Source organism: Equus asinus, chromosome 25 (genome assembly GCF_041296235.1).
Source record: "Equus asinus isolate D_3611 breed Donkey chromosome 25, EquAss-T2T_v2, whole genome shotgun sequence".
NCBI classification, from domain to species: Eukaryota; Metazoa; Chordata; class Mammalia; order Perissodactyla; family Equidae; genus Equus; species Equus asinus.
In genome coordinates this window covers 19,646,635-19,770,189 of record NC_091814.1, presented here as the reverse complement: position 1 = coordinate 19,770,189, position 123,555 = coordinate 19,646,635, and the positions used below count along the sequence as shown (strand labels likewise).

Genomic DNA, 123,555 nt, shown 5'->3' with positions numbered 1-123,555 from the left:
GCTTGCTTTGGCTTGCACTCATACACAGACAGGTCCCAGATGTCCCTCTTGGTAGCAGAATGGTGCTGGCTCCCCAAGCCTGCCTCTTTCTTGATGCTCAGGATCCAGAGATATCCTAAAGAAGTCTCAAGGAGGACTTTGGCTGAGCCAGCTTGAGGCATGAATGACACATGTCCCACCTTTGGCAGGGGTGTGAAAGGAGGAGTCAACTCCACTCAAACCTCATGAACTAAGCACGGTCATCATCTAATAGGTGAGGAGGCCTTCTCTGAAGAAACACTTTATTGGGCACACAAAGCCAGCTAGCAGCTTGTCAACAGGCAATCAGACATCACAACCTCGACTCCAAGAAGTCACTTGTCCCCAAATTTATACAGGCTAGGTCTTTTACTCACAATAAAATAATCACAATTCCTCTTCCAATTCAGCCCCCTCCCATCACCTTTTTCAATCCTTAGGCCATGAGAAAAGCTGCTAATCTTAAGAGGGGCTTTGACGTTTCTCTTTAAGAGGGGAAGTCTGTACAGTTACCTTCTTTTAGAAGGCTCTTGTAGCATTATGACATACTGCACTTGCTATAGATGGATTAGGGAGCCGCAGTATATTGGTGCCACGGACAGCACTTCTATCCTTAGGAGTCCTCCCAACATCCACCAAGCTTACATAAAGAGAAGTGCCAAAATTAGGTTAATCCTACATAATACACAAGGGAAAGGAAAAGGACCCCAGCCCTCTCTAAGTATCCCCTCATCACAAAAGGAGCCTGTGCCAAAAAAGACTGCAGGAGGGCTCCAGAGCGAAATGTTGTCCACCATGAAGAACTAACCAGAGGGAAGAAGGGAGCCTGGCTCACGTCAAACAAGTGAGGCAGGTGCCAGATCTCCACGGCCCTGAAGGGCTCTCAGACAGTTTTAGGTGCCTTACCTGGAGGACAGAGGAAGGAAGAATGTAGGCTCCAGCAGGGTGAAGGCTGCCTTCCCTGCTGAGTTCATACTTATTGCATTTGAATATTCACCTTTGAAACCTTCCAGGTGGGACTATACATTACCTGTGCAAAGCAAATAAGCGATGGCCAAATAATTAAAATCCTCAAGAATTCAAAATTGTACCTCCCTTAATTTCAAAACAGCAAGTATGTCCTGAATTTATACTGTGAGATTGCACTGAACTGTGCCTGTTTGGGATATAGGACAGGATCACAGACTCATAAAACTGGAAGAAACCAGGTCAGAATCACCACATTGTACAACTCCAGCAGATGCCATTCACATCGTGGTTTATATAAACACCACTCCATAGAGCTGAGCGACATGGTCCTGGGCTCAATAAATCCGACTACTCAACAGAACCATCTGTAGGTTAAAAAAAATTCCCATCCCACCCAAGACTTACTGAATCTGAATTTCAGGAAATGAGGCCCAAAAAAATGTATTTAAGTCCTCTCAGTAACTCAAATGCACAACTAGGTTTGGACTAATTATTAACTCACAGGGGCCGGCCCGGTGGCATAGTGGTTAAGTTCACACGCTCTGCTTCAGTAGCCTGGGCCTTGCCGGTTCGGATCATGGACGCAGACCTAGTACTGCTTGTCAAGACACGCTCAGGTGGCATCCCACATAGAAGAACCAGAGGGACCTACAACTAGGATATACAACCATGTACTGGGGCTTTGGGGAGAAAAAGAAAAAAACAAAAAAGAGGAAGGTTGGCAACAGATGTTAGCTCAGGGCCAATCTTCCTCAAAAAAAAAATGCAGTTTAAAACTAACAATAATAATAATAAAGTAATAATAGCAAATATTGAGTGCTTACTGTGTACCAAATACTGTTGCTATTACTTAGCAATTTAATCTTTGTTTGAAAGGTGTTATTATTATCACTATTTCCCCCATTTCACAGACACAGAAACAGAAGCTCAGGAAGGTTCAGTAACTTACCTAAAGTGACCCAGCTAGTAGCTGGCTGAGGAAGCGTGGCCCCAGAGCTCCTGCTCCAATGTGCCACACTCTAGTCATAAAGAATACACCAAGGTCTACAGAAGCTATGTGACTTGCTTAGGTTACACAGCCAACAGCCAAATTACTTAAATTTTCCAAGTGTAAAGCACTTGCTGTCTGCCCTTGGGAAGACAGGCATTTCACGTTTTTAACTCATTCCACTAATATACATTAAGCACTAGCTCTACACCAGGCACTCTGCCAGGAGGGAGAGACATGGTGGGACAGACTCATGAGCTTACTGTCAAGGAGTGCACACGCAGGCGGCCACGTGAACTGTGGGATGCTTATCCTGACTGTAAACTTCTCAGCAAGCATCCTTCCAGACCGTCATCTACTGATACCCCAAATGAGTGGAGTCCTTTCATGCCAAATCCATTCTAGACAGAGTTTCCCCTTGGCCAACACTAATTCTCCTCTGCTTTGTGGAAATGGGTGCTGGTGACAACCCCCGCTGGTGAGGCCTCTGTGTCTAGCCCACGTTTATGTGTTGGTTCATTTAGTCAACATTTGTTGTGCATGTACCATGTGCTGAGGATGCTGCAATTCTCCTTCTGATTTATTTAACACTCAAAATAGAGTGCTCGGGAAATGGCTTAAAAATAGAAATTCAAATGTCATGTTCTGCATCCCTTTCCTTTTCTGGGACTAAGCGCATTTCCTCCTGAAACATCCCATTCTGCCATCCCCACCCTCCAGCCCTGTCTACCTCCTATTTCTTCAAATTGAAGTTCAAACATCACTGTCTCTCGGAAGTCTTACGGACTGTCCTCCTAATTCCTCTTTCAGAAATAATAATGAAATACCATAATCCCTAATGGCAATAATAGCTAATCCTTAACATAGCACTTACTGTGTGCCAGGCACTGTTCTGAGTGCTTGCTCTATGTTAATCTGTTGGATAGAATATTGTTTACATATGAGGGAATTAGGCACAGAGAGAGTAAGTAAGTTTGTCAAGGTCACACAGCTAGGAAGTGATAAAGCCTAGTTCTGAACCCAGAAGTCTAGTGCCACAATCTATGCTAGGATACCATAGATTTAAGACAATATTTTATGACATATTTTGGGATACAAAAAAGTAACTTAATTAAATGCATGCTAAAACCTCACATTGAGGATACTTGGTATGCATTTACATAATTGCATCCCATTTTCTCCCTAGATATTACATTCAAATTTTGTGTCTCAGACTCTCTCTCACTCAAGAATTTGAATCTTCTTCTGAACCACTTTGGCCAACAGCACAGGCATCTTTATAATTGACAATATAATTTCGAGACATATCAGAGAGTTACAAAGCTTTGTTTAAAGACAAAGTTTCATTTTTTTTTCTTGATTAAGCCATGTTTTACTGAAAGTTAAGTGTCTTTCTGGGACATTAGCCCAATATGATAGAAAGAAACTTATACAATCTCTATCTTTGAAGGAAATGATAATGAGTAATGCTGTTGATAAAAATTTCCAACCAGGTGATGCTTTTTGTCTGAATTTGACTCAGACAGCCCAAGCTTAGATTTGTTTTGGTCATACCAGGCCTCAGGGGTTGCCCCCGCTAGGCCTCACCCACACTGTCTGTGCACAGGTGCGTAAAGCAGCAGGCTACCAACCTTGAAAGACCCTGTGCCTTCCGGGTACTGGATCCCCTGAAACTCTGTCCACCCTTCAGGCCTCTTGCCTGCCTTTCTCCCCCTCGTTCTGATTCACTGTCTCGGGGATTGATATGTATTTCTGGGCTTCCAGGAACCTTCCCAGCCCAGATCTCCAGGAACACATTTTACTCCAACTCACTTGCCCCAGCCTGGGACCGGGAGCCCATGTACAGCAATGGTGAGAACTGCTGTTAGGTAGGGGACCCAGGAGAAGAAAAATGTATAGAAAAGGCCAAAGAGGTGAGGCTTGTAGGGATGTCCTTGACACCTCAGGTCCAGCTGAGACTCATTTGGGAGTGTCAAGGGAAGTAAGAAGCAAGTGGTTGGAAAAAGAACCTGTGAGAGCCCTTGGCCACAACCTCCTATCTAATCTTGTACCTTCTTTCAGTGAATCCTGTGTCTCGACATGGTTTATTCCCAAGTCTGGAGCATCCATCAGGGACAAGAGGGTGCACGTGACCCTTGGGGCAGTGCTTCTGTCTTTGCTACAGCTGAGAGAGGACGTAGGCTGCTGGGCACAGCAGAGCACTTCAGAGCAGTGGCCGCTGCTCCCTTGGCACTGACAGCGATCATTGCTCTGCACAGGGGAAGAGAATGTGGGTTTCCGCAGATGGTTTTCTCTTTCAGAGCCTGCGGCTATTGTGTCTCTTTCTTTCGTGGTAGAGAGGCTGAAGGCCTGAGGGATGAAGTTTAAGAACTGGCCTCTAAAAGGCTCGTTGTTTTTCACTGCTCATGATTTTCCAATTTCCTTCCCAGCAGAGTACCTTGGAACATCTCTGGAGGGCAAGGTGGGTCTAAGTTCCTAACTTTTCACTTCCAGGGACTTACTCTCTCTAATTGAAGTATGTTGTCAATGTATTAGACACAGTGGGCCCTCAACAAAACATTAGCTTCCTTTTTCTTCAGGAGCTTTCTTCTCCTCGGGATTTCCCCATTGTCTATTCTGAGGTGAAGAAAGGGCACCCCCAGCAGCCTCAGCAGAGCCGACCATAGCATGAAAGGAGCCAAGTGGGAGCTACAATCAGTATGAAAACGTCCCACAGGCATGTCTTGACATTGACGCAGATGGTCAGGGTCTTCAGGTGCCAACCAGGACACCCCTGGGCTTCTCTCCCAGGAGTCCTCAGCCTTTGTTTCCAGGAAAAAGACAATTATTTTCTGGGGACTCGATGCGGAAGGCTAGTGGCTAAGAAGAGCCCCATGAGTACGCTAGAGAAGGTTATGAAAATATGCCATTCCCATGACCCGTTTCCCATGACCTGCTCATGACCTAGAATTTGCATTTCCTTCAGGGACCAGGGGCTACCTGTTGGAACGATCTTCTCAGTTCTCTTCATCCTCTCACTCCAGGTATATCCGTATTCCACCCTGAGATGAAGCCAGTACAGCCCCAGAGGTCCTTGGCATGGAGAGCCAGGCCACAGAGAGGACACAACGGCAGGGGACTCATGTGACTGAGAGCTGCCCACAAGTCCCCTGAGGGCCAGCTGTGCAGTCAGCACCTGCGCACAGCGAACAAGAGCCTTGTGCCTCCCTGGGGGAGACTCTGCCACCATCCTCGGGTTTAACTGTGACAGATGGCTCTCAATTTGGTTAGCAGGGTGAAGAGATGTAGACTCAGCTACTCACACTGTCAGAAATTATGAATCTGCTGCCCAGTGAATCTTTATGCCAGGAGAAGATTTGATTTCCCTCAACAACATCGTTGAATAATGTCAACTGATTATCTCACCCTCTTTACTTTGGTCACAAGGAGACCGAAACCTGAGCTTTCAACCACTTTAACAATGGGCAGAGCCTTCTGGAATGCATGTCATGTTCTCATGCCACTCCTGGTTTTGTTTTTCTAATGCACCCCATTTCTTCACATTTAATCATTCCACCTACATTTAAATCTTGATTGTCATATATGTTGTTATCATCCACCTCATGAGACCAATGTAAATCAACAAATTAAACATAATAATGTGGTGGAAGTAGTTCTAATTGGAATAAGAAAACTTGCTGTGGAAAATAAATTCTCCAGATCATGCCCTGTATTGATGCCATACTTCTGTATCACCTGCTGCTACTGTAGTAACGTAGTCAGACTACTTTATCTTATATTAACGCAGTCTAATTGTATGAAAAACTAACTCAGAGCTGGTAAGTTCCTAGCTAAAGGGTTTCCTTCCTCACTCTGCACCCTCTACTTCCCATTCTTAAAAAAAAAAAAATAATTCTTAACAAGGTTTCTAATTAACTTTCAATTTGACATCAATTTAAAAGAAAAAAAAAAAACCACTTGATTTTCCTAGGTAACTTCAGCATGAATATTCTTTCTAGAATGTTTTTAATATACTCTCAGCCTTAATCTTACATCCATTTGATTCCTAGTCCTAGAGATTTCAAATAGTTATGAAACAAGGTTTTCATACCAAGAAAGATGAAATAATTGAGACAAATATGAATCTGCCTTTACAGGACAGTTTACTGCTACTGTCCCTGAAAGCAGAGACCTGCCTTTTTTCCTACTTTTATGCCAAGTTTTTCAGAGTCTCTGGTGCCCAAAGACTTCAGACTGTCTCTCCATCCTCCTAATCCCCACCCCCACCTCCCACCATAGACCATCATCAGCCTCTTTGCTCTGAATTGCAGGAAAAATTTAAATCTTTGAAACGTTTCCAGAAACTCATTTAGGAAAAGTAGACAAGACATACATTTTTTAAATAAAAAGGGAAAAATAAATCCTAAAAAAGAAGAATGATGGGTCAAAACCACCCCTGGTTACTGCGGAAATAGTAAAAATGTCATAGACAAAAGTAAAGTGGAAAAAAAATAAAACAAGAAAGGAAGACTTGACAAAGTACCTTGGGGGAAGTTGAGGCGTGTGATGGTTAATTTTATGTCAACATGACTGGGCTAGGGGATGCCCAGATAGCTGGTAAAACATTAATTCTAGGTGTATCTGTGAGGGTGTTTCTGGAAGAGATTAGCATTTGAATCAATAGACTGAGTAAAGAAGAGCAACCTCACTGATTCAGGTGGGCATCATCCAATCTCTTGAGAAACCAAATAAAACAAGAAGGTGAAGAGAGGGCATGAGCTGGCATCATCTTCTCCTGCCCACGGACATTAGCCCTCCTCGTTCTTGGGCCTTCAGACTTGAACTGGTACTTACACCATTTGCTTCCCTGGCTCAAAGGCTTTCGGGTTTGTACCGGAACTACACCACCAGCTTTCCTGGGCCTCCAGTGTATAGATGGTAGATCATAGAACTTCTTGGCCCCCCTAATCATGTGAGCCAATCCCTATCTTTCTATATATCTACATATATCCTATTGGTTCTGTTCCTCTGGAGAACCCTGACTAATACAAGGCATAAAGGACTATCTAAGTTCATAGAGAAGAGGACGTATTTGGAATAAGAGCATCCAGACCCCACCTAGCAGTGCTTGCTTCTGTGCTTTGGAGCTAGAAATCCTGACATACCCCCATCGGTAAGTTACAAATCAGTAAGATCCAAAAACAAGACAAGGATCTGAGAATATCTGGTTGACACAATGATTGGGAAAGATAACTGCAGAGGCTTAAGAATAACAACATGAGGTTCACAAGGTATATTTGGGGATAGATTCTCCCCTCCCTGCTTTTGGAAGAGAGGTGACATGGTAGAACAAAAAGAGAACAAATTTGGACTGGATGGAAATGCTGACTGCTATTTACTGATTGTCTAAACCTGGGAGCTTATTATCCTCCCTGAGCCTCAGTTATCTTATCTGAAAAAATGTGAGTAATTGCTCCTATCTCATAGGGTTGTTGAAAGATTGAATGAGACTTGCTAAGAAATGCCTATTGCAAAGGAGGCAGATAATAAATGGTAACTTTAATATTTGGATCATTGTTATCATCATTATTATAGGAAGTATTGTCCCTTATATACACTCCAAATGCAACTTATTGGGAGGTCTGTAGTGAATTTTACCTATGTTGTTGCCACTGCCTTTTTCCGTACTGGGTGTCCAAACCGAGGCACAAACCAGAATCCTACATGCATTCATATATCCTAGTCATTGGAGAAGACTTTACAAAAAGCCCAAGTCTCTTCTCCAGTCTTCAGAGAATATTTTAATTATGGTCCTTTGTTCTAGCAACAGAAACCAATTCTGGCTCTCTTTTCCAAAAAGGGGATAGGATACCTTGCTGAAGTATATCAGGACTCAGAAAATGAGAGTACTCGGCTTAGAAAATGAGTGGGAACAAGAGAGAGTGGGTAGCCCAAGCATCAGGAACCAGAGGAAATGTCATGCTACACAAATGTTGTGAGCCACCCACTGATCCATCCACTGCAGTGACCGCACACCCTAATGCCACCAGCTCAAGTTACAAAGGTCTGGAGTAGAGATCTGAACGGCTGAGCCTGGGTCACATGTCCATCTCTTGACAGCACAAGAATGGGGGATGGAAGAATCTTGTTACTTGGACTTTTAAAAGGAGAGGCTACACTACTCTCCACCAACATCATACATCAGGTGAGTCCATCTGAAAGGAAATCAAAGTGCTGATAGGAAGGGTGTGTTGTACTCAAGACATCAAATAAGCAAGTAAGAAAGAATCTGCTAGAGACTAACTTGGGCATCTTAGAATCTGACTAAGTGAGCCTATGTCCCTATTTCCCTTCTTAAGTTTCAGAGAACATCCATAGATATCTGATTCCTTGACTTCTACTTACTATAAACTTTTTCGTGCTAACATCATGGGAACCTCAATTACCACAACTCTCACACCAGCTTTGGGGCATCAAGATTTTTCAAGTCAGAGGTACTATTTATATTCCAGTCTCTATCCCTGGACATCTTCATGAGAGTGCTAAGGTCTGGCTAGTCCCTGCTCCGCAGATAACTAAAATTATTTGTATATGGCCTGCTGTATCACCCATACCGCATCCCCTACAACCACACTCACCCACATGCACTCAATTCTTTCCCTGCCTGGAAAACTAGGATATTGAAAGATCTTGAATCACAGAAGTTCTTGATTTTATATGTTCCAATACAGATTTGTTTGATTATCCAGTTAAAATATTTTCTTGACTCTACTTTCTCCTCTGAAATGGGAGTTTTAATTAGATGTGTTTTGTGATCCTTATAAAAACAAAATACTTGCTGAAGTGACTTACCCCAATACAGAAGAATCAATTTCTTCTTGCTTCTCTATTAATTTATGGCATCATTAACTCCCACAAACCAACCATAACCCCACTCCAGCTGTGACAACCAACACATATGTTGAGATATGTTTTTTTGGTTTTTTTTGTTTGTTTGTTTGGTGAGGATGATTGGCCCTGAGATGACATCTGTGCCAATCTTCCTCTGTATTGTATGTAGGATGCTGCCACAGCATGGCTTGATAAGCAATATGTAGGTCCATGCCCAGGATTCAAACCTGCAAATCCTGGACCATTATAGCAGATGGCATGAACTTAACCACTATGCCACCAGGCCGGCCGTGGTTTTACTTTTATTTCAATTCTGGAGTTCTTCAAGATAGGAATTCCTCCCAACTGCCAAGAACTGAACCAGGCGACAAGCTTAGGAAATCCTCCAACTATCTGAACTCAAGAAATATCTTCTTGGGCTTGAGAGAGCACTATATTCAGAAGTAACAGGATGGCTGGTGAAGGGAGAGAAGAAAGAGTCCTTGGATCCTGTCTTACTATCTCAAGTAGAACTCTTTCTTGGAAAATTGATGGTTCACTGTTCTTCATCTCTTTGCCATACCCAATCTTTTCTTTTCAACCATAACCCATTCTGTAATCTGGAAAGGATACAAGAGGGGTTACTACAAAAGGAGTTCAAAAGCTTTAGGCTCTCATAAAGGAAGAGTTTCTCTGTCGAAGGAGAGTGTTTGACATGCTGAGCATAAGGGAGCTATGGGAAAAGGGGCTTCTTTTCTTCTTTCTTGAAATAAAATTTCCTTCAGACTATCTCTCTCATTGAGCACTTTTGTCTTCTCTTTTCCTCCATGACATACTCTACCAAATCCTGAAGGAAAATCCTGCATGGGGGGCCGGCCCCATGGTGTAGTGGTTAAGTTCCTGTGCTCCACTTTGGCAGCCCGGGGTTCATGGGTTTGGACCCTGGGCATGGACCTACGCATTGCTCATCAAGCTGTGCTGTGGCAATGTCTCACATACAAACCAGAGGGAGAGTGGTGTAGATGTCAGCTCAGGGCCAATCTCACTCATCAAAAAACCCTGAAAAGGCTTTGTCCTTCCCTGTTTTATGCCCCATTAAGAATACTATTCCATCATTCAGTCGTGGATTTAGACATCTAGTCTGGGTTTAAGTCACTTTGCATAATGTTATGTATTGACTTTAAGGGAAAAATAAAAATCTTACTACACACATATTTACCTGGTACACATTGCTGGCTCACACAGTGTTTAAAATTATTGTTTCAATTAGTTGTAATTTAGAAATCAGGAGATTTCACATAAAAATCTATATTTTGGGCTTCCCCTAAGAGGGTGGAAAATCAGATAATAACAGATTTTTCTGATAATGATACTCAGGAGTTGAATATGAGTTACTGCTTTCAAATGGAGCATGTGCTCTCCAATGGACCAGAGTCCCTGCCACTCCTTATTGTCTCCTTGAAGCTAAAGCCAAGTGACAGCTACCATTTATTATCTCCAAAGTCCAACTGTTTTACTGACAGTAGATTTAAAAAAAGAATGACTTTTTAACCATGTCTCTACCAAATGTGGAAAAACAAAAAACAGAATGAGAAGAGCTTGTGGTTTCAAGAAGAAGAAATCATTTCTTCCTGAAAGTAAGAAGTGTTCCCAAATATATATGCAAATAAAGTGTCTTTGGTCATTAAATACAAATGAAGTTGCCCTTATTAAACAAACTGTAGTAAGAATTATGACAAGCTAGAGAAAAAAGCATGTTGAAGAGCTTAATAAACTAAGAAATAAAGAACTGAGCTTTAAACAGGGCTTCTTTTTAATGTTTGTAAATTAAAGCTTGCCACTTTAGATTGTTCATCAGATGGCATGAACAAGTTACTTTCCTTCAATTCTCTTCTGTATCCTGTCATGAGCAAGCACCTAAAATTCATGTTTAGATGAACACCATACTCTGTGCCTTACTCATCAAGTAAAGTGCTAATCTCTCTGTGCTTCTAATATCAGGAATTTATCTAGTTCATGGTTTTAATTACTTAGTTTGATATGTCCATTTCTAATTCTTTTTTAACACAGAGTGACTTCTAGTGAATGATGTAAGGACAGATCTAAGTTCCCTCTCATTGCGAAACATTGCCATCTTGAATTTAAACTTCATAGCAAGTTCAGTGTTAGCACTGACCACTGAGGGTTATGTTCTCGGTAAAAAACAAAAAGTTTCCAAGTACAAGAACTTTCACTGAAGTTAAATCTATGAAAGAATGTCTATTGGAGCAAAAGAAATTATGTTTCCTGAAGAGAATCAGGCATTGGCTGATTGGTTCAGGAAGTTGAAAATATGGCTTAGAACCCAAAAGCTAAGTGTGTGAAAGTTTTATCTAATTCATGGCATTTTTCTATAGCAGTTTATAAAAGTATAAATGTAAATAATACCACCTGGGATAACTATATTCATTTCAGTCTCATTAAGAATTAAGATGAGACAAAAAACTTTGGTCATGATGCCAATAGTATATTAAGATAAGTCATATCAGATAGTAATTCTTTGTAACAAAACACCCTAAAACTTAATGGCTTAAATAAACAACTATTTATTTGTCTTATGATTCTGTAGTTTGGCAACTTGACCTGGGTTCAGCTGGACAGCACTTCTGGCCTGGGCAGTGCTTGACTGATATTAGCAGGGCTCTATTATGCATTTCTGCTGTCAGCTGATAGTTGAGTTTGGGCTGTCTGGTTTATGATGGCCTCATTTGGGGAGGCTGAGATGACTGGGTCCTCTCCCATCGTTTTTCATCCTTCAGCACGGTAGTCCAGGCTTGTTCACATGGCAGTTATTCTTCCAATCAGTGAAGACGGAAGCCTCTTGAGACATTGAGAACTTGCACAGCACTGCTTCTGCCACTTTTATTGGCAAAAACAATAGATAAAAGGCCAGACCATATTCAAGAAGTAAGGAAATAGATTTTACCTCTTTATGGGACAAACTACAAATCACATTATAAGATGGTGAATGTAGGTTGGAGAACAATTTGTGGCTATTTTTGCAATCTACCTTAAGTCTTGAAAAGTTGAATACAACTTGGACAAAATTAATAAACAGAATATAGATGCGCCCCCTCAGTGGTCAGTGCTAACACTGAACTTGCTATGAAATTTAAATTCAAGATGGCAATGTTTCGCAATGAGAGGGAACTTAGATCTGTCCTTACATCATTCACTAGAAGTCATTCTGTTAAAAAAAAATTAGAAATGGACATATCAAACTAAGTAATTAAAACCATGAACTAGATAAATTCCTGATATTAGAAGCACAGAGAGATTAGCACTTTACTTGATGAGTAAGGCACAGAGTATGGTGTTCATCTAAACATGAATTTTAGGTGCTTGCTCATGACAGGATACAGAAGAGAATTGAAGGAAAGTAACTTGTTCATGTCATCTGATGAACAATCTTGGCCTTGGCTCCCCACCAAAGATTACGTCAAATACTTGGCCTTTTTAGTGTATGATACAATCAATTTAAACAATAACTGTTTCTCAGAGAAACATTCACTAGTAATTACCCCAAATTTTAATCCTATTCACTGAAATCAGTTGCTAGAAATAACAGGGGTGGATTGAACTACATATCCCAAATTGCAGAAATGAAAAGAGAATTTGGAAAATAAAAATCAGAAAATAAACCAGCATGGTTAAATTGGCCTTTTTCAATTAATATGATAGTGGGGCTCAAGAGTTACAAACAGAAATAATTGAAGAATAAGGCACTATAACACTGAAAACAAGTATGGTAATTTAGGAATGCCAGAATTCTAAATATCTCAGAAATAGTTCTTCTAAATATAACCGTTGTGCAAAGTTTCTACCCATGATCAGAAGTGCCTACTTTTGCAAACAGCTGTTTTCCCTTATACAACAATAAAAATAAATATCGGGACAATTTAAGGTTTACAAAACTGAATCCTATGTTGTACACACAATGTGAAATGTAAATTCGGATGCTGATTTCTTGGTGTAGAAGAAAAGATGTCAGGTTTCCAGTTTCCCAGTTAGGAAACAATGAATGATGAAAGAAAAATTAATAATTACTCATGCCAGTAATCCAGTTTGTACTTTTAAAATTTGGATTTAAAATCTAATCTCCAATTTCACACTTTCTTGTGTGGTGTCACACACACATCCAATAGTTTGGTAAAGATGATTAAACCTGTATTGCATTCTGGCAGTGACTTTCCTCGCACTTTGCTTTCTTCACTCTATGTCACCTGCCTGGCTCCCATAGTCTTTGACTCTGCACCCCTCAGTAGGCTGAGTCAGTTTAAAATAGATGCCAGTGGCACCAATCTATGGAAAGCAATTGAACCACAGTAAATTGGTAAAATGTAAACTCGACCCGTTCCTATAAAGTGGAAAGCACTCTCCAGTGTAATTTTTTAAAATATGCTTCTCTAAAACAGCCTTCTCTCTGTCGAGGTTTTTGTGATGCAGTACCAGCTAAAAATGGGTAGTCACAGATGAAATTTAGAAGCCAGATGATGAGTAGTTTAACATTGTTTACTAGTGAGTGAGTGATTTTACTTTATATTTGAATTTTAAGTTATTTGATATCCAGCCTCCCAGTGAATTGCCTGGTTTGGAAAATCACAAAATCTAACTAAAAGTTATGGCTTTTAAAATTTTGTTTTGCTGATTCTTTTTCAAAATGTTTTGGCCAATGGAAGTGAAGTAATAAGAAAATCAGTTTATATATATAAACAAAATCAGTGGAAAAGCAGTATCTCCCTTCTCCTTCCAAATAAATTCTAGGTGTCCACCTAACATTTTCAGGGCCCGGGACTGGAGTACAAAGAAAGGCCTTCAGTGTATACATCTGGAGGGTTAAAAGTTATAAATCAATCTGGTAAACTAATAAAATATGTTTTATCTTCCTCCCTTGACAAATATACCTTTATAAAGACCTGGTAGTCCAGGTTCAAATATAAAATTCTTGGATCCTTGGAATTCCATGGTGGAGCATGGCACCAGAAAGAAAACAAGTGCTCGTCACTGGCTCCAGGTCTGCAGCTTCCTTCTTCTCTCCTCACTCCCAGCTCCATTCCACAGCACAATACATATGGACAAGCCAGTCAGCACATTCAAGCTTCTTACACATCTTGCAAACAGTGGCACCTAGGCCATCTCTCAGAAGACGATAAGTAAATGTGGCAAAATGTTAACAATTGTTGAATCTAGGTGAAAAGTGTACAGGTGTTCATTGGATTATTATTGCCATTTTTCTAAGGGTTTAAAATGTTTCAAAATAAAATTGTAGGGAAAAATGAAGGGTTTTACCTTCAAAAAAAATAAGTGGCTGAGTGGATTTGCCTTGAACTGTATAGCTTGTAAATGATGGAGCAAATCCATAGCCAGAACTTAGACTTCAAATATAGTGTCTGTTCCATTCCCTCTGTCACATCAATGTGAGTCTGTGAATCTGGGATAGAGGGCACTAAGTTTTTGAGCAAAAAGATCTGTGTTTTCAAGAAGACTAAGGAATCTCTACTTAGAATAAGCAACCATCTCAGAAATCTTTTAAAACCAAAGAAGATTGTCTGTTGCCACTGGAGGTTAGAAATATTCCTATCTTTTGGCAGGAAAAATGGAATAAGTCTTCTAGATAGCACCAGCCTCCAAAGAAGTCTAACAGCTGATTCATTGCCTTTTCTTTGAAGTTCAAAGTTGGCTATTTATTCCAAGGAATTATTCCCCGATCACTAGCAAATCAGACTCCAGACAACGGCTACAGAAACCATAGCTGCTAGTTTTGGAGTATAGGATATTAATAACAAGAATGACAAATTTATCTGTCCAGCATTTTTCCACTAATAAAGCACTCTCAAGACCGCAGACTCCCCATCACTTACTTAAAAATGTATCATTTTCCCCAAGTACTAAAAAACATACCCTGCTCCCAGATCTTGGCTTCTAAATACCACTCTCCATTGAAAGGAGCCAAGGCTCCTTGAAGAAGTGGCTGATTCCAGAGCAGGGGCAGGAACATACAAGATGAACATAGAGCATCTTGTACTGCCAGAAAGTCAGGAGGTGCTCAAGAAAGCAAAAGGACGAGGGCATGTCAAAGGGAAACAGGAGCTAAGCTGAAAGAGCTCCCAATGGCCAAACCTGAAACATTTTGAGCAGTGAAATTAATAAAGTGGCATTGGATCATTACCCAAAGTATAAAATAAATATACTCAAGTTCACCGTGATACAAACAAATGATTGAATGAATGAAAAAACTCACAAGTAAATAAATGAGGGAGAAGAGACAGATCTTTCTTAAAGAGATAGAATTTAACCCTTCCCAGCCACACCCACTGCATGTGAGCTGGACTTAGTGACTTAGTTCCAAACAACAGAGTTTGGGAAGGGACAAATAGTAACTTTACATTAAAGAAACTTGGCATCCACTTCCATAACCAAGTGATCAAGACACACCGCACTTGCCATAAGTCATGTTGATATCCTGTATCCCCTGATACAATGTGATGAGAAGTACACCTCTGTGGTATTCTTTCTGAAAACCCATAGCCCCAGTCCAGTCATGAGAAAAACATCAGACAAACCCATATTGAAGGACACTACAAAATATCTGACCACTGCTCCTCAAAACCATCAAGATCATGAAAAGCAAGGAAAGACTTGGAAACTGTCCCAGGCCAGAAGAGACTAAGGAGAGATGACTAAATGTAGTGTGGCATTTTGGATGGGACAGTGGAAGAGAAAAAGGATATTAGTGTAAAAATTGGTGAAACCTGAGTAAAGCGTGGAGTTAAGAGTAACATGACAACCTTTGTTTCTTAGTTTTGACGAATGTACCTCTACAATGCAAGATAATAACATTAAGGGAAACTGACAATGGGTGAGGGATGTATGGGAATTCTATGTACCATCTTTGCAACTTTTCTGTAAGTCTAAAATTATTCCAAAATTTAAATTTTATTTTTAAAATGTAGAGTTTTAAATGCTTCTTTTTTTATATACAAAAAAGTTCAGAATTTTCACATTCTTACATTGTCACTAAATATAAGTATTACTGTCCCTCACTAATATAATTAATATAACCCTGATTAGTCAGGCAATTGCCTAATAAATTGCCATCCATGGCTGATGTTTTGAAATAAAACCATGGTTTTGGCACCAACAACCGAGGTATTTATGTCAGTGACTTAAACACAACAAAATAGTACTTGACTGACTTAAACTGTTTAAACTTTTACATGGTGGTTGTAAACATGATTTTTGTGTTTGCACATCCTATATAATGTCATAAATGTAAAGTTTTATTTGCTAATTGAAATTCATTCTTTCAACAAAATTGATGCCTGAAACAAGAAAACAGAAGATGCAATTTCAACTCCTCCTCAATCCTTAGTCAGGCAATAATATTTGAGTTCTTTTTATCTTACATAAAATACTCTTTTGCTGGTAGAACACTATACCAATCATAAAGTGCTTTCCAGTTTGTGGTCTGGAAATAATAACAATGATTTCTTGAGTGTTTACCTTGTGCCTGGTACTGGGCCATGAGTTCTGCATCATTGTTGCATTCATACATACATCAATATTGACATCCCCAAAGTGGATATTATTTTTATCTCCTTTTTACTATGTTGAAATTGAAGTCTAAAGTGGCTAAGTACTTGACCAGTCACTCAACTAATAAGATGAGGAGCCAAGATTTGAATCCAGGTCTGTCATGTCTCCCCCATCCTGAGACAAATGAAGTCAGCCACAATTTGACAGAAAGGTCAGAGGGCTGTGACAAAGGACTAGGTGCCACCCTGACACTCTTTATGTTCCCACGGTACCCTGTATCTATGTCTACTGTGGCCTTACCACATTTTTCTTTAAGTCTTTAAGAGAGACATTTTATTCATCTCATTATACTTCTAAGGTCATGGACCTTACCTGGAATACAACTGATGTTCAATACAGAAACTAGTTAGAGAAAAAAATTATTATATGGAAAAATCCTGTTTAATAGAGAAATACAGACCACTCATAATTCATCCTATGTCTATTATCCTCCCCTCATAGGAAGGTCAAGGATCATTTATTTCTGGATATCATGAGGGTAATGATGATGGTGATGATGACTGCCTTCCATCTTTGTCCATGGTCAGCTCTCAGTGCTAGAATGATATCCTTTCAACTTGGATGTTACTTCCACTGTGAAGCATTTCTTGCTTCCCCAGAACTGGGTCAGATTTCCTTCTGTTGGACCAGCAAAGCACTTTTTACTCTGTATTTAACTCTCTGCTGCCTTTGTCTGCCCCACTAAAATGAAAGCTTATTGAGTTTTCTTACCACTATACTCCCAGCTACTGGCACAATGCCTAACATACAGTTGTACAATCAATATGTATTTGTCTAGACATTCTTGTAGCAGATTTTAGATTCTATTACCTTAAGTTAAAAATTGTACTGTCCATTCTCCAGGGAGAGCATCATGGGGCTATAATTTACTCATCAGTTTTCTTCCTACCCAGATCAAAGTTTGTAGCTTTCTCTGAGATAGATGAGTCAGGATATTTTCATATGTGTCAGACAAGGCGTGAGTAGTCCTATGATTCAAATGCTTCATCAAATATAGATGGTCAGCTGGAGTGGTCCAGCAGAGGCCATCAGGAGTCAGGTATTTCTTCATTGAATGAGAAGTTCTCCAACTCTGGAGTGATTCAGGTACATCCTTAGATTACGTGAATCTCAAGAGGGCTGTAGTCTTGCCTAGTATCTGGTAGCAGAGCAAATGAGTTGCAGTTTCCTTGGAAGACAGAGAATGGAGGGTTCTGAAAACATGATGACCAAAGCCTTGAGAAGCTATTCACACCAAGAGGTCAAAGCAATACTTAAGCAATTCTATTAAGTATTGATTTTCATTATTGGGATTCTCTTACACTGGGTAACATGCTATTTGGTATTTTAAGAAAGATTCCTCTACTTCCTCTTTTCACTTCATTACCGCAACCAGCTATACTCAGAGAAGCATCTTGCTGAGCTCACTACCCAGCACTGGGAACCGGCCTGTCTCCTAAGAACTGCTCCTCCTCGGGCTCCCAGAGCAGGCTTCCATGCTACTGTGGGCATCCTTGCTGTTCCTTGGTAAGTGATGGAGAGGAAGCCTCTGCTCGCTGAGAAATCTGAGCTTCTCCACGAGCAAAGGCTTCTCCTCTGGGCTGCTGATAAAAGGGATTTTACTCCTATTTAAGAACAGTGGAAAATGAACAAAGGGGGAAGATGTTGATTTAATGGTATGAGAAGAAAAAAATTGATTTCCAAAAGTGTATTCATCATTTGCTTTTAACTGCCTACAGAAATTTTTTTCTATTCCAAAAGTGGGCTTATTTTTCCATGTAAAAATAAAGCTACAGTTAGATTCAGTTACCCTGGTAATCACAGGTCATGAAGACCAGAGTGAAAGATGAACTGAGACCATTTTAAAAGGACCATGTCCTAATTGTGAGCAGGTGTAGAATGATCTGCTGAGAATAGTTATTGCCTTCTCTGTACCTAAGATCAAACCTGCTCTGATGTTTGCAAAGAGCCTGCGAAGAGAAGAAATAAGAAGGTTTCCCTTTGTTTTTTTTTTTCCTTAATTTTGTACTATTTATCAATATTTATATAAATGAGGCACAGATTTCCTAGTAGCTCAAGCTAGGGAAATAAAGACCGGTCAGTCAGTCATACACCAAATATTTATTAAGCATGTTTGTCTTGTTCTCAGTTGTATCTCCAAACCCTAACTGAGCGAAGAGTTGTTAGTGTGGCTGGCGCATCATGGGAACTCACTAAGTAGCAGATGAATGGGTATATGAACATGGCACAATGCTGGGCAGTGAGGAGAACACAGTGACATAGAGGACACAGTCTTTGCCCACCAAGGCTGACACTCTGATAAGGAAATAAAAGTACAAATGCAAGAGCATTTGACTTGGCAGTAGAAGAAAATATTACACAATGTGTCATAAGATAATGTGGGTGATAATAATTAATGCTTGCTGATAATAATTAATTCTTGCTGAGCCTTATGTCAGATACTTCTAAGAATATCTGATGTATTAGTTTATCTAATCCTCTAACAATCTGTAGGTTAGAATTGCTATAAATTCTATTTTACAGATAAGGAAACTAAGGCACAGAGGTAGTCTCTTGCCTTAAGTTTCCTTCAGTAGAACAGTTACGGGTCAGGACTCAAATCCATAATCTAACATTGGAACCATGGTTTTAAGCACTAACCCACACTGCATGTCCATTTACGAGTTCCAAATGAGCTGCGATGGTTGTGTTCTGAGTCGAGAGAAGAGGGAGACTGCTACAGCCTAGGGGCATCTGAGAAGGCTTCTTGGGGGAGGTGGGATTTCATCTGGGCCATGGGTGTGACTTGACTTTGGTACTGAAGGAGGAGAACAGCGTTCCAGGCAAGAAGATAGTGAAGCCAAGTCTCAGCAGCAGCCACAGTCAGTGTTCAAAACGCAATGACAGCAACCAGTAATTGAAGACTTGCTAATTGAACGCATTAAAACAAGACTATGAGGTCACTTTTATGGTCCCCATTTTACAGATGAGGAAAGTGAGCCTCGGAGGTTTTATATAGTTTGCCCAGAATCACACAGCTAAAATTCAAAGCTGTTTCTGCCTGAGTTCACAGCCTGAACTTTTGGCCATGGCATTACCTTGCTTCTCTTGAGTGAGTGGAACTGGACGTGTTTCTCCTCCTCTTAGTTGGAAGAAGAATGTGGGCAGGTGAGCTCTCAGGATGGAGTGGTTTGGGGCTCCATGCCTTATGCTGATGTCTGGCTCTTGACTTTTGCAGCTCCAGTCAGTGGACAACTTGGTAAGTACCCCTTCTCTTTTCTTTCTTATGTTTCAAGATATCCTAATAACCATCCTCTATCTCAAACACTTGTAAGAAGAGGCCTTGTTGTCTCTGCATCCTTTTCCTGAGGACTACAAGCATATGAAACCATCGCTCTGTCTTATCATTCTGACCTTAAGAGTTTGGGAGTTACACTCTTGGACCAAACCTGCTATTGTATTCGATGAACTTGGGGGGCCTAGGATACATGTCATGGAGATCAAAGAGAGGGGGGTGCCTCCACCTGACACGAGACTCTAGCCAACCTGACAGAATGCATAAACTCCTGAGAGGGGAAGCATAGAAATAAGCCAGTGCCTCAGTGGGGGAGGATGGGGTACAAACAACTTGCCTGCTTCTCCACGTTTCCTAGCTCCAGCTTGACAAAGCACTGCCCTAACCATATCAACCAATTTATCCTGAACTTCAGCATTTTTGTAGATATTTTCCTATTAATAACTCAAATCATGATGACTTTGAGCCCCCATCCTACTTGTCAGGAGAAAGTCCAGCTTTCTACTGGAAGCTGTCTCCAAGTGTTTTGCCAATCCCTGTGGATTCTTTCAAGCCCGTGGAGTCCATCCTGGGGGCTGCACAGCCCCTTGATATACACTGTCCCCTGCAGTTCCTGGGTCTACAGTTCTCCCCCTTAGTGCTGTGGATACACTCCCTTTCCCACAAATCCCTGACTAACTGGGAAGAGATTGCAACTTGGCAAGACTTTACTAATGGTTCTAGGATGGAGAAATAAGGTACAGAGAGTGTTGTACATCAGCTACTCGATGTGGTTAATCTCAGAACCCATTAACTCAGTTCTAATCTCATGAGGGCCCTGACAAGGTATGTTTCCTCCTGGCCATAGGGCCATCAGTGTGCGGCAGGGCCAGCTTATCTGGACCAGCAAGGAATCTGGCTGCATACACCAAAGAAAGTCTCTTTCTTCTAGTATAGGACCTACTGCCAAGTCCCTGTGTCCCTAAACCCAGGTGCTTCCTAGGATAGAGATAATGGGGATTTTTATTCCCTTCAGGAGAAACAACCCCATACCCACTGGAGACACAGGATAGTCTGTACCAACCTCTAAAGAGAGACAGAAAAAAGTCTGCAGAGACACGTGAATGTTTTACATTACCAAACAGAACATTTAGCTTCTTCATTTGAAACAAGCATCCAGGTTACTCTGCAGTTTTTGCCTCCAAACAGAGGGAGAATATTTCCGTCACATTTGAGTATAACTAAAACACCACTTTGGCTAGTTTTTCCACAGAAAATTATGAATATACAATGTCTCAAACTTTAAAAAAGCCATCGCTTATAAGCTCTTAAATGTAGACATTGATCTGAGTATAAAGGTACTAAGAAAAAAACACACAAAGTGATTCCACTTAAAATTTTATAGTAAATTACATAACCCAAAATTGAGATTTTATTTTTGAAAAAGAAAACAATACAATTGGAAATAATTTGTTTTATTTTCTACTTCACAGACTTTAGCTTATCATAGGCAATTTCTAGAGCAAAGCATGAATCTAATATTGATTTTTTTTTTGGTATGTGGTTGCTACCACGGCTTCAGGCATCCTGACCGTGTTCAAGGCAGGAAGTGGTGGAGGGGGGCAGGGGAACTAACACTGTAAAAGAGCTTCCCAGTATGCTCTCTCTTTCCACCATAAAGGAAAAACTTTCCCCAGAATCTCCATCCCCTAGTCCACTCCTAGTTTTATTCCTCTGACATCTCTTTATCCAGAACACACAGCTGGGAAGGTCAGTGCTTCACTTTTTCAAACCCAACGGTGGCAACAGGCTTAAGAGGAGGGCATTGGGACTGACTTTCAGAAGCCAAACAAGTATTTTCCCTATCATTGGTTTCTCCTCTTCAATTGTTAACAGAGCCTTGTTACTACACTTGTCAGTGACTTTGGGAGCCATCAGAGCAGTGGTCCCACATAACTTCTACCAACTTCATGAGTTACTGCATCTTCACAAAATCTTAAATATCACTTTGCCATCAATTTTCGCTGTATGTCCTGTGAAAGATTAGCCTATCAAGGCACTGATCTTTCAGCAGGCTAGGTAGTAGCAATAAAGGGGAAGGATGTTTGAGGAGATGTTTCCAATCATGTATAATTTGGGTTGTAATTATTTTTGTTATGGCAGGGAAGAAACATTTTTCCTCTATCTTCTTAGGTTTTATAATAGGGGCCTGCAAACTAAATGGACAAAGACAGATTAACAAGAGAAAAGAGAGATTTTTATTCACTACTTACAGGAGAACAAAGAAAAATGTGAGCCATGGAGGCAGGTGGAATTTGGGGCTTATATACCATCTGAATAGCGAAAGGGGAAAGGGAGAAGAGCGCTTAGGGGAAAACAAATGGCTTTTAGGAAAGATAAATAGGCCGTTAGAGAACAGATGAGAGCTATGATAGTTTTGTCACAATATTTATTTAGGTGTGATGCACTTCCAGTCTCTGGTGATAAGAATTAATCCTTCCTGGTTGCTCCTGGGGAGGCAATTTATGATAATTGAGTTCTTTTGGGAGGCCCTGCTTTCAGATAGATAAGGGTGTTCAGAGTAAAAACACATACATAAAATCTACTCTCAAATACCTTCAGCTCAAAATAATTTTTATGCCACAGCGGTATATTCGGGATGCCTTCAGTTACTAGCCCTCACAACCTCACAACTACAAAACTCAGAAAATAAACACTTAGATAAGAGCCTCAGTAACAGTTTCTTTCGGGGAAATATAATTATAAACAAAATCTTATCCCAATCCAGAAATCCTCTTCAGAAAGGATTAAAGAAAAAATGCTTGTTTCTTGAGTAAGCATTAAACCAGAATGTGATGTGCATCGCAATCCACTAAGAGACTGCGGAGACAGAGACGAATGTGGCGTTCCTGTACAGCCAGGCAGATACGACCCCATTACAGACATGTTTTCAAGATTAAACTATTTCTCAATTAAGAGGTCTTGACAGCACCCTTTGTCACACATAGCTCATGATAATCGGGGAGACCACCCCTGTGTGAGCTATTTGGCTTTCATACAAAGGAGGAATAAACTTCTCAGGTCTTTAGGCCTGGAGGTAGTTTTGCATACTGGAGCAAGGTGCCCTCCAAATGTAGTCTGTCATCCTCCCACAGGAAGTGGGAGAGAGGGGAGCTATCCCCCTAGATGTCTGCATTTTGAAAAGATGGATCCTCTTGAGAAAGACATTCCTGAGTTGTGAGACTGGCAAGGGGCTTATTCAGCCTTTATAAAGATTTACATCATTTGTAAGGAATTCTGAAAGAAAAGGGAGAGAGGGAGAAGAGTTTTCCCTTATTTTCAACAGGGAGAGTTAAACTTCTTATTTTCAATTTATATTTACCTTTACATTCTCCAGTTTCTATCCGTCAGTGTTTCAAAGATCTTAAAGCCTGATTTAACGCAAGGTCCATATTTTATTGTCATGAAAGAGTATCTTTGAGGATTGGGGAGATAGGAGCACCTAGCCCCCTCCCCCCAGCACTCATACTTTTTGTCGCTATTCAAATATAATTCTCACTTCGGACAACAGCCTGCTCCCTTCTCCTCTATCTACTTCTTCTTGGTAAAAAAATACAGCTCAAACCCTTTTCCATAAGTGCATAATCAATCCCCAAATTCCTACGCTCCCTCTATCACAACCGCCAGCCCACCACATGCCCATGGCACACAACTGCTCATCTTAGAGAGGAGTCTGTAATATCAGGAGCCTGGAAAGGAGGGAATCCAGGAGGAAGCTACTTGAGGACATGGCCCACTGGGAAAGGTAAGGGGGTTGTGAGCCTCCCATCACTGATCTTCCATGGTCAGTCGGTGCTGCTGGGGTTGGCTCTGAAAGGCCAACATGCTTCTATGGACCATGGAGCAGCCCCCATACCTCTGGGTAGGCAGGCACAGCTGGAGAACCTGCAACCTGGGGAAACAGCACCCTTCCCAGAAGGCCTTTTAGGGATTCTCCAAAGCCAGGTCCTCCAGTCTGTCCCACACAAACCTCTGTAGTGGGGACTGCAGGCACCTCCACCTCAGACTCATTTCTCTCCTCCTCAGCAACTGCACCCAAACCCACGATTTCTCTCCATCCTCCATGGACCACCGTCTTCAAAGGAGAGACTGTGAATCTGACTTGCGATGGATTTCACTTCTATGCACCAGAGAAAATAAAATGGTATCGTCACTTCCTTGGAAGAGAAACACAAATCGAAACCCTAGGAAACACCTTTCAGGTCCATTCTTCTGGAGACTACAGATGCCAGGCCGAGGGCTCACAGCTAAGTAACCCTGTGCGCTTGCATTTTTCTTCAGGTGAGAAAGAAGGAGAATTAGTTAAAACTTTAGGAATGGTTTTGGTACATCTTAGCTCCTTGGAGTCTCCAAGAACTGAGGCTTTCATTCCGCTCTAACCCTTGACCGCATTTACTTTCAGTTTCACCTTCTCCTTCCTGGTCTATAAGTATTTTCCAAACTGCTATTGATATTAGAGTTCAAATGTCTAATATGAAAACATTCTTGCACACTTACATAGGAAAGGAGTTGGTGTTCGGGGATTCAAAAATGAAGCTGTTTGAGATGCTGCTCTCAGACTTCCTCCAGGAGAAGTTATACATACATGAATGTACTGAGCACAAAATAGAAAGTGAAAAGTGCCATAAAACAAGAGTTCAGAGGGGAAAATCTCCAACCTCAGGCCTTGTGTCCCCACCTGTCCTAGTATCAGTTCCTTCTTTACTCCTACTTTTCTGACACCCTATCTCATCCTGTCCTGTTTTGCCTACTTTAGGGACAATGGTTTGGATCACTCCACAGGCATCGCTCTGTAGGAGCAGGCATTCACTGCTGTCATCTAAGAAAGAAAGGGTAGAACTAATCTCAAAGAGCAGAGAATTTCCTTAGCAGACCACTTTCACTATCCCTCCAGCCTCGATTTGTGTCTGTGATGATAAACCTGCCACATAGCAGACTCCAATGCATTGTAATACTTCCCGTGCTATTTCGCTAAAAGCTACCACTTGGATGACTCCTGCTCTGAGGTTTGATGAGCAAGCTGGTGTTGATCTTTGCCGTATTCAATGACATCAGGGATTTTGATCACACCTCCTCTCAGCTTTTCCTCTCTGTTTGAGAATCCTTATATTTTTAATCTATCATTGAATGATTAAGTAGATGCGCTTGGGATTTATTTAGGAATTGTATCTGAAGTGTGTCACTGATTTGAAAGGAAATGAGCACCCTTGGGTCAGGAGACTAAATCCTGTGGAAGAGAAAAGAAGAAAACAGCAAAACCTTTGTAATTCCAGATACACAGAGGACGGAGTGCCTGAATGACATGTCTTGTTTCTCTGTGGTTTCCAGACCCTCTCATCCTTCAAGCCCCGGATGCTGTGTTTGAAGGTGATATGTTTGTTCTGAGATGCAAGAAAAGGGGGAAAGAGAAACTGATTGCTGTGAAGTACACTTACAATGGAAAAGTTATTTCTAATTCTAATAAAACCTTGGATCTTCTGATACCACAAGCAAGTTCAAATAATGGTGGCTATTACCAGTGCATTGGATCTGTGGAAGGAAATTATATGTTTAGATCAAGTACAAAAGTTATTAAAATTCAAGGTAAACCCTTCCTTTCATTTAGATTTGCTTAGTAATGTCAGGGTCGGGAAACTGGGTGTGACAGGAGGGGATCTATGGGTTGATATCAAAACTCTGAATAAATGAGAAGCCTAAGTCCTCTAGGAGGCAGAGAAAGTGGAGTGATTAGACTTAAATAAAATGTGATAAAGGATTGGATAAGCTTGTTTGTCTTGCTGTGTGTCTGAAGTTTCCTAGGACTGAGAATCCAAGCCTACCTCTCCCGGGGCTCTAAACACCCTCATGCTGAGAACTGGATTTTCCTCTTCTCTCTAGAACTATTTCCACGTCCAAAGCTGACAGTCACAGCCTCCCAGCCTACAGAGGGGAATTCTGTAAACTTGAGCTGTGAAACACAGCTCCCTCTAGAGCGGTCAGACACTCAGCTTCACTTCGTCTTCTTCAGAGACAACGAGGTGATCCTTTCAGACTGGAGCAGGTCCCCGGAATTCCAGATCACAACCATCTGGAGGGAAGACTCAGGATCTTATTGGTGTGGTGCTGAAACAATGACCCACAGCGTCCACAAACGAAGCCTCCCACTGCAGATCCAGGTGCAGAGTGAGTGTTGGAGAGCCAGGTGGGCTGGGTGGGGCTGTGGTATTTTCCCTGACTACTCTTTGGCCCTTTGTGGGTAGGGACTGCCCAGTACACATGGATTTTGCCATCCTGGTGGAAGCATCAGGCTTAGACTGAGAAGTGAAGTACTGTAACAAAAGAAATGCAGAATTTCATTTCCAACTCCATTTCTTTAAAACTCAGTCTTCCTTTGACACTCTATAGCCTCAAAATGATAGAGGTGCTTCATGGAGTTAGATACAGGAGTTGGGGAAAACAAAACAAAAACAAGAAAACAAGGGGCCCTGCTACTGAGTTGGCAGATTCTAGAATGCCAGATCTTGGGGCAAACTATTTAGAAGATAATCTTCCATGTTTTCTTAATCAGTAGCAACAAATAGTAATATGAGTGCCTGTGATGTATAAAGCAGAAAAGAAGGAGGTGCATACATGCATACATACAAAGATAAACACAATAAATATCAGCTTGTCTTAGGTACCAAAGCAGGACTTCTGGAAATGGATGTGATCCAGCCCAGTGCCATTATGGCCACTATTGTTGTTACCTATCTCTCAAAACAATCCAGACCTCCAACTAGGACATCAGACAAAACTTAAATGCTTCTCCAGGGATAGCCCATCTTTTTTCTCCTGGAGCCTTGTGTATCAGGATGGAAAACTTACTACATTTAGTGATATTCTAGGTCCAAAATCCACAGTCTGTGAGCTACAATGCTGGCACCTGCTAAAGAATATATCTTAAAGTGACATAAAAGGTGACCCTGTCCAACATCCCAGCCCTGCCCTCCCACACCAGGCCCTCACTTGTCATCTTGTGTGCACACAGGAATCCCTGTGTCTGGAGTGCTTTTGGAGACCCAGCCCCAAGAGGGCCATGTGGTTGAAGGGGAGACACTGATCCTTGTCTGCTCCGTGGCTGAAGGCACAGGGGACACCACATTCTCCTGGCACAGAGAGGACACAAAGGAGAGTCTGGGGAGGAAAAGTCAGCGTTCTCAGAAGGCAGAGCTTAGGATACCTGTTACCAGGGAGAGCCATGCTGGGGAATACTATTGTACAGCTGACAATGGCTACGGCCACATCCGGAGTGAGGTAGTGAACATCACCGTGAGAAGTAAGTTGTAATTTCCATTGATCTTATTTATTCTCAGCTTTCTCAAATTAGGAGTGGGCATAACCAACACTATCTTTGTGACTCTCCTTTTTCTATTTCCATTTTGCCATTTTCCGTGGTGATAGACAATTTCTTCCATTCAAATATTAATAATTCAGGTTATGATGAAGTCGTACAGTGAGGCAAAGCTGGCCAGGAGCCATTTCACACGTTGGAGATGATTTTGTGTGCCTGTACTCTGATCCATTGTGTGTTGATCTCAAAGAACAGCTTTAACTCATTAACAGTGTTTTACGGTAGGGTACAGCTCTATCATCCTAAGTGTCACCTATACTCTGCTTTCAGTAAATCATCCACGGCACATCAAACCAGTCTCCTCAAGTCTGAAGGACTGAAGTAACAGACATTCCTACACTCCATTACTGTAGGCCTGAGAGGGTCTCAGTGCCCAACTGTATGCAGGTCAGGAAACTTACAAGAGAGCAGATACAGAGCCTAGTTCTGTCCACTGAGGAGACAAGCCTTCCTTTGGGATCCCACAGTTCTAGCTTATGTCTTTCTCTTTCTCTTCCTTTTTCCCCAAGAAGCCACACAGGCCAAGCCAAGTTCCCACTCAGCTCCCTTGGCACTCAGGAAATGGTTTCTACTAATTGAAATTCCTCTTCTATCTCAGATTAAGTTGCATCCTTTGATATCCAATAAAGCTAACTTTTATTGAGGAGCTACTGGAAAGCTAGAATTCCTTGCTTTTTTTTTTTTTAACAATAAAACTCCTCAAAAGAATTTTCTCTACCCACTCTTTTTACTTCTCCTATTTTCTCTCAAGTCCATCACCATCAGGCTTGCCTCATTCCACTGAAATTATTCTTGTGAAGATCACTTATGACCTCTCTAAATCATAAGTCAGTTCTTATTACTCCTCTGCTCAATATTTTCCCCTGGCTTCCCATCTCCTTGAGAGTGAGAGCCAACATCTTCTCAACGGTCTGATGATCTGGCCCTCCTACTTCTCTGACTTGTCCCCTGCCACTCTGCCCTCACCTTTGCCACTCTAGTCACCATGGTCTTCTGTCTCTTTCTCAAATGTTTTGGTCACACTTTCACCTCAGGGCCTTTGCATTGCCCTTCTCTGATATCCTCATGCTCACCCCCTCACTTCCTCCAGAACACTAATCACCTTTTCAATGAGACCCTCCCCAACCACCCTAGCAGCTCTTCACCAAGGTGCTCCCTCTCCAGGTCCTGCTGGATTCTTCTTCACAACACATGTCACTAATTGCCATGCCATGTAGTTTTTGCTGTCTCCTCTCACTCCTCCCATATTAGTGTCATGAAGGTAGGTCTTTATTTTGACCACTGTTGTATCCCAAGTGCCTGGACTAGTGTTTAGCTCATATGAGGCATTTGATAAGTATTTGTTGAATGAATAAATTTTACATAAATCATTTTTGTTGATCATAGTAACAATCGTAGAAGATAAAGATATTATTATCTCTATTCTGCAGAAAAGAAGTGTGAAGCTCAGAAAGGATTGGTAATTTGCATAACTTCACAAAGCTTATACCAGGCAGCCCAGATTTTATCCTCCATGCAATCATTTAGCTCAGAGAAAGAATTGTCAAAGTTCTCCTAGGGAGTACCCCATAGTCAAGTGCCTAGCGTCAACCAGGCTAAATAAGCATAGAACTGTGCTGTTTATATCAGCAGTCAGCCCTGACAGAACTGTGAACCTCAACAGTTTTGGTTAGTGGCTCTGGGAAGGGCTTGCTATGCTAATGGCCCAGCTGCTGTGCAGTTTTCCCTTCAACTCCCTGGAGGCAAGTCTTGTGATCAAGTGGGGTCTTCGTAGGTGGGGGGACTGACATGTTTTCCCGCAAAAGGGTGCCACAGAAGGGTCTGCTTGTCACCCTCAAAATTTCTTAGCGAACAGCAACATTGAGCATAATTCCCAGCAGAGAAGGGCAGAGACTAAGCTGGGTGTCATTTTAATGTCATTTCAAGAAGCAGCTGGGGAGGGGAAGAGAAGATAGCAGAGCTGAAAGCTCCCAAAGGGCACTCCCTGAAGGCTCTTGAGTGCCTTAAATCCAGAGTGACACTGGAGGTAGGAGTGCTGCTTCTCCAGGAAGGCTCTTATACTGAGAAGCTTACCTTGGAGAGCCCAAAGCTTGCAATCCCTGAATAGGGTAATAGTGAATCTGAGGGTCATTCACACCCAAGTGTAAAATTACTTATCTTCCTTTTGGAGGTTAAGGGGATAAAAATGAATTAGCCTCCTCTGATCCAGACAGTGAACTGGTTACTTCACACATGTAATTTCATTTTACACTCACAACTACCCTGCAAGGTAGATGTCATTGTCTGTTAAGGAAACAGATGATCTCAGGGATTAAGCAAATGTCAAGGATTGAGTTGATGTATGATAGAGCAGAAATTTCTTCCTAAATCTCTTTTGTTCATGGACCTTATGCAAAATCTCTGTACTTTAGAAGTGGGAGAATTTCTAGCAAGAGAGAAACTCTGAATTAGCCTGCAGTACTAGGCTAAGGTGGGCTGCCGAAGCTCATGTTGCTATAACAAAATACCATAGACAGAGTGGCATTTATTTCTCACAATTCTAGAGGCTGCAAGTATGAGATTGTGTCTGAGATCAGGGTGCTGGAATGGTCAGGTTGGCATGAGAGCTCTCTTCCTGGCTTGCAGACAGCTGCATTCTTGCTGTGTCCTCACATGGTAGAGAGGGGGAAGAGAGAAAGAGATCTCTGGTGTCTCTTCTAAGAAAACTAATTCCATCATGAGGGACCTCTTCTAAACCTGATTACCTCCCAAAGACCCCCATCTCCAAAAGTTAGGGCTGCTTCAATGTATGAATTTCAGGGGGAAACACTTCAGTCTACAGAATAGGCTGAAGTTGACTGGAGTATGCCGAGTAGGAGCAGACCTAATTTGTGGGCGTGTCCCCTAAGCTGATCAGAGGGCAGCATGAAGTTCTTGAGGGCCTAGGGCATAGTATGAGGGCAACAAATAAGAGCTAATACTAACATAGACATAGCACTTGTCATGTGTCAGGAGCTGCTCAAAGTACTTTATATATATTAACACATATTAGTCTACCTCCAATAGTACTAATATAGTTACCATCATCCCCATTTTACAGATAAGAAAGCTGAGGCACAGGGAGATGAAATAATTTTCCCTGGCCACACAGCTAGTAAGTGGAAGAGTCAGGATTCTAACCCAATAATATAATTCTAGAGTCTGTGCCTTTCTTTTTTCCCCCACATTTGTCAAGATATTATTGGCATATAACATTGTGTAAATTTAAGTGGTACAGTGTGATGATTTGCTATATGGATGTATTGTGAAATGTTTACCACAGTAAAGTTAGTTAACACATCCATCACCTCACCTGGTTACAATTTTTTTTGTGTCTGTTTGTGTGTGGTAAGAACTTTTAAATTCTGTATTAGCAGCTTTCAAATATATGATACAGTATTCTTAACTTTAGTCAGTGTGCCGTACATTACTATCCTTAGAATTTATTCATCGTGTAACTGGAAGTTTGTATCCTTCGACCACCTTTATTTATTTCCCCCATCCTCCATCTCTTGTGCCTAGTAACCACAGATTTGTTCTCTGTTTCTGTGAGTTTGTTTTTTTTAGATTCCACATATAAGTGAGATCATACAGTATTTGTCATTCTCTGTCTGAGTTATCTCCCTTAGCATAATGCCCTCAAGATTCATCCATGTTGTTGCAAAAGGTAGGATTTCCTTCCTTTTTATGGCTGAATAATATTCATCCTACATATATATATATATGTATACATTATATATATGTATACATTCTTTATCCATTCATCCATTGATGGACCCTTAGGTTGCCCATGTCTTGGCTATTGTAAATAATGCTGCAAAGAACTTGAGGATGCAGATATCTCTTTGATGTAGTAATTTAATTTCCTTAGGATATTTACCCAGATTGTTGGATAAAAATAGAACATAGCAGTTCTATTTTTAATTTTTTAAGCAACCTCTATACTGTTTTCAATAGTGGCTGCACCAATTTTCATTTTAACCACCAGGGTACAAGGGTTTCTTTTTCTCCACATCCTCACCAACACTTGTTATCTCTTGTTTGTTTACTAATAGCCATTGGGACAGGACTGAGGTAATATCTCACTGTGGTTTTGATTTGCATTTCCCTAATGATTAGTGATATTGAGCACCTTTTCATGTACCTGTTGTCCATTCATATATCTTCTTTGGAAAAAAAGTCTCTTCATGTCCTTTGCCCATTTTTAAATTGGATTATTTGGGGATTTTTTTGTTTTTTTGCCATTGAGTTGTATGCGTTCCTTATATTATTAGATATTAACCCCTTATCAGATATATGATTTGCAAGTCTTTTCCCCCATTCTGTAGATTATCTTTTCATTTCGATGATGGTTTCCTTTGCTGTGCAGAAGCTTTTTAATTTGATGCAGTCTCACTTCTTGATTTTCACTTTTGTTGCTTGTGCTTATGGTGTCATATCCAAAAAGTCATTATTGAGACCAATGCCAAAGAGATTTGCCCCTGTTTTCTTCTAGGAATTTTATGGTTTCAGGTCTTACATATAAGTCTTTAATACATTTTGAGTTAATTTTTGTGAGTGGTGTAGACAGAAGTCCAGTTTTATTCTTCTGCGTATCTAGTTTTGAATATCTAGGTTTCTCAGTGCCATTTGTTAAGAGACTATCTTTTCTCTGTTGAGCATTCTTGGCTCCCTTGTCAAGTATTAGTTGATCATATATGCATGGGTTTATTTCTAGACTCTAGATTCTGTCCAATTGGTCTCTGTATCTGTTTTTATGCCAGTACCAATTCGTTTTGATTACTCTAGCTTTGTAGTACTCATCAGTGGAAGGAGCTGGCTACCTTTTTCCCCTTTGCCACAATCCACCAGGACTCTTAACCTCTTGCCTTCTACCACTTCACAATGAGTTACTTCCTGTCCTGTACAGGCTCAGGTCTGAGCCTCCCACAAGTAGAAGGCTACTTCCTGTGCCACATCATCCCCGATCTAGCCCTCGTGAGTCCTAGCCCCTTGAGATTCCTCCCTCTCCCAGGGCTCAGACTCCAGTCAAGCCAAGGGAAGGTTTCAGGGCATCGTGGCAATTCTAGGCCCTAGATCTCTTCCCCTGGGGCTCATACAGACTCTTCTCCCTCAGGCCCTCCAGGGAATAGAAGTGGCCTTATTGCCGGGGGAGCCACTGGAGTGTCACTCAGCATTCTTCTGGCTGCTGCCCTGCTGTTTTGCTGCTGGCACCAGAGGAAATCAGGTTTGTGTTCTCTCCTACCACTTGCAAGAGCCCTTGCTTTGGACACCTCAGCTTGTTGCAGCCTCGGTAACCACCACATCACCGTTCTCTACCTCAGCACCCCAACACTCACAGGCACACTCAAACCCTTTAAAGGGCAGTTTTCTTAATAGATGCTGTGGTTGAGGGCTGCTTATATCTAGTTTGGTTTACTAAGCCTCAAGTGAAAGGTGGGGAGGAAGTAAGATTTTAAATGTAAGTTTCAAAAATTTTATCTAAACAGTTTACTTGGGCGGTTTCTTTGGTTCATACAGACTGGTCAACTAGATACGTCAGCCTGTCCTAAATCGCCCTTAAATGGACAATCAAAATAAACCGACAGGCTCTGTAAAGAAGTGACTAGGAATAGGATCTGGCTAATCTCTATTCTTTTTCCTCAGAGACTCCCCTGAGTCAAAGCCTGAACCTACCATCTCATGCTTCAGAGGCCCTGCTCTCCACAGGTCAGCCCTCCAGCTCCTCCCCTACCTGAGGGAGAGTTTCTCCGTCTGCCAGGCACCATCTACCATGTGCTTCCAAATGCTTCTTGCCTTAGCCCAGGTCAAGCTGGTTTCAGATGCCAGAAAACCTGGTGTGGAAGACAGGCACAGGACCTCTTTCAGTTCTAGAACAATCACCCACATCCTTCAACTCTGTCTCTTGATGTAATTCAGTTCAACTCACCAGGTCCTTCTGAGCGCCTTCTGTGGGCCCTGCTCTGGGCTAGGTATAGGGAGCTTTGGACCTCTGACCACAAGTCTCCTTAGCAAGCCTGAGTTGGAGCCCCAGGTTCCTGTGGGCATGACCACAGATGCTCCTTGCTGTCCACCTGCAGCCCCTCACTACTCTACAAGACAGAAGTCAGTTATTTTTAATACTTCCTGAGGTACATGGACACAGCCTTGAATCTTAATCAAGTCTCAAATAATTGCATATTTAACCCAGGAATATGTGGCCCTGTCCACAGTAAGTTATATGCTTTGTTCAATTTTTTTTTTCACATCAAGTTTCATGAGAATTCGGGACAGGGTCCGTGTTTGAATTTTCCCGTGACCTCTCTTAGGCAGCTTATGTGCGTGAAGTAGTATTTGAGAAAGAGCTCCCTCTGCTGACATAAACGTGCCTTTGCTTTATTTTGCAGGAGACGGTTTTCTGAAAAACAGAATCAGGTGAGGCCTCAGCCTTGCGGTTTTCCAAGAATAAAATATGCAGAACTACGGGGCTGCAAAATTAGGTCAAGTGATTTCTCTATGTCCCTATGGTTAGATGCTCCCATTTTCACGTTCCTTGAAACAGCCAAAATCACAGCTTCCAAGAAAGCTTCTAATAGTCTGTGTTATAGAGATTGCATGTATTTAGATAAGCTTCTTATTTGAAATTCATCCACTCATCTAAAAGGATGATACCAAAGGTTACAGATTTTCTAGGTTGACGCAGTGTATTTCTGGTGCAAATAGTGCTATAGTTAAACAATATATTACTATAACTATGTGTAAAATGACTATCTGTTCCAGATTTACCAGGAAAGTCGCATTTTCCAATAATCTTCTTTTTGCTCCACATGTGCACATATTTTCATCAGATTTTGTGCCTTTAACTTTGGTTTGGAAAATATGGTCTTCTTCTTCTGTCTATGTCAGTATCTCCATCTTAGGTTACGGCCAGGGACTTGGGGCATGGATTATGTCTAATTGCTTCTTGAATTGTCCTGACAGGATGAGGTGAAGACAATACCTCCTGATGATGTCAGGTTTTTTAACCAATTGAAAGTGATCATTCTACCTGTGAGATGATTGCTGCTGTGATGTCAGAGACTCTCTGGCCTTGTTCCCAGGGAACCTGCCCATACCACAGCCCCGGGATTTCTTTTAAAAAGACAATATGACTCTATATAGACATATTGATGCTCCAGTTAAACCATTCAGGGTCCCCAGTCCTCTGGTGTCTGCTGAAGTCCCCTTTCTCTCTGGTTATTCCAGTCTCCTGCATATTATAATGTTCCAGGGATGATCGTGTGTTTCTATGTCTCACAGGAGTCCTCCCACCCCAGGCTTAAGAGAGTCTGCCCATCCCACGTGCCCTGCCGCAGTGGAGCTGCAGCAATTGTACAGCAATGGTGAGGATTCCCCAGTAGGAAGCTGCTCGCAGCCTGAGCCAGGGAAAGATAATGTGCTTTGAGGTCTGGAAAAGGTCCCTGGTCTCCCTAAGGTATCCCACACCTAGACATTCCCAATAAATACTTGCTTCACAGTCTGTCCCAGAAGAGTGGAGAGGATGCTTAGGAAGGAGCATCTGCAGCACATACCACTGACTGGGACAGTCTAGAAAGTGTTGTTTTTTCTTTCCAGTGCACCGCAAAGAAGGAGACTTGGTATATTCTGAGATCCAGATTATTCAGCAGGGAGAAGAAAAGGAAAGTAAGTCACTGGGGATAGATTCTGGCTGCAAACTATACTCGTTCATTCAATACATATTTATTGAGCACGTCCTATGTGCCAGGTACTGTTGTAAGCATAGGAAGTCAATCAGTGAACAAAGCAGATAAAAATCCCTACAGTGTGGTGCTTAGACTCTGAAGAGAGAGGGTAGACACTAAAAAATGCATAATATATCTTTGCTGAAGGTCAGAACAAAATTAAACATCTTTCTGATAGATACTGTGATCATGAAGGTGTATATATGAAGGTTGTCCTTAAGTAATTAATGAATGATAACAAAGCACCTACTGTGTACTGAGAACATTTATATACATGTATAATGTATACGTATATATACATCCATATATGTGTGTATATATATGTTTACATATATACGTTTAATTAATCCGTATAATGCGTCCATGCAACCAATACACTGAACAAGCAAGATTTATGGTTTAATTATAAAAATTTTCTGTCTTCCACAGTCTCTTTATACTGTATTTTGTGGGAGATCTTCTCAGGCACTCAGGATGAAAATTCTGGCAGCCAAAGGCTTTTTGACAAATTCTCTATTCTCTTAGGTAATAGACAGTAAGTGGACACTATGTCACAGTCTCAAGTTAGTAACTAGAATATCGAGTTCAAAATATTAATCAAAACTTTCCCATCTCTAGTTCAGACACATTTCAGAGTGGAAGCTGGCAATGGTAGGGCTGAGAGGGAAGACAGGGTAGAGTTGGCTTCTTCTCTGTTTCTTTGGTTGGCCTCCCCTGACTAGTCTGGAGGTTGCTGGGGAAAGGACTTACTCCAGTTGGTGTTTTAGAAGCAGGTTTCCGCCTCTTTGGCCTGCCAGATGCTTAAGCAGGCACTCTCCCCTATGAGGTGCATGTGTAGTCTCTTCTGAGGTTTCCTGCTGAGTCTCTCCTTCCTGAAGTTCCTTTGGCACACCTGGTACATTTCTAATTCCAGAGTTGTTTGCGACTCCTTCACTGGCCTCACTTCCAGTTGATCACATCCAGCTTTATGCTGCTGGAGTCTGTTGGTACCTGTAAATGCTATTGGACAGGACCCAAGATGGCCACACTTCTGCTTGTTCTCTCTCCCACGTGGACCACATCTGTCCTTGGGAACACTTGGGCATTTCAGGTCCGTGCTAACCCAGCAACACTATTCTGATCCGATCACCAGTTGTGAGTCAGAATTCTCAACTCTCTAGATTGGTGGCTTTCAAATATTTTTTATTATAATCCACCATAAGAAATACAAATTGTATTGTCAGCCAGGGCGAACATGTACACACACACACACAATCACTGACACATAACTGAAACAAAAGCTATATGAGACAATACTTAGTGGGATACACTCTATTTTCTATTCTGCTCAAATTTATTGTTTTAATCAGCTTTTTGAGGTATAACCTATATACAATATAATTCAGTAATTTTAATTCAATTAATTTTAACAAATGTATACAGTCAGAGAACCACCACCACCATCATGATGTAGAACACTTCCAACACCCCAGAAAATCCCTCCGTGTCCCTTTGCAGTTAATCTCCCCCAGCCCCACTCCTGGCAACCACTCATCTGCTTTTTGTCCCTATAGTTTTGCTTTTCTATAATTTCATATAAATGGAATCATATATAATGTAGTCTTTTTATCTGGCTTGTTTCACTTAACATAATGTTTTGCAATTCATCCATATTCTAACATGTTATAAGGAGTTCACCACTTTTTTCTTTGACATGTAAAAAGTTGTACATGTTTAATGTATACAACTCACAAGTTTGGGGATAAATATATACCATTGATAAGTATATACCGTTGAAACCATAACCACCATCAAGTTCATAGATATATGCATCATCTCCCAAAATTTCTTCCCACTCCCTTTATTATTATTATTATTATTATTATTATTATGTGCGGTAAGAACACTTAACATAAGATCTACCTTCTTAGTAAGTTTTAACTATAGAATAGAATGTTGTCAGCTACAGGCACTATGCTGTATAATAGATCTCCAGAATTATTCATTCTGCATAACTCGAGCTTTGTACCCTTTGACAATTACCTCCACTCTCCCCTCCTCCGAGACCCTTGTAACCACCATTCTACTCTCCACTTCTATGTGTTTGAATATTTAGATTCCACATATGAGTGAGAACATACAGTATTTATCTTCTGTGTCTGACTTATTCTACTTAGCATGAAGTCCTCTAGGTCCATCCAGCTTGTCACAAGTGGTAGGATTCTCCTCTTTTTAAAGGCTGAATAATATTTCATTATGTATGTATACTACGTTTTCTTTATCCATTCATCCATTAATGGACATTTAAGTTGTTTCCATATCTTGGTTATTGTGAATAATGCTATGATGAATAAGGGAGTGCAGGTATCTCTTCAAGATCCTGATTTTAATTCCTTTGGATAAATACTCAGAAGTGGCATTGCTGGATTATATGATCGTTTTATTTTTTATTTTTAAAGGAACCTCCATACAGTTGTTCATAATGACTATACCAATTTACACTCTCATCAAGAGTGTACAAGTGTTCCTTTTTCTCTGCATCCTTGCCAAGACTTCTCTTTTGTCTTTTTGATAATAGTTATCCTAACAGATGTGAGGTGATAACTCATTGTGGTTTTGATTTGCATTTCCCTGATGGTTAGTGACGTGGAGTACCTTTTTAATACCTGTTGCCCATTTGTATGTCTCCTTTGGAGAAATGTCTCTTTACTTCCCTTGCCCATTTTTTAATTAGGTCATTATTATTATTATTTTGACTATTGAGTTGTATGAGTTCCTTATATATTTTGGATATAAATCCCTTATTTGAAATATGGTTTGTAAATATTTTCTCCCATTTCATAGGTTGCCTTCTCTACATATGGCACCTCACTTGGGAGTTTAAAATCTCCAGTATCTTTGTACCTACTAGAAATTTCAATTGTAATCTTACCTAAACTTGTTTTACAAATGAGGCTAAGGAATTTTCAAGGTCACACAACCAGTAAAAGATCAAGTCTTCAGTTTTGCTGTTATATTTGCTGTTTCTAGAACCTATTACTATATTTGACCAACACATATCATCTGATCACCTAGTTTGTTCTCACTTTGATTTCTCAGCCGTTTCCACCAATCAGGGCCTTTTGCATGGTGGTATTAGAACTTCCACCAATTTGCTTGGGTTAATTGGGTCCATCTTATAAAGTTACCCTGATCATTTCCTGTTCTTCACACTCTGTCCTTGACGCATTTGTCAAAATACTGTTATAGCTGAGCACTCTGTTGGCGGACTAGTTATATTTTAGACACGTTATGTATTAATGATCTGTAGCAAGATTTCTTCATCAGTGCCTCAAAGTTTGCCTGAAGCCCCTGAAATTGTATGCAAAGTTCCGTGCATATGACTATTGTTCTGAGAAGAGAATACATAGCTTCTATCATATCATTAAAAAGATCTATAACCCCAAAAGGTCTATAGTAAGAATATGGTGAAAAAGAGAAACCTCAAGTGTCCCAGGATGTATCTTTTTTTCAGGCTCTATCTCTCCATAAAATTACTATGTGTTTTTGATGATTCTATCTTCTTCTCTGAAACTCTTGATTTCCCATGTGGGATCTGACAAATCATACCTTCTAAACTTTTTTCTCACTGTGGTTCCATCTCTAAGAAATTGTGGCAATAAAATCAAGAACTAGAATATGCTAATGTAAGAGGGCATACATATGAAGAGCTGTAATTGGAACTTGGTGGGCAATCAGGGGTGAACTTTGAGGTTGGGGTGAGATGGAAGTGCTATACACTAAGAGAGGAAAGAATTAAAACTAAGAGACAAATCCTTTCTCAACATCTGGTGAAGGAAGGGAGCAAGGTTTCTTGGCATGGTATTGAGGGAAGACTTTACAGATCAGTGGAGCTTGAAACGAATTTGCAGAAGGCTGGGTTGAGAAATGATGAAACAGAAAATCACATGTGCTACAGGGCATGTTGGGGTTTAGGGTTAGAAAAACATGACAGTCAATGAAAGGGCCCAGTGGCTCCCAGCCTCTGGGAAATAAGCTAAAAGACTGAGTTCTTGGTGGATCCAGATGCCCACAGTTCAGTGGTTCCCTTTCCCTCCACAGCCAATACCTCCAGAACATCTCTAGAGGACAAGGTGAGTTTTATTTCCTGACTATTTTCTCTTCTGCTACTACCTATAGCCCCATACTCCCTCTCGCTTTCCATTTCTTCTTCTATCTTCTTTCCACTCCAGTGTGCCTCCGTTATCTACTCTGAGGTGAAGAGACAACTTTCAGGGGATTCAGCTGGAATGGTCCACTGTAAGGATGAAGAAGCCATGGAAAGTTACGAGAATGTCCCTCATAAGACTTGTCCCTGATCCAAAGCCCCCAGCTGAGTGCAGCCCTCAAGGTCTCTGGAGTGGACAACAAGTTCCAGCTTTCCAGTTCTTCTTGCCCATGTGCACTCACTCCCAGGACTCCTGATTCATCTCCTCTGAAGTGGTGATGGGATGGCTCCTGAAAGACTTCACTAAATAACCAGGATCCATAGTTAAGGGAAGACCCTGTGTACCTGCTCTGAGGCAAACTGACATGTTCCCCAGGGTCTGATTTAGGGGAAAAGAATAAGGAGGGAGAAGGATTAATGTTGAAAAACAGAAGTACAAATTTTGGTGAATTCGGATTTATACATAGACAGAAGAGAGTGAGTGACTCAGGTCTCTGTTTAACATGGTCACAACAATTCTCCCACTGGGGAATCATCTGCACTCATTGGTTTCACTGTGAGTAGCTGCACAGGTACTTCATAGACCATGGATATCTCCTCCCCTCCTGCTTACACTGTTCACACTGTCGGGGTTCAGTTCAAACAAAAGAATCCATTCCAAATGATTTACAGAGAAAGATATTTAAAACACGATATTAAATACTTTGTAAAATCATCAGAAGAGCTGGAGAAGCAGGCTGTCGGCTGAGTTTCCAAAAGCAAAAACTAATTATGTTAACATTATTAGGGACATTTTTTTCTCTTTCTTCTTTTTTTAAAGTTTTTTTGAGGAAGATTACCCTAATCTAACATCTGCCACCAATCTTCTTTTTTGCTGAAGAAGACTGGCCCTGTGCTAACATCCGTGCCCATCTTCCTCTACTTTGTATGTGGCATGCCTGCCACAGCTTGGCTTAACAAGCGGTGCGCAGGTCCGCACCTGGGATCCGAACTCACAAATCCTGGGCCGCCCAAGTGGAATGTGCAAACTTAACTGCTTTACCACTGGGACCGGCCCCCAAAGATTTTTAACATTAGAGAAGAGAAATACAAATATAAAATTAAAAAGTTAAGTAACAACCCTGCAAACCCAAATTTGAATTGGAAATAGTTTAAACTGATGACAAACTCTGCCTTTCTAAAAAAGATAGTTATTTCCTAGGTCTGTCTGCTGAAAAGACCCAGAAATAACTACCAATCCAATAACAGTGAGCACTCCTTGCACAGGTTGTAGTCTCTAAATACTACTTCCTACTCAAAGGATCTGGAGCCACCTTTCTTGTAGGAACTGTATCTTTGAGTTGCCAAATAGTTGATGTGAGAATAATTCTTCCAATAAATGAAGAAGGAATGAAATAAATAGAAAACCACTGTTTTGTGTGGATGTTTCATGCTACACCTACTGGTTAACATTAAAAGACAGACCCTCACTTGATGTGCCTCTTGAAGGTGGTATTCAATACCACCTACAAAGTATTCATGCGCAAATATCAAAACTGAATCAGATAGATTCTCTAGATCTAACTACAGGAAATCCTTGGGACAAAGGAATATGTTAAATACACATGGCACTGCAATCAGCAACATCCAAACTGGGGGAAAATTCTGTAGGACAAATGACCTGCTTTCTTCAGCAAATAAATGACAAAAGATAGGAAGGAAGGAAGGAAATTAAAAAAATCAAAGAAGGAGAGAAGACCTATATATTAAATGAGACTTGAGACATATCAGCCAAAAGGAATGAGTGGGCCTTGTTTGAATCCTGACTCAAACAAATCAAGTTAAGAAATACATCACTTTCGAAATATGAAGGGAAAATTGTACACTAATATTAAGAAATGATTGTATGTTTGGGATATAAATGATAGTATTGTGGTTTCTATTAAAAAAAAGGAATTTTTATCTTTTAAACTCATACTGAAGGATTTGTAGATTAAATGATATGATTTTGTTTGAAATAATCTGATAAGGGTAGGCTGGGTGGGAAGTGGATGGGGGTAAGATGAAACCAGGGTTGGTCCTGTGTGCACATTTCTGAAGCTGAGTGATGGATACGTTGCTGGAAGAAGGGGAACTTATGCTAGTTTCTGCTTTTGTATGTTTTTAATTTTTCACAATAAAAAGTTAAAATATCTATATCTAGAATACCACCTCATTTCATCGCTTCCAGTGCTTCCATCCTTGTCCGAGGCACCTCTTGCTTTTATTACAGCAGTGGATTCATGTCTCCCTTCTTTGTCTCTTGCCTCCCTACAGCCTGTTCTCAGCATTGGGGTCATTGTGCATTAGCAATAAAAGTCCAAGTATCTTTGAAAAGCATAATATAAACAGGCAAGAGAGAAAGGTGAAGTCATTGTTTCTGAAATAGGCTCCCTGATTATGATGGAGTTCGGGAACTATTAACACACTTGAATTTTTAAACAATCTCACGAGAGATACTACTATTGCCAATTTACAGATGAAGATTCCAAGATTCAGAGGTGTTAAGGTACCTGGCCAAGATGATTCAGTTATTGTGGACCCAGGGCAGGAACTAGATCTGCATTTCCTTTCCCTGGTGTTGATTCTAAATTACCACATGACCTCCGCCTATCCTGTCTGCATCCACCCTGGGGTCGACTATTGTCAGAAGCCCCACTTTGACTGTGGGCTTTCCTCCTATGGTTTTTAAATCAGAAACTTCACCCTCTCCTCTCACTTTGCATTTCTGCCCTTCATCCTTTGCATCTCATACCCACAACTACTCTTAAGATCTCAGCTAAGAAATATTCCAAATTCTTCCTGGTTATGCTCATATTTCTAAAGTAGAAATTAATCACCTTGTTAAGCCCTAATTTTGGCAACATTAAAACAAAAATGTTTGAGAGCCAGACCTGAGGGTCTAGTGGTTGAAATTTGGCACTCTCACTGCTTCCGTGGCCTGGGTTTGCTTCCTAGTCGTAGAATGAAACCACCTGTCTGTCAGTAGCCACATGGTGGTGGTGGCTCACATAGAAGAACTAGAAGGACTCACAACTAGGATATACAACTATGCACTGGGGCTTCAGGAAGGAAAAAAAATGTTTGCACAAATAAAGTATTTAAGAGATGTATCTTTTATAACCACATTCATAGCAGCATTATTCACAATAGTCAAAAGATGGAAGCAACCCACGGGTCTATTGGTGGATGAATGGGTAAATAAACATGGTATATACATATTGGACTATTACTCAGCCTTAAAAACAAAGGAAATTCTGACACACAATAGAATGTGGATGAACCTTGAGGACACATGCTAAGTGAAATATGCCAGTCACAAAAGGACAAATACTGTATGATTCCACTTGTAGAAGTTAACTACAATAGTCAAATTCATAGGAGTTCAGCAGAGACCATGGAAGGCATGGCTGCTCTAATAGGAAGCAAGGCCAGGATGCTAATCAGAATACTATGGTTGATGAGGACTTCGCACCATGGGACCAATATAGATAAACAGGCTATATCTGTATAACAGAAAACAAACCAGAAGCCTGGCTTGAATCATCAAAGAGAGTCATGGCCACCCCATTTTTTGTCCCAATTACTCTATCAGTTAGGGTTTTGTGTCAGACAACAGAACCCACTGTAGTTGATTTACAAAGAATGGGATTTAATATAAGGTATTGAGGGAAAGGCTGGAGAATGAGGCTCTAGGTTGAGCCTCCAGGAGCAACTCTCATAAGCAAAATGCCAAACCGTCCTGGCAAGAGAGCAGCCACCTCCCCCACAGGTGACTCAAGATCCACAGGGTCTCTGCTGCTACTGGGAAAGTTCCAAAATCAAGAAACTGCTGTAACTACCATTCAACACTACCTAATTGGAGACTGACCAAGCAATGTAGCTTACCTTCTGCAACTCAGAAGAGTCAAACAGCCACCTCTACCGTCTAGCTTTCAGAAGAGCCCACAGCTGCAGTTTCGTTACACCCAAGTCCATCTCTCAGTCTGGAAGGTGATCCGTTTAGTGGAGGAGAGGCTAAATGCAGAAACCCTGGCTTCACCCTTCCAGCCTCTATTGAACAAGAAGTCACGTGGAAAGGATTGGTATTAGGAGAATCATTTTTATCTGCCACAATAGTTCTTTTAGAACGTTGTATGTGTGTGTGTATGTTTGTATACTTTAGTGTTACTAGTAAAAGTCACAGGCAGAGCAGTGCATCAAAATAGAACATGGGCTTTTAAATCCAAGAGATTTCAGTTCAAGTCTTGAATGTGCCACTTATCAGCTGTAAGTCCTTACACCAGTTACTTAAATTTTCTCGGTTCAATTTTCTCCTATGCAAACTGAGGACAGTACGTACTTGTACAGCCATGTGAGCACATTCTCATCTCGAGGCTTTTGCCTTTGTTGTTTTCTCTGCCTATAATGCTTTTCTCGCTGATAGCTACTGTTTGTTCCCTCTCAACCTTCAGTGCGGACTCAAGTGTTACAATTTCCCTGAAGTCTTCCCTTACCACTTGTTTAGTATAGTCACGTCTCCCAACCCCCATCAACTCCTCTCTCCTTATACTACTTCCTAAATATCCAAAGCACTTTTCATCATTTGACATTTCAAAATTGTTCTTGTTTATCTTACTATCACAACTATGATTTATGTCTATGAGGACAGAAACTTTTGTCTTGTTGACTAATGTATCCCCAGTGACTCTTTCAAAGCCCAACACATGGTAAGCACTTAAGTAACATTTGTGAATTGTGAGGATTATATAAAGCAATGGATGTAAATGCCTGAACGTGTTCCATTGGCACTTAAGCATTCAATACATAACAGTATTATTATTTGTTAATCCACTGATATATTTTCTAGGTCAACAAATATTTATTGAGGACTTAGTATATCAAACATAAAGACTGATTAGAAAAAACGCCTCTCCTTAAGAAGTTTCCAAATTAATATACTGGAAGAGATAGATACATGAAGAAATAGTTTCCATTTAATGTGAAAGTAACATTTGAAACGCACTTAGCCAATGTGCTAAGAAAAGGAATATTAACAGTTTTAACAGATGACCCCAGAAGTCTTAGGAGCCCTCCAAAACAAAATATTACTTGCTCTCAGGGTGAAGGGCAAGGCTCTGCTCCACACAGTCATTTAGGAGCCCAAGCTCCTTACTGCCACCCTCAAGGCTTCCAATTTCTCTACAAAAGCAGAGAGCATGGAAGGTCACCCAAGAGACTTTAGGAGCCAGCCCTGAAAGTGGCATGCATTCATTCCTCCCACTGTCCATCAGCCAGAACTAAGTCACAGGTTTCCTGCTTAACTCTAGGGGTTGGAAATCAATCCAACTGTGGTCCAGGAAGCAGAGGGCACAGATCTGGTGAGCATATCAGGCAGTCACTACCCTTCTCAGCCAAGGGAAATGTTTCCAGAAGAGATAGTACAGGGAGATGGAGAGAGTGTTTGAATGTAGAAGCCAAGAAGATCGGAGTTCATATACAAATCATGATTAGTAGCTATGAGACCTTAGTTGAGTTACTCTAAGTTACTGAAATACCTCTTCAGAGATGAAAAATGAGAATAGCAGTAGAATCTAATTCATAAACTTACTGTGAGGATTAAATGTGTGAAACTTTAAGCATAGTGCCTAGAACACAGCAAGCAAGGAGGAGGAGGGAGCAAAAGGAAACAGAACAGAAAGAAGAAGAAAAAGAAACTGAGCTGGAAAACTAGACGCAGAAATGACAGGCTGGGGAATGAAGAGAAGGCCTGTCAACAGAAATAGAAAATGTGCAGAGGCAGCATGTGTTCAGGAAATTACAATCAATTTAGCATATTTGCTGAATAAAATTTTCTTTACTGGAAAATTGCATCAGTCTGGAAAAGGTGAGACCCCAGTAGGCCTGGGTGCATAAGGAGCTTTATCTTGTAACTACAGGAAACCACTGAAGGTTTTAGTCAGCATGATTCAGATTGGTCCTTCAGAGAGATCTTTCCGGTGGCTATGCAAAAGATCACTTCGTGGTGGCAGAAATGGGTGACAGGGAGAGTGGTTGGTGCTGTTACTGTCATCTAGGGTAGAGGAACAGGGCAAAGCCACAGAGGTGGTAAACAGAAGTGGTACAAAACTTGTTTGTAGGAAACTCAGTAAAAGCAGTTGATTAATTGGAGGTGAAGGAGAGAGTCTAAGAAGACTCCTAGGAATCTGGCTCGGGCACCCAGGGTAAAATGACGGTGCCACAAATGCAGACAGATTGAAGGATAATTTAAAACCTCTTCAGCACACCACAGTCTCACCCAGTGCCTCTCAATGTTGCATTTTACGGGCCAGGATTTAATTTTCAAAATTTGCTCCCAAAAAACTTCTTGAGACTTTGAGATTCACATTGGCTTTCTCTCCCCTGGCCAATCACTTTGTGACTCAATTTTTTAAAAATTGGTTTAGTGTATTTTTGACATTTCCTTGACTTTATTCTTAAGTCAAGTTCGAAAATTTATCTAGATAATCGCTATGATCTTTCCAGCTCATATATTTGATCATCTTGCTATATGCACTCTCTGCATTCAGTTCACATCAGCTGCATCTCCATTTCTTGCTTATTATATTTAATAAAATCTCTAAAGCTGAGCATGAACATCTTTAGATAAGATGTAAAAATGGTCCCCACCCAAATGTCAGTTCAAGAGTCTCAGAAAGAGGAACCCCAAGATAAATATATCATTTATGTTTATGCAAAAGTGTGTTGGGTCTTCGGACTTCCCAGAGGGATGGAAAAATAAAACCTCAAAAATTTACATAAGGTGGAGGGGCAGGAGGAAAGCTTCAAACCAGTCAGATTCTATTTTTTGGTTAAAAAAATGAAAATTTAGTTACAAAAGGAACTAAACTTATCTGCACAGGGCCCTCCTTCTCTGAGAGCACAGAAGCCAAAATTCTCCCTAGGAAGCCACTCAGGACCACGGAGAAGAGAGTAGTTAGATGCAGGTGTGGCTACACAGCTTTCAAGGCCCAGTGAAAAATGAAAATGCAAGACCCCTTGTTCAAAAATCAAAGGGAAAAAATGCTGTTAAATGTACTAAAACATAAAGCCTTTCCCTCTTTTCCATGGTCTCTGCTTCAATTTGTCATGATGTTATTGATTTGCTATTTAATGTCATTCTAAGAAAAGAAAAACAAAATTTTAAGTCATCAGCATGAATTTTATTGTTCATTTTTGTATTTTGCAAAACCAGCTTTAATTGCAAATAGAAGAGCATTTCACTCCTATGTGGAATCACTGGAAATTAGACGATTTGCATTTCATGGCTCATACATGCATATGCATTTTGTTCTAACGAAGAGAGTTAAAAAAAGCTCTCAACTTTTTAACTTTCGTTTCTTAATATATGCACATTCTACCAACACTTTGTGATGACTGATAAGTGAGGAAGGACTGAAAGGCAAAGGAACTACGGGCTGCCCTATGTTTCTCTTTCCTTCTCTTATTTTCAGCTTAAGTGATTAGCTAACGCAGGGAAGTAAAGTAAGAAAGGATACAACAGGGTTCCTTGGTCATTCAAGTTTCTTAGACATGATTGCCTTCTTACTACGCATGAAGCAAGTTCTGGTTCAAATGGAAAGTGTGGCTTCTCGGGGCGGTCAGTCATTGATGTGTACGAAGCACTTATTTTGCACTTGCTTTGAGTCGTTGAACTCCCACACATTGTGGATCCAGCTGGAATTCTGCGTTCGTGGGGTATTGTGAATGCTATTTGCAAATGGGCAGCAAGGAAGGTGGACACACATATTGCAGGTATCTCCGCTGCTCATGTGCAGACTACATTGTCCCATCAGACTTCAGTTATAAAACACAAGTTCAAAGATGGAATTATTAGGAATTTCAAGACGGCGACAGCAGAGCATTAAACCAAGCTCAGGGCCTTTCCGGGTTCAGGGCCCTGCATGACTTCACAGGTCAGATGCCCATGAAGCCAGCTATAGTTAGATGTTTTCCTTAAGTCATGAGAGGCTGGTCAGAGGCCTTCTCCAGTGAAGAACTGACTTTCTAGAATCAAACAGGCTCAAAACAAGTTCTAACTCTCTTTTGCTAAATTCTTCATAACTATTTGAACCCACCACTGGAGTTTATAATTATGCTAGTCCTGGGATTAGAAGACAATTGGACCTGAAAGCCCCGGGATGAGAGCGGCCTTGGTGAAAAAGTTACTGTGTAAATGGAAAGAAGAGCTGAGGTCAGAGTTCAAGGTGGCAGGCTAATAAACTTCATCCCTGCCATTTATGCAGCATCTACGATGTGCTTGTGAAATATACTTTGCAAACATCTTATCTAATCTAGACAGCAAATAGAAGGCAAATACAATTAATACTTGCTTTACAAAAGAGGAAATAGAACTCAAAATCTTGCATAATTTTCCCAAACTCACCCAGATGGTAACTGACAGAGCTAAGATTCAGTTTCACGTCTGTCCAATTCAAATACCCATGTTTTTCGCACACAAGCAGCTTCCTCCCTGCCCAACGATCAGAGTCTGAATGGGCGAGATAGAGAGTGTATGGAGATGTCCGAGTTGGAAAAGAGGCACAGAGAGGAGAAGGGTCTTTGTGCAGAGACTTTAGGTGAGATCCACCTTGTCAGGTTCAGCATCTATCCAAGATGGGGAGAAGTTTGCTTGACAAACCTAATGAAGGGTGCTTGTTTCAGGTATGTTTTCAAAATATAAACCAAGTATTAAACATAATCCAAGGGGCCAGCTCCTTGGTCGAGTGGTTAAGTTTGCGCGCTCCGCTGCGGCGGCCCAGGGTTCAGATCCTGGGCGCGGACATGGCACCACTCGTCAGGCCACGTTGAGGTGGCGTCCCACATCCCACAACTAGAAGGACGTGCAGCTAAGATATACAACTGTGTACGGGGGGTTGGGGAGATAAAGTCGAAAAAAAAAAAAGATTAGCAACAGTTGTTAGCCCAGGTGCCAATCTTTAAAAAAATATATACATATATAATCCAAAATTTTAATATAATATAAAAATATTTTATTGAAATAAAAATCAGTATGAACAGACTAATAGCGGGTATTCAGAGGTCGAATTAGGTGGTGGGGGGGAGGGCATAGGCTGGAGAACTAGCAAAAAGTTGGAAAGCTGGGAAGCTTTTGTTCCTGGAGCCCTGTGCAAGGTCCAAAAGCCATAGCACACAAAGAGAGTATGCCAGCACTCGTGGACAGAAGTCAAGGGCCAGGCTAATCTGACCCAGTATCTCTTCTGGAAAATAGTAGCAAGCATGAAAAGTGACCTAAAGGCAGGAGTGGCTTGCCTCAGAATCCCAGAAAGTCTGATGGTGAACATCAGACGTATTCTTTCTTCATCATCTCTGGCTTTTGCTCTTATTCTGGTGTAGGCAATGCCCTGAAGGAAATTGTGAAATATTCCAGTAGACTCTTAGAAATCTTGATATCCCAGCCAAGAGGATTCAAACCACAAACATCCATTCATCAAGTACTGATGCATGCTAAAACATGGATGAGCCTCAGAAAAATTACACTAAGTGACAGGATCCAGACGTGAAAGACCACATATTATATGAATCTGTTTCTATGGTCACAATAGGCAAGTTTGAGAGAAAAAATGTAAATTAGTGATCTGTTGCCTGGGGCTGTGGGTGGGAATGGAGAGTGATTGCAAATGGGCACCAAGGTTCTATTTGGGTTAGTGGAAATTTTTAAAAATTTGATTGTGATGATAAAAAAAGTGAATTTTATCATTGAAAATTAAACTTCAACAGTTATTAAATATATGTGCATTTACCCAATGACTTTTCATAAACATTCGTTACCACAAGTAAGGTAATTTGGTAGAAAGGCTGGAGTGTAGACAGTAAACAGAATATTGAAAGAGCAACCGATTTTGGTGTTAGACAGATATGGGTTTTGAATACGCTGAGCATACATTATCACCTTTGATTTTCACACCAACCTAAGGAGATGGGTGTGGTTGTCTGTTTTAAAGAGGAAGAAACTTGAGTCTAAGTTTAGCAATTTGCTCTAGGTCATCCAGTTGGAAAGTGGCAGAGCCCTGAGTCTCTGGTGACAGAACCTGTGCTCTTTCACCTCTCTGTCATGACAGACTATTGCCTGTGAGAATTCCCTCAGCAAATGACATGATAGTAACATTTAAGAAATTAAAACCTCCTTTTGTCCAGATTCTTTTACACTGCCAAGACTCCCTCTTTGCCTTTACCAAAACTCTTTCCCCATTATATTCTAGGAGACTTTCCCCCCTGTTGCTTATGGCCAGAGCATCCTCCTCTTCAGCATACAAAATTCTCCTCATCATTCAAAGAGGTCTTGAGTTTCCACCGCTTTTCCAGATTGATTGACAGAGCCCTGAGAGCTGTGCCAAGGCCCATCCAATGATCACGAGATTACTGTGGTTAATTCCCCACTTACTACTTTAAATATATCTCTCCCTTTGTCCTCCAAACCCTTTGGCTTTGACCTGTATGTGTTATAAATAGTACAGTGTACATTTATAAATTTCAAAACAATGAGTTTCCATTTCCTGCCGTCATGGACTCAGACTAGACCCTTACTGGCTTTGAGATATAATCATTTAACCATGGAAACTGCTGCTGTGACAGACGGCTTTAAGACAACATTGTTTCTAGATTCCTGTTTAAATGTGTATGACTGTTGGAGCTCTTGAATTTGTTAGGCTCATGCTCAGATAGATCTTGATTCTAGTCCTGGCTCTACCACTTCTTATATGTGAGTCTTTGGGCTCAGTTTTCCTTATCTATAAAAGGAGGATAATGATACCTGTCTGGTAGAATATTGCCTGTGTTATTTCACTGTTTAACTGTTTTAATGTTGATGCAAGATTAAATAAGGTAAAATATATAAAGTACCTCATGTGTGATGCTGTGTTACAGTAAGCATCCAATACACAGGAGCTTTTAAGGTAAGGATGTCTTTCAGTTCAAAATAAAAGCATATCTACCGTGTGTTCCTTTCTGGAACCAATAGTAAATGACAGAAAGAATGAAAAATGAAATTCCAACTTCAACGAAACTTTTGAGCCACATCCCCAATTCACAAACCATGAAGAACAGCTTCTAGTCACAGTGAAAATCAAAATTCAAATTCAAAACCAAACTAAGGAAAGAAAGAAGCTCAAATGAACATGGACCCCTACACACACCTCTAGGAAGATCCCCAAGTTCTCCAAAAGTAGGTAGCAAAGCCCTCAAAGTCCAAACCAGTGACCCCTTACTTGGAAGGCATGATTTAGGGAGTATGGAGGCTGCAGAAGCATCCCAGAATTCCACTGACCCCTCAAGGGGCGGAGACAGTACGGCTAAATGAAGCACTCTGCTGACATCGGAAGAGATGGTGGGTGGTACTGATTCTACAGGTGCAAATGCTATCTGCTGAAGAAAAGTACATGCTAAGTCACCATATAGAAATTCTATGAAATATAGGGTTTCACTTCAAGCTAGGAAGACCCCCTCTTTACCTTCAAGACAGAAAACATGGCAGAGATGATGAGGAAATGTCCTGAAGCAAGATCCCTAAGTTGAAACTGTCTGCTGCACCAGCGCACATCCCTTGATCATTTCACACACTGTTCCTCAGTTCATAGACAGCCAGGAAAGTATGACCCTCATTTGGAGATAAACTATAACTAGAAGGTTACTAACTTGAGATTCAGGCATATATTCAAGAATAATTCTAGCAAAGTGTATAGCCAGAAGAAGAGCCACACTGCTAAGTCAAAGGAGAAAAAATCAGATAATCTCTCCCCATGATATCAAAAGAATTTCTTTTAAGTTCTCTTTTTTATATAGTGGACACCTTGGGATTGAAAAATAGAAGAATATTGAAGGTGAATTAACAAATCTTAAAAAATGGAAGGGGAAAATAAGCCTATTAAAATCAGAAAGTGGAAAAAAAGAATAAAAACTGCTAAAACATACTCAGTAACAAAAGATGAATTTGAGAAAACTAAGCAAAATAAAATAGGAAAGAACAAAGGGTTAAAATTATTACAGGAAAAATAATTTTTATAAGTGAGAGAGAAAATATATCCAACGTGCCCATAAGCGGTATTTTGAAAGCAGCCAACTGAATAACTGCAAATTTAAAGTGTGAGAAATAATAAAAGACAGCGTCCAGAACACTGATGCAGAATTGACAAAAAGATATATCCTGATAAAGTCACTGCACTTCAAAGATAAAGAAAGAATGTAGTTGGAAAAACCGGAAAGAAACAAGTCATGTGGAAAGGGGGAAAAGGCAGTCTTCAAACTTATCCGCAGATGCATTCAAAACTAGACGACAATAGACCAACGTTTCAAGAGAAGAAAGTTTAACCTAAGAATTCTAAACACAGATATCTTTTAAGAATAAAGCCAAAGACAAATATTTTCTAACACTCAAGAACTCAGTGACTTTAGCACCCGTGAGCCTTTGAGACAAAATATGACCTAAAACTAGTACCGAGCATTGAATCCACTTAAATATAGCACTAACATTAAGCAGTTGTGAGAATTATGGTTACAGAATTTGGCCTAAATCTTATAAAACTTGAAAATAGAGAAATTATTACTAATAAAAGTCAAGAGGTGAAGGAGACGAAAACATATGAGAAAAGGTAAAAGTAGGCTGATTTCTTTCTTCTTTAGCAGTAAATAAATAGATAGCATCAAATCCAAGAATGACTACTAGAATTACAAGGTTAACCACTAAGAGAACTAAAAAGAAACTATAACCCTTTCAAAATCTGAGCAATATAATGAACCCTTAGAAGAAAATACAGACAGAGATCAAAAGAAAAGAAAGTATTTAAAAGAGAAAGTTTGATAACATGAAATTAGATGATGGAGTTAAGACCCATATACTTGTCATATGAATATATAAAAGGAATAAATAATTCTAAGAAAGAGAGATTTGGGATCTAAAAATAAAACCTGGTAGGTGTTTGCATATATTATATGCAGGGAATAATTATAAAACGAAGTGACATAAGAGAGAAGTTAAAGTGATGATAACAGCACACCAGGAAGACATACAAACAAGAACAGGAATCATGACACTAATATCAAACAAATCTAATTCAAACCAAAAAAAAATGTATTACATCAGACCAAAAAAGGGCACTATATAATGATAAAGAGTATAATCTGCAACAAAGATTGGTTATGAATTTCCATACATCAGATCATTTAATTTTACAATTTATAAATTGACAAAAAAGAGTATTACATGAGAGTATAGAAAATCTACTTAACATATTTAATAAGCTGACTAGAATAAATATATGTAAAACCTTTTATCCTGAAGATAAAGAATACACCTCCTTTTCAAAGGTCCATGGACTTCTTAACAGAAACAACAAAAGACCATATTAAGTCACAGAGAAAAATCTCAATAAATTCTTGAAAGTAGAATATATGCATATCATAGTCTTGGTCTAAAATGAAATGTGTAATAAAACGTCACTACTGATAGCAAAAATAGAAAAAGAAAAATCTACCACCTAGATATTTGAAAACTCTTTAAAAACTCCTGTTTCAAAAAGGAAACCAAAACTGAAATTATAAACTATGTAGGACAAGTTACAGCGAAAAGACTTTATCGGAACTTATAGAATGTGGCTAAAGCTCAGAAGAAAATTCGTAACCCTTAACATTCATATTACTAAATAGGAAAAAATGAAAATAAACATTCAATTTAAGAATTTAGAAAAACAAAAATGCATCTAAGAAAAGCAGAAATTTATAAATTAGAAATCAAGAAAAAGAAGTATAATTAAATTCAAGAGCTGATTATTTTGAAATAAAGAGACAAACACCAGGAAATAAAAACTAGAATTGTCCTGGGATAAGAAAGAATATCTGAGCAGGTAAATTATCATAGTAGAAATTTAGACAGTTGCCAAGGAACAACCTTATAAAACACATCAATACAAAATAGTTTCAGAGCTAAATTTTCTTAACTTTCAAAGAATGGATAATTCCAAAGCTATTTAAATGGCCCTGGAGCATGCAAAAAATAAAAAGAGCCTTCCTCAACATGATAACAATTATATATCTCACACCAAATGTCAGATTGATATTTAATGAAGAATATTAAAATAATTTCCTGTGAGGCTGGAAAAAAGCATGGTAATTTAAAATTGTTCTGGTAATATGTTTCAGTCAGGAGATGATAGTTTACGCCGTGGTAACAAAATTCCAAAAATTGAGTGACTCAACACATAAAAGTTTATTTTTAATTCAAGTTACATGTTCAACGTAAGTTGGGAGCAGACTCTGTTTCAGGTACTCAGAAACCCAAAATGGTGAAGCTGACAGAGGCTTCTGCACTATCTGGAACACATGGGCTATTTGGTCTCTGAGGCAAAGGAGGTGATGAATGGACACTGCACAACTACTCTTGCATATTTCAGCCTGGAAATAACATATACCACTTTCATTCATAGCCTATTGGGCACGTCTAGTTATGTGCTCCTCTACTATATGGGAGCTGGGAAATGTGGAGCATATGGCTATTCAGTGAGCAATAAATGTGTGCCACATAGTACTAGCTAATAAATAGTAGTCAAGAGAAATAAAACATTATAAAAATGGGAAAAAATAAGGTAACATTAAAATATACATGCATAAAAAGTAGAAGCTATGCCATAAAAGAAATCAAAGCTGAGGTAGAATTAAATTAGTAAGGATGCAGATTTTAATGACATAATTAATAAGCTTGATCAAACGAGAAAAAGAAACTTTAAGACAAAAGTATTATTAGGGATAAATGAATTATTATGATAGAAATAACATTCCTAAGGGTGGTATGATAAGCCCATCTCAGTTATTTATTGCTGTATAACAAATCATCCCCAAGCCTTGTGGCTGCAAACAACAACAATTTTATGGGTTGTACGTGCTCAACTGGGCATCTGTGTCAGCCAGGGGTCCCTTATGCAGCTGCATTCACTAAAGAATGCACCTGGGAAGGAAATATTCAAGATGGCTTAATTCACATGTCTGGTGCCTTATTTGGAGTGCTGGAATAGCTGGGGCTGGCTGGGACTCTCTCCAATAGGCTAGTTGCACTTCTTACATGGTAGTTCAGGACTCCAAGATAACAAAAACAAACATTGGCAGGCCTCTTGTGGTCATGCTCAAAATTTGCAGAGTTTTACTTCCGCCACATTCTATGGGTCAAAGCAAGCAAGTCACAAGGCCAGCTGGATTCAAGGGTAAAAGATATAGATGTAATTTCTTGGTGGGAAGAGCAGCATGCACATACAGGTATGAGAAGAATTGTTGGTGGCCATCTTAGGAGACAGTCAATCCAACCTCTGGCCATAAATATTCACATACCTCTTATATGAAAAATAAACCCACCACGCCGAGAGACCCCCAAAGACTCATCCAGTCACAGTATCAAATTCGGATTTAAAGACTAGCATCCAATCATCTAAATCAGGTACCAACGTAGATGAGACTCCAGAATTTGGCTCTTAAGTAAGAATCATACAGAGATAAAGAGAGATATGTAATAACACTAAGCTGTGTCAAACCACCAGGAATTATAAATGTATATGTACCTTATAAATTATCTTCAAAATTAAAAAGTAAAAAATGGACATGAGAGAAGAAATAGACAAATTCCCAATTATCATGGGAAATTTTAACATAATTATCTCAGTAATTGATAGAAAATCAGGAAAAAAGTAGTAGGTATATACCAACAATAAACATTGAGAAAAAAAAGTTTTAATGATGTCGCTTATAATAGCATCAAAAATATATCAAATACCTAGGAATAAACTTAACAAAGATGTAACTTCTACAAGAAAGCTACAAAGACTTATTACAAAGCAGCAATAATTAGGACAGTGTGGTCTTGGCATGAAGATAGACAAATATAGACTATTGGAACAGAAAAGAATTTCTAGAAGCAGATCCACATGACTTTTTGTTTTATGACAAAGGTGAAATTGCACTGTACTGTAAAAAGAATGAATTTTCAATAAATATTAGAACTGGGTGAGTTGGCTATTGATATGTACATTAAAAGTGAATATAACCCCCAACTCCATGGGGACAGATGGTCCTGCACTTGGGATTCTTTCAGACCTTGCCCTGTGTACCTCTTCATCTGGCTGCTCACTTGTATCCTTTATAATAAAACTGTAATTGTAAGTTTTTTAAAAAAAGTGAATATAAACCCTTATATTATACATAAAAATCAATTCCGATCATATTACAGATATAAAATAAAGGTAAAATAAATAAAATTTCTAGAAAATAACTTATGAGAATGTCTTTATGAGCTGGATGTAGACAAAATTCCTTAGAAAGGATGGAAAAAGCCCTGACCATAAAGGAAAAGATTGATAAATTGGACTACATCAAAGTTAGGATGGTTGTTCACCAAAAGGCATTATCAAAGAGCAAAAAGGTAAGCCACAGATGAGGGGAAGACATATCGGAGATACATACACATATACCAAAAAAAGGATCCGTAGCCACAGGTTTAAAATAACTGCAAAACAAACGAGAAAGATTGAAAACCAATAGAAAAATGGGGAAAGATTTGAGCAGACATTTCACATAAAGAATATCTAAATCACCAATTAAAATATGAAAAGATGCTCAATTGCATAATTCACCAAGGCCGTGAAACTTAAAACCATGTTGAGATAATTCTGGCAGAATGGCTAAAATTTATAAGACTATAGTACCACTGGCAGCAAGGATTTTAGAGCAATGAGGACTCTCACACACTGGTTGGTGGGATGTGAGTTCACACGACCACTTTGGAAAATAATTTAGTAGTACCTTCTAAACTGAATGTTTGCAAACCTCATAAGCCAGAAATTCTACTCCCAGGTATACGCCCAATAGAAATTTGTGCACATGTGCACCCAGAGACATATACAAGGATATTTGTAACAGCACTATTCATATTAGTTCCAAAAGCATGTAAAGGCTCCTTGCTCCCCTTGAGGTCCTCTTGCTGGATTGAGATGGATTAATCTCTATTTACCTTTATATGCTTTTTTTGTCTTGGACTGCAGTAGGTCAGATGTAACATAATATACATAATGTGATGTGGACTTGTAGATATGAAGTTAAATGTTCCCTTGAGAAGACCAAGGCATGGGACCAGAAAGAAAGGGTACCAAAAATTATTTGAAAGGAAGAAACTGCATTCTTCACGGCAGGTAATGTCTTAAGGATCTTGGTTGATCAGTATGCCAAAGTGGAAACATGACTTAAAAAGTTTGGGCTGGCCCCACGACGTAGTCGTTAAGTTCTGTGCACTCTGCTTTGGTAGTCCAGATTGGCAGGTTCAGATCCCAGGTGTGGACCTACACCACTCGTCAGCCAAGCTGTGATGGTAACCCACATATAAGGTGGAGGAATATTGGCACAGATATTAGCTAGGGGCTAATCTTCCTCAGGAAAAAAAAGAGTTATAAAAGCAATATATTTACATAGTAATTTTTTTAAAAGGCAAACAGTGTATAGAAAGACATAAAATATCTCCTTCCCATCCATAGTTCTCCAAATGTAACCACTATTTTAGGTATGCTTTCCAGGGAAACAAAAGGATACTTATATCAGTTTATATACACATATATTCTATTTCTTACATCTGTCACAATGGGATAATAGTACAAATACCTATCTGCTATCACTTTTTTCTCTTCACATTAATCAGGGTGGTCTCGCCTTCCTACATGTGCAGGTCTACCTCATTCTTAACGACTGCATTTCACATCATTGTAAAGATGTATCAGAATATTCTTAAACAGTCCCATATTTATGATCTTTTATGTTCCTCCCAGCATTCTGGAATTAATGAATGATGCTACAATAAACATTCTTTTAGAGCTGTCTTCATACACTTTCCTTAAGGTCACTTCCCAGCAATAGAAATGCAGGGTCAAGGGTATGCATTTTTTAAAAACTCTAACATATATTTTCTTACTTTGATCATAGGCCAGGAAACTTTGATTAGTAGTTAAAAATGGGTACTTCCACTTCCTTCTTTCTAGTTCACTAAAGGCATCCTGCTTTTTGAAAAAGCAATTTCTCAGATGTGCTCCTTGGGGCTGGTGTGACAGTGTACCACTGTAAGACCAAACCTGAGAAAATCTCTCTTTTGGTCCCAGCCCTGGGCAGGCCAGGTCTTCATGCTGCTTTGGGTGTCACTGCTGGTCCTGGGTGAGTAGAATGGCTCAACATGGGCTCTGGGTGGGGTAGGGAGAGCCTCTCTCTCCACCACAACCCTGGCCCTTTCTCGGGGCTCAGGGGTTCTTTCCTGCCTGGGGAGATTATATTCTTGGGCTTCACCGTATAGCTCAGGGATTCCTCCCTTGAGGTTGAAGGAGTGGTCAAAGCTAGAATAAAACATCAGCCTTACAAAGAAAGAAACCACAGTGACCACATTGTTAAGGGTTTATTCGATCTTTTTCTACAACAAGTATTACTTCATGAAGTCCAAAAAATGTATTATGTTTGCTTGTTCATATTGTCTTATTCAGAGAAGATCTTATTTTCTCTCTGCAAAGGAGATACATTTATACCTTTTATGACAAGCCCAGATCCTAGTGTCAGGAATGGGAGGGCAAGGTTTCTAACATGAAACATGTCTCCTTCTGCACACAAATGCAAACCACAGCAGTGACTGGCAGATAAAGAACGCAGGGAGGGGGAGGGGAGGATGGGGACAAAGAGGAGGAAGTGAGCAAAGCAAGGGAAAACCTAAGGCTGTGACGTTCTTTCTTTGCCACCTCAGGTTTATTGAGGTATAATTTACAAACAAAAATTGCACATATTTAAGATGTACAAGATGATGTTTTGATATACATATATTATTAAATAATTACCACAATCAATCTAATTAATATTTCTACCACTTCACATAGTTACCTTTTGTGTGCGTGTGTGGTGAGAACACTCAGGATCTACTCTGTCAGGAAATTTCAAGTACACGTTATTACTAACTATAGTCACTATGCTGTACATTGTATCTCCAGAATTTATTCATCTTATAACTGAAAGTGTGTTTCCTTTGAGCAACACATCCCTAGTTCCCCCATCCACCACCACCTGGCAAACACTATTTTATTCTCTGGTTCTGTGAGTTCAACATTTTAAAATTCCACATGTAAGTGATATCACACAGTATTTGTCTTTCTCTGTCTGACTTATTTCACTTAGCATAACGTCCTCAAGGTCCATCCAATGTGTTGCAAATGGTAGAATTTTCTTCTTTTTTAAGGCTGAATAATACTCCAGTGCGTATATATTCCAAATTTTCTTTATCCATTCATCTATCAATAGACATTTAGGTTGTTTCCATATCCTGGTTATTGTGAATAATGCTGTGATGAATATGGGAGTGCAGGTATCTCTTCAAGATCCTGATTTCAATTCCTTTGGACATATACCCACAAGTGGGATTGCTGGATTATATGGTAGTTTTATTTTTAATTTTTTAAGGAACGTCCATACAGTTTTTCATAATGGCTATACCAATTTACATTCCCACCAACAGTGTACAAGGGTTTCCTTTTCTCCACATTCTTACCAGCACTTGCTATCTTTTGTCTTTTTGATAACAGCCATTCCAACAGGCGTGAGATGGTATCTCATTGTGGTTTTGATTTGCATTTCCCTAATGATCAGCGATGTTGAGCATCTTTTCATATACTTGTTGGCCATTTGTGTGTCTTCTATTGAGAACATCTACTTGGATACTTAACTGTTTTCTCATCAGGTTATTTGTTTCTTGCTGTTAATTTGTTAGAGTTCCTTATACATTTTAGATATTAACTCCTTATCAGATATGTGGTTTGCAAATATTTTCTCCCATTCTGTAGGCTACTTCTTCACACTGTTGATTGTTTCCTTTGCTGGGCAGAAGATTTTTATTTTGATGCAATCCCATTTGTCTATTTTTCTTTTGTTGCCTGTGCTTTTGGAGTCATATCCAAAAAATCATATCCCAAACCAATGCCAAGAAGCTTTTTACCTATGTTTTCTTCCAGTAGTTTTACAGTTTCAGGTCTTATATTTAAGTCATTAATCTATTTTGCTTTGATTATTGAACACAATAAGACGTAAGGGTCTAATTTTATTTTTCTTCCGGTGGATGTTTAGTTTTCCCAGCACCATACATGGAAGAGACTATCCTTTCCCCATTGTGTGTTCTTGGCATCCTTGTTGAAGATCATTAACTGTAAATGTATGAATTTATTTCTGTGTTCTCTATTCTGTTCCATTGGTCTATATGTCTGCTCTGTTTTGTTTTGTTTTGTTTTTTTAAAGATTTGCACCTGAGCTAACATCTGTTGCCAATCTTCGTTTTTTTTTTTCTTCTTCTTCTCCCCAAAGCCCCCCAGTACATAGCTGTATATTCTAGCTGTAGGTCCTTCTGGTTGTGCTATGTGGGATGCCTCCTCAGCATGAGCGGTACCATGTGTGTGCCCAGGATCCAAATTCGTGAAACTCTGGTTTGCTGAGGTGGAGTGTGCAAACTTAACCACTGGGTCGTGGGGCCAGCCCCATATATGTCTGTTTTTAGACCAGTTTTAATTACTATTGTGTTGTAGCATAGTTTGAAATCAGAAAGTGTCATGCCTCCAGTTTTGTTCTTCTTGTTCAAGATGGCTTTGGCTTTTCAGAGTCTTTTGTGGCTCCAAATGAATATTAGATATTTTTCCTATTTCTGTGAAGAATGCCGTTGGAATTTTGATAGGGATTGCATTGAATCTGTAGATTTCTTTGTGTAATATGGACATCTTAACAATATTAATTCTTCCAAACCGTGAACATGGGATCTCTTTCCATTTACTTGTCTCTTCTTCAATTTCTTTCAACAATGTTTTATAGTATTCTGTATAAAGATTGTTCACTTCCTTGGTTAAATTTATTCCCAAATATTTTATTTTTGTTGATGCTATTGTAAGTGGGATTGTTTTCCTGATTTCTTTTTCAAATAGTTTATTGTAGTGTACAGAAATGCAACTCATTTTTGAAAATTGATTTCGTATCCTGAAACTTTACTGAATTTGTTAGTTCTAACAGTTTTTTTGTCGTAATCTTTAGGATTTCCTCTATGAAAGATCAGACAGTCTGCAAACAGAGATAATTTTACTTCTTAATTTCTGATTTGAATGTATTTTATTTCTTTTTCTTGCATAATTACTCTGGCTGGGACTACCAGCACTATGTTGAATAGAAGTGGCTAGAGTGTGTCCTTGTCTTGTTTATGATCTTAAAGGAAAAGCTTTCAGCTTTTCACCATTGAGTGTGATGTTATTTGTGGCTTCTCATGTATGGCCTTTACTATATTAAGATAATTTCCTTCTATAACTAATTTGTTGAGAGTTTTTATCATGAAATCTCATTGAATTTTGTCAAATGCTACTTATGCATCTATTGAGATGATCATGTGATTTTTATCTTTCATTCTGTTAACGCAGCATATCACATTTATTGACTTGCATATGTTGGGTCATCCTTGCATCCTAGGGAGAAATCCCACTTGGTCTTGTGTATGATCTTTTTAATATACTGTTGAATTCAGTTTGTTAGTATTTTGTTTTAGGATTTTTTTTTGAGGAAGATTAGCCCTGAGCTAACATCTGCTGCCAATCCTCCTCTTTTTGCTGAGGAAGACTGGCCCTGAGCTAACATCCACACCCATCTTCCTTTACTTTATATGTAGGATGCCTGCCACAGCATGACTTGACAAGCAGTGCCATGTCCGCACCTGAGATCCGAACCGGTGAACCCCGGCCCGCTGAAGTAGAACGTGTGAACTTAACTGCTGTGCCACCAGGCTGGCCCCGTAGGATTTTTGTATCTATGCTCATCAGGGATATTGGCCTGTAATTTTGTTTTCTTGTAGTGTACTTGTTTGGCTGACCTCATAAAGTTTGTTTGGAAGTGTTCTCTCCTCTTCAATTTTTTGCAAGAGTTTGAGAAGTGTGGAGTTAATTCTTCTTGAAATGTCTGGTAGAATTCAGCAGGAAAACCATCTGGTCCTGGGCTTCTCTCTTTTTTTGGGGCGGTGGGGGGATTCTTTTAACGATTTGATCTTCTTACTTGTTATCGGTCTGTTCAGATTTTCTGTTTTTTCATGACTCAGAATTGGTAGGTTGTATGCTTCTAGAAATTTATTCATTTCTTTTAGGTTATTCCGTTTGTTGGTGTATCATATTCATAGTAGTATCCTTGATTGTTTATATTTCTCTGGTATTAGTTGTAATGGCTCTTCTTTCATTTCCGATTTTATTTGAGTCTTCTCTCTGTTTTTCTTAATCTAGCAAAGGTTTGATAATTTTGTTTGTCTTTTCAAAAAACCAACTCTTAGTTTTGATCTTTTCTATTGTTTTTTTAATTCTCTATTTGATTATTTCTGCTCTAATCTTTATTATTTCCTTCCTTCTGCTAACTTTGGGCTTCTTTTTCTAAATCCTTCACTTATAAAGCAAGGTTGTTTACTTGAAAGCATTCTTGTGTTCTTAATGTAGGCATTTATTGCTATTAACTCCCCACTTAGAATTGCTTTTACTATGTTTCATAAGTTTTAGCATGCTATGTTTCCACATTTGTTTCTCTTAAGATATTTTCTGACTTCCCTTTTGATTTCTTCTCTGACTCATTGTTTATTCAGGAACGTGTTGCTTAATTTCCATTTATTTGTGAATTTTCCAGTTTTCATCCTGTTATTGATTTCTAGTTTCACACCGTTGTGGTCAGAAAATATACTTGATATAATTTCAGTTTTCTTAAATTTGTTAAGACTTGTTTTGTGACCTGACGTATGACCTATCCTGGAGAATGTTCCATGTTCTTTTGAGAAGAATGTGTATTCTGATGCTATAGGATAGAATGCTCTCTATGCGTCCATTGGGTGGACATATTAGATATATAGACTATTTGGTCTAGAGTGTTGTTCAACTTTACTGTTTCCTTAAACATTTCTGTCTGAATGATCTATTCATTGTTGAAAGTGAGGTATTGAAGTCCCCTACTGTTATTGGATCGTTACATATTTTTCACTTAAGTTCTGTCAATATTTGTGTTACATATTTAGGTCCTCTAATTTGGGTGCATATATATTTATGATTGTTATATCCTCTTGGTGAATTATCCCCTTTATCATTATATAATGACCTTCTTTGTCTCTTATTATAGTTTTTGAGTTCAAATCTATTTTGTCTGATAGAGGTATAGTCATGCCTGCTCTTTTCTGGCTACCATTTGCATGGAATATCTTTTCACCTTCGGTCTATGTGTGCCCTTAAAGCTAAAGTGAATCTCTTATAGGCAGCATATAGTCGTACTTGGGTTTTTTTAATCCATTTAGCTACTCTATTTTTTTTATTGGAAAATTTCATCCCTTTACATTAAAAGTAATTAATAGCTAAAGATTTACTATTGCCATTTTGGTAACTGTTTTCTGACTGTTTCATCATTCTTTTTTTCCTTTCTTCCTCTTCTATTGTCTTCCTTCGTGATTTTATGATTTTTTTTTTTGTAGTGGTATGCATTGATTGCTTTCTCTTTTGTGTATCTACCACAGTGTTTTTCTTTTGTGGTTACCATGAGGCTTACTGAGATATCTTATAGTTAAATAGTCAATTTAAACTAAGAACTTTTTACTTCAGTCACATATAAAAACTATACACTTTTTTCTCTTACCTCTACATTTTGTTAGCGATGTCACAATTTACATATTTTCATACTGTGTATACATTAACAAAAGAGCGTAATTATAGCTCTTTTTAATACTTTTGTCTTTTTTAACTTTTATACTACAGTTAAACATGACTTATATACTACCATCATAGTATGCTATGGCCTGAAGCTATGTGTCCCCCAAAATTCATACGTTAAAATCCTGACCCTTAAGGTGATACTATCAGGAGATGGGGCCTTTGAGAGATGATTAGATCATGAGGGCAGAATCCTCATGAATGAGATTAGTGCCCTTATAAAGGAGGTCAGAGAGAGCTCTCTCATCCCTTCTGCTGTGTGATGTTACAGTAAGAAGACAACTGTCTATGATGAAGTGGATCCTCACAAGAGATGAATATACCAGTGCCTCAATCTTGAATTTTCCAGCCTCCAGAACTGTGAGAAATAAATATCTGCTGTTTATAAGCTACCCAATCTATAGTATTTTTGTCACAGCAGCCAGAATGAACTAAGAAACAGGATTAGAGTCTTCTGAATTTGACTACATATTTACCTTCACTAGTGAATTTTATACTTTTGTTTTCATGTGCTAATTAGTGTCCTTTCATTTTAACTTAAAGAGCTGCTTTTAGTTTTTCTTGTAAGGCAGGTCCGGTCTAGTGGTGCTTAATTCTCCCAGCTTTTGTTTGTCTTCGAAAATCTTTATCTTTCCCTCATTTTTGAAGGACAGCTTTGCCAAGTATAGAATTTTTGGTTGGCATGTTTTTATTTTGCTGTTTTGAATATATCATCCCACTCTCTCCTAGGCTGTAATATTTCTATTGAGAAATCCACTGTAAGTCTTCTGGGGGTTCTCTGGTATGTGATGAGTCATTTTTCTTTTGCTGATTTTAATATTCTCTTTTGTGTTTGACTTTTGAGAATTTGATTACAATGTGTTTTATTTTAGACCTTTTGATGTTCAACATATTTGGGGTTCTTTGGGAATTGTGGACTGGATGTTTATTTTCCTCCTCTGATTTGGGAAGTTTTCTGTCACTGTTTCTTTAATCTTTCTGTCCTTGTTCTCTGCTCCTTCTGGGACTCCAGTAGTGAGTATATTGATTTTTTTTTAATGATATCCCATAAGTCACATAGGCTTTCTTACTCTTTTTCATTCTTTTTTCTTTTTATTCCTGTAACTGGATAATTTCAAATGACTTGTTTTCAAGTTTGTTGATTCTTTCTCCTGCATGATTGATCATGCTGTTGAAAGTTCCTATTAAATTTTTCAGTTCAGTCATTTTATTTTTTAGTTCCAAGATTTATGTTTGATTCTTTTTTAAGTTTCCTACTTTTTTGTTAAAATTCCCATTTTGTGTATGTATTGTTTTCCTGGTTTTATTTAGTTGTCTGTGTTCTCTTATACCTCATTGATCTACTTTAAGACAATTATTTTGAATTCTTTGTCAAGCAGTTTATGGATCTCCATTTCTTTAAGGTCAGTTACTGGAGCTCTATTAGCTTCCTTTGGTGTTATCATGTTTGCCTGACTCTTCATGATTTGTGCAGCCTTGCATTGGTGTCTGTGTATTTAGAAAAGCAAACAGCTTTCCAGTCTTTACAGATTGTTTTTGTCAGATAAATACCCTCTCTTGCTGCTTCCCTTGACTTACAGAATTATGGTTGGGCAGGGCTGGAGCTGGGTTTTGTGGCTGTTGCTGGGTCTGAAGTTGGCAAGCCTCAGGGGCAAGGATGGGTGTGATTTCTGCTGGGTCCCTGAGCATGCTCCTGTTGGGTCACTTGGCTGGTCCCTTGGCAGCAAGGACTGCCTTTATACTGTAGTAGAGTGGGACTGGAGCCAGGTCACAGGATTGCTTCAGCAGTAGCAGTCAGGTCTGAGGTCAGTGGGCATGTTACCAGGACACAGATGGGCATGGTTTCTCCTGGGTCCAATGGCAGAAGGGGCTAGTGGCAGAAACATGGACAAGCAGGGCTGGAGTTGAATCCAAGAGAGATTGGGCAGTTTTCAGCTTGCAACTGGGATTATAGTCAGTGAGTCTGCCACCAGGGAGTGTGCCTGCCTTCTCAAAGTGCTGTCCTTGGTCTCGGGCTCCACCGGGATTTTGAAACCTCCTACTTGCACCACAGATATTCCCACTTTTGTCTATAGATGGCTGCCAAATATTTGTTTCTGTGAAAGGGAACACAGGGTGGAGACCTCTTATTCTGCCATCTTGCTCATGTCACTCCCAGCTCATAACATTCCAATTGTGCCTGTGGGTGTGCATGTGTCTATCAATTCATACATATAAACTGCTTGGTTTTTTGCTAAAGTTGAAAATATTAAAATAAAATGTATTTATTCATTTTTTCAATGAATATTTTTTAGTAATATTTATGCACAGCACTGTACTAGGTGCTGAGAATAATCAGAAGACATGGGAGGCAGCATTCCTGTGCTCAGGAAGCTTATTATAGAAGGTCCCTCAACAAGACCAATATACAAGAAACAGCTATATAACAAGATCCCATCTAAATAATTGTCAGGCAAAATTACCAGTGATGGTGCAAGCAGATAATAAACTATACACAAGTAGCTGGTAATGACTTCATGGAATAGAGGGTGACTAGGAGCTGGAGGGGGCAGGGAGAGTAGGGCACAATGTAATAAAAAAGGACCCCACAGTTGGAAGCTGCGTATAATGTTAATAATAACTATATTTAAAACAATACAAAATCCATGGTAACCAAGATATTTAGGTAATGGCAAATAATCCACTGTTCTCTACAAAACACTTAGGTTTAGATTACTCCTCCATCAGCCCCATGTAGACAGGGACAATATCTCTCTCTCACTGCTGGATTTCTATTGTCTTGTCCAGTTCCTGGCATATGGTTCCAAAATTTTTTGTTGAACAAATGAACCAAATCTGGCCTCATCTAGAATGGCTAATTAACTTATAAACTTGCGAATTTTCCCTCCTCTCTCTCCCCATTACCCATTTCTCAAACCTGCATCACTCCATCTCTACTTACTGACCTAGTCCTCTAATTAATTTGCTACATAATGAATAAATATTTGATAAATATTTATGGAATTTCTCTTATGTTCCAGGCATTGTTATAAGTCCTGGGGGATACATGGTGAACCTGATCTCTCAGAGTTTCTACTCTAGGAAGGGGAAAGTAAACAAACAAAGTAAACAAGTAGATAATTAAGATAAGTTCAGAAAAGCACTCTGAAGAAAATTAAATGCCGTCATCTCTTGCCCTGCCACCTAACCGGTTTCTCTGCTTCACATCTGGTGTCACTAAAGTCTACCCACTGCCAGAGTGGTACACCTAAATTACAAATTCTGACCTTGAAGCCTTTCCATGGATCTTCAGTGCTTTTATAATAAAATCTGAGCTACTTACCATCCATGACTTGGGCCCTGTGTGCCTTCACTAATCTGATTTCCCCCACTACCTGCTACTTTCCAGATGGCCCCAACTCATGAACACCAATGCTATTTCTTCACTTTTGTGCCCTTTCTCCCTTGATTATCTTCCCCATAATCTCTTGCCACACACAAACATCTTTGCCTGGCTGACTCCTATGTTCTCATTCAGTTTTCTCAAGCATCATTTCCTTCAGGTACCTTTAATGATCACCCTATCCTGTTTACCACACACACACACACACACACACACACACACACCCTATACACTGGGATGAGTGGCCCTTCTGTGTGTTTCTATTATTGAACTTATATCTTATATGGTAATTATATTACTGTGCTTCATGTTTCTGTTTCTCCCACCAATCAAATTCTTACTAGCAGATACCATTTTTCTTTCATCTTGAAGTCCAAGCACAATGCCTAATATATATAGACATTTAATAAATTACTATTATACTTTTAAAAATGAATTTTTAATGGAAAAATAATAAATGGACAGAAAAAAATAGGTATTACCTCTGAAAAGCCAAATAATTCTTACTCTGTGCTTATCTCTGATTCTTTATTTCTTTCTTTATTTTTTGCAGCTCCTATCAGTGGACAGTTTGGTGAGTTCCCCTTCCTTTTGCCCTTCAGTGTCTCTGGGTAAGAATTTCTCCCTAATAAATATGAAACAATTGTAACGGCTGTCAGAGGATCCCTAATATCTCCTGTTCTTCTTGCCAAGACCAGCAGGAATGTGAAAGTGTCTCCTGGTCTGCTGGTATTGCCCAAGGGCCAGGATAGCTTCATGGTCACTCTCTGAACCTCCCTGGAAGAAGTGGCATATACGTAAGCAGCTCCTGGCATTTCCCATGCCCCACACTTACTCCTATTGCAAATGGACTCCAGTCAACCAGACAAGATATCTTCAACTCCATGGCAAATGCGCAGGGCTTGGGATAAGATTTTCTCCAATCAGCAACCCAGAAAAACTCCTCTGAAAACATCACACTGTGGAGATACAGCAGCAACATTGCATCCTATACAGTTTCAAGAGTAAAATCCTCCAGGAAATCTATGTAGAGCACGAGAACATCCAACAACTGAGCCCTTAAAAGGAAGAAATACACAAAAATGGGAGTTTGCGAGAGAAGAAAAATTGTCTGTTTCATATACTCTCTTAGTTCTGACTCTTATTGCCATTCTTCTCAGTCAGAGAATGTCTTGGATATTTGAGGACCTATGAATAGCAAGAACTCTCTTCAGTCTCTCTCCTTGTGCAAAATCTGCTGCCCAGAGTTTCATCCTTGTCTAGCTCACCTCTGGATTCCAGCGAATGACTTGTCCATCCTTTGCTCTGCCGCAGTTAGCTATGATAGGATTTTTCTGGTCATTTTCATCGTCATGTATAAAGCGAAGCTGTTAGACAAGTTAATCTTTCCAGCTTTTCTCAGTGCCAAAATCTTAAGATAATATAATTTATCCTTTTAGGGAAAGTGGAAAATTGTGATTTTAATAACTCCTTGAGAAGTTCTTATGGTTTTATGAACCAGATGAAGTGGCAGGGGCAGGGGGTGACTTTCTCTAGGACTCAATTCCATAACTGGTTAACAAGCCATTTTTTCCCGTTGACATTTGGCAGTGAATCTTGATGCTATTGCCCTCTTAGAAACATTTTGCTCATTGCCATCTCCTGAGCAATCACTGTCCCCTGGGTAGGTGAGTACTCTGGCTGCCATATAGCCTTGAGCAATCAGTGACCTTCCCAGGGGGTGTTCTAAGAGATTTCCCAATGCCATATTCTCCAGTCTGTCCCTCACAAACCACAGTAATGGGGGCTGCAGGCAACTCCACCTCAGACTGTTTCTCTTTCCTCCTCAGCAACTTCATCCAAATCTGTGATTTCTGTCCATCCTCCATGGACCGTTGCCTTCCCAGGAGAGAAGGTGAAACTGGTTTGCAGTGGATCTCATTTCAAGCGACCAGAGATGTCAACACCATACCGTTGGTATTATAGGGGGAAACAAATAAGCGAAACCTCAAGTAACACCTATGAGGTTCACAATTCTGGAGAGTACAGATGCCAGGCCCCAGACTCAATAAAAAGTAGCTCTGTGAGCTTGCTCTTTTCTCAAGGTGAGAAAAAAGTGAAAGAATTAAAAACTTTTGAAATTATGTAGTTACCCAGAACCTATCCAATGTTTACTGAATCAAAATTTATAAGAATAGGGCTGAAGAATTTGTATATTTTTTACAAGCTACTCAAGTAAAAGGAAATTTGAGAAGCACTTTATTTGAATAGTTCCTGAATCTATGTAAACTTTTAAGACTAGATAATTTACATGGAATAATAAGCACTATGAGGATTGTTCATATTTGTAGATAGATGATAGATGGCTATAGGGAGGGAGAGAGAGAGAGGAAGAAAGAAACATTTCCTTTTTTGTCCTAAAGCCACCTGTTTTGAATGTGAAGCAGAGTCTTCCTACTTATAATGCTCTTTAATTTAGTGAACAAGGAAACAGTGTAATAGTAAGAAGTAAATAATATACTTATCCTCTTTGATCTGACAAGTCTCCTCTTAAGAATTTACCTACTGAAACAATCATAGATATACTCTCTTAAAATTGAAGGACATTAAAAGGTCAAGAAAAGAAAACTCATTAAATAAATTACATTGCTGCCGTTGAAGGAAACTTTGTGGCCATGGAAAACTAGGTTCAGTAGTGCTATTGATGACAGAAAGTGTTCAGAGCACATTAAATGAAAACCAAGTTATCAATTAGATAAATAATATTCCAATTTCATAAAAATAAAAAAATACACACAGACTCTCACATACATGCACATGGAAAAGAGAACTGGAAAAGCATATACCAAAGTCTGGGTGATGAGATGATTGGAGATTTTTATTTACATTTCTGCTTTCCTAATTTTCTTAAGGCATGTGTGTTCGTTCTAAAATCAGAAAGCAGAAATGATAATTATTTTAAGATCATTTTTCTCAGCCCGTGTTCCTATAAAATCTACTTGGAATAATAATGAAAAGAAGGTACAAACAGTGGGGTGAAACGAATAACTGGTCTTGTGTTTCCTACAGCTACCCTGATCCTTCAGGCTCCACTTTATGTGTTTGAAGGAGACTCTGTGGTTCTGAGATGCCGAGCAAAGGCAGGAGTAGCACTGACTAATGTGACCCTATACAAGAATGATAGATTGCTGGCATTCCTTAGTAACACCTCTGACTTTCACATTCGTCAAGCAGATCTGAAGGACAATGGAGCATATCAGTGTAGTGGATTTAAGAAAGACAGTAGCTCTGTTGTTTCAAACAGAGTCAAGATCCAAGTCCAAGGTAAAGACTTCATTACTTGTGAAATGGGTTAGTCAGAAGCAGGGTCTCTGAGGTTGTAGAAGGGAGAATAGGAAGAAAAGGGTGGACTGGAATCCCATTGAACCTCAGGGCGCATTCCTGTAAAGAACAGAGAAAGCGCAACTGTGCTTTGGGCTGAAGGATGCTAGGAGTCAAAAGTGACATCTCTTTCTGTGCCTGCTTTTGTATGCTCTGCATGCGGGTGCTGAGGATGAATTATGTTTTTCTCCAGAGCAGTTCCAAGCCTCATTGCTCTGGAGACTGTTGTAATCTTTCTCTCTAGAGCTGTTTCCACCTCCTGTGATGAAAGCCAGCTCCTTCCAGCCAATCGAGGGGGAACTCGTGACCCTGACCTGTGAGACCCAGCTCCCTTCACAGAAGTCAGATGTCCGGCTCCAGTTCTGCTTCTTCAAAGATGGACAGACTCTGCAGTCAGGGTGGAGCAGCTCCCCAGAATTCCAGATCAACACCATATGGAGAGAAGACTCAGGGTCTTACTGGTGCCAGGCACAGGCAGTGACTTCCCGTGTCTGGAAACAGAGCCAGATATCCAAGATATATGTGCAGAGTGAGTGTCATTGGGTTCTGAGATCTACCAGGGCTGGGGCTGGGAAGAGCCAGACAGAGCTGCACATCTTCTTGGGCCACTGGTCCATGTGGAATGTGCTTCTCATACCTGTCGGGATGGGATGAAGAAAGGTATGAGAGAAGAAACCCCAGTTCTTGTGGACATCTTAGAGGAGCTTAGAATCAAGAAAGTCTAACAGAAGATTATTTTTTCTTTCAATGCCATGAGATACAACTCTTTCTTTGCCCTATGAAAGCTCTCTTTCTTGACATCATTTTTCTTTTCTTGCTAGGCCCATAGGCATAAGCTGTGGCCTATGGTAGAGGCCTCTGGCTAGGCTGGATGGACTCAGCTCAGCCAGATGGACAGATTCCTAGAATGCTAGATGCCTGGAGAAGAACATTCGAAAACAAGAAAATTAAAGTACAAAAGTTTTAGGAATAATGGTTCCAACTTGATGTGTCTAGGGATGGTGTTGTACCCACTATTGCTCTCTCCTATATCTCTGAAGTTGTATAGGTTTCAAGTATGACTGCAAAACAATGGTCAGATGCCTCCCCAGATTAAACTTGACCTGTCTCATAGGAAATCTATTTGAGCATTAGGAAGGCATATATAGTCTGGGATGCATGCTTTGCTGAGTGAGAAGGGAGTGAAAGTGGTAGCACATTCCATAAATTTATTCTCATTCCTGGGGAAAAAAATTGGTGCTAAAATTATTTCTCCTAAACTTCCTAGATTTTATTAATATTCTATTCTCCAATCACAGGTAACAGGTGTTTCTTAGATCACCAGTTTAAGGAATGACCATGAAGAGAATGTGGAGAGGGTCTTATCTAAGAGTTGCAACACAGTAATTTCTAGCATATACTCTCCCACAGTATAGTTGATGGAACCCCAGCCTCAAGCTCTATCTACCCTCTGTTCAGGTATCTTGATCTTCAAGATCCCAGGATGACTCAAAAAGGCTCTGCTCTAAGAGAACTGCTCTAAGCCAACATCATTATTTGAAACCATGCACACCTAGAGTGGAACACTTTCATCACAGATTTTCCCACTTAGAGGGACTTGCTTGAGTCCACGGCCTCTGACCATTTAACTGACAAGCTAGAGGAGTTAAGAAGTGCTTCCTTGAGAGCAAGCTTACTGTATATGCCAATGATTGATTTTCATCTAGCCACTGCAGTGACCACAGCTCCAGGACAAGCACCTCTGTTGCAAAGTCCCCCTGCCCCCTTCAACAACCCCACCACTTTCCCCAAAGAATGCCACTGTTGGGCATTGGGTGTAATCTCAGGAATGACTGGTCCATGCCCTATTAGGGGATAGGTAGGACATCAAGGGAGGTGGGCAAGGTTGCCTCTATTCATTGAGCCAGGTACTCCACAAGATCATTATGGAGTAGAAAGTCTCTCAAGCCATGGAGGGAACATGGTCTCCCCACCACTTCCCCCTTCTTCTCAAGGAACAAGCCCAATTCCACCCCAGGCCAACAATCCACATTGGATCAGCAGTTTTAGCCCTTCCCATCCTGTGACTCTTTTCCAGCCATGAGTATCTCATTGCTAAGAGTCCTATATGTCGTTTTTATCCATTTAGGAGGTGTTGCCAAGGTCCAAATACACACCCGCCCTGCCTTAGAGTTCGTGATTCCAGGACAGGAATTGGTCCTCATCTGCTCAGTAGATGGAGTCCCAGGGCCTGTCAGAATCTCCTGGTACAAAACATCAAACAAGGAAAGTATGAAAATAAAGATTCAGAATTCCCTGAAAGCAGAATTCAAGATCTCCATGGTGAAAAACAGCGATGCTGGAGAGTATTACTGTGAAGCCAACAATGGTGGCCGCTCCTTTCTCAGCAAGCCAGTGACCATCAATGTGAAAGGTGCATCTGCTAGATATTGTCTGAGGAATGGGTTATCAAACTTAGTGAAGACCACAACGTAGTTGAGTGGGAATGGATATTGATAGTTAACAATAATTTAATACTCTGAATAACCTACCAAGAGTTAGTCAGAGACTAGCAGGAGGGGGAGTTAGGGATAGAAGGGGCTGTGGGACATGGGAACTTTTGTAAACTCTTAGAAATGGAGGTTAGAGAAAACGCTCAGTGATTGGCCTGTGTCCAAACCCTTCATATTTACAAGTTTCATCTTAGTTTAAAGAAATGGCTCCTGGGAATAAAGTAAGAACCAATAGGATGTTAGAACCAGGTCTCTTCTGGCTCCGTGTCTCTTGATAAGCCTCAGTGATTTAAGGATGTGCAGGGACCCTCCCTGTCCACCTTTTTGTCTCCTTCAGCCCCAGTGACACATCCTTTCTTCACCATTAGGGCCCCTAGGATACAGGATGCTGTGAAGAAAGTGGTAGAGCTTCACTGGGAAACCAAGGGAGCCTCTCTTCCATCCTGTATCAGTTTTATCATGAGGCTGCAATCCTGAGGACCCTAGAGCCCTATAGAGGTGGAGCATCCCTCAATCTCTGTGCCCACAGAACATTCTGGGAATGACTCCTGTGTCCAGATAATGGCCTGGGGGCCCAGCCAGCAAGGAGAGGCCACTCTCTGTCAGTTGTAAGTTAACTCTGACCACCAGAAGTCACAGCCAGAGTCAGGTTGCACATTTCCCCCATAGTCTAGAGACTCCAGCTACAGAAATCACAGGCTTTTGGCTCATGTGGGATCACAGCAGGCTTGCTGCCTCTGCTTGGGAGTTCTGAGCTTCTTCCTGTGACCACATTCTCAGAAACTGAGGAATTCCTTAGAGTGAATCATCAACAGAAAAGCATACAGTCTGAACAAAACTCCCTGAACATAGCTGTGAAAATTTTTTAGGGTCTAAATACTGTCAGATCAGCAATCTCTGGCCAAAGGGAAATTACAGAGTTCAGCATCACCTGACTTAGATAATAGTTCTTGATTCTTCCGTCAATCAACAAAAGTCCAGCCATTCCTGGTTCCAGTCCTTCTCTTACAGCTACCCAACAAATCTCTACTCTCTTACCTGCTTCCTTTCTCTTCCCCAAGTCATCTGTGTTAGTCTGTTCAAGCTGCCATAACAAAGCACCACAGACAGGATGGCTTAAACAACATGTATTTATTTTCTCACAGTTCTGGAGACTAGAAGTCTAAGAACAAGGTATCAGTAGGATTGGTGTCTAATGATGGCTCTCTTTCTGGCTTGAAGTTGGCCGCCTTCCCAGTGTGTCCTCACATGACCTTTCCTCTACGTGAGGTCAGAGAGAAAGAGCGAGAGATGTCTGGTGTCTCTTCCTCTTCTTATAAGGACCTCAGTCCTGTCTGACTAAAGCCCCACCCTTATAATCTCATTTAACCTTAATTATCTCCCTAAAGGCCCTATCTCCAAATATTGTCACATTGGGTCTTATGGCTTCAACATATGCATTTTGGAGGGACACTATTCAGTTCATAACACCATCCTAATGTTGCCATTGGCTCCCAGATCTTTGAACAGGTGTCTACCTCTTGTGGGCCTCACTCTTTTTTTGGTGAGGAATATTGGCCCTGAGCTAACATCTGTTGATGATCTTCCTCTTTTTGCTTGAGGAAGATTGGTGCTGAGCTAACATCTGTGGCACCTTCCTCTATTTTGTATGTGGGATGCCACCATGGCATGGTTTGATGAATGGAGGTTTGCTGAACCTGCAAACCTTGGGCCGCTGAAGCAGAGTTCAGGAACCTAACCACTATGCAACCAGACCAGGTGGGTCTCATTGTTTAACCAGCCCTGATGCCATCAGACGCTTAATGTGTCTGCAGCATCTCTCTCTTTCTCTCTCTCTGGTCCCCAACATCTGCAGAACTCTGTTTTTCTCTCTTTATTCTTTTGTCTTCTGAATCCCCAGATACTTAGGTACTGAATCAACCTCAGCAGCTCACAAATCATTTCTATTTACCAGGGAGGTGGAGGTATCCCTCCATATGTTGTCTCAATGAAGTTAATTTTTGACAATAACCAATGTGCAAATCTGTGCAGGATACAGAGACAGGTAACAACATCATAGTTACTCCAAAGATGTAAGTATGGTGGTAGGGAGAACCTCAGACATCATCACCTCCTGTACTAGTACCTGATGCCATCCTGCCATCAAAGCTATAAAGGTTGTTGTGGTGGTGAGAGGAAAACAGCTTCTGTGGAGCTCTGTGCCATTGCCTCCATTCATGGCAAACTCCAGGCCCAGTTTTAAGGAGACAATGTGACTCAGCACTGGACCAGGAGTCAGGAGACAGAGCCAGGTCCTGCCTGGCCCTGAAAACAGCCTGCTGAGTGGCCACAGGCAGGTGTCCTAGCCTCTTCCTAACTCCGTTTTTCACCTGTAAAGAGAGAGGATCAGGCTGGATGCAGGGAAATTGTAGGAACAGAGGAGAGGGTCCTGGAAGAGTATGAGAATCTGGACAGAAAAAGGGTCAAGGGCAGAGCCCTGAGACCAACCCAAGTGAAGGGCTAAATAGAGAACAGGGACTGACAAGAAGACTCAAAATGGTTTGGGCAGGTAGGGGACAGCTCTTCCACCGGCATACAGCAGAGGGAAGGAACAAGGTAAGCGTGTGGGTCTTGTGGCAGCAAGATAAAGGACTTCTCCCCCAAGAGTGGCATTTTCTCTAGAAAACAGGAGTGAAGTCACCTAACAAGGGGAGACAGGAGAGGACAAGGGGCCATAGGTCTGATGGTAAAGGAAAACACCAGCATGAGGACAGGAGAGAGCTGCTGAGAAAAGCCTGGGAGGCTGCTGGGCCCCTCTGAGGGTTAGTGCAGATGAGATGGGGCATTTCACTGGCCACTGGTTGAAATCGACAGTAAGGGGCAGAAGCAACTGTTGACTAATTTTTTTCTCTCCCTCAGTTCCTGTATCTCCTCCTGGCCTCACTCTCAGCCCTCCTGGGGACCGGGCTCTTGAAGGAGATATGGTAACACTTCACTGTGAAGCCCAGAGAGGTTCTCTTCCGATCCAGTACCAGTTTTTTCGTGAAGATGTATTTCTCAAGGAGATAGAAGTCACTTCATTGAGAACAAGTTCCTTCAGCTTCTCTCTGACTGCAGAGCATTCTGGGAACTACTATTGCACCGCTGACAATGGCCTGGGGGCCCAGCGCAGCAGAGCAGTGCACCTCTCCGTCATCGGTAAGTCCTAGATTCTGCCAATCACCCAGCCCTGGCCTCTCTCACCAACCCCGCCACAAATGCATTCCCACCTTCCAGTTTCCTCTGCTTCTTTCTCAGGCTAACGCCATGTCCTTCGAGACTCCCTGGCTCACTGAAACAGCTGTTGGCTGCTTTCGAGCCTCGTTCCTTGAGCCTCCCAGGTGCCACTACTCCCCTGACTGTCTGCACAGCACTTTCTCTCTCCTGGCCCCCAACCTTTGAGGAGCCAAATGCTTTTCTCTTTCTCTCCACTTGTCTGTGAATCCTCAGATGCCTGATTTTTATTTAGTAAACTGTTCTCAGTAGCTACAAAATCAGTTCCCACGGGCACAGAGGTGTCTCCTGTCCCTTTAATATCAGATATTGATCATGAACAGTGTACAAAACCATGTAAGATACAAAGACAGGTAGCAGGATCACAGTTACTCAAAAGGTGTCCCTCTCGCTTAAGCACTTTTGGAGTTGCTTAGGCAATAGTGGGAGGGAGAAATAGACAGGGAAGCAGTTGGAAGCAGGGCAAGAGAGAGCCTCTCGTGAACAGAGATGACTTCACCTCTGCTTGCTAAGCCTGATACCTCAAAAGCCATGAAGGGAATTGTCAACCAGTTATGAAGTTAAATAGTTTCTGTTGAGCCTTGAGTCTCAGTTTTGTGCATCTATGTACAGCCAAATTCCAAGCCCAATTTTAGGGGACAGTGTGATTTGGGCTTGTACTAGTGGAAGAGAGTACAGTCCAGGCTGGTTCTGGAAGCAGCCTTGATTTCCTCTTCTGTAAAAAAACAAAATCAAGCTGCAGACAAGCTAAAATCTAGCCCCTCCCACAATAGATGTGCAAAAGAACGTAAAGCAAAAGATCAGAAAAATCTGGAGGGAGACATCAAATGAGAGAGATAGAGAGACTATGCTTCTGAATCCAGAGGCCCAAGGAAATTGGAGTCAGTAACGTTATTATCAAATGCTCACAGAGATGTATAAAGTTCTATACAATGACTCATTTATTCACCTATTAAATAATTGTTGTGTATATGCTGTATGCCAGGCTCTACTGCTGTCCAAGGATGCATCAGACTAGACCAACATGGCCCTGTGTACACAGTGCTTAGGGTCTAAGAGCAGATGTGCATGAGCAAGAGGGCAAACACCAATCCAAGGGAGAGAAGTACCAGGAGGCTGTTGGGCAAATGGGAGAGCACCTCAACCTGAGTTGGGAGCTGAGAGGACATTTCTTAGAAGAGTTCATGTGTGAGTTGAGACCTGAAGGTGAATAGAAACATTCCAAGAAAAGGGAGAGGTTGAGGAAGGAAGAAAGAGGCTGTGTTCCAGGTTGAGTCACATGCTAAAGAACTGTGGTGAGGGAAGGAAGAAATGTTCAAGGAACTGGAAGGAGATCTTTTCTCATTGACCGCAACATAGAGCGAAATGGTTGGAAGGGGTGGTATGAGGTGGGGGAGGGAGGCAGACCCAGGTTATTAGGACTTAGAAGCAGTGGTAAGGGCTTGGGCTTTATTCTTAAGGGTAATCTGAGGTCTGTGAAGGATTTTAATACTGGGGAACCTCACTCCAGTCGCAGGGTGAAGAATGGATGGTAGAAGGGCCAGTCTGGGGAGCAGCCAGGAACAGAGGAGATGGACTAAGAGGAGAGTGCACAGTCAGACAGGACCCCAGGCCAGCCTCTGCTGAGAAGGAGGGACTCTGAGAGGGATTGTGGCTGAGAGGAGAGACACTATGAAAGTGTGTACCACAGAAACCAAAGGACAGAGTGTTTTAAGCAAAAGATAGCAGGCTAATTCAGATAAGGCAGAGCTGATAGATGAGGAAAGCTAAGAACAGGGCCACCTCTCCTGAATTTAGTCACAAAACACTGAATACAAAAGCAGAAGAACACAAATGAGAACTGGAATACCGGGGTTTGACTGCTGGCTCACCACTTACTAACTGTGCAATTTATCCCCTTTGGGCCTCAGTTTCCTCATCTGTAAAATAGTGACAATAATAGTACCTGCCTCATAGGATTATTTTGATAGTTAAATTAGTGTCTGCATACATCTATTTACAAATTATATATGACAAATACACATACACCAGACATATTTAAAAGCACTATATTATCATTATAAGTATCTATTATTATTACTATAATCATCATTATAATCATAAACATGAAAAATCAACTTTAGTAGATTGTTGGGGATAAAAACCAAGTTGTAATGGACAAAAAAATAAATATGAGGTGCAGAAGTAGAGACAATAAATGTAGGCCACTTTTTGCAGAAGTCTGTCCACAGAAAAGAGAAAAAAGGGATGATAGGGAAAATTAAATGCAGATAGCATTGTCTTGGTTTGTTTTGTTGTTTTTCTAATGTGGAGAGAGTTAAATGCATCTAAATGGTGTTTGGAAGAAGCCAATAGAAGCAGAGAATTTACATCCAAGACAGAGGGAGCTGAGCTCAGGGTCAAGGAAAGGAAGGGTACTCCTTGGGTGAGAACAGGAACAGCTCTTCCAGGGTCCCTGGGCAGAGGGGAGGAGCAAGGGGCTGACATAGGTAAGGGTGTGAGTCTGATGGCAGCAAGATAAAGGACTTCTTCTTCTGGAAAACAGGAGAGAGGTCACCTAAAAAGGGGAGATAGGTGAGGGTAAGGGGTCAGAGGTCTGAGGGGAAAGGAAAAGATCAGCATGAGGACAGGAGAGAGCTGCTGAGAAAAGCCTGGGAGGCAACTGGGCCACCCTGAGCCCAGTGGAGATGAGATGAGACATTTCACTGGCCGCAGGTTGAAATCTACGTAAGTGGCAGAAGCAACTGTTAACTAATTTTTTCTCTCTCTCAGTTCCAGTGTCTCATCCTGTCCTCACCCTCAGCCCTCCTGGGCCCTGGGCTGTTGAGGGAGATTTGATGACACTTCACTGTGTAGCCCAGAAAGGCTCTCCCCCAATCCAGTACCGGTTTTATCATGGGGACGTCACCCTGGGGAGCAGTTCAGTCCCGTCTGGAGGAGGAGCATCCTTCAGCTTCTCTGTGACCTCAGAGCTCTCTGGGAACTACCACTGTACAGCTGACAATGGCTTTGGTTCCCATAAAAGTGAGGCCATTAGCCTCTCTGTCACAGGTAAGCCCTGGATTCCTGCCAGTCACTCATTTCTGATGCTACCTGCACCAACCCTTTCAGAAGTCTGCGTGAACCTTTCAGTTTCCTACCCAAATCAACCTAATGTCCCACTTGGCTCCCCTCTCATAGAACCAGCTGTCTGTGGGCCTCAGTCCTCATCCAGCCCTGGCTCAGCCAGACCGCTAAGATAGCTCAGTACATTCTCCAGCTTTTAGCAAATGAATGTATTTTCTCAAATTATCTTCTCATGCCCTGTATGTTCATTTCCCAAGCCAATTTCTCTTAACTCGATGCGTAGAAACATCTCATATTTCCCCACTAACTTACATATTAACTTAGCTACAAGCATAGTCATGTGGACAAAGCGTGGGCAAGACCTTACTTTCTCCAAGGAGTTCCCAAGCAGTTCCAGCTCTCATAGTAGGTTTGGAGAGGGCTGAAGGTGAAGGGAAGGGAGGAAATGGCTTCCTGGGAACCAGCTCCTTGGTTTTCTGGGGTTTCTATGATGCCTTGTCTTAATCCATTAAACTAAGTGCCATTTTATTATATTATGTTTTTAAAAATTTTCTTGAAGTATGACATACATTCAGAAAAGTGTACAAATCATAGACGTACAGCTCATGGTTACCCACGTAACCATCAAAAAACTGTCATTTTAGGAGTGAAATTGCTCCTGTTTACACTTGGATCTTTGTTTAGTAGAGTGGACGTTTAGTTTTCTTTTCACTGAAGCAGGAGTATGATAGAAAAATCTTGAGTCTGGTTTATTACAACATTTTACATCACTAGAAAACAGAGACCCTGGGACCGGCCCCATGGCCAAGTAGTTAAGTTCATGCGCTCCGCTGTGGCGGCCCAGGGTTTCACCGGTTCGGATCCTGGGCGTGGACATGGCACTGCTCGTCAGGCCACGTTGAGGCAGTGTCCCACATGGCACAACTAGAAGGACCTGCAACTAAGATATACAACTATGTACCGGGGGGATTTGGGGAGATAAAGCAGAAAGAAAAAAGAAAAGAGATTGGCCACAGTTGTTATCTCAGGTGCCAAGCTTTAAAAAAAAAAAATAAAGAGATTGGCAATGGTTGTTAGCTCAGGTACTAATCTTTAGGAAAAAAAAAAGAAAACAGAGACCCCAGGTGTCCCCAGTGAGTGACGGTTTGTTGTAATGATATCAAGGCAGTAAGAAAAACAAGAAAGACAGCATATCTAGATTCATGGAATGAGAACTGAGAGATCTCTCAGAATATAATTTATTTCTCAAAAACAGATTATATTGATCCTTGATGAGCCTAGAAGCTTCCATTACGCTCTACTCATAGGCCCATCAACTATTTTCTTTCTATGTCCTTTTGTCCCATTGCCCATGTGGCTCCTAAGTGCTCTCCACTCTCGTTCTCTCTATCTCATGACTTCTTTTTACTCAAAGCTTCTGCTGACCCCAGCATCAACTGCCTTGGGCTTATGGGTATGATTACTTGCTAACTAGTGGTTCTAACTAGTCTAGTGGTGGTTCTAATAGTCTAACCAGTAGGGCAGCCTAGCCTATAAACAACATCCCAGGCCACTGGAAAGTCAATACATGGGTTGTTCTTAAATGAACTGCCCACCTCTAGTTCAGCAAATTATGGACAAGACAGCAGAGTCACTTGGGAGAACATGACACATAATGAACTACGTTTAAGAAAATACTTTTTTAGGGTAATAAAAAAAAGCACAAGGCACAGCAGGAACTCTGAGTTTTCCTAGAAAAAAACAACGTATGTGAAAAACACATTGCCTGGGTTGTCTGATAGAAGCATGGGTCAGAAAACCTGAAATCCAGCTCTGGCTATGAAAATAGCTAGTTCATAATTTGGGCAAAACATTTAAACTTTCTTTGTCTTACTGTTTCCACTTATATTGAAAGTTAGATAATAATTAGCATCCCTCTAGCCCCAGAATTCTGGAATTTGAGCTGGAACAGCAACCCAAAGACCAGGAATCTACGAAGCTCTGGAAGAAATGAGGCAAGAAAGAGTCTGAGAAGCATTTGTCAAAGCCCTGCACGAGACTACAGGGACCCTGTGTGTGCTGCAGAACTGGGCTCCCCTACTTGGCAGAGCAAGAGAGAGCATCCTTCTGACAGAGTCTCATCCTGGCTCACAGGGAGAATTAGGGGAGGTATATATAGGGTTTCAGAAGTGGAAATTAGTCAGTGTGATTATAACCGGAAGTGTGGTCTGGTCAGAATTTGTCAACTAGGTGAGTTGCAGGAACAGTCTGTGGTCTTGGGAACACAGGAGCCCATTTGGAATTCCTATTACTATGGTCTTGTCTTGGAACATATGAATCTGAAGGATCACTTGCTCCTTGATAGCTCCTGTTTCAGACCATGGAAATCAAGAATGACCAAAGGAAGTCCTTCCCCAAATAAATTGCTGGGTAAAGAGATTATTTAAGAAAATCAAATGTTCTGAGACCCAGACTCCAAAGCCAGAACCCAGTCTATCTAGGAAAGCCCCAAGCCCTAAGGCATCCTCTATCCCATTATCATCTTTTATTTTCTTCTCGAATTTAGCAATATCTAAAACCTCCTTATTTCCTGTTTCTTGTCTGTCTGCCTCAATACCAGAATGTAAGCGTCATGAGGATGGAACCTCCTCAGCTTTGGTCCCCTCTACATCCCTGTGCCTGCTTGGTGTCTGGCACAGAGGAAGTCCTCAGTCAGCATTTGCAATTCAATGAATGAAAGGTCTTTGAGGTGAGATGAGGAAAAGAGCAGGGAAAGAACACTGATCTTTGCATCTGCTTGTATCAACTGGACAAATAAATGAGCTCTAAATTAGCAAACAAGTTGTCTGTGAGCTGAAAAGCTTCACTGTGAGCCAGGCAGGCTTTCTGGCAGAATAATCTACTTTATTTGAGGGAACGTACCCCAAAGAAAAGACACAGAGATTTCACGGGAATGTGTTCTGATTCTATATACACATTTTGACTCTATCAACAGCCCTGGGTCACTGAAATACACACCCACACCCCCAAAACACAATCTCACAGCATTCTCAAGCAGATAAAAGACTCTGAATATAACTTTATTTATTGAAGGATAAGTTATAAGCAAAAAAACTGCGATAGAGGAATCTTTGCATTGATGCATTTAAAATTATAAAAGGGAAAGAAAGGACACGTAATACACAATACTTTTAAGTAGAATTGCTGTGGGAAATAGAAAAAAATTCTTCTGGATATTCTCAATACAGTTAACGAAAATGTGAACTCCAGAAAAAAAAAAGTACAAACAGAAATTTTAAGATTAAATAAGATATGATAACAGAAGAGAATAAAAACTTATCTAGTGAAGCTCAAAAGAAAAACCAAAGAAAATAAAGTTATTTTAGAAATGAAATCCAAATTTGAAGCAGTAAGAATAGCATGTATACTTCTGAAAACAGTTAATTGAATGGAGAATTGGATTGAGAAAATAGTACAGAACACACAGTTGCAAGACACAGAAATAAAGGCAAAAAGAAAAAAAATTTAAATATGGAGATCAGACAATGGAGACCCCATTGTGTGGATAATTAAGCGTGTCTAAGTTAGAAAACCAAACTGAAGAGAGAAACAAAGCTCAAAGTTGTAACAAAAATTTTTCCTGAAGTGAAGAAAACTTTAATATGTAGATGAAAAGACATATCCTCGTGTGGTATTGACTTTCAAGGTTAAAAATATATGTGTGTGGAGCCAGCCCTGATGGCCTAGTGGTTAAAGTTTGGCGTGCTTGTCTTCAGCAGCTTGGGTTCAGTTCCCAGTTGTAGAACCACACCACTTGTGTGTCAGTAGCCATGCTGTAGGTGGGGCTCACACAGAAGAACTAGAGGGACTTACAACCATACACAACTATCTTGGGGCTTTGGACAGGAGGAAACAAGAGAGAGAGAGGAAGATTGGCAACAGATGTTAGCTCAGAGCAAATCTTTCTCAGCAAAAATAAAAGAAGTGTGTGTACATATGATTGTGGCAAAAGAAAAAAAAGCCGTCATCTCAGAAAGAAAAACTATCAAGTTTGTCTTAGACTTTCCACAGACTTCAGTGCTAAAAGAAAGAGGGGTGGTGTCCAGACTTGCACTTTCAGGGGAGGAATGAGAACTGAGAATTTTACGTCAAAGCAAAAAGGCGTTCTGAAACATGCAGAGACTCAGGTACTCATTAACCCTTCCTGAAAAAATTACTTGATGACAAAATCCAGGCAGCCAAGCTATGAATCAATTTAAAAGCCTCGAAATGAGCAAATTGTGGTATGAAATATGAGTACTGAATCTATTTAAATCAGGAGTTCTCAGCCCTGGCTGCATATTAGAATCACCTAGGAACTGAAAAAAGACTTATTAGTAAACCCTCTCCAGACCAATTAAACTCAGAGTCTCTCAGATGGGGCCTTAGAATCCATATTTTTTAACTCATCCTCGGACAAGACTATTGTTCAGATGAGGTTGAAAACCACTGATTCAGATATCAAAACAAACGCTAATCAACTGTGAAAATTAGAGTTACAGAATAGAAAGTAACTATTATAAATACTGAAAATGTAAAAAAAATACGAAAAAAAAACTGCGGGTCAGAGGGAGAAGAAGAAATAAAAGAACAATAATTTTCTCATAATTATTATTATTTCATAGAGGAAAACAAAGAAGAATTGACTTGATAATTTTGAAAAATTAATGATAGATTTCAAAATTTCCATTTTGCAAATTGTTTGAATTCTTTACAGACAGTAACTCATCATTAGTGGATTATAGTTCACTAGTCGTCCATGAAAAGTCAAGTAATAGACTGTAGGGTCACTAAAGTGACCTGTTCAGATGGAAAGAGTGAGTGAATTGCTCAGATGGAGCAACTGTAGAGTTTAGGACTAGAAAAGAGAATAAGTAATAAAAATAAACCTCTACATTTATATGACTATAATTGACCAGCGAATGGGGAAATAGAAACTCATATACCATTAGTGCAAGTGTAAATTGGTCCAAACTTCTCGAAGAACATTTTAGCATTATATATCATTATTTGAAACGCCCTTATCCCTCATGCCAGAAATTCCACCTCTAAGAATTTGTTATAAAGAATGCATGTACAAATATATGATGATATAGATACAGGATTGTTTCATGTGGCATTGTTTGAAGTTAGAAAACAGCAACAACTTCAACATCCATTAATGGGGAATTGCTTAAGTATATTATGGTAAATCCATACAATGGAAGGCTTTGTGATTGTTAAAAATAATCAAGGAATATTTAACCCAAATTATCAAATTGTAAATTTAAGAGAGCTGTATTTTATTGTGTGTAAACTATATGCTAATAAAGCTGATTTTTAAAAGTGAGTGAGATAGATCTTTAAGTAATAACATAGAAAGATGCCCATGATATGTTGCTAAGGGGAAAAATCTTGTTGTAGACCAGTATGCATATTGTGATCCCATGCATGTGTGTGTGTTTTAGTGTATTTATTTGTGTGTTGATATGAGTGAGTGTTCTTATACATAGGAAGATCTAGAAAGTGTCACCTAATACTCAACAGAGATAGTCTCTGGAAAATGAAATTTAAAAAATAGGAAAAGATATTGGTGTCAACTAACTCATTTTTGCCCTCAGTTCCAGTGTCTCGCCCTGTCCTCACCATCAGGACTCCCAGGGCCCAGCCTGTGGTTGGGGACATAGTGGAGCTTCACTGTGAGGCCCAGAGAGGCTCTCCCCCAATCCTGTACCAGTTTTATCATGAGGATGTCACCCTGGGGAGCAGCTCAACTCCCTCTGGAGGATCTTCCTTGAGCCTCTTTCTGACTGAAGAACATTCTGGAAAATATGCCTGTGTGGTCAGCAATGGCTTGGGGTCTCAGCGCAGTGACACAGTATCACTCAGTGTCAGAGGTAAGTTGACCCTTCTAACTATAGCACACCAGGAACACACCATCTCTCCATCTTGCCCAGTAGCCAAGATTGGAGGTGCCATAGGGCCATTTGCTGTGTGACATCATAGCAGGCCTCCATCCAGGAGTTCTGGATTCTACATTTCCAGGAACTTGCAGCTTTCCTTTGCTTGCTATGCCTTTCCTGGTAGCAACAGTGCAGCCATTATGACCAAACTCCCCTAACATAGGAATAAAGGCCTTAAAATCACAAATTATGTCCTGGTCAACCATGATCAGCAAGAAAGGAAATTAAGAAGTTCAGCATGTCTCACCTCAGAAGAGATTTAGTCGGGGCTTCCACTGTCTGTCAATCAATCAAAAGGCCAACGCATTCTCTCATTGGCTCATGAATTTCTCTCTAGCTTCTCCTGCCCCTGCCCCACAGAAGCTCAGCACCTGACTCAGAACTCTTGTTAAAAGACTTCCCAACATAATTCTCCTGACTTCTTACATGTCCTTAATCCACTCAGCTAAAGCACTTTTTCCCACCTGGCCCTGTCATAAGCTGACCTCCAGGTCATGTCCGCTTGCCCACATGCCCAGGCTTGTAGTCTATGTTGTCTGTACCCTACATTCTGCCATCATTCCATGACTCTAATGTCCACATGGATGATCCACTCAACACCATGGCTGTGTCATCCTCTCCACATCAGCCACTCACTCTCACATACACACAACACTCCAATTATCTGACCACAACCTCCTATCCTTCTACCTGGTTCTTTAACTCCTCCAATCACTATTCTTCTCACATCTCAGAAGAACCACAGTTCATTAACACCTCTACTCCCTCCCAGACAATGACACCCTTGACTCCCACCACAATTTTGAATGTTTGTCACTGTATCCATCTGGTAACTCACCCCTCCTCTTCCTAAGGTATGAGGGAACTCTGTTCACTATGAAAGGTCAAGATCTCCATCTCATCTCTAGATTCAATCCATTCTTGCATTCTCAGACACTTTGTACAACCAATTATCACTTTCTCTCCTGTGTCCCCCAACATCTGCCTCTCTACAGGATCCTTCCCATTAACATTTAACATGCTACATCTCTCCCATGTCTAAGAAAAACTCTCACTTGATCTTACTTATGACTCCAGCCACAGCTCTATTAAGGCTAAGTTTCTAAAAAAAGTCAACCACACAGGTTGTCTCCATTTCCTTATTACCCACTGGGTTATAATACATTGGTTTCTCCTGACCTTTCTACAAAAATGGTTCTCACAAGGGTCACCAATGGCCTCCAGGACTTTAAATCCAATGGCCATTTTCTACTCCTCATCTTACTTGCTTTCTCCGAAGTAACCCGTGTTGTTTACCTTTTCTTCCTTCTTGACATCCACCCTTCATTGGCTTCATTGACCCCACTCTCTCCTGGCTCTTGTCTCTCTGCCCCTCCTTCTCAGTCTACTTTACTGGCTTCTCCTTGTATAGACAAACTAAGCATTGATGTGTTCCCGAGCTTTGTCCTGTGTGCACTCTCTTCTCATCTATGTTTTCTTCTCTGGATGATCCTGAGGATGTCATCTATAAGTGATTCCTAAACTATCTCCAAAGGAGACCTCCAAGTTAAGCACCTGCATATGCCAAATCCCCACTCAAATAGCCTAAAAGGCTCTTGAGCCTGAACATTTCTAAAACTAAATTCACGGTATTCCCCCCAGACCTGTTTCTCCTCCAAGTGTCCCTACCTTTGTGAAGACACAGCCATTCATCCAGATATACAAGGCAGAAACCTAGGAGTCTTCCTTGACATTTCTCTCCCTTACCCTCCACAGCCAGTTAATCATTAAGTCCTGTTGATTTGTCTTCCTAAATATTTCTTGGATCTTTTCTTTCTATCTCTACTGCCACTCTCATAGAGAAACCTACCATCATTTCAATTATACTGCAATTCCACCTCTCCACTCCACTTCTGTCCCACTGCAACCCATTTTGAAGACTGACATTATAATGGTCTTAAAAAGACAAATTTGATCATCTCATGCCCCTGTAGTGAGACACTTAGAGACTTCCCCCTGCTCCCTGAAGAAGGATAAAAATCCTCACTGTGGCTCCTGAAGCCCTGCCTAGCTCTCCAGCCTCCTATTTCATGGTAGTCTTCAGACCCTTCTGTTGAGACCCTTAGTGCTGCTACAACCTTGTTTCCATAACTCAAAAGTTCCAACTTTCTTCCTGACTGAGAACCTTTGCCCATACTGTTTGCCTGCCTGGTGCATTCTTTACTTACCTCTTCACCTGGCTAATTTCAAATATCACTTAGTGAGGAAGCATTTGCTGACTAACTCATACTAGATCAAGTCCTAGTATTACACATTTCATAGCACACTATTCCTTATTTCATATCAATTATCAATGTTCTAATTCTATATTTGTATTTTTATTTAATTGCTGCCTACCATCTCTTCTAGATTATAGGCTTCATGAGATTGGGGACTGTGTCTTTCTCACTATTAAAACCCCAGCAAGTAGTACAGTTATTAATTGCTCAATTATTTGTAGAAGGATGAATGAATATAAAAGTAAGCAAATGAAATAATCAATATTCGTTCCCTTTTGGGCCTCATTTCTGATGTGACCCAAGGTCAGTTTCTTCCCTGGCCATGTCGGCAACAGGTCTCTCCTGGTCCTTATTTTCCATTGAGCTGATTTCTCCTTTTCCCCGGTTGTCTTTTGAGTTCTCAGTTATCGAGATTCAATTTAATCTTTGTTTTCAGATTCCCCAAACACATTTGAGATTGTGCATCCAGGTACTCCAAACTCTATAGAGCACCACACAAATGTTGTTTCTTCCAATCTGAAGAAATTATAGCTGAGTCCTGAGTGGTGTCACAAGGTCACTAAAAACTGAGAAAAGCATTTCCCTGTTTGAAATGTCTTTCCTATGGAAGAGTGTAGTTAAACAGTAGAAAGTGATAATTAACTATTTTTTTCTCCCTCAGTTCCAGTGTCTCATGCTGTCCTCACCCTTAGGGCTCCCAGGGCCCAGACTGTGGAGGGGGACATGGTGGAGCTTCACTGTGAGGCCCGGAGAGGCTCTCCCCCCATCTGGTACCAGTTTTATCATGAAGATGTCACCCTGGGGAGCAGCTCGGCCCCCTCTGGAGGAGGAGCATCTTTCAACCTCTCCCTGACTGCAGAACATTCTGGAAACTACTCCTGCAAGGCCAACAATGACCTGGGGGCCCAGCACAGTGAGGTGGTGACATTCAATGTCTTAGGTGAGTTGGTCTTGCCCATCAGCAACAAACAAGGACTGACTGCCTTCTTTCTCCAGCAGCTGAAATAGGGCTCCAGCACTCCCACCTGCTGCTGTGAAGTACCCTAGCAGACCTCCTGCCCACAGAACCTCCATTTGGAAGTCTAGCATCTTTCCTGTGGTTTTGGTTTCAGGAACCTTGCCCTTCCAAGCAGCACAATTCAAGCAGTTTTCTTGAATGTGTTCAAAACTCCTCACTAAAAATGCAAAGAAAACTTTCTTAGAGCATAGACTATATTCTGATCTGCAGTTATGATACAAAAGGGAAACTAAAGAATTTTGAGTATGGGTATCTCTGTTCCAGAAAAGGTTTGGCCATTCCTTGTCTAGGTTTTTCTCTCACTGACTCCCAACAAGTCATTCTATTGAGCTTCTTTCATTACCAGGGATGTAAATAGGCCTCACATTTCTATAATACAAATTCACTATTTACATTAGCTGTGTGCATATCCTTTCAGGAGATACAATTAGTCCAAGTTAGTTTACAAAGTGGTTCTTAAAGCAATAGGTGCACAGGGGACCAGCATAGAGAAAGTAAGAGCAGGAGGACATGGAAGGGAAATGTCCACCTACCAATTAAATTCCTTCATTCTCTAAGCTGTCATTTTACCACTTGCTTTTAAGTGTGATATCCAAAGGAAAACTGCTTCTCGTGAGCTCTGTATCTGTTTTGTGATGATCCCCTATGAGCCAAACCTCCAAACTCTTGTTTAGAGAGACCTGGGGTGTAGCAAAAGTATGCTAACAGCTTGAGATGAATGTTCTAGTCTTGGCTCTGAAGATAACAAGCTGTACGACCTTGGCCAAGCATATTTCCTTATATTGACCTCAATTGCCTCATCCACATAGTGGGAAAATCAGACTCGATTGATATTATGGTTATCCCCAGCCTTAGAATTCTATGATTTTGGTGCACAGAGAATATGGAGTATTTCAAACTCAAAGGTTCGTGGAAAAAGACATGCAGAATCAAAAGCTGGGAGTCCCTGCTCCAGGGATACACCCCAGAGAAACAGGAGACCATGAAATGGCATGCAAATACTCTCTGAGATACGTAAAGCAAGATACAGACTGATCCTCTTAGTTTCTCTTGGCTGGGTCCCTGGGTATCCTAAGGAATAAAGACAAAGTCACAGGAGCAGGTTGATTTGGGGATGCCAGCTCAGGATTCAGCATCTCATCAAGGTGACCACTGCAGCCACCTCTTTAGCATCTAGGGGGCCACTTGATTTCAGATTTGATTTCTTCCATTCAACCAGTTCCTTCTTCTCTCCCTACTTCAAGAAGCATCCACCTCAGCCAATTTTCCTCTGAGATTCACAGGGACTCTTACCACGTGGTTACACACCTATTAAATCCACCACGCCAGCATGCACCACTGACCGAGTGCTGCTCCCTCTCTCTTCGCAACACAGTGGACCAACACGTCATCCCTCCTACACTCTGTATTCATGCTTTTCTGCTCATCTCTGCTCCTTTGTTTCTATGATGGCTTGGTACAAATGTATATTATTTCTGCTGCTAACGCACCTAAAGGACTTCTTGCCCAGCCTAAATGAATTGTATCTGAGTCCTAGAACTAGGATACGGATCGTGGAGAACTACCAGACAAAGGAATATTTCCCGTTATCATTGTCACCACAACCACCACCACCAGCATCATCATCATTGTCATCATTTACACTTACTGGGCCCTCACATGTGCCACACCCTGTGCTTGAGACACACAATAATCTTTAAGATAAACCAGTGAGGATCAAAATGAAATCAATCATCTTTATCCCCAAGTTTCAGGAGAGGAAAGTGAGGCTTGGAGATGTGAAGCAACTTGCTTACAGACACAGCTGGCAATGGCAAAGCCCACTTGAAACATGGGCTTATCCAACTCTTAACATATGACATTTCTTCATCCTTTGTGGCCCCTTTTAACACAACATTTTAGTTTTTAATAATTATTCTGAAAGAATACATAAATCTTCATGATAAAAATATCAAATGGTACAAAAAGGACAATATGGAAAGTAAAGGTCTCTTTCTACCTGCATCTACACACTTTCATATCCACAAATTTCCAAGACATAATCACTGTTAATAGTTCCGTGTATACTTCTAGAAATGCTTAAATATATTATAAACATAAAGGCATAGAATTTTTCACAAAAGTAGGATCATATTACACATGTAGTTATGCTACTTGCATTTTTCACTTAAAAATACATCTTGACTTTAGTTTAAAAAAGTACACTTTTGATATCTTAACTCTTTGATATATTTTATTAGTCAGTCAATTAGGTTATTTCTACTTTTTAGCTAGTATAAAAATTCTACAATAAAAATCCTTGGGGGACAGCCCCGTGGCGTAGTGTTTAAGTTTGGCACTCTCCTCTTTGGCAGTGCAGGTTCACGAGCTGGGATCCCTGGCTCAGACCTACACCACTCATCAGCCATGCTGTGGCAGTGATCCACTTATAAAGTAGAGGAAGACTGGCACAGATGTTAGCTCAGGGATACCTTCCCCCGGGGGGGAAAACATCCTTGTGCAAATATATTTGGATACCTTATATCAGTGTCCCTAAAGGAAATAGCCTTAGAAGTACATTTTCTGGGTCAAAGTTTATGTGCATTTAAATTTGGTAGATATTGCCAAGTTGGCATTCAAAGAAGTGTATCAAATTTGCATTCCTACCTACAGCACATGGAAGTGCCTGTTTATCTACAACCTCATCAGCATTAGCTGTCTTGTTAAACTTTGCCAATCCAATGGGTGCTTTTATTTGTATATACTTAATTAGTAATGAAGATGATAATCTTTTTACATATTTATTGACTATTTGAAGTTTTTAGTGGTCCACACCCCCTTCATGCTTTTCCGTTGTAAATTTTTGTGCACTGAGGGCTATTTGTATGTTAAAATCAATAGCTTTGTCTGTCATATGTGTTTAAATCTATTTTCTGAAATTGAGATCTGACTTTTGCCATTTGTTTATCATATTTTTTGATCCTTTCCAAATATAGTCAAAGTAGGAACTCCCATTGATTTTTTGTCTCCCTCAGTTCCAGTGTCTCGCCCTGTCCTCACCCTCAGGGCTCCCAGGTCCCAGGCTATGGTGGGGGACATGGTGGAGCTTCACTGTGAGGCCCAGAGAGGCTCTCCTCCGATCCTGTACCAGTTTTATCATGAGAACGTCACTCTGGAGAGCAGCTCGGCCCCCTATGGAGGAGGAGCATCCTTCAACCTCTCTCTGACCACACAGCATTCTGGGAACTACTCCTGTGAAGCCAACAATGGCCTGGGGGCCCAGCACAGTGAGGCAGTGATGCTTTCCATCACAGGTAATTTTCCTATGCCCAAGCACCAGATGAGGACAGAACATTTCCTCCAAGGATAATCTGATAACCGTCCTGATGCTTGACCAGGACAGTCCTTATCAGGGACAGGTACACAAAGCTGGCAGTTCTCTAAATTGTTGTTTTATGTAGTGTTTCTGAAGTGATAGTACTTCAGTGGGAGAGAGGGGCCAAAGAGGATCATTGCATTTAATGCCTGTCTGCTGGCGCTGTCCATCCTGACCTTCACCCATTGCCTCAGCAGCAGAGATGAGCTTCCTCACAAAGAGAAGAGCCATTTCCTATTCTACACCAGAATCCTCTCTCCCATGCCCAGGCATCAGCTCTGACCCAGGGGAAGGGGCAACCCAAGGCCACAAACCTCTCCCTCTGGCTCATGCACGGGGTTTGCTTTTCAGGGCTGACAGGGAGCAGAAGCGGCCCTGTCGCCACAGGTGTCACTGGTGGACTGCTCAGCCTGTTGGGCCTTGCTGCTGCAGCACTGCTGCTCTATTACTGGCTCCCAAGAAAAGCAGGTGGGTAACTCCTTGACTAAACTGTGCTTCAGTCCATGCCCTTCCCATCTCCATTCCCTCAGGCTCCTGCTGCCTTTGTAACCGCCCCCAAGCTCTCAACAGCTCCTCCCACCACTGTCCCCCAGTCCGCACTTTCCCTCTAGGTCCCCCAGAATTTATCTTTACCAAACGCAAAGTTTCCAAAGCAACCCTATCGGGCAGAAGATGACTTGATGAGATGTAGTTTATTCAACATCATAAACTGTGGTGTATCTCCCTCTCTCCTCTTACAAGATTCCCTAAGAATGGGAAGAGGAGAAGAAAGACTCTGAGAAACAGGAGTGAAAACAGAAACCAAATGAGGTTTGATAAGTTACTGACTTTTAAATGTCCAGTATTTTCATAGCTGAACAAGTGTATTTTCCCACCCGTAGCTATTGACCGTCGTTCTTTACAAACTCCAGGTTGAAGGATTATGGATTGTGGGCTCCCTTTTCACATTATAACTCTACCCCTCTGGAAGCCAGGGTCCATCGTCTTTGCCCAATCTGCCACCTCCCTTGGGCATAGCAAAGAAGGGTTCACACTTTAGTGACAGTGACTCCTGGCAGGCTCTAGGTGAGCCTCCTACAAGCTGTGCTCCTTGTGAAGTCCTCCTTCTCCCGGATCTAACGCCCCTCTGCTTTCCTTTGCAGGAGGAAAGTCTAACTCCGACCCTTCCAGGTAAGAGCTAGGCTGTATTCCTGTGTGGTTAATAAAATGCCGTCAGGGCATAAAAATGGAATTTAGTGTGGTTACTGCTGAGAGCACAGTCACTGCTTTGTGTCACTGAGATGGGTTGTGCCAATTGTATGTTGTCATCTCCCTTGGGATATCTCAAGGAAATTCCCAGGACCTTCTTACCCACTGCCTTAGCCACATAGGCCTTTTGCTTGCATCAAGTGTTAATTGCTTTTTTTTCATTAACTTAAATGCTTGTACCATTGTTCCCTTGGTTGTCTGAGTGATCACTATGACCACCGAATCCATCCATGTTCAAAGATGATCTTAGCTTAACGAGCCTAGAAAGTCTGGACATGGCCAACCTAACCAATACATGTTGTGATGACAGCCAAGAGGATGGAATCACACAACTTGGCAACCAAGAGAAGCCACTCTGCCAACAGGACGTGGTGCCTGTGAAGAAGGGGCTGCCATCTTGGATCCCAAAGGCTGACTTTAGGAGCCACACCACAGCTCACAAACTATCCCTGGGCAAGCCCATGGTAGCAGTGTCCAAAACGTGCAGGGTTCCTCAGAGCCTTTCTAATTACTGATTTCTCTGAGATCCTCATCTCTCTGAGAGTGGAGGCTTTGGAGCCAGGTTTGAATATTGGCTCTAGCCCTTTCTGGTTACATAGTGTTGAGCAAGTCACTTCACCTCTTGTAAACTCCATTTTTCTCATCTATAAATAGGGATAATGATAGAATCAACTTAATAGTTTTACAAGAACTAGCTCAGTGCCTGGTACATACCACACAGCCATAAAGTCTGGAAACACAGATAATATTAATTTATCGTGATTTGTAATATAATATTCCATAAGAATGGGCCATTTGTTATGCAGTGATCTGTGTTTCCAGGCTTGACAGCCACCCTGTGGTAAAGACTCACTAACAGGGAACAATCATTATAGGTACTTTGTCAGGGTTCCTGGGAAACATCAACGTTTCTGTCTCATAGGAGGCCTTCAAGCTCAGACTCCCAAGAGCCCACCTACCACAATGTGCCAACCTGGATAGAACTGCAACCAGTGTACAGCAATGGTGAGGAGCGGGGACCCTCCAATGGGCAGGGACCCCAGGGTTGATCCGGGAAGAGGTGGGACAGGAGATGAGGATGGGACTATACAGAGGCATGTAGGGCTCCAGTCCCCACAGAGGACAAGCTCTAGCTGGGGGAGGAGGAAATAGCTCAGACAAGAGGCAAGAACCTTAGAATCCTCTCAAACTTCAACTTCTTTCCAAGTAAATCCTGAAGGAGAAGACGTGGTGTACACGGAAGTCCGGAGCATTCAGAAGGGAAACAAACATGCAGGTAAGACCTGAGGACCCTTGATTTTGACAATCCAGCCAATTGCTCAGTCTCCACCACTTCAGCAGCTCTGGGCCAGCCAGACACAGAGTCACCTCTCACGCTGGGTCCCTGGGCTTCTTAACTGGTGCCCACCCACACTGAGGTGTTGATCCAAGCCCATCACGGAGTGCTGCTTTCTCCATTCTCCTCAGATACCTAAGCATAAGCCAAGTCACAAGGCCATCACCTTGGGCAGTCACTTAACCTCTCAGAGTTTCAGTGTCCCCACCTGGAAAATGAGACAAAACTGTTATTCCCTCCCAACCTGTATCAGTTTGTTAGTGTGCTGTGGCAAATGACCACAAACCCGGTGGGACTAAACAATACAAGTTTATTATCTTACCTTGCTGTAGGTCAGAGGTCTGACACAGGTCTCACCGGGCTAGAAACAAAGCGACAACAGGGCTGCATTCCTTTCTGGAGTCATCAGGGGAGAATGTATTTCCTCGCTTTTTCCCGCTTCTAAAGGACACCCCCTTCTGTCGCTCATGGCCCCTTCCTCCATCTTCAAAGCCAGCAAGGTTGCATCTCTCTGGCCATCTTCCCTGGTCAGGTCTCCCTCTGACCACAGCTCTGAGGAGTTCTCTGACTCTCAAGGCCTCCTTAAAACCCTACTCGGAAAATTTCAAGGTCCTTAATCTTAGTCACATCTGCAAAGCCCCTTTTCCCTTCTAAGGTCCCATTTTCACACGTTCCAGGGATTGGGACATGGGCATCTTTGGGAAGGGGGCACTATTCTGCCCACCACATCATCTTACAGGGTGACTGTGAGGGTCAAATGAGAAGACGAGGAGGAAATGCTATTACAACAGCGGTGTAGTAAGCAGCTTTGAGGATGACTCTATGCTGGTTGTCTGGCCATGTTGTCATCTTTACTCAGGGTAGATGGTCCTTGGTAGTGGGTCCCAGCCTGGCTTCCTCCCACTAAGAGCAGGACAGTCTTTGGAACAGATGTCTTTCTAACTCTCCTCTGTAAAACGTGCTGTGTGATTTTAGCCATTCTGCTTCCCTCTCTGGTTTTCTGATCCCTCTTGTATAAAATCAAATGGACCGTGTTTGTGCCCCATTCTTGGTTGAATGGTCCACATCTAACACATATGAACTCACTCACACTTACAACCCACTTTGAGATGAGGATTGTTATCATCCTCATTCTACAGATGAGGGAACTGAGGCAGAGAGACCTTAAATGACTGGCCAGAAGCCACATAGCTTGTAAATCACAGATGAATCTGTCTCCAGAGTCCAGTCTCTGGACCAAGCTCTGCTCCTCAGCGCAGCTCCAGGGAGCCTTGATGCTCCTTCCAGGTGAAAAGCAGAGAGCCCTGTTTGAAGAATGTCATATATCACTCCAGTTTTAAGACAATATGGCAATAATCATAACTTCTAACATCGCATCAGCGTGTGTTGAGCAGTTCCTATGTGCTAGGTACAGTTCTGAGTGCTATAAATAAATACACTCTGAATATATGTGCCATAAATACATGCACACACATACATTTATAGTTTGTTTGTTGCTTATTTATAGCACTCAGAACTGTACCTGGCACGTAGGAACTGCGCAATCATGACAGGTATTAGAAATCATGCACACTCATAAACACATCAATTTACAATAACTCTGTAGGTAGGTGATACTATTATTCCCATCATATAGATGAGACAACTGAGGCAAGAGATGTAGAGTGACTTGCCCAGGAATGACACAGCCGGCCCAGGGCTCGGCCTGAGGTGGTATGGATCTCGAGCCCGCTCTCTAAACCACTGTCCTGCCTCGCTCCGGGCCAGGCTGCCTCTCCATGAACCGTGCTATGAATCTATGATCAAAGCACTAACAAGATAAAGGGTAGATTTTTTTTGAGAGCCCCTAGGGAGCTCCGGGTGGGGAACAAAATGGGAAGTGCTGTTGAGGGGACAGTTGGTCAAAGCCCTGAGGCTGAGGAGCTTAGGAAAGGTGCGGTGACAGCACAGCAAGAGGACGAAAGGAATGGCTGACGTCCCACAGAGGGCAAGGGGGCCCTGAGAGGCAGCTCTGTCTGGGCTAACAGCACAGAGCCAAGGAGAGAGCTCTGAGTGGGCCTTTCACAGCTGAACACTTCCCTTCTTTCCACAGCAGCCTCCACACCAGGGCTTCTCAAGAACTCGGTGAGTCCCGTGACCCGCGTACCCTCCCGCCATGGGCCCGCCAGCCTCTGGCCTTACCTGTGTGCTCTTTCCTCCAGGATTCCTCTGTCATCTACTCCCAGGTGAGGGTGGCTTCAACTCCAGCCTCTCGGCCTCAGCTCTTGGCTTCCTCGGCTCCTCACCGATGAGTCCACATAGCTCCCTGACTGCTGTCTCAGCCTCTGCCCCTGAAAGCCATCCTTGGGGACGAGGGGGTCATTGAAGTAGGATGGCTTAAACTGCCCCAGGCCACATCCAGTGGCCTCTGTGTCAAGTGCCCGCACCCTCAGTCTGACTAGAACACAAGGCTCTGCAGGACTCCTGCCTATTTCCCAAGTTACAGTCCTGCCCTCGTGGTCTTTGTGTCTAACGACATGTTGGTCCCAACCTGGGGCCCATCACACCCCCTGGCTTCCTTCGTGGGCTTCAGCTTAGGTCACTATTTTGAGTCCTACTTGCACACACACCCCCACCATTCCTCAACGAGGACTGCTCCTGTACTCCGCCATGGACATCTCAATGGGTCCATTTCTCAACAGCCATCAGCCTGGTGGGGCTACTGTGGTGCTCTGCCAGAAGGGACAGCACACACCCCTGGAGACACGTACACTGGGCTTGTTATGGACCTCTCCATAATGGGAATGCATTTCACACTCCCCTGCCTGTGTGAAACTTTGAGGTCAGTACCTAATACCAGGATAAATTCTCTCCTGCCCATGTGCCAATATCTATCTGCCCAACTAAGTGGATTTCAGACCCCAGTTTCCAGATCCTTCCCATTCTGCCAGAAGTAACCCAGCACATTCGTGGCCAGGAGGACCAGGAATGTAGAGAGAAGGCATATTGGGATATAGGCCGTGATCTATTACTATTTAATTGAATGAGTGAATGAATGAGGAAGATACTCGGGATAATTATGAAGCATTCCTACCCTCTGACTAGCATTTGGCCCATGTGCTCCCTAGGAATTCCAGGGGGTACTCTTCTGTCTTCCCTGAGTACGAAACAAACTAAAAGAAAGAGTTTGAGTGAGGAAAGCTGTGTTCAGCAAGCGGGAAGCCTTCTCAAGTTTTAGTGTGCTTAGGGCTCAGCATGGGGATCTTGTTAAAATGCAGATTCTGGGAGCCGGCCCAGTGGCATACTGGTTAAGTTTGTGCACTCTGCTTTGGTGGCCTGGGGTTCACAGGTTCAGATCCCAGGAGCGAGCCTACACACCACTCGTCAAGCCATACTGCGGTGGCATCCTACATCCAAAATAGAGGAAGACTGGCATGGATGCTAGCTCAGGGACAATCTTCCTCACCAAAACAACAAACCGAAAAAAACAGACAGATTCTGTGTCAGTTGGTTTGGGTGGAGGCTAAGATTCTGCATTTCTAACAAGCTCCCAGGGGCTGCTGGTGCTGCTGGTCCCAGCACCACACTGAGTACTGAGACCCCATAGGTCTTGGAAGAGGCCTGTGGAGAAGCAGCGTGAGCTTTGCCTGCCCACTGCCTAACCGCATGGGGGGCCTTCATGCAGGGCACACTGCTCCCTCTGCTGTCCTTCCACTGGGACACCACCAGCTGCTGTTGCTGAGAGAACTTCTCTGCGATGTATAGGACCTCATCAGCTACCCTGGGTAGAGGAAATGCAGCTGCCACCATCTTTGTTTCCCCACCTCAGGCCTCACACTTTCCCCTGAAAACAGGGAGTGAATACACTGTGAATATGTACACCCCTCAGCCTTCTCCATGCAAAGTTGATCTATCCCACCCCTGCACCATGGGATGTTTTGCTCCACTTGTATGCTACCCATCACACCTTATCTTGAGCTCCACTCTCCGAAGGACTGTTCAGTGGGGGTCATTGCCCTGGAATAAAGTCTTCCATAGGACATTCAAAGTCTTTCTCCACTGGTGCCGCCTACCTACCTCTCAGCCTCTCCCACCCTTGTTGCCCTCCACATTCTGCACCCAGTCAGGGGGTGAACTGCTCCATTCCCTAAAACAGACTCTCCATACTTCCTCCTCCTAGGAAGCCTTTCTTCGTCATTTCCGTCCACTGGAATCCTGCTCATTTTTCGTGCCCCAACTCAAATGTTAGCCCCTACCGGAGTTAACCCGTCTCTCCGTCAGGCTCCCCTAGTACTTTTACACAATGAGACTTGGAGTCGCCAGTGGTTGATGTTCTGAGAGAACTTAGAGTGTATCCAGGACAACTCTCTAGTTTTGTAGTTGGAACTTGAGAACCAGAAAGCAGAAGCAACCAGCTGAAAATGACACCACCAATTAGTGACAAAGCTCATACCAAACTAAACCCAGGACTTCCTCCCTCCCTTCGTCTTTTTTTTTAGTTGAAAGTACCCAGGTACCTTCTTTCTTTAGTCGAAGGAACCTGTTAGAGAAGGTACCCACTCTTCCCAGTCACCCAAGATGGAAGATACATAGCCATCTCTGAGTCCCTACATTGACTTGGTCACCCAGTCCAATTCAGCCAACTTTCTTCCCTAAATATCTCAAATCCTGTCCTCCTGTCCGTCCCCACTGCCCCTGCTCTAGGGCAGGCCTCCATCACCTACCACCAGGACTATTGTAGGAGCCTCAGAACTGCCTTCCCTACCTGCAGACTCGCTCCGAGCAGAACCATCCCCAGCAGGACTGCTAGTACGATCTTCCTAAATCCCAACCCTGTCTATTCCTCTGCTGGAAATCCTTGATTTACCCAGAGTTCAGACTCTATCATGGGACACAAGTCTCTTTATGATTTAGATCCAACTTCCACTTCAGCTTCATCTCCCAATATCCCCCTGAACCACCAAGGACATACACCACGTGCTGCTGCCACACAAACCTCTCGATTTCCTGTCTGTACCACTTCCTTTCAAGCAGCCGTGACTTTGCACATGCTATGCCTTTTCCTACTAACTTTTCCCTTTTTTTCCTCTCTGTCGAACTCACTCGTCCTTCAAGACCGAGTTCAAATGTCAAAGGAAGCCTCACTTTTCCTTCTGGGTTTCCATAGCCTTTTGAATCGACATTTCTTGTAGTCGTTGCAGGAGTGTGTGTGTTTGTGTGCATGTGCATGTGCGTGTATGTGTGTGTGTCTGCTTCCCTCCCTGGACTATTTAAAGCCTCTCCAGGATCAAGTGTTATGACTTGCTCTAGTTTAGAATCCTCCCCGCATCCTCACATTACCCCCAAAACACAGCACCGGACCTGGTAAATCATAGATACTCAATTCCTAGTGAAACAATGAATGGGCAGTAGTGTGGAATGAGACTTTTCCTCTTTTCTCAGAGTAACACTTAAAGCCCCAATGCTGAGCTCAACAGTTGATAGTTACCCACACGTTCTGAAGAGCAGCTTCTAGACACACCCCCACAGGATCAGCTAAGAAGTGGCCACACCACTCTTAAGCACTTCCCTGGCTCCTCATATATCCTTTATGAGCTGATGTCTAGAGTTCACTAAGGATGATGATAGGGAAGGAGATGGTGATCCAGTGAGGGGCGCTGGGCATTTTACCTCCCATCTGAACTCCAGCCAGGGGAAGACAGGACTCTTAGGTAATTGCTTAGAGAAGGGAAGACAGTCCCTCACCACTCAAGGAGATTTCTTGAGCCTCAGGAACTCACTGGCTCTCCTGGAGTGGCCCCCAGATCAAAGCCCAGTGAGAAAGCTTTTAAGAAATCTTGACACGATGGCCATGGAGTTTGGGGACGTGAGAGTGGAACGTCTTCTCCTCCACTCCTGTTGTTTCCTCCCATGGGGAAGGGGTTCCGTGAGTGTAACACTCCTGCCCTCACTCATTCCCCAGAGGAGGAACAGTTCCTTATGTCTCTAGTGGGCTTAGAAGGTGAACAAGAGCCTGCACGGCCATGCCTCTCGGTCTCCCGTCCTCAAGGCCAACAGCAGCCCACAGGAGCTTGTGTTCTCCTCTGCTCTAAGTTTGAAAAGGACGTGCATCTCAGAGGGCTGCTTATGGTTTCACAGCCATAACCCCAACCTCAATATTTGACTCATGAGGCTTCAAACCTTAAGAAATAAAAATAGAGAAGTCAGGGGAGCAAAATGCACAGCGAGAGATGGAGGCTTCTGCTCCAACCAGGGCAGGTGGCTTCACGCTTTGGAGGTGCTTACCCCGCACAGGCCATGTGGGTTTTACTGTGGTTCTTCATGGCAATTGACTAAGAGCCATCAATCTGTTTGGAATGAAGTGGGCTTTTGGATGCTGAACTGGGGGGAGGAGCTCTAAGCCTTAGGCTGCAGTGTTTTTTGGCAAGTTTCTAGAGCTTGGACTGGCTTTGACCCAGGGCTTTGGGGCTGGGGCTGCGCACACTGACCACTAAGCAGTGGTGAGCAGGTGCACTGGACTCTTTAGGCTGGAGCGGCCCTAGATGTGGCTTGCGCTGTTCCTGTGGTTATGAATTCAGACAGCTTCCTCTACCAGGCAAGGGTCCCAGTTCCTCCCATGGAGGCATGAACTGACAGCACCTCCCTCACATACATCATGCACCCTTCAGCTCCACCCTGGGGCTCCTCTCTTGGGCTGAAGTGCAGATGTGCAGAGAAGTTGACCTTAGCAATGGGATATTGCAATCAGTGAATAAATTTTGCTCCTTTTCTCCATTCTAAACCCTTCCTCAATGGACTACTCAGAGATACAAAGGCTTTATGTGACCTCTCGGAGGACATCCTGAGAGAACAAGCCATTAACCTATTGTAAGCTGTGGCCAAGTCAGGTACACACACCCTCACATGTGTCCTCCTTCTCCCCCAGCCTCCCCATCCCCTCTCACTCCTGCTTCCCTGGGATTGGACTGACTCATAATGGGTTAGCATGTGAGCTTTTGCTTCAGACTATTTTCTAGGGAACCAGAGCTAAGACAGGAGGTTCCATAGGCCTCAAGCCACACAGAGTTTCAGCCAAATGGTGGCCATGTGGGACCTAACAGTCAGATGCCCAGCATGTGGCCTCAGAAAGTGGGAGGGGGTGGTGAGATCCTCAGCAAAGCCAGGGCCTTGAAAAATACCCACTTTTGCTTCAACAGATGTGGGTTTCCTGAACAGCTGTGGCTGCGGCAAAGATTCAACCATAAAAAAGAACTTTTTCATGAAAGGCATTTGACATATTGGGAGCCAGGGCAATGTTTTCTGCTTTTAATCTAAGGCAGCTGACTTCTTGCGTGTCCTAAAGCTTTTCAAGCTGTTAGGTGTTAGCTTCTTGCCAAGATAGGCAGTGCTGCACCTGCTGCCCCAGCCTCAGCTGAGCCTTTCAAAAAGGAAACCAGACACCAGAGACAAGAGCCTGAACTGCGCCCCGTGCTGCCTTGCAGAGCACGAGGGAGAGACCTGCTCTCCACCACAGAACTGCAGCTAACCCAGGGTGAAGCGGGGGCAAGCAGGCCCTGGGAGGCAGGATTTTAGGTCTAATTGCAAATCAAGAGATGCCAATGGCAAGAGTAGCCCAGGACCAGAGGAAGAACTCTGTCCCACTCTATTATGGAGGCCACATGACTCAGTAAAGCTCAGCCTCAGTGTGGCTCAGGGAAAGCAGAAGCACCAGGCTCAAGATAGGAAATGTTAAAATCCCTCAACGGGAGAGTAAGGCTCCTCCCAGGTGGATGTCTCCTCCTTCCCCCTCCCCTTTGCATCCTGGCAAAGCAAACCTCTTCTGGAAAGATCTCTTCCACTTGAGTTACAATTGTAGACTCCAGACAGATATAAAGATCGAGGTCATTCTGGCAAGACTAACATTAAAGAGATCTTTTCCATCTCCCCTCCATGATTCAGACACAGTCTCTTTGGCAATGCTAAATGCCGGGCCCTGGGGCCATGATTTTATTGGGATAACTGCTCAGGAGTTTGAGACTGGCTCCTTTTCTACAGTCGGTGAGTCTAGGGCCAGTGCTGCGTAGTCTGACGTGTCCTAGTTACTCTCTAGATTGTTTTAAATAGTGTCTCAGTCTGCCCGGGCTGCTTTAAGAAAAACATCATAGACTGTGTGGCTTACAAACAGCAGAAATTTATTTCTTACAGTTGTGAAAGCTGGGATTTCCACAGGCAAGTTGCCGGCAGAGTCAGTGTCTGGTGAGGGCCTGCTTCTTGGTTCATAGACATGTGCTCACATGGCAGAAGGGGCAGGGGAGCTCCCTGGGGCCTCTTTTATAAGAGCACTAATCCCCTCTGTGAGGGCCCTGTGCTCATGACCTAATCACCTCCCAAAGGCCCCACCTCCTACTACCATCACATGGGGGATTAGGTTTCAACATATGAATTTGGAGGAGACACAAACATTCAGTGTGTGGCAAATTGTAAGACAAATCATCTACCAGCTAACCTTGGGATAATGTGAGCATGAAAAAGAATGTTGGTAGTAACAAGCTATAACACTGAATTTGAAAAGAATTCGTGAGATAACTATTCTCAAAAGAAAAAATGGGTAGGCAAAAGCTCTTCTTTACAGAAGAAAACAGATAGTAAGTGTCGAAGGAATGTTGACCTTAGGAAATCACTTTGCCATCCCCTGGTAACAATTGCCTCAGGCAAGGATCACCAATGGATGTTAAAATTACTGGATGAGAGGTTGCTGGGCAACAGGCGATCCACAGGATCTCAATGCATCACCACTCTCAGTACTTGTCAATCAAAAGGGGGAATGTACCTTTACAATGGAGAGAGCTGGCAGGGCCAGTCCTAATGATGTGATCAGACATGGCATCACCAGTAGTGGGCGCCACTGACCCTATGTGCCCTCTGACGGGAGCAGGGGTGAGTCCAGGCTTCCCCTTAGAGTGCTCTTGTCAAAGAAGCTCACCCAGAACCTATGGGAGAAGATGAACAAATTCAGAACGTGGGCCATTCGGAGAGAGACTCCTGAAACTGCGGAAGTCACAAAAGACAAAACAAAAGGGCAGCGAGACTAAGGGAAGCTGAAGACACGCAACAACCTCAGAGGAACCTTGATTGGATTCTGGATCCAGAGGAAAAAACGTCGGAGAAATTCTGGAGATAATTACAGAAAGTTGAATATGGACTATGTATTACTCATACTATTGAATTGATAATCTGATATTACGTTAGAAATATTTTTTAAAATATTTGAAATACTTTCAAATGATTCAGTAAACATTTTTAAAATGTGTGTGTGTGGAGAGAGAGAGAGAAAGAGTACAAATGTAACCCAAAGAAAATTGACAATTGGTGAATGCAAGGAAGGGCACACCAGTGTTCATTACATTGTTCTCTTTCGAGTTTTCCGAAATTTGAAAATTCTGTAGTTAAAACATTGGTTGGGGGAGGATGGAGCCCCTCAGATGCTCAGTGTTGAATTGAAAGCGCCCCGAGGTGCTGAAAGAACTTCCCTCCGTCCTGGGGGCCACCGTCTGCCACTCCCAGTGTGGAATGAGCCCTGCCTGGCTCAGCCATTGGGACACCCCCGCCAAGGATATAGCCAGATAAGACTTCGAGGACAACTGCTGGGCTTTTTAATTTAAAATATTTTGCTTTAATTTCCTTGGGAATTTAACCTTTGAACTGTCTTCTTCCCTGAGGATTCCCTAATGGAATGGAGTTTGTTTTCATCATCAGAGTATCTATCTGCTGGCATGTTATGATTGGAGGGCTCAGTGATGTCATCGGATCTCATTGCAGAGCCTCTGATAAACGGCTGGAACATATGGATGAAATAACTCAGGATGGGTAATAGAATAGAGAGGAAGCGCTCAGCGTCAGGTGCCGGTGACCTGGAGTGGACTCCAACTTGCTCACTGCTCTGACCCCTTTCAGAGCTCCCTTGGGACAAAACCCCACCTGCCCAGCAGCGTTCCCAGGAGGCTGCACAGAAACGGAATATCTGATTTGGAGAAGCAGCCCTGCATAGGTGGTCAGTCTAGATATTCTTTCTGCTGACCTCACCCCTGATCAACCACAGGCTTAATGGATGAGCACAATGGTCTGAACAAAGGCTACAGAACATTAGCATTTTCTCTAAACATCCCTTACTCTTCCTCAGTTAGTGGGTGAGGGCCATTGGTTCACTTGTCTTCACTGGTGAATCTACTCTATCCAAGTCCTAAGTGTGAGGATTTGCTCTCTTTCTCCTTCCTCTCTACCCAGGACCAGCATAAGCCTGCAATCTAGAGAAGCATATCTTCTCTGAAGACCGAAATTTTCCCTGAGGTGGGCTGTCTCAAGGTCACCCTGGAGAGTAGGCAGTTAGCGAGTCCATTTGGCTCTCACAACTCAGCTTTATTAATCATTGCATTAGGGTTCTCCAAGAGAAACAGAATCAATAGACTATATATGTAGAGAGAGAGAGAAGAGAGAGATTGATTTATTATAAGGAATTGGCTCACGTGATTATGACAAGTCCCAAGATTTGCATTTGGCAAACTGGAGACACAGAAGAGCTGATGCCGTAGCTCTAGTCGAAATGCCAGCAGGTTTGAGACCCAGAAAGAGCCAATATTTCAGTTTGAGTCCAGGGTGGGAAGGAAAATGATTATCCAGCTTGAAGCTAGTCAGGCAGGAGAAATCACCCCTTACTTGGAGGAGGGTCAACCTTTGTTGTTCTATCAGGCCTTTGACCCATTGGATGAGGCCCACCCACGTTAGGCAGAAAAATCCGATTTACTCAGTCTGCCAATTCACATGCTAATCTCATCCAGAAACACCTGCCTTGACACACCCAGAATGTTTGTCCAGATGTCTGGGCACCCCATGGCCCAGTCAAGGTGACACACAAAATTCACCATCACAGTCACAAAGGTGGTATATTGGCACCATTAAATCTTTTGGTCTGTTTCTCAATTGGCTCAGAACTCTGACGGGGAAGAGGGGCATTATTTGGGGGTCTCCTCAAGAAGGAGAGGTGCCTGCCTGGCCTCCCTCACTTTGTGGTTAAAAGAATGTCAATCATATCAACGGTGCACCTGTTTTCTCTTTCTGTTTTCGCCTCTAGCCCTCTTCAAGTCCATCTTTCTTTTTGACATCTGCCCGACCTGCACAACGTCTCCTGATTTAAGTCCTTCTACTTCCACTAGCCAACCTTGTTGTCTTCCCCTCCTCCTGCCCCTCTGATCGGTTCTGCCCACTCAACAGAGACCTAGCTCATAAGACTAGTTACTATTTGTTGAAGAATTAATGTGTCAGGCATCATGCTAGGCATTCTGCATACATCGTTTAATTCTCACAACAAACCTACACAATGAGTATCCATTGCTGTCCCTTTTACAGATGAGGAAACTGAAGTTTACAGAAACGAAGCAATTTACCCAAAGTGACAGATTAGTAAGTTGGAGCTTGAACTGTCCAGCGCCCAGGTCCATGCTCTTAACCACTTCACCAAATGGCCTGGATGGGCTTCACGGGCCGGTAGTCCCATTTGGACAGAGGCATTTGTGCAGAAGCAGAGGAGCGCATGAACCTTGGAGTCAGAAGGCCTGGCTCCTGTAAGGGTCCATCACTCACCATCTAGCCTCTCCATGCTGTGGTTCCCTCATCTGTAAATGGGAAAAATAATAACAGCTGCTTACCAGATTACATATCGAAGGAGAGGAGGTTTGTGTACACACCGAGCAGGTGTCCTAAGAAGTAGATGGTGAGGTATCTGTGCTCATCACAGAGTTTGCTTTGGTTTCTGTTTGCTTTATTGGTCCTGATCCCATCATTACAGTGAAGCAGCTGCTGAACTGGCAAAAAGACACTCCAGAAGAAAAACGGTGGAAAATCACTTGGTACCCTTTTTAACACGAGGGGAATGGGATAATTAGGCGGGAGGTGTGGGAATATGGGTTTTTAGCGTTTCAGGGATTGACCTTTGTGATTTGGGTGTTATCTGGCCATTTTCCAGAGAAATAAGAGCAAAGGAGTGAATTCCCTAGATGCATTCTTCCAGGTCTCTTCTTGACCAAAGAGCATGCCGTTTGATCTCAAGAGGGCTTGGAATAAACACCAATTCTTTGGGCAAGGGGCAGCATATGCTGCAGCGCTAGGTTTCCTGGCACCAGGGAGCTGAAGTACCCAGACCTAGGAGGAAAAGAGAGTATTCAGGCTGATGGGACCCTCGGGGCGGTTCCTCCTCACCCCAGCCCCCAGCCTCACTTCCCACCTGATTGTCACGGTTCTCATCCAGATCTCTCCCGGGCTTGCTCCACACCTCTGAACCCACATGTCCACCTGTGGCTCCACGTGAAGAGCCACAGTGCATCCTGATGGATAGGTCTCATCCAGAGCTGGCTATGTAGCCATGTCAGTGAGAAGGGGCGAGAATTGGGAGAAGAGATGGAAGAGGAAGACTGAGAGGCAGATGTCCCTCTCTAGCCTCCCCTCCATCTGTCCAGTATGTCCTCTCTCAATCAAGGACATTCCATATTGCTCGTCAAACATAGAATAAATGCTGAAGGGAAAGGAAACCAGCTTCTTTGGCCGTGACCATGGAGTAATAGCGTAGTAGTGAGGGTCAGGACAGGGCTCAGGAGCACCCAGCAGGCCATGGATTCCAGGGCTGTGACTCTGCCTTTGGGAGATGGGAGAGACAAGCGGGAGGCTAGTCACCTAATTATCAAATCTTATTATTAGAGGAGAACTTGAAGGTCATCCACTCTTGGTACTTTTCTCATGCTTGAGTCCCCCCTTGTTATCCTTATTGAGACATCATCCAGCCTATGCTGGAACACCTCCAGGGCCAGGGAGCTCAGCAGGGTGTGAGGCCACAGAAGGTTAGAGCTGGAGAGAACCCTTGAGACCAGTTGGCCTGGTGATGGCTGGGGTGGGAAATCCTCATGTTTCTTGTCTCCCTTCTTGCACTTTGGAAGCCACCTCCCTGTGACTCTTACCCTTAAGGAGATTCTGCTCTCTGGACTTATTAACCAGATGGACCCCTCCAGGTGTTACCTTCAAAGAGCTGCACCAGTGGAGCAAGGCAGTGTGGGAGAACCTTGGCTCTCCCCACTGCCATTCACTCATTCATTCGACAAGGTTTATTTACTGCCTACAACTGAGCCAGGCACGTGCTAGGCACTTGGATCCATCGGTGAACAAAACAGATCAAAACTCTGCCCTCAGGGAGCTGTCATTCTAGCAGCGGAAAACAGATAGTGAGTGGAACCAGTTTGGGGGAGAAGATCAGGACTTTAGTTCTGAACAGTTGCATTTGAGATGTGTACTGGACATTCAAGTGGAGATGTTGAAGAGACAGCGATGGGAGTCTGGGCAGGGAGGGAGGTCTGGACACATGCGTGTGGGCTTCTTGGCCATAAAAAACAGCGTGAGATAATCAGGGAGCATGCCGTGGCAGAACAGTCCTTGATGGCTACTTCAGAAATACGCTTGTCTGCCAGGCTCCAGGATGGTCACACGAGCACACCAATTTACTCCTCTCCCTCCCAGAATCCACCAAAATATTAATTTGTATTGTTTATTGGTCGCTCTTAGCCCATCCTGAAATACCCAGTGTGGGAGCTGTATTCTAGCCATTTTATAGATGAGGATACCAAGGCTCTGAGCACACAGTTGTTCAAGAGCACAGAATTAATAAGTGGTGAAGACAGATGTCAGACTCAGGAGACCAATTCTTAACTGGTATGCTACACTGATGGAGTATGTACCTAGCAAATCTAAATTTCAGCAATGATAATGAATTCCAAAAAAGAAAGTGTCCCAGATCAAGGAGAATGTAGGACTCAGGTGGGCAATGAAAAACTCCCAAGCTGACAGCCACACAGCAGCCCTAGGAAGCAAATGGCCCCAAAACAGTCAGAGGACTCTGTACAGATTGTATTCAGAAAGCAAGTCATTTCCACTATGCAAGTTACATGAATAAGAATTCAAAATAAAGATCCTAAGGAGGTCTTCGTCAATTCTAAATGATAAAATGAAGATATATGTGATTCTCTAAAAACAACAAATAAAATGGCAATTAGAAACCTTGGGAAAAACGAGACAGTTTAAGAAAGTCATGGTTCAAATTTGATGCAAACTGAAGCGTGTGGTAATTGTGGGTAAATGACAGAGTGGAAGAAAAGAGACCTTCATTCACAGAACATTGTCCTTGAGTGCCCAAAGTTTAATTACACAGTCCTTTATTTCCTTTTCCATGAGTCTAATCAGAGGACTTGGTTCTGCAGTGAATAATGTTTACATAATCAGAATGCATTAAACACTGTTTAAGGGTTTTCAGTTTTCAGAATCAACCCAAAGTATAGAATACTTAATTATAGTTGTTTCAGTATTTAAACACTATAAACACGCTCAGTATGAAAGTGATAGTATGGCTGGCGGAACTCTGGAGGCGGAGAGCGGAGGGAAGTCTACGTGCACTAATTTCCTTGTTCTGGGTTGTGGAGCATCAATAGATTTTGTGTAAAGACGATCCATCAAGAAATAGAGATTTAAGTACACTCGTTTTAACCATACATCTAACCACTAGAAAACCCAGTAACATTACAGATCAAAACCAGCAAGCAGAGAGGGCAGGAAGAAAGGAAGGTCGTATAATGCCCTAAATTCTTTATCTTTCCTACAACATAGTTAACAGACACTATCTAAAGCTGATAAAGCAATAATTTACATACATATCGTAAGCTATTTGTTTTTGTGTGCTAATAACTAGGTGGCTAAAACCAGAAGTTGGTAATTGAAGGACTAAAACTGGAGCAAGAGGGAGGAGAATGTTACTATTATCGTGTACTTTCATCTACTGTTTGAGTTTGTAAACACGAGCGTGAATCCTGTCCACAGGAATGTGTCTAGTTCGTGTGGAGGTGCGTCAGAGAGGGTGTTGTCAACGCATCGGAAACTCAATGTAAAGCCACGGTTCTAACTACTGACCGCTAGGTCACTAGGTCCCCGGGCTGGTGCCAGGCTGGGAGGGTGACTAGTACCCAGTAACAACCTGGGGGAGCTGCCTCCTGTCTCCTTGGGGCCGTGACAGAGAATGGGGCAGAAGGAGGCAGCAGCTGCCGACCAGTGGCTCTGCCAGCGGCAAGAGCTGGCATTCTGCACACAGCCAGCCGTGTCCCAGACATGGGCAGCCTCAGGTTGGACAATGAGTAGTGCACAGTGGCAGGGGCCCCTCAGCAGGCAGCCGTGGCAGAAGTGCCTGGGAAGCCCCCCATGGCACCACCACGGGAGAACACGTCCTGATGGAGAAGATGCCCCAGGAGGCCAGGACTGGGCCAACCTGCATGCTAGGAGAGGCAGAAACAGCAAGAAAGCCAAGGAAACCAGCATGAGAGACCAGAAAGAAGCCACTGGGCAGAGAGAAGCAATTATATCAGGCAAGAGAGTTGAGCCCAAATTCCCAGATCCACCACAGGAGAGCTCAGAACCCTCACCTGGAAAGTGGGATAATGATGGTACCCACCCCAAACAATTGTTGTAAAGACTAAGATTTAAAAAGTTTTAAAAACTCTTTCTCAATTTGGCAGTTTCCTGTAAAGTGAAACGCACACTCGCTCTTCAACCCAGCAATCTCAGGCCTAGGTGTTTGCCCAGGTGAAACGGAAACCTCCATTTATACCAAACCCCGCACGTGAATGTTTTTAGCAGTTTTGTTGATAGTGGCCCCAAACTGGAAACAACCCAAATATTCCCTAACTGGGAATAGGATAAGCAAAATGGACAAGGTCCATACAATGGAACCCTGTTCAGCAAATTTCAAAAAAGCAAGCTGCTGACACTGCAGCAACGCAGATGAATCTCATACACTGTGCCAAGTGGAGGGAGCCACTCTCAGAACTACACTCCGCACGATGCCACTGTCATGATTTTCTTACGAGGCCAAATGACGGGGACAGCAAACACATCGGCGGCTGCCAGAGATGGGGGTGGGGTGAGGGGGGACAGAAAAGTTTCACTACAAAGGGACCCAGGGTTCTGGGGGCGATGGAATGTTCTATCTTGACTGTGGTGGTGGTGATATGAATGGGTATGTTTGTCAAAACTCATAGACTATATGCTAAAAAGAGGATACATTTTTAAATGTGAGGGGAGCTGTTTTTCAGTGCAGGTTATTCCTGCCTAAGAGACTTGGACCCTGCTGTGCCCCGCCTTTCTTCCCTAGATCATCGCAGGGCTCACTCCTGCACCGCAGTCGAGTTTCTTCTCAGATGGCACTTCCTGAGAGAGGCTGGCTCTGACCCTTCTACTGAAAACAATGCCACACATTGGCTCTCCCTCCGTCACGCACTGTCCCTGTGCCCTGCTTGTAGTTTCTTCATGGCACTTATCACTGCATGACCTCAGGTGGCACAGGCCTGTTTCTTTGTTTATCTGCTCTCTACCCAGCTCCAAGGTGCCGTCCATGAGACTGAGTCTGTCCCGTTCTCTGCGTGTCCTCCTCTTAGAATCATAGTTAGTACACAGTAGGAACTCATTAAGTATTTTATGAATGACGAATGAATAAAATACTCAGAGTATGCCTAGCACATGGAAAGAACTCATTAAACATTAGCTATTACCATCATCATGTGTCATGATATTTATCACTATTAGTAGTAGTAATTGGTCCAGTCCATGTGTCATTATTAAAATGATAAATGACATTGGGGGTAATGTAAGTAGACTTCTCTTCAGCCGAAGTACCACACATATTATAAAGGCTCAGCCAATGGCAGGTCATGTTGTTCCGGCTGTCCAGGCATAGAACAGTTGCTATAAAACTCAAGAAGGCATGGGGTCTGCAGGCCATCATGCTGATGTGGGCCAACTCCACCCTTTCCTTGGTGCGGGGAATTCAGCCCTACGGAGAGGGGAAATGGGGATGCAGACAGACAAATGGTTCTGATTCTTTGCTCTCAGCTCCTGCCTAAATACACCCCAAGTCTTCCTACAACCAAGTCTCAGCTCTTCCCTAAATACAACCCATGGTCTTTCTGTCCATCCTCAGCCTCTATGCACATTCCACCCACCCACCCCTACAGACACACCCATCAATGGCAAATAGGAGTTCTAATCTCAACAGGTTGACACAGGCTGCACTTTAGGCAGCTTAGGTCATAGACTGCTGGTGCCTGTGAAGGAAGATGGACTGCAGAGTCCAACACTCAGACTCACCAGCAGGGCAAGTTTCACTAACATTTAAGATGGGTTGGTGTGGAGGAAGAAATTCAAGGCCAATCCCAAGTAATACTTTAGGTGTCTATTTCTTTAATATATTTTCTAGTTTATTACACTGAAACCTATAAGACACTGATGAAAGAAATTGAAGAAGATACAAATAAATAGAAAAATATTCCATGCCCATGAATTGAAAGAATTCAAACTGTGAAAATACCTATACTATCTGAGGCAATCTACAGATTCAATGCAATCCCCATTCAAATTCCAATGGCAATTTTCACAGAACTAGAAAAAATAATTCTAAAATTTGTATGGAACCAAAAAAGATCCTGAATAGCCAAAGCCAACTTGAGAAAGAAGAACAAAGCTGGATGCAACACGCTCCCTGATTTCAAATGGTACTACAAAGCTATAGTTATTGATACGTGTAGAATTGGCAGTATTTTCTTATGGCAGCTGCGATGGTTAATTTCATGTATCGACTAGACTCAGCTGAGAGATGCTCAGATAGCTGGTAAATCATTAATTCTGAGTGTTCTGTGACAGTCTTTCCAGAAGAAATTTGCATTAGAATTGGTGGACTAAGCAGAGAAGATCCCCTCACCACTGTGGGTGGGTGGGAGTCATTCAACCTGCTGAGCGTCTGAAGAGAACAAAAAGGAGGAGGCAGGATGAATTTGCCCTCGACTGAGCTGGGACATCATCCATCTTCTGCCCTCAGACATCAGTGCTCCTGATTTCTGGGTCTGTGGACCCAGACTGGGACTAACACCACCAGCTTTCCTGGGCCTCCATCTTCCAGAGGGAAGATTGTGGGACCTCTCAGCCTCCATAACGGAGTGAGCCAATCCCTCATAATAAATCCCTTTTTAGCTAGCTAGCCATCCATCGTCTATTTATCCTATTGGTTCTGTTTCTCTGGAGAACCCTGGCTAATACAGCGTCTCCAATAGACTAAAACAGCTTCCAATCAGTAAACTTGTAGCTATTGAGATTTAAATAAAAAGTCTCAGGGCAAACATTTGTTGTTGTTTTCTGTTTTTATTTTCTCTGGCTTTGACTGCACTTACTATATTCAAACCCTAACAAACCACGGTAATGAGGACTCCCTTAATCCAAAGAAACTTGCCAATTTTGTTCACATGATACACATTAAAACCTTCATGTTTCAATAGTTTGAAGGACTGAAATGTTGTTTAGATAATTAAGCCATAAGAAAATAATGAGGGTAAAAATGAAAGATGATTTGGAAAATTACATAGGGTGATAGAAATAATTCAGCAGTAAACTGATCAAACTTTTTAAGTCCATAGTAGTCAAGGACTTACTTCTAATGCTGAAAAGTTAATTGTGGTGTTAGGGGAACAATTTCACTGTTCTCTTCCAACAAGAACAAAAAATTTTCAAGCGATTTCTGAATTTTTAAATTAAAACCCAAACCCAATGTGATGATTTCGTTTTGGTGATCACCGTCTTTCTCATCTCAAACATGCTCGGCTGTCTCTCTGGCTCCCAGTAGGGGTGGAAAATACCCCCAGGCTTTTGGCCATGACTCCCACCCAGTCCCCCCTTTCTCACCTTGGCAGCCTGCAGCCAGACAGGTTTTCACAAAAACTCTCAGCAGTTGGTAAGCCTCAGGTTACACCCCTAGGACTTCTTGAACTTTATAACTTGCCTATTTTTGAACCCCTAGTCTACATCCCTCAGAATAAACCCAGTAAAATCCTCAAAATGAAGGGGCCCAGGAATAGGCAAGCACAAGGGAGCTGGATCCAAAGTCAGGGTCAAGGGAAGAGAAAACTCAGGTAAACTGGCTGGTGAAAGCTCTAAAAGGAAAGAAGAATAAGTTAGGCCCTCGGCCCTGTGGGAGGGAAGGGAAGAGGGTCAGGGAGGGCCGGATTCCTACAGGAAGGCCTGTGGGACCGCCAGACACTCTTCAGATTCTTCATCCTCAGCAGGACAGGGACCCACATTCATGGGGTCACCAGCCACAAAACGGAAGGAGTCTTCAGTTTCTGTCCTTCTTCTAAGACCATTGAGAGCTCGTCACCCTGTGTGGTGGGTACAAAGTGCACAGACCACCAACACAGGGAGGCGGGAACATAACAGGTGTAGGACTCAAGTGACCAAAGCAGGACATATGGTGGCTGTGTGGCCACTGAGTAAGGCGAGGCCATCAGGGCTCCGGAGATAGGCTTCATCATCAACAGTGTTTTCCAGAAGAGTCTGTGGTAATAGGCAGATGGTCGAACATCAGACCAAGATTTTCTACCACAGGAAGTGCTAAATGAATGAGACGAAGCTTGAGAAAAATATAGTAGTCCCTCTTATTCGTGAGGAAATGTTCTAAGACCCCCATTGGATGCCTGAAATGGTGGATAATATCAAGTCCTATATATACTATGTTCTTTCCTATACATACACACCTATGATAAAGTTTAATTTATAAATTAGGCCTAGTGAGAGATTAACAACAATAAATAATGATAAAATAAAGCAATTATCACAATATAGTGTAATAAGAGTTCCCGTGGATCTTAGCATCCTTGTCATATCAATATTTTTTTCTACATTAAGTTGAGAACTTTTACCTTTTCACTTAAAGGAAGCACTCTGCAGCTACTCTGTGGTATATCCGAATTGCCAGCATCACTACTCTTGCACTTTGGGGCCGTGATTAAGTAAAATAAGAGTTATTTGAGCACAGGCACCGCGATACCACCACCGTCGATCTGACAGAGGCAGAGGGTGGTAGCCCTCGGTAGACAGCTACCAAGTGACTAACGGGCGGGTCGTGTACACAGCGTGGATACGCTGCACAAAGCGATGATTCACGTCCCAGGTCTAACAGAGCGGGACGGTGTGAGATTTCATCATGCTACTCCCAATGTCAGGCAATTTATAGGAATTTTTTCATTCGGGAATTTTGCATTTAATATTCGCAGACTGCGGTTGACCATGAGTAACTGAAACGGTGAAAAGTGAAACCACAGAGCAGGGGGACTGCTGTACACACCGAGCAAACACGTAAAAGTCCTGACTGATCATTTCAAAACTGGGCACCCGGTTGCTGAGCCCCTGACAGGTCCTCACAGGGCCCTACTCAGGGGTTCCCGTCGGCCAGGCCCTCCCACCTCCGCCCATTCTGGTTAGAAGCTATTCGTAAAAGACCAACCAAAAAACAAAACTAAAAAACTAAAACATGATAACAAATACTGTCATGTGGACTTGAAGAAATTGTCAGATACTACAGCTCTTTGCAGGGCTGTATAAGGATGCACAGCACAAGTTCTCACAGCTCCCTTTTGGGGTCAGCCTGCAACTGTCATGTGGACTCAATAACCATTTCCCAAGGGGAATGTCAACTTTTTGATGATTGACAACGTAATGTCTGAAGCCTCAAAAACCCCCCACTTGGATGCAAAAGGCTTTCACAATATATTCTCTAGAGTAACATCTACGCTTTATTCTTTGTGAAAAGCTATTTTCACAGGACTGCCACTCTAAGGAATAAAACGAGTGCTTTCAAACAAACAGAAAAGCAAACAAAAAGCCCTCAAGACAAATGATGGGAAGTGACCTGGGCCTGACAAATGAACTCAGGAGAGCCTCATTTCCACCGGGCAGAAATCCACGGAGCCACTACAGAGCTCACGACTTCTCCACGGAGAATTTACACCTTCCCTCCCCACAACCAGACCGTTGCCCCAGCATGTGCACCAGCATATGATTGCAAAAGAGCCCTTGGTAAAATGATAGAAAGATGGAAAGATGCTTGACTAGGACACAACTATCATTTATCACTGTCGGTAAGAACATCACTTGCCTCAGCACATGTGGAAGAATTTATCACCCAGTCAGGCAAGAGCTCTACCATGTGGGGCCATTTCCAGTATTTCTGTGAATGCTCTGCAAAGGAGCATGCCTATGTTAAAAGCAAAGCAGGGGTATAAACAGACTGAGCAACCAGGGCCTCACTCTCAAAGCCCAGCAGCATCCAGACAGAAAGCCACTGGGTGGGGCGGTGGCAGGGAGAGGAGGCAAGGTGGCTCAGTGTTTCTCACCGTGATCTCTCCCTGGTCTTCGGGCCGACATCCATGGACACACTGAAGATTTGTGCCCCACATGAAGCAGCTGAGAAACATTCAACCTGAAGGAAGAAAGTGTTCCTGTGTCCAGGACCCTCCAGAGAGGACCTGTGTGTGTGTGTGTGTGCTTCTCCCAGCTAGGGGCAAGAGGTGAGAAGAGGAGAGGCAACAATTTCCTTTTACTAGTATGCTTGTTTTGTCAGCCATAATGGTGGAAAGGGTAGAAAGGGGAAGTTTCTCAAAGGGTTAGTGTTTCCTTAAGGCAGAGACACATACAGATTTCTTAGCTTCCCTTCAACCCTCATCATTTTGGTCACAGCATCAACACATAGGCTTAAGATCTCATCATAAGGAGGGTCACCAGAGTGTCAGTGCAATTTATACGTATGTCACCACTGTGCTGTCACATCCTGACATCATTGGACATTGTTACCGCTTAGTAGATCCCAAGCCCCCTTCATGAAAGGGTTGTCTTCTGATAGCAGCCGGGAGCCTGGTCCCATCCCTGGCCCTGGGCACCTTCAGAGTCTGAGCAGACAAGGCTTCACTTCCTCCAGGACATTAGGATCATCCAGGACACCCTGGGTATTTTCTAGGTGTTCTCTGGACACCTGCAAATATCCCCAATCTCACATGTAAGGACCCATGGGAGCGGCCTCTCTTCTGTCCCCGGGACCACACTTTCATTAACAGGCAGATGTTTCCTGTGAATATTCTCGTGCTATAAGACAATTTTTTCTGTCACCAACATGTTTCTCTCTTTGGAGAGCCATTTTCACACACACATACATACACACACTCATTCCTTTCTTTTTTTTTTTCAAAGATTGGCACCTGAGCTAACAACTGTCACCAATCTTTTCTGTTTTTCCTCCTTTTTCCTCCTATGTACTAAGTCCCCTAGTACCTAGTTGTGTATATTCTAGTTGTGAGTGCATCTGGTTGTGCCATGTGGGACGCTGCCTCAACATGGCCTGATGAGTGGTGCCATGTCCTCACCCAGCATTCGAACCACTGAAGCCCTGGGCCGCTGAAGGGGAGCAGATGAACTTAACCACTCGGCCACAGGGCCGGCCCTACACACACTCGTTCTTAATCAAATCTCCAGAGCTACCATGCTCATGAAGACCCATAGAGGACCACGTTGGTTGGGTGTGCTGGGCCGTCTCCTAGGCTCGCTCACTAGCTAAGCAACTTTCAACGCACACTAGCCTCACAGAGCATATGATTTGAAGTTTTGTACTCGTAAATTTATGCATTACATGCCACAGACCTTCAGGTCATTCATCGATAGTCAAGCCTACTGATGTTAAGTTACAGAATTCCAAAGGTCATCATAGTCTTTACACCATCCCTCCTCGGCGGCCTATGCCTGACCCCACTCCCATTACCACACAAGCTTTTCCACCCAAGTTACAGGCATCCTGAAAAGAGTTGCTTGTAGCATCATGGAGGCACCAAACACTTCTGGATTTTTCATAATTGTCTTTTTGCAACCAGGGATGGGGGAGAAGGAGAGAAGAGAGAGAGATGCCTCATGATTGGTCTCTATTGGCTTCCTAAATCTTGTAAATCCAATCTTCATAATCCAGACCATTTAACAGTATTCTACAGCAAAGGCCTGTCCTGTGAAATCCCAGACAACCAGATGGACCTCTTGGCCCTGGTCTGTCTTATCCACAGGTTTGCAGTAACTGCAACTCACCTCTGCCGAGGTCCCGCCATGTGCCTGGCACTGGCCTAGGCACCTCAAGGCATTATTCCATGCAGTCCTCTGGGGTAGGTGCAATTAATACTTTCACATCCTCATCTTAGAAAGAAAGGAAACTAAGGTTCAGAGTTCACTCCCTTGCCCAAGCTCATTCAATTAGAAGGTGACAGAGCTCGCCGCCTGTCTGCAAGGCCTGCATACTCAGTCTCTGCTCTCAGAACATGTCTCCAGGTGGTCCGTCACATGTTGGACCCACAAAACCATGCCCTATCCCCAGGCCACACAAACTCCCTCTGATCCTTGCAGGACATCAGATCCACCTGTATCTCCATGAGGACCAGCCCTGCCCCCACATGGAAAGCCTGGGATTGCACCCAATAATATGGCCATGCTGCCAGGGGCACCCCAAATGGGCCCAAAGGCCAGACTAGCTGAAGAAATCTGCATGCTCCCTGGGCAACAGATCACAGCATCACCTGATTCTGAAGAAATTCCTGTCAAGTTCAGCCAGGGCACACGCAATCTCCACCTGGTTGTTTGCAGGTAGGAAACCAATTATGGAGACGATGGTCAGGTCACCCAGCATAACATGTGGATCTTGGTCTTAGATCAACTAGATTTCCCAAAGTGAGCAGCACCTCCCACAAACAGCACTGATCCAGGGCCTGCAACACAGAGGCTCTGAGGCCAGAAATTCAATTCCAAGGAAAGGCTTCAGAGCATTGCCGAGAAGGGCTGTGTAGAAACCTTTTGCACGTCATCTCTTCCAGGTTCTGGGGAACCTGGAACCCTGAGGCCTTCACACTCCTCTTAAGAAGTTAGGCTGCCTCCTTCATTTAATGAGAACTCCCTTGTTCTGTCCCCACTCTAGTTCTGTAGGAACCACAGCAATTCCTGGGTTTTGCTTTGTTTTCAATATTTCTTTAGATTACAAGTTCTTCTTATCTCCGGATCCCCATAAGTCTCTTCTTTCTAAACAGGACCTCGCTCACAGTGGTACTCACAGTAAATATCTCATAACCTCTGGTTGCATTTTGCCCGTGACCTTCCTGATTTTATCACATTTGTTTTAGACAATCTCGTATTGTCCCCATTCTTCTTCCTGGCCTCTGTCGGTCTCCCTTCAGGTGTGATAGTGGACAGGTCTCACACTGGTGAGGGGTTTTAGGGGTTACACTACTGTTCTTATTGGGATTATTCTGTAAATCTACGACTCTGACTCCTGAGACCCCATCTGCACATATTGCCACACGTTAAGCACAAGGCCACCTCTGATTGTCTCATAGAGATAAAGGCACAATCTTTTCCTGATCTGTTGGCCATTTGGGGCATATTTGCTCTCAAAAAAAGCTTCAAGAACCATCTTTGGGCCCAGGTAGCCTCCTCTAGGGCATGGATTCTCACGCTCCAGCTGCATCAGAACCACCGAGGCCTCTTGGAACACGGATGCCAGCCCCACTCCTAGAGTGTCTGATTTAGAAGGCCTGGGGTGGAGCCCAAGAATTTGCCTGGCTAACAAGTTCCCAAATGATGTCCATGCTGCTGGTCCTGGGAGCACACCTTGAGAACCACCAGCTTAAGCAGTACCGTTGTTTCTGAAGCAGAGTCTTGTTGGTTTGCAGGACATGTGTCCCTTCCCCACCGAGCCCCACAGTCACACTGTCTTCTACCCCTCAGCTTCCCGCGTCAGCGCAGTCACTTGCCCAAGCTGCCAACATGTCCCGGTGCAAGGAGATCTCCTTTACCAGGCTCTGTCAGTTGGAGACGCAGGGAGATTCCTTTAAGTGGCAACTTTTATTTATACAGGAAATAGCCAAAAAATAAGACTCATTTTTTACATGAGGAATCTTGATTACAGGGGGTTACAAAGTATGGGTGTGTCATTGCTTCAGGTTTATATCTGGCACTTACGTGACTATGGCAGGCAAACATATAAACAAAACTAACCAAAAATAATTGGGGACACACACTCCAAATCAATTCAATGCATGGACCTACTTCCTAAAAGACAAAGTATTACATTTTTCAGATAAAGTTAATTAATCATAAAACAGCCAGATGCAACACATAACTTTAGAACACACGTCAACAGATCACGGAATGTTCAGGGCATCCCAAAACACAAATGTCCCGGTGCAAGTCATCACTCCATATTAGCTCTTCATCCTTTGACCAGTGTTTATTAGGCATCTACTCTCCTCTATTCCAAGCAATATTGTTCTGGGGGCTGAGGATATACGAATAAATAAAACAAAAATCTCAAAGACCCAATATTGTAAAAGCCAATTAGTGGGCCAGAAAACGGAATGGAATGAAATGGAATGGAATAGAAGTCCCAGAGTTCAGATTTCCTAGAGCTGGTGATGTAATATGTGTTTGTTACTGTGAGTCAGGGGCAAAAACGTTCAAGAATCGCGCTGCTTTGGTACCTCTTTACCCAGAGTTCCTCCGGCCTCTGCTCCATCACTCCCAGGGCAGGAAAGCCACTGCTTTCAACCTCGGGGAGCTGACAAGAGTCACACCCCAGGTGGGAGGCAGGAGTGACAACCAGGAGGTCAGCATTGTCTCTGGGACAGTCTTCAACATGTATCTCCCACATAATATTTTGTCTTTTAGGGGTATGTCCCTACATTGAGTTGATTTGGGGTGTGCGTGCCCCCAATTTTTTTTGGCTAATCCTGTACATATTTTTGACTACCATCATCACACAAGAACCAGATATAAAACTTAAGTAATGACACACCTGTATTCAGTACCATCACGTAATCAAGATTCCTCTTGTAAATAATGGGCCTTATAGTTCAGCTGTTATCTACTATACTAGGGAAAAGTTCCACTTTTCTCCTGGGGCTGCTCAAGGCAGAGTTAGGGAAAGGCCTGCTTGGCTTCCATTCATGGGGCACCTCCTGTTTCAAGCTCCAGGGAGCCCCTGCTTTGTGCCCAGGTGGGGGCCAGGGCACCCCCAACCCCCAGGACAAGGAATCTGAACCCAACCTGCCCTGAGCTGACTGCATTACCTCCTCACTCGTTTGGCAAAAGAGTCCACAAGAAAGAGAGATGCCCCCTAAGGCCTGGCTCAGGACAGTCCAGGGACTGAGTGTCTCTGTCCCCTGCTCAGCAGTCACTTCTAGGACACCCCAGTGGAGAGGGCAGTAGCAAGGTTTTATTCAAGTGACCCTAATAAGAGCTCAAGTGACGTGGAGACAGTGAGGATGGAGACCTGGATGGACACCATTCAGAAGCGGATGGAGCAGAGTGGGCCTGAGCCCAACAAGCTGGACCAACACGTCCCGCCCACCTGTTCTGGGCCTCCTCTCCCCCTCCTACCTTCATAGAGTCGCTGGAATCAAATTCAACTCTGAGCCCATAGACTCTCATGGCTGCACTGGGCGCAGCCAGGAGGCCTTCTAACCCAAATGCAGGAGGCCCGTCGATAGAATCCCTGACCGTTGGTCATTAGCTGCTGGTTAAACTCTTCTGGTGGTGGGGAATGGATTACCCAGAGGGCAAAAGGTCAAGAAATGTTAGAGATTCCAAAAGTAAAAATCGAAGAGAAGAGAATTTCTAGCCAAAGTGTATACACTGTTGGATCACTCTGTTAGCAACACTTTCCTGAAAACTTCCTCACTCTGAAAGTCATCATTTGTTTCCACATTCTGTTCCCAGCACATGGAGTCTACTTCTCTCGCTCATATAGTTGCTTCCTATCGCTTGAGAGCCACAGTATGGAACAGGCCAACATGAGAGAGATGAGGGACTGGTGCTCACCTCATTTCAAGACCTCACCAGAAGAATGCAGTTTATCCAAGGCAAGGCTGTTTAAACGGGCCACCTTTCAGTGAATTGCAGTTCTTCCTCAAACCACTAGGTGTCACTGACATTATGTTTGGCGGACACTACTTGCCCTAGGACTGAGAATCAAAGATCTCTTTAAAACTCATCACGTACACTTCGAACCCGTTTTGATTTAAATTATTTTATTGGTACATTACTCAAAGATTTACAAATACAAAATCTATACACTTTATGCTTGTCTCATATCAATAAAAGTTTAAAGTATAAAAACTGAAACAGTGCAATAAAATTCAAGTTGACGTTAATTTCATGTGGCGGATAATGTTATTCTGGTGGAACTAAATTGGTGATTGGAATTTAATAAGACTACTGTGAATTCACATTTTTTGTTCCAATGGTTATCAACTTGAGTCGATTTACCATAAACATGACTGACCATCATTTGAGTCATTTCTAAAATTCCTGTTTAAAAATTTACTCATTTTAAGCCATCAACCACTTATTTCCATGAATGAATAAACTGAAGACTGCAACCTCAATAACTCAATTCACTCATACCCCATTTTACACAACCCCTTGCAGTATTGATTCATCCTAAAGCTAATGACCTTTGAAATATTCTCCTAAAAGAGTTATGCGTAAATCCAAACCATTGCAGTTACTATTAATATTTTCCTCATGCTCCTCAGCCAATGACAGCTGGCCAGACCCTGGGGAGTAGAAGCCACCAGGTCCCCTCCATCCTCCTAACACCCCCAGGCAGTGCAGCCTGGGCCAAGATGTGCAGATGCTCGCCCCTGCTCTGGAGGTCCTTGCAGCGTCAGGGCTCCACATAGCTGCCTCCTCCAGCTTTTGCATCAGAGACCGCTGACCTCAGGGCCATGAGCCACTGCAGCTGATCTCATCTGTGAGGCCAAGCATCTGGGTCCCCTCCCAGCTCAGCTCAGCTCAGCTTAACTCAGGCACTTCGGCTCTGGACCTCATGATGCAGGGTCTGAAAGGGGCCATGGCAGAACAGCATCAAATGCTGAGAATGAAACTGGAAAGCTGGGAATCCAAGCCAGGGTCCTACTCATCCCCAAGCCTCTGAAACTTAAAGCCTAAGGAGAGGAGCCCCATCGTTTACCTCACCTGAGCTAGCCATCCTTTACAATGGTGCTACTGTACACAAAAAGACGCTGGAGGATGTGGCTAGGCATCTGTTGGAAAAAGTTCCCAAATACTCAATTGTAGTTTCAACATTCTCTCCAATATTCTACAATGGAAGCTGGTCTGCCCCAATACTGATGAACATCTCAAGTGTAAGGAATTGCTTAATTCCAAGGGAACTCAAATCTCAGTCCTACAACAGCCTAGATACACTACTATGCTTTTTGCTGAAGTAAAAAAAAAAAAAAAATCTTTGTAACTTCTGCCAAGATCTTCAACCTCACCCAAGAATTTCTTCCAGGAGGGTCTGTAGTGACCAATGTTTGCCAGCATGCTGTTTTCTCCAGGCTCTGCTCCTACGGATAACAACACCAACGATGCTGGTTACCAAACTTGCTGGGCCACGCAAAAATGAAAATACACACACACACACACACACATACACACACGAATCAAAGGGGCACTACTGCATCACGGAACAGGACCAGCTCAGTGCTGGCCTGAGGCGCAAGCGTTTCTAGCAAATTCAAAGTAAAACCACAGAGACTAAGCTCTCAAAATGGCTGGCCACAGTCCTATGTCTAAATACACCTGTTTCAATAAGTGAGTAGCTACACAGCCGACATCAACATCTGGCCCAACCACTTAGGTTCTAGGGGGAAGTTCCAAACAGAATGGGAGGCATGGTTGTACTCTAACATCTTGAGGCAAATGCCAGATCAATTTGTTCCCACTCCAATTTAAGAAATAAAATGCTGAAAGAATCTAGTACACAGTTGTAGAAAAGTTAAAATTTTTCTCTAGGAAACACAAGAAAATCCTGTTATACACTTAAAATTGGCCACTGTATGTAAATGACATCTCAATACAAAATAGTCATTCTCTGAAAAGTGAACCTTGCTCCCTCCTACCTCAGGGCTTTTCACATGCCATTCCCTCTGCCTGGAATGTGATATCCATTCCCTCCCAGCTCCCAGCTCCTTCCTCCTAGATCTGATCTCTGGCACCCTTTACTTTGCTTCTGAAGCATCTATTTGTAATTAAGGACAGATATGTCTGTTTCTTTAACATGTGGTTCTCTCTTTAGATTTAAGTTCCACAAGAAGCTGCTTGCTCATCACCGGATGAGCCCCGGATGTTACCTTTCACCTAGTCCTTGGAAGGTGAAAAGTCCCTGGACTCAAGAAATCCTCGTCTGGCATTTGGGTCAGTCACCGGCAGAGTCTATATATTGTCTTTGAGCCTCAGGGCTTCTAAGCCTGTCTCAGGGATCCAACAAACTCTGTCTGCCTCTGAGGGATGCATTCCTTCCCATATTCACGCAAACGTATACAGTGAAGTAGTCACCACACAATCAAGATGTAGAATATCTTTATCTCTCCAAAAACTTCCATTGTATCCCTTTGCGATCAATCTCCTTCTCTCTGCATCCTCCTCCATCCAGGAAACACAGATCTGCTTTCTGACACTATAATTTTGTCTTTTCTAGAAATTTATGTAAATGGAATCACACAGTAGGTAGTCTTTTGCGTCTGACTTCTTTCATTTAGCATAAAGCCTTGGAGAGTGTTCCATGTTTCTGTGAGTACTGGCGGTTCATTTCTTTTGGTTGCTGAGTAGTACCCCATTGTATGGAGGGACCACTAGGTGGTATCCATTCACCGATGGATAGACATTTGGGTTGCTTCCAGATTTTGGCTATTACAAGTAAAGACAATATGAACACGCATATATTTGTGTAGGTATGTTTTCTCAGGGCTGGGACTGGGGTGAGGAAAGGCAGGCATCTAGGGTACAAAATTTAAAGAGGCACTCACTCTCAGGGTCCTGCAAGTGCAGCCCCGAGAGTTAAATTGTGCTCCCTGGGCACCTTTCTTGCCTCACCTAGTCTCAGCCTTGGTTTTCATTTCCTTAGGAATGGCACTGTCGAGTCAATATCTAAGAGTGGAATGCTCAGTCACATGGTAAATGTATGGTTAAAATTATGAAAAACTACCAAATTCCCAAAGTGGATGTACCATTTTCATTACTTCCAGCAAC

At 42.2% G+C, this 123,555-nt stretch overlaps 2 protein-coding genes across 12 annotated transcripts; both read left to right on the top strand.

Annotated features, from left to right (window-relative positions):
- The first annotated feature begins 17,814 nt into the window (after positions 1-17,814).
- On the top strand, positions 17,815-40,778 carry FCRL4 (Fc receptor like 4). Of its 3 annotated transcripts, none has more exons than XM_014836899.3 (13): positions 17,815-17,965; positions 19,677-19,697; positions 23,799-24,053; positions 25,101-25,355; positions 25,650-25,934; positions 26,779-27,066; positions 32,276-32,386; positions 32,806-32,868; positions 33,546-33,573; positions 34,438-34,520; positions 34,753-34,821; positions 38,961-38,992; positions 39,092-40,778. In XM_014836899.3, exons 1-13 carry the CDS (start codon positions 17,935-17,937, stop codon positions 39,215-39,217), a joined length of 1,647 nt encoding a protein of 548 aa, XP_014692385.1. In that variant the 5' UTR covers positions 17,815-17,934; the 3' UTR covers positions 39,218-40,778. The 3 variants fall into 3 exon arrangements, with proteins under 3 accessions (XP_014692385.1, XP_070353283.1, XP_070353282.1); XM_070497182.1 differs by having other exon boundaries at positions 17,826-17,965; positions 25,101-25,139; XM_070497181.1 differs by lacking the exon at positions 38,961-38,992 and having other exon boundaries at positions 17,826-17,965; positions 39,092-39,248.
- A 16,366-nt stretch (positions 40,779-57,144) lies between these two features.
- Positions 57,145-97,606, top strand: FCRL5 (Fc receptor like 5). Of its 9 annotated transcripts, XM_070497177.1 has the most exons (20): positions 57,168-57,291; positions 63,130-63,218; positions 66,794-66,814; positions 68,070-68,324; positions 69,289-69,543; positions 69,845-70,129; positions 71,729-72,013; positions 74,991-75,269; positions 78,117-78,395; positions 84,029-84,304; positions 87,290-87,568; positions 90,661-90,939; positions 91,353-91,469; positions 92,144-92,171; positions 93,172-93,254; positions 93,457-93,525; positions 95,678-95,709; positions 95,787-95,810; positions 96,267-96,406; positions 97,250-97,606. In XM_070497177.1, exons 4-20 carry the CDS (start codon positions 68,177-68,179, stop codon positions 97,410-97,412), a joined length of 3,021 nt encoding a protein of 1,006 aa, XP_070353278.1. In that variant the 5' UTR covers positions 57,168-57,291; positions 63,130-63,218; positions 66,794-66,814; positions 68,070-68,176; the 3' UTR covers positions 97,413-97,606. The 9 variants fall into 9 exon arrangements, with proteins under 9 accessions (XP_070353277.1, XP_070353276.1, XP_070353275.1 ...); XM_070497176.1 differs by lacking the exon at positions 63,130-63,218 and having other exon boundaries at positions 57,145-57,291; positions 93,469-93,525; positions 95,681-95,709; XM_070497175.1 differs by lacking the exon at positions 63,130-63,218 and having other exon boundaries at positions 57,145-57,291; positions 93,469-93,525.
- Positions 97,607-123,555: the final 25,949 nt, after the last annotated feature.

What these genes read in the sequence shown, in the direction of transcription:
- FCRL5 (XM_070497173.1), top strand. Translation starts at nt 57,261, where the DNA reads ATGCTGCTTTGGGTGTCACTGCTGGTCCTGG. An exon ending in ATCCAAGATATATGTGCAGA is followed by an intron (nt 70,130 to 71,728) that starts GTGAGTGTCATT and finishes TTATCCATTTAG; the next exon opens with GAGGTGTTGCCAAGGTCCAA. An exon ending in AGTATCACTCAGTGTCAGAG is followed by an intron (nt 84,305 to 87,289) that starts GTAAGTTGACCC and finishes TTTCTCCCTCAG; the next exon opens with TTCCAGTGTCTCATGCTGTC.
- FCRL4 (XM_014836899.3), top strand. Translation starts at nt 17,935, where the DNA reads ATGCTACTGTGGGCATCCTTGCTGTTCCTTG. An exon ending in CTGGCACCAGAGGAAATCAG is followed by an intron (nt 32,387 to 32,805) that starts GTTTGTGTTCTC and finishes CTTTTTCCTCAG; the next exon opens with AGACTCCCCTGAGTCAAAGC. An exon ending in GCAGCAATTGTACAGCAATG is followed by an intron (nt 34,521 to 34,752) that starts GTGAGGATTCCC and finishes TTTTCTTTCCAG; the next exon opens with TGCACCGCAAAGAAGGAGAC.